Raw genomic sequence first — 121,896 nt, forward strand, 5'->3', positions numbered from 1 at the left:
GGCGTATGGTCTTAGCACTGTCAGGCTGATCCCCCACCCCTTCAACCTCTGCAGCAATGCTGGCAGCACTCATACGTCTATTTCCTAAAGACAACCTCTGGATATGACGCTGAGCATGTGCACTCAACTACTTTGGTCGACCATGGCGAGGCCTGTTCTGAGTGGAACCTATCCTGTTAAACTGCTGTATGGTCTTGGCCACCGTGCTGCAGCTCACTTTCAGGGTCTTGGCAATCTGCTTACAGCTAGGCCATCTTTATGAAGAGCAACAATTATATTTTTTAGATCCCCAGAGAGTTCTTTGCCATGAGGTGCCATGTTGAACTTCCAGTGACCAGTATGATAGAGTGAGAGCGATAACACCAAATTTAACACACCTGCCCCCCATTCACACCTGAGACCTTGTAACATTAACGAGTCACATGACACCGGGGAGGGAAAATGGCTAATTGGGACCAATTTGGACATTTTCACTTAGGGGTGTACTCACTTTTGTTGCCAGCGGTTTAGACATTAGTGGCTGTGTGTTAAGTTATTTTGAGGGGACAGCAAATTTACACTGTTATACAGGCTGTACACTCACTACTTTACATTGTAGCAAAGTCATTTCTTCAGTGTTGTCACATAAAAAGATATAAAATATTTACAAAAATGTGAGGGGTGTACTCACTTTTGTGAGATACTGTACATGTGGGAATTTATAAAGGATGTCGTAGTCATCCTTTAGAATTCCGTCGGGCCGTAGCACCAAAAGTGTCAATGCTTGTGCCCAATTCATGTCCTTTCCTTCCCCAGTGCAGACACGGACAAATTCATGTACCTGCGAGGAGGCAACATAATGCCTCTGCACCACATGTCAAATGCCCTCTGAAAAGCTATCCACTGTGGAATGCTCCTCAGAGACTGATACCACTGTAAACGAACCCTTAATCTTTATCAGTGGTGCACGAGACAGGATGACAATGCAAGAGCACCACTAAGAGATGATTGCCATTCAGGAAGTGCCTCAACAAGGACCTTCATGGCAGGATGACAGGAGTTATTTTTTAACCAGTTGCCGACCGCCGCACACCAATGTACGTCGGCACAATGGCACGGGCAGGCATAAGGGCTTACCTGTATGTCCCTGCCTGCCCGCGGGCAGGGGCTCCGACCGGACCCCCCCCGGTTCCTGCGGCGGTCGGATTCTAGTCAGGGGCGATCAGAGGTGAGGGGGAGGCCACTCATTAGTGGCCACCCCCTCGTGATCACTCCTGGCAAATGAAATGCTTCCTCGGCTTAAAGTAAACAGAAGTGGAGGAAGTGATGTCATCTCACCTCAAGCCGGTCTTTTCATCCAGCGCCGAGGAGAGAAGACATCAATGTGAGTTGCATCAACACTACACTAACAGTAGAACATGCAGGCACACTTTTCACCCCCATCACCCCCCAGTCACCCCCAAATCACCCCCCTGTACCCCCTGTCACAGTGACACCAATAGCAGGTTTTTTTTTCTGATTATTGCATTGGTGTCAGTTTGTGACAGTTATGGGGGTAGGCCCCTTTAGGTCTAGGGTACCCCCTAACCCCCCCAATAAAGTTTTAACCCTGTGATCACCCCCCGTCACCAGTGTCACTAAGCGATCGTTTTTCTGATCGCTGTATTAGTGTCACAGGTGACACTAGTTAGGGAGTAGGGATGAGCTTCGAGTTCGAGTCGAACTCATGTTCGACTCGAACATCGGCTGTTCGCCAGTTCGCCGAACAGCGAACAATTTGGGGTGTTCGCGGCAAATTTGAATGCCGCGGAACACCCTTTAAAAATCTAAAAGGAGAAATCAAAAGTGCTAATTTTAAAGGCTTATATGCATGGTATTGTCATACAAAGTGTTTGGGACCTGGGTCCTGCCCCAGGGGACATGGATCAATGCAAAAAAAAGTTTAAAAAATGGCCACTTTTTCGGGAGCAGTGATTTTAATAATGCTTAAAGTGAAACAATAAAAGTGTAATATCCCTTTAAATTTCGTAGCTGGGGGGTGTCTATAGTATGCCTGTAAAGGGGCGCATGTTTTCTGTGTTTAGAACAGTCTGACAGCAAAATGACATTTCAAAGGAAAAAAGTCATTTAAAACTACTCGCGGCTATTAATGCATTGCCGGTCCAGCAATACACATAGAAGTTCATTGATAAAAATGGCATGGGAATTCCCCACAGGGGAACCCCGAACCAAAATTAAAAAAAAAAAATGATGTGGGGGTCCCCCTAAATTCCATACCAGGCCCTTCAGGTCTGGTAAGGATATTAAGGGGAACCCCAGCCAAAAAAAAAAAAAAAAAAAAAATGACGTGGGGGGTCCCCCTAAATTCCATACCAGAGCCTTCAGGTCTGGTAAGGATATTAAGGGGAACCTCAGCCAAAATTTTTAAAAAATAACGTGGGGGTTCCCCCTAAATTCCATACCAGGCCCTTCTGGTCTGGTATGGATATTAAGGGGAACTCCAGCCAAAATTTAAAAAAAAAACAGCGTGGGGTCCCCCCAAAAATCCATACCAGACCCTTATCCGAGCACGCAACCTGGCAGGCCGCAGGAAAAGAGGGGGGGACGAGAGAGCGCCCCCCCCTCCTGAACCGTACCAGGCCACATGCCCTCAACATTGGGAGGGTGCTTTGGGGTAGCCCCCCAAAACACCTTGTCCCCATGTTGATGAGGACAAGGGCCTCATCCCCACAACCCTGGCCAGTGGTTGTGGGGGTCTGCGGGCGGGGGGGCTTATCGGAATCTGCAAGCCCCCTTTAACAAGGGGACCCTCAGATCCCGGCCCTCCCCCCTGTGTGAAATGGTAAGGGGGTACAAATGTACCCCTACCATTTCACTAAAAAACTGTCAAAAATGTTAAAAATGACAAGAGACAGTTTTTGACAATTCCTTTATTTAAATGCTTCTTCTTTCTTCCTTCATCTTCTTCTTCTTCTGGTTCTTCTGGTTCTTCCTCCGGTGTTCTCGTCCAGTATCTCCTCCGCGGCGTCTTCTTCCCTTCTTCTCCTCGGGCCGCTCCGCATCCATGGCATGGAGGGAGGCTCCCGCTCTTCTCTTCATCTTCTTCTCTTCTTCATCTTCTTCTCTTCTTCATCTTCTTCTCCGAGCCGCTCCGCATCCATGGCATGGAGGGAGGCTCCCGCTGTGTGACGCTTCTCCTCTTCTGACGGTTCTTAAATAACGAGGGCGGGGCCACCCGGTGACCCCGCCACCCTCTGACGCACGGGACATGACGGGACTTCCCTGTGGCATTCCCCGTGACATCACAGGGAAGTCCCGTCAAGTCACTGTGCGTCAGAGGAGGGCGGGGTCACCGGGTGGCCCCGCCCCCCGTTATTTAAAAACCGTCAGAAGAGGAGAAGCGTCACACAGCGGGAGCCTCCCTCCATGCCATGGATGCGGAGCGGCTCGGAGAAGAAGATAAAGAAGAGAAGAAGATGAAGAAGAGAAGAAGATAAAGAAGAGAAGAAGATGAAGAAGAGAAGAAGATGAAGAGAAGAGCAGGAGCCTCCCTCCATGCCATGGATGCGGAGCGGCCCGAGGAGAAGAAGGGAAGAAGACGCCGCGGAGGAGATGCTGGACGAGAACACCGGAGGAAGAACCAGAAGAAGAAGATGAAGGAAGATAGAAGAAAGAAGAAAGAAGAAGCATTTAAATAAAGGTATTGTCAAAAACTGTCTCTTGTCATTTTTAACATTTTTGACAGTTTTTTAGTGAAATGGTAGGGGTACTTTTTTACCCCCTTACCATTTCACACGGGGGGGCCGGGATCTGGGGGTCCCCTTGTTAAAGGTGGCTTCCAGATTCCGATAAGCCCCCCGCCCGCAGACCCCCACAACCACTGGCCAGGGTTGTGGGGATGAGGCCCTTGTCCTCATCAACATGGGGACAAGGTGTTTTGGGGGGCTACCCCAAAGCACCCTCCCAATGTTGAGGGCATGTGGCCTGGAATGGTTCAGGGGGGGCTCTCTGGCCCCACCCCCTCTTTTCCTGCGGCCTGCCAGGTTGCGTGCTTAGATAAGGGTCTGGTATGGATTTTTGGGGGGACCCCACGCCGTTTTTTTTTTATTTTGGCGCGGGGTTCCCCTTAACGGGGTTCCCCTTTCCCCTTGGAATTTAGGGGGACCCCCACGTCATTTTTTTTTTTTAAATTTTGGCCGGGGTTCCCCTTAATATTCATACCAGACCTGAAGGGCCTGGTATGGAATTTAGGGGGACCCCCACGTCATTTTTTTTTTTTTAAATTTTGGTTTGGGGTTCCCCTGTGGGGAATTCCCATGCAGTTTTTATCAATGGACTTCTATGTGTATTGTCGGACCGGCAATGCATTAATAGCCGCGAGTAGTTTTAAATGACTTTTTTTCCTTTGAAATGTCATTTTGCTGTTAGACTGTTCTAAACACGGGAAACATGCGCCCCTTTACAGGCATACTATAGACACCCCCCAGGTATGAAATTTAAAGGGATATTACACTTTTATTGTTTCACTTTAAGCATTATTAAAATCACTGCTCCCGAAAAAATGGCCGTTTTTAAAACTTTTTTTTGCACTGATCCATGTCTCCTGGGGCAGGACCCGGGTCCCCAAACACTTTTTATGACAATACCATGTATATAAGCCTTTAAAATTAGCACTTTTGATTTTTCATGTTCGTGTCCCATAGACTTTAACGGTGTTCGCTTGTTCGAACAAACTTTTTTCCTGTTCGCATGTTCTGGTGCGAACCGAACAGGGGGGTGTTCGGCTCATCCCTATTAGGGAGGTAAGTATATAGGTTCGCCGTCAGCGTTTTATAGCGTGAGGGACCCCATATATTACCTAATAAAGGTTTTAACCCCCTGATTGCCCCCTAGTTAACCCTTTCACCAGTGATCACCGTATAAGTGTTACGGGTGACGCTGGTTAGTTAGTTTGTTTATTATAGTTTCAGGGCACCCGCCGTTTATTACCTAATAAAGGTTTAACCCCCTAATCGCCCGACGGTGATATAAGTTAAGTTTTTAGGGTCAGATAGGGTCTGCGTCGCCCCAGGCAGGGTCAGGTTAGTTCCAGTAATGCTAACACCCACGCACGCAGCATACACCTCCCTTAGTGGTATAGTATCTGAACAGATCAATATCTGATCCGATCAGATCTATATTAGCGGCCCCAGCAGTTTAGAGTCCCCAAAACTCAGTGTTAGCAGGATCAGCCCAGATACCTGCTAGCACCTGCGTTTTCCCCCTCGGCCCAGCCCTGCCCAGCCCACCCAATTGCAGTATCGATCGATCACTGTCACTTACAAATCACTAAACACATAACTGCAGCATTCGCAGAGTCAGGTCTGATCCCTGCGATTTGGTAGCGCTTTTAATCAGTCGCTAACAGTCAGGAGCTTTTTTACCTGTGAGTCTCACTAGTGTTCCACTAAATTTAGAGCCCAAAATGGCAAATCGAAGGTACACTAATGAAGAAGGCTACACGTTTCTGAGCATGACAGATAGTGAAGAGGAAGTCACTCATCTGTCAAATTCAGGCTCAGAATACGAACCTGTAGACAGCAGCGGCTCCATGACAGATAGCTCTGACGATGGAGTTGTGGTCCCTGCCAAGGTCAGGTGTACCAGACCCCAATCTTCTTCTTCTGCTGTTGAGGTGCAAGAACCGCAGGGCTCTCGTATGGAGCAGAGAAGTACTTGCGCCGCTATTCCTTCTGGTGAACTGGCAAACACCAGCGGCCTAGTACACCCTGGTCATACATCCAGCACTGCAGTAACACTTGGTGACGTGGCGAGTCCCATAAGTGCAGTTCAAGCTGGCGAGGTGGCAAGCACAAGTAGTGTCCCGCTGCCACCAAGAAGACGAACACAGGCCCGTTGTGCCCATAGTGCCCTTCCTGCTGCATTCGCCAATCTAAATTGGAAACCCACCACTTCTGCAGCACCCGTACTTCCCCCATTCACTGGCCAACCATTTGTACGCTGGTCAACACATCGCCACTATTCCCCAGTCCTCCCTTGCCAGAGATTGGAAACCAATTACGGTTTCCGAATTTAAGATCTTTCTGGGCCTTTCTCTCAACATGGGCATAACCAAAAAGAGTGAGTTGCGGTCATATTGGTCCACTGACCCAATTCACCATATTCTCTGCTTCCATGGCCAGGGCATGATACGAGCAGATTTTGCGGTTCATGCACTTCAACAACAATAAACTCTGTCGTACTCGTGGAGAACCTGGATACGATCGGCTCTACAAAATTCGGCCCCTCGTAAACCACTTCAACCAACGTTTTGCAGACTTGTTTACTCCCCATCAAGTTGTCTGCGTTGATGAGTCCCTGATTAAGTTTTCTGGCCGCTTGTCATTCAAACAGTACCTTCCCAGCAAGCGTGCCAGATACGGGGTCAAGATGTATAAGCTCTGTGACAGGGCCACAGGCTATACATGTAGTTTTATGGTTTACGAGGGAAAAGAAAGTCACGTAGAGCCGACAAACTGCCCTAACTACATAGGAAGCGCTGGCAAGATTGTGTGGGACTTGGTGTTCCCCCATATTCGGAAAGGGGTACTACTTATATGTGGACAATAATTACACGAGCGTACCACTTTGTAGTCACCTTTTTGATCATCAGATTGGAGCATGTGGCACCGTGCGACCTAATCGCCGGGGCTTTCCCCAGCGGCTTGTAGATTCCCGTCTTAGGCTGGGGGAGAGAGCCTGCTTGCAGTGTAATAATTTGCTCACTATGAAGTGGAGGGATAATAAGTTTTTTTTCATTCTTACCTCCCTTCATGCAGACACGATGGTCCAAATGACTATGGCGACTGGTGTTGTGGAGAAACCCCTCTGTGTCCACGAATATAACCTCAATATGGGAGGGGTGGACCCCAACGACCAGTTGTTGGCGCCGTACCTAGTTGCCCGTAAGGCCAGACGCTGGTATAAAAATATTTCAATTGGCTTTGCTGAACGCTCATGTGCTATACAGAGCTTCAGGACAGACTGGATCCTTCCTTAAATTCCAGGAAGAGATCGTCAGAGCCCTTCTGTTTCCAGACGGTGCTCCACCTCACCTTCCCCAACCAAATGCAGTAAGCCGGCTGCATGAGAGGCATTTTCCTTATGTCCTCCCGCGTACCCCTACCCAACGAGCCCCCCAAAGAAAATGTTGTGTCTGCAGAAGGCACGGATATAGGCGTGACACCCGCTATTATTGTCCCTCCTGTCCTGACAATCCTGATCTTTGCATTGGTGAATGTTTTGAACGCTACCATACACTAGTTGAGTATTAGAGTAGGGTACAGCACTGCACAGACTAGGACACACTTTCACAGGGTCTCCCAAGATGCCATCGCATTTTGAGAGACCCAAACCTGGTACCAGTTACAAAAGTTAAAGTTACAAAAAAAAGTGTAAAAAGAAAAAAAAAAACATTCTCTCTCTATTGTTCTGCTCTTTTTCTATTCTGCAATGTTTTATTGTTATTATGTTTTATCATGTTTGCTTTTCAGATATGCAATTTTTTTATACTTTACTGTTTACTGTGTGTTATTGTTAACCATTTTTTTTGTTTTCAGGTACGCAATTCAGCTGCAGCGCGGATTTACTTATCTTGACAGCAACAGCGTTTGCTCCCACGATACATAAAGCCATGACTCCAGCGCTGTCGGAGGTGATTTCACCACCACAGTTACATACTTCAGCATATATGCCGAAGCATGGGGGCAGCAGGGGCGGAGGAGCGATTTGCTCCTACCTTTTGCGGGAGAATGCCCCCATGCTTTGGCATATATATATTTTAGGCACAGGTTGCGTTAAAAAATGTTTTATGTATTTGCTTTGCAGGTATGGTAAGTCTTACTGTTATACTGTAATGTTATTTTGTTTTATTGTTAACCATCATTTGCTTAGCAGGTACTCCATTCAGTTGCAGCGCGGATTTATTTATCTTGACAGCAACAGCGTTTGCTCCCACGATACATAAAGCCGTGACTCCATCGCTGTCAGAGGTGATTTCACCACCACAGTTAAAAAAAAGAGCATATATGCCTAAGCACGGGGGCAGCAGGGGCGGAGGAGCAATTTGCTCCTAACTTTTGGGGCAGATGCCCCCATGCTTCGGCGTATATAAATGGTGCATGTATGCCCATCATTAGAAGTGGGTGGATGAAGGGAGGTATTCTAATGGTGGGCATACCCACCGATCAATCTCTTTTTTTCGTTCAGCCCACAGGCTGCATGAAAAAAAAGATTACAATATATGCCCAACAAGGACCAGCAACGTACTGGTATGATGCCTGCAGGTTTAGGTATCATCTTGGTATCATTCTTTTCAGCCAGCGGTCGGTTTTCATGTAAAAGCAATCCTAGCGGCTAATTAGCCTCTAGACTGCTTTTACAAGCAGTGGGATGGAATGTTCCCCCCCCCCCCACCGTCTTCCATGGTTTTCTCTGGCTCTCCTGTCCCAACAGGGAACCCGAGAATGCAGCCAGTGATTCGGCCAGCTGACCATAGAGCTGATCAGAGACCAGAATGGCTCCAATCATCTCTATGGCCTAAGAAACCGGAAGCTACGAGCATTTCATGACTTAGATTTCACCGGATGTAAACAGCGCCATTGGGAAATTGGGAAAGCATTTTATCAGGAGGAGAGATCTAGGGTCTAATAGACCCCAATGTTTTCAAAAAAGAGTACCTGTCACTACCTATTGCTATCATAGGGGATATTTACATTCCCTGAGATAACAATAAAAATGCTAAAAAAAAATAAATGAAAGGAACAGTTTAAAAATAAGATAAAAAAAGCAAAAAAATAATAAAGAGAAAAAAAAAAGCACCCCTGTTCCCCCCTGCTCTCGCGCAAGCGTCGGTCTGGTGTCAAATGTAAACAGCAATTGCACCATGCATGTGAGGTATCACCGCGAAGGCCAGATCGAGGGAAGTAATTTTAGCAGTAGACCTCCTCTGTAAATCTAAAGTGGTAACCTGTAAAGGCTTTTAAAGGCTTTTAAAAATGTATGTAGTTTGTCGCCACTGCACGTTTGTGCACAATTTTAAAGCATGTCGTGTTTGGTATCCATGTACTCGGCCTAAGATCATCTTTTTTATTTCATCAAACATTTGGGCAATATAGTGTGTTTTAGTGCATTAAAATTAAAAAAAGTGTGTTTTTTCCCAACACTGCGCAAATACTGTGTGAAAAAAAAATGAAACATCCACCATTTTAATCTGTAGGACCTTTGCTTTAAAAAAATATATAATGTTTGGGGGTTCAAAGAAATTTTCTTGCAAAAAAATTTTTTTTTTCATGTAAACAAAAAGTGTCAGAAAGGGCTTTGTCTTCAAGTGGTTAGAAGAGTGGGTGATGTGTGACATAAGCTTCTAAATGTTGTGCATAAAATGCCAGGACAGTTCAAACCCCCCCCCCCCCCCCCAATGACCCCATTTTGGCTGCACCAGCTTTAATGCATCTTTTAGGGTGTGCCCCCCAAATATCTTGTTTGTCATTTTGGAAAGTAGACACCCTAAGCTATTTCCTGAGAGGCATGTCGAGTCTATGGAATATTTTATATTGTGACACAAGTTGCGGGAAAAAGACAATTTTTTTTTTTTTTTTTTGCACAAAGTTGTCACTAAATGATATATTGCTCAAACATGCCATGGGAATATGTGAAATTACACCCCAAAATACATTCTGTTGCTTCTCCTGAGTACGGAGATACCACATGTGAGACTTTTTGGGAGCCTAGCCGCGTACGGGACCCCGAAAACCAATCACCGCCTTCAGGCTTTCTAAGGGCGTAAATTTTTGATTTCACTCCTCACTTCCTATCACAGTTTCAGAGGCCATGGAATGCCCAGGTGGCACAACCCCCCCCCCAAATGACCCCATTTTGGAAAGTAGACACCCCAAGCTATTTGCTGAGAGGTATAGTCAGTATTTTGCAGACCTCACTTTTTGTCATAAAGTTTTGAAAATTGAAAAAAGAAAAAAAAATTCTTGTCTTCATTTTCAAAAACAAATGAGAGCTGCAAAATACTCACCATGCACCATGCATTGTCACTTTCCCGCAACTTGTGTCAAAATATAAAATATTCCATGGACTCAACATGCCTCTCAGCAAATAGCTTGGGGTGTCTACTTTCCAAAATGGGGTCATTTGGGGGGGGTTTGTGCCATCTGGGCATTTTATGGCCTTCAAAACTGTGATAGGTGGTAAGGAGTGAAATCAAAACTTTACGCCCTTAGAAATCCTGAAGGCGGTGCTTGGTTTTCGGGGCCCCATATGCGACTAGGCTCCCAAAAAGTTCCACACATGTGGTATCCCCGCACTCAGAAGAATCAGCAGAATGTATTTTGGGGTGCAATTCCACATATGCCCATGGCCTGTGTGAGCAATATATCATTTAGTGACAACTTTGTGCAAAAAAAAAAAAAAAAAGTTTGTCATATTTCTGCAACTTGTGGCAAAATATAAAATATTCCATGGACTCAACATGCCTCTCAGCAAATAGCTTGGGGTGTCTACTTTCCAAAATGGGGTCATTTGGGGGGGTTTGTGCCATCTTGGCATTTTATAGCCTTCAAAACTGTGATAGGTAGTGAGGAGTGAAATCAAAAATTTACGCCCTTAGAAATCCTGAAGGCGGTGCTTGGTTTTCTTGGCCCTGTGCGCAGCTAGGCCCCCAAAAAATCCCACACATGTGGTATACCCATACTCAGGAGAAGCAGCTAAATGTATTTTGAGGCGCAATTTCACATATAACCATGGCATGTGTGAGCAATATATCATTTAGTGACAACTTTTAGTATTTTTTTTTTTTTTTTATTATTATTCAATCACTTGGGACAAAAAAAATAATATTTTATGGGCTCAACATGCCTCTCAGCAATTTCCTTGGGGTGTCTACTTTCCAAAATGGGGTCATTTGGGGGGGGGGTTGTATTGCCCTGCCATTTTAGCACCTCAAGAAATGACATAGGCAGTCATAAACTAAAAGCTGTGTAAATTCCAGAAAATGTACCCTAGTTTGTAGACGCTATAACTTTTGCGCAAGACATGTGGCTGAATACATTTTGGCCTAAATGTATGGCTAAAATTGAGTTTATTGGATTTTTTTTATAACAAAAAGTAGAAAATATCATTTTTTTTCAAAATTTTCGGTCTTTTTTCGTTTATAGCGCAAAAAATAAAAACCGCAAAGGTGATCAAATACCATCAAAAGAAAGCTCTATTTGTGGGAAGAAAAGGACGCAAATTTCATTTTGGCATTGCATGACTGCGCAATTAGCAGTTAAAACGACGCAGTGCCAAATTGTAAAAAGTGCTCTGGTCAGGAAGCGGGTAAATCCTTCCGGGGCTGAAGTGGTTAAAAAAGCTGAAGATTTAAGAGGACTGAAAACAACGCTTGCAATGACCTAACACTGAGAAGTTTATATGATAGTTTATTAATTGGAGTTAGACCTACTTTAAAATATTTCTAGAAATTATTCTGTATACTTTCCCATTATATTTAATTTGACAATACAGTATTAAATAAAATATGTAGGTATATATTCAAAAATTATACTCAAAACATTTTAGACCTAATAAGGTTGTGTGCGTTCATTATTTTTTAATTTTTTTTTAAGCGTGTACTCCCCAAGTGGTTGTAAAGGCTAAAGGTTTTTTTACCTTCATGCATTGTATGCATGAAGGTAAAAAACCTTCTGTGTGTTGCTCTCCCATAGCCCCCCCAAATACTCAACTGAGCCCCCTCTTGATCCAGCGATGTACATGGGAGCCTCGGCTGTCTTGGGTCTCTCTCTCCTCATTAGCTGAGACAGCAGTGGAAGCCACTGATGCTCCTCTTCTCAGATCCCCTGCTAGCACTCTGGACCCCTCCCTCTTGCTGAGTGCCCCCATAGCAACCCATTTGCTATAGGGGCACTCTTGCATGCTCGCTCCCAAGCTGGCTCTCTGCGTTCATAAGACACAGAGAGCACAGCTCAGCCCCACTCCCCTCTCCCACCTCATTGGCTGTGATTGGCATTGTCAGCCAATCAGGAGAGAGAGACCCGGGAGAGCCTTGGGTCTCGTGCACATCGCTGGATCGAGATTGGGTTTAAGTATTAGGGGGAGCTGAAAGGGAAGCTGCACACTGAAGGTTTTTTTACCTTCATGCATAAAAAACCTTCAGCCTTTACAACCACTTGAAATAATACTGTACATCTTATACAGTCCAAACACATTGATTTGACGCCCTTTTTTTTTTTAGCAAATCTATGTTTTTTACTGCGCAGATTAGAGAAAATAATCAATTGATTAACGAAAGCAAAAAAGCTATATATAACCATAACGTGTACAGTTGTGAATGTTCTGTTCTCATTTGGATACCTCTTATTGTTATTTTTTTCACCATAAAACTGTTTGCTAACCTGGTAATCTCTCACTGTATGTCCCTTGCATTTTGAGGCTCTTTACCATGAAGAGCACATGCAGACAGGGCCGCTGATAGAAATCACAGGGCCCCGCACAGCCTACCTGCCATGCGGAGCACCCACGGAAGTGACATTTAGCCGAAACACAAGAAATAGTCCCTCCCACACACCTACAAGAACATCTACAGAGAGGGACCCAGAAAGTTAAACCTGCAGATAAGTCGGAGCGCGGGGGGGGTTGGGGGTTATGGCCTGTTGAATTTTTTTTTTTTATTCTGCATGCATTATTATTTTCTGTCAGATTGCCCAGGCCCCTCTGCTGGCCGGGCCCAGTACAACAAGGCCAGCTGTACTGGCTTATCAGCAACCCTTCATGCCGATGCATTTATACGGACGATCTTTGTAATATTTTCTTCAAAACCTTAATAAACACAATTGAACTAGAAGGAAAACACATAGATTGGTCAGCCTGGGTAAAATCCTTTGATGAGTCTCAGACAAACCTTGTGTGTGGCCCTGCCTCTAAAGTCCCAGAGGGGTGTTTTTCCTGCACTGTTGTGCATCTTTTTTTTCAGATATTTGGGATGTTGGCAGTATGTTTTTTACTACACTCAGCCCTGTTACTTCGATAGTTAAGAAGAAAAAAAAAAAAATTGTGACAATGTCTAATAAAAAAAAAAAAATTGAATTATTACTAGCAGCCATGCAACTTCACAAATAAAAGAAGACTATAGTAATGCTTAAGGCAATTTCTTCCAGGCAGAAACTTAAACTTGACGTTAACTGTGATTTTTGGCAACTGGCGCGTACTCTGAAGATTTTAAATATTTGACAGCAATTTCACTGCAGGCTCTTGGACAAATGATCCCCAGATACCTTCTAAAGGATTATCAAAGTTATCTTTTGTGACAAGAACAAGTCTTTGATCTGCACATAAGTGCTAAACAAAATAACGTACCTAAAATAATAATTGTTTGTCATGCTAATTAGAATGGTTCTCTACATGTTATTGAATAGTTGAAGCAAAGATCCTTATTTTTACTATTTTATTTGAGCTTTGTATGGAGGCACAATAACAACCTTCATCATGACTTCAGCAAGTCTGTTACTTCCTGCATGTCCATGTGGCTTGGTCTTCCATTTTTTCTCAATCACATTGAAGGATGTGAGGGCATACATCTTTAGATGTGACATAGAACGTAATATACTGTAACTATCTCAAAAGCTCTACATCTTTCTCACTTTATCTCACTTGAAGGAACAACATACAGTTCAAAGATAAATGTTAGAGGTGTTTTATCTATGTTAGCAAATACTGTATATCTATATGATGATGATATACCACTTTTATTTTGTATATGTATAACACACCCAATAAAGATGTACTGTTATAATTTACATTAATCTGAAGTTTAAGTGTAATTTTGATTTTCTTTTTGCACAACTTGGAAAAGTCTATAGATTATGGCACTGCTAAGCAATATATATCTATTCCTCTTTCTAAAGAAAATGTAATTAACCTTTTCGCTGCCAGGCCCTGTGCTCCATTTTGTACACTCAGGTTGCCAGACCATTTTTGCAATTTTTCCTTTGCTTCTTTATTTTTCACTTATAGCTTTCAAAGTTTGTAAAACCCCCAAACCATATATTTTCTGAAAGCACATGACCAATAGAATAAAAAGAATGTGCTACTGATTTCTAAGGTCCCATAATATTTTCGTAAATGTTTATCAAAACAATGTTTTTGCTAAAAATCCAATAAAATCATGATTAGCAGATAAATACACAGCAAATTTTACAAAATTCCTACTAAATATAAAATCGTAACCTGTATTGAGTTAATAAATAACAAATATTTGTAACTTTTAAATTGCACCTTTTTGCGAAATGGTGAAAATGTAACCGACCCAAAAATGTAAATATCCAAATTTCATTAAAAATCTAAAGGTTTTCATTTTTCCCTTACAGTATTCAGAATTTGTGAAAGACCCCCAAAACGATATATTTTTTGAAAGCATATGACTTCTAGAATAAAAAGAAGGTGCTACTGATTTTTTAGACCTCACGGTATTTGTACAAATGTTTATCAAACCAATATACACAGCTAATGTTACAAAATTCCTGCTAAATCCCTACTAAATATAAAAGCTTAACCTGTATGGAGTTAATAAATAACAAAAAAATGTAATTTTTACATTGTGCCTTTTTGTAAAATGGTTAAAATTGAACCTACGCAAAAATGTAAATATACAAATTTCTCTAAAAATCTGAACGTTTTAATTTTTCCCTTACAGTATTCAGAATTTGTGAAAGGCCCCCCAAACCATATATTTTCTGAAAGCATAGGACCAGTAGAATAAAAAGAAGGTGCTACTGATTTTAAAGGCGGCGCAATATTTGCGTAAATGTTTATCAAAACAATATTTTCACTAAAAATACACTAAAATAATTAATAGGGCACATAAACACAACATAACTTACAAAATTCCTGCTAAATTGCTACTAAAGCATTGTTCACATGTGGCATGCTAAAGTGTACACCCATGAAGGGCAATGTTTACCTGCACAGGAATGCACAGGTTTTCCGTGCATCCCCGTACAGGCAGTCCCATTTATGTCAATTGGGATGCAATGGCTGCACAGGCATAGCTGCTGTTCCCAATCTGGCATCCATGTGGGTGTGGGTACATGACCTCAAACGCAGACAGTGTGAGCTCAGGGACATGCATGCGGACCTACATGGATATAAAATTGGGAGCAACGACTCAGTTCGTGCAGTTGCTGCATCCCAAATGACATCAATGCAATGGCCTGCACAGAGATGCATGGAACCCCTGTGCATCCCTGTAAAGGTACGCTGTGTATGCTTAAGGTTGGGAGCAGAGCATCGCACTCCGAACCCACCCACTGAAAAAATATTCGCTATTGTCTTCCGTCTTCTACTCCTGGCCAATCAGGATGGATCGGCTTGAGATCCGGAGCTGAGGAAGCCATGGAGAGGTGAGTGGGGGGGGGGGGCTGTCACCGTTGAGAGGCTGAGTGTGGGTGGACCTGGTGGGGGTTGTTTGCCGCCTCCCCCCCCCAGAAAAAAAAAGTTTAGCACCAGCTGCACTGGGTCTTACTATGTTTTGTTACTTTTTAAATTTTTTTAGTTACTTTTTTTTTGGGGGGGGGGGGTCTTTGGTGAGATCTTAGAGGTCTAAACAGACCCCAGTATCTCTTTTTTTGAGACAAAGAATGGGACTGAAAATAGTCCCTTTCTCTGTAGCACTTTATTTGAATGAAATAAGGAATCTGTATAGAATTCCCAATTCATTCATAAAATGACAGTCTGATACATAGTAACACTCGCGTTTACTATGATCAGCTGTCAGTGTCAGTGGGCATATAGGAGCGATCAGTAGTGATCGCTGCATGCGCCCTCTCTATTACAGGGGGGATTTAGTAAACCCATGTTTAGCCAAGCCTCCCCAAGCCCCAACTTCACCCCCACCCACACTGCCCCCCCTCCCCCACCGCGATCCCCAGCCTGACAGCTCACCGGAGCTTAGTGCAGAGAGAAGACACAAGCGGTAGGATGGGGAAGGAGGGATGTACTCTGAGCAGGGATGGATCGGGGGTGTGGGGCCGATATGGGGGTGATCTGATTGGACCCACATCTGACTGGACACATCTGACTGGACACATCTGGACCCCCCCAAGCCCTATGCAGCACCTGAAGCTGGCGGGAGTGGAAGAGGAGGGATGCCGGCTAATGATGGTGGCTGCAGGGGTCTGGTTTGCAGGGGGGTCGGATCAGGTGTCAGGGGGGGTAATCAGTTCTGGGGTGGAAGAAGGGGGGTGAAGGGGATAGGAAAGGAGAGTGGGGGGCAGTTTTAGGTGAAATTTAGCGGCGGGAGGTGGAGAGGCAGGGGACAGGAAAGCGGCTGCATGGGTGGGGGTGGTCATATTTTAGGTTAATAACTCTGATCAGCGGAATGTAATTCGCTGATCAGAGTTATATAATTATTCAGCAGTGTCTGCTAAACAATTTTGCTATAAGTTTATGGTCATTGAAGTGACCATGAGCTTATAGGAGAGGGGAAAATGAGGTCCATACGTTGTACGGACTTGGCCAACTGCAGGCACTTTTGTAGGTCCAGCCTTGTAGTGAAAGGGTTAAAGCTGAAGTCTAGGTATGATATTTTTTTTTTAGTTACACCGGTCCAGCCTGGACTAATGTAAGTATAAAAAAAAGTAGGACAGAAGCTCAAAGGGAGTAAACCAACCAAGAAGTTCCAGAGGAGAACAACTGCGGGTTTTATCCACAAAAATAACCTTTATTAATTACAAAAAATATTTGTAAAATCTAATCTATTTAAATACTAGCTAAATACTGTGTACTAATGTAAGTATGCATATCTCATACCTGACTGATCCTTGTGCAAGCTGCGAATCACCACAGTCTTCCTAGGTCCAGTGCTGAGTGCCTGTAATTTTGCATAGTGACATAGTGGAGTTGCTGCACTTAGCACTGCCACCAATTTAATAAAGCTTTGTATTTTGTTCAATGAACACAGGGTATTCTCTGATTGGAAAAGGTAGAGTCTGTAACATCACAATGTCACCTCTCCACTCCATCCAATCAGAGAATGCCTTGTATTCCTTGAAAAATAAATACAAGGTTTACTCTGGACCCGGAAGACTGCTGCTGCCACTGTAGTAGAGATGACCACTATAGTGATTTGCAGCTTACTCAGGTATGGGATATGCATACTTACATAGGTCCAAGTTGGATCAATTGAACTATGCAAAAAATCCTACCTAAAGTTCAGCTTTAAGTTTTCTTTTAGAAAGAGGAATAGCTGTATATTGCTTAGCAGCCCCATCATTTATAGACTTTTCCAAGCTGTAATGTTTCCATGGATGGAATGCATGCATGTTAATCGTTTAACTTTAAAGCCTGATTCCATCAAAAACCATTCCAACCCTTCCCCTATATTGGGGACATTTAACTTTTTGTCAGGACAGAGAGTGATGGAATTTTTTATTTACAACTTTTTATTCCTGTCTGTGTCATCTGTTTTTATTGTACAGATGTCACAGGGGGAGAAAGTGAGAGAAAATCTTTCCCCAATGAGGAGATGAGCAGAAATACAAACCTATCCAAAACGACAAAAATACATTTAGTATGAAGCTTTAAATATGAAGTTTTTTTTAATCATAGTACAGTTTGTCACTATCTGTTCTGAATTGTGAAATGATGATGGTTAATTAGCACAAATGGAATGATTTTGGACAGAGGTTTTGAGCAATCCACTTTCTTTTTTAGGAAATTTGGTTAAAGGTCAACTTTACCCAATTCTGGTATTTATTAAGCTAGAAAATACATTTATACAGCTGAAGACTTTGCATTAGAAAATCATCCGCTGAAACCATTCCCTCACAAGCACATGTATGAATGAAATACGTATAACTATCAGCTACCCTACACAGCATGTAGCCAAAAATGGCTTTTTTACAATGTCTCAGCATTTTTAAATTCTCCTTACATCCGTTAATTTTAAAAACTCGGTTAGGCTTAGATATTAGTGCTTACACGGGGCCTTCTCCACAATTTCCCTTAAAGGCTAAAAGCCTTAAAGTCAAAATAAATAAATAAATGCACATATTTTTGCAGGTAAAAAAATTTGCTTTTATTATTTTTTTTTACTGGTGCCTGCGGAGTATTTTGCAGGCTGGCTGGTAAGTGTGCTGATAAATCTTTTGTATGTCTGTGACGTGCATCGCCCTTCTATGTTCACCTTACTGCAAAGAGTTATATTATATATATATAGTTATATTTTTGTGCAGTTGGTTGAATTGGGAGCAGGGACGCACTGGATGCCTTTCGCTGCCACTGTGCTGGGTGTCACCTGCGCCCCTGTGCCTTTAAGGAGGGGTGGGCTCCCTCCAGGCATACCTGCCCTTAATCTATCCTACTGCTATATGTGCTCACAGAAATCTATAGAGTTTCAACCAAAATTAGTGGAAGTTTCCCGCAAGGGTGACATAAACCACATTTACTACTAGCTACTTTGCCGGCGGATTGGCGGCGCTGCCCCATTGATTTCAATGGGCAGATGCGCTTTAGGAGCGGTGTATACACTGTTCCTACAGCGCTGCAAAGATGCTGCTTGCAGGACTTTTTTTACCGTCCTGGAAGCGCACCGCTCCAGTGTGAAAGCACTTGGGCTTTCACATTGGAGTGAGAGGAGAGGCTCTTTACAGCGCTTTGCAGCCGCTATTTTTAGCGTTATAGCGCCTGTAAAGCACCTCAGTGTGAAAGTAGCCTTATGCCGCGTACACACGGTCGGACTTTCCGGCATACTTGGTCCGGCGGACCAGAGTGTGCCGGACAATCCGCCCGTGTGTAGGCACCGGCGGACTTTTCCGGCGGACTTTTTCCCAAAAGCCCGCCGGACCTAGATTTGAAGAAAGTTCTAAATCTTTCCGCCGGACTCAGTTTCGGGCGGAAAGTCCGCTCGTGTGTGTGCTGGTCCGACAGAAAGCCCACTCGTGTGTAGGCTGGTCCGACGGACCAGATACAACACGAGGGCAGGGTATTGCATCTCACGCTCGCTGCAATAGGTAAAACACATTTTCCTATTGCGGCGAGCGCGGGGCATACCAGGCCCTTAGGTCTGGTATGGATTATAAAGGGAAGCCCCTACGCCGAAAAAAACGGCGTGGGGTCCCCCCTAAAATCCATACCAGACCCCGATCCGAGCACGCAGCCTGGCCGGTCAGGAAAGGGGGTGGGGACGAGCGAGCGCCCCCCCCCCCTCCTGAACCGTACCAGGCGGCATGCCCTCAACATGGGGGTGGGTGCTTTGGGGGAGGGGGGCGCCCTGCGCCCCCCCCCCAAAGCACCTTGTCCCCATGTTGATGAGGACAAGGGCCTCTTCCCGACAACCCTGGCCGTTGGTTGTCGGGGTCTGCGGGCGGGGGCTTATCGGAATCTGGGAGCCCCCTTTAATAAGGGGGCCCCCAGATCCCGGCCCCCCACCCTATGTAAATGAGTATGGGGTATATGGTACCCCTACCCATTTACCTAGGAAAAAAGTGTAAGTAATAAAACACACTACACAGGTTTTTAAAATATTTTATTAAACAGCTCCGGGGGGGGGGATCTTCCTCCGGCTTCGGGGGTCTTCTTCCGGCTTCGGGGGTCCCTCCGCTTCATCTTCTCCCGGCGTCCGGTTGGTTCTTCTCCCGGTGTTCCAGTTCTTCGCCCGGCTCCTCTGCTGTCTTCAGGTAGCTCTCTTGCCAGCAGAGGTCCGGACTTCTGGGCTTCTGGGCTTCTGGGCTTCTTGGCTTCTTCTCTTCTCTTCTCCAGATGTTGACACGACGCTCTCTCCGGCTGGACTGCTCTCCGAGGGCTGCGTTGTGACTTATATAGGCGGAGACCCCGCCCCCTTTTGATGTCACAGTCCCTGGGCATGCTGGGACTGTGACGTTTTAGGGGGCGTGGTCAACATCACCCAGTGACCACGCCCCCTAAAACGTCACAGTCCCAGCATGCCCAGGGACTGTGACATCAAAAGGGGGCGGGGTCTCCGCCTATATAAGTCACAACGCAGCCCTCGGAGAGCAGTCCAGCCGGAGAGAGCGTCGTGTCAACATCTGGAGAAGAGAAGAGAAGAAGCCCAGAAGCCCAGAAGTCCGGACCTCTGCTGGCAAGAGAGCTACCTGAAGACAGCAGAGGAGCCGGCCGAAGAACTGGAACACCGGGAGAAGAACCAACCGGACGCCGGGAGAAGATGAAGCGGAGGGACCCCCGAAGCCGGAAGAAGACCCCCGAAGCCGGAGGAAGATTCCCCCCCCCGGAGCTGTTTAATAAAATATTTTAAAAACCTGTGTAGTGTGTTTTATTACTTACACTTTTTTCCTAGGTAAATGGGTAGGGGTACCATGTACCCCATACTCATTTACATAGGGTGGGGGGCCGGGATCTGGGGGCCCCCTTATTAAAGGGGGCTCCCAGATTCCGATAAGCCCCCGCCCGCAGACCCCGACAACCAACGGCCAGGGTTGTCGGGAAGAGGCCCTTGTCCTCATCAACATGGGGACAAGGTGCTTTGGGGGGGGGGGCGCAGGGCGCCCCCCTCCCCCAAAGCACCCACCCCCATGTTGAGGGCATGCGGCCTGGTACGGTTCAGGAGGGGGGGGGCGCTCGCTCGTCCCCACCCCCTTTCCTGACCGGCCAGGCTGCGTGCTCGGATCGGGGTCTGGTATGGATTTTAGGGGGACCCCACGCCGTTTTTTCGGCGTAGCGGGGTTCCCCTTTATAATCCATACCAGACCTAAGGGCCTGGTATGCCCCGCGACGGGGCTAGTAAGGTGTCAATCTCGCCGATAAAAGCGGCAAGATTGACATCCTTTTCTAGTCCCGTCGCACCTGAGTCACGTTCAAAATGAACGGACTTGTCCGTGTGTGGGCAAGTCCGTTCATTCTGAAAGTCCGCCGGAACTCCGGCGAAAGTCCGTCGGAAAGACGGGCGGACTTAGCCCGCCGGAAAGTCCCGGCGTGTGTGGGCAAGTCCGTCCGTTTTAAAGTCCGGCGCACCTGGCGGACAAAGTCCGTCGGAAAGTGTGCCGGACCAAGTAGGATAGAAAGTCTGCTCGTGTGTACGCGGCATTAGAACTGCAGTTTACAGAGGAGCCTTGGTGTGGGCACTGCAGTTTATGCATATATTTGAAAGTGCTGCAAACAAAACCCTCTGATTTTAATGTGAATTGTTAGACAGGTTGGCTGGTTGGCTCAGTTCTGCTCCACTCCTTCAGTACAATGACAGGATTCAACCCCTTCAGCCCTGGAAGAATTTACCCCTTAATGACCAGAGCATTTTTTGCGATATGGCACTGCATCGATTTAACTGACATTTGCGCGGTCGTGCGACGCTGTACCCAAACAAAATTGACGTTCTTTTTTTCCCACAAATAGAGCTTTCTTTTGGTGGTATTTGATCACCTCTGCGGTTTTTATTTTTTGCGCTATAAACAAAAGAAGAGCGACAATTTTGAAAAAAACACAATATCTTTTTGCTATAATAAATATCCCACATTTCTTTTAAAAAAAACTAATTTTTTCCTCAGTTTAGGCAGATATGTATATTACATACTTTTGGTAAAAAAAAATAATAATTTGCAATAAGCGTATATTGATTGGTTTGCGCAAAAGTTATAGCGTCTACAAAAAAGGGGATAGATTTATGGCATTTTTATTATTACTTATTTTTTTTACTAGTAATGCCGACGATATTGCAGCGGACAAATTGGACACTTTTGACACATTTTTGGGACCATTTACAATTATACAGCGATCAGTGCTATAAAAACGCACTGATTACTGTATAAATGTCACTGGCAGGGAAGGGGTTTTAAACCAGTGGGTGATCAAGGGGTTAACTGTGTTCCCTGTGTTCCCTAGGTGTGTTCTAACTGTAGGGGGGATGGGACTGTCTATTAGGATAGAGAGATCGGTGTTCGTACATAGTATGAACACACGATCTGTCTCCTCTACCATGTTTACACACACAGATCCCGGTTCTCGCTTTCAGGAGCGATCCTGGGTGCCCGGCAGTCATCGTGCCCGCCAGGCACTCACATCAGCTCCGGGCACATGCACCCCTACTGGCCAAAAGGCGAAGCGATGTAAGGTAACGTTGTTGCCCAGCCGTGCCATTCTACCGCAGTAAAACTGCGGCGGCTGGTCGGCAACCAGTTAATGTTGGATATCCATTTCATACAAATGGCTATGGCATGCACCTTACCGGCTGGATGTGACATCACTGGAAGTGGCGGGGACTTTCAGGGACGTCAGTGAGGTGCACACCACTGTGATGCTTCTGGCATATTCAGCTTGTTTACATCAACATATTGTGAGTGTAACTTATTTTAATGTTTTAATCATAATAAAAGATGGAATTACGCTATGTAGATCTCTTTATGATCCTCTTTGTAGGAAATGGATATCCACCATTAAATTCTGCCATTGTATCGAAGGAGTGGAGCAGAATTGAGGAATACAAAACCTGAGATCAGAATATCCCCATACAAGTGCATAGTGACTTTGAATGTTTAGCGTCAACTACTGTCAGTGAGTGGGGGCACACAGGAGGGGAGCATGGCACTGTGGTTCTTACACCGTTTTTAGACACATGAATTGTATAGTTACAGATGTAGAAAAGATTTAAGGAAGGACAGTGCTGTATATTTGTATATTACTATTTATGAAGGGGTTTGTCCTCTGCAACAGCAGCCGTCCCAGAGGAAAATGTTATGTTATTTATTATTTAACATGTTTATGGTATTCACTAGAGTGACCATAGCATGGGTATATAATAATAATAAAACATACTTCATACCTCAATAACTAAAGATGCCACAGATCAGTGAAATCTGGAGTTTCACAACAATTATGCCATGTACACACAACTGGACTTTCCGTCAGAGTAGACTCTGACGGTCTTTCCAACGGAGTTCCGACGGAGTTCCGCTGAAACGAACTTGCCCCCACACGATCACACCAAAGTCCATTCGTTTAGAACGCGATGACATACGACGGGACTAGAAAAAGGAAGTTTAATAGCCAGTAGCCAATGGCTGCCCTTGAGTCGTCTTTGGTCCATCGGACTAGCATACAGACGAACAGTTTTCCCGATAGGAACTGACTCCCTTGGAAAGATTTGAAACATGTTCTATTTCTAGGTCCATCAGAATTTTAGAAAGAAAAAGTCCGATGAAGCCCACACACAATCGGAATGTCCGACGGAATGATTCGGTCGGACCTTTTCTGCTGGAAAGTCCGGTCGTGTGTACACGGCATTAGTGAATGTGGTGAAATTTGACTTTGCAAAAAATTTCCAGTCATATGCTAGGAAAAAAACAGCATTTTTGCTTGCACATGATTGGATGTTGAAAGACAGCAGAGCTTTACCTCATTCAAGCTCTGGAAAAAAATGCCCTTGCAAAGTGAACAGCCTATTTCCCTTCCGCAAAATAACTCCTATACTTATATCAAAGAAATCAAGCTTGTATTTGGTTAAGGCCTGTACACGCGATCAGTCTTTTTGACAACAAACATGCAAATTAGCTGTTTTGGAGCAACATCCGACCGTGTTTATGCTCCATCGGACAAACTTTTTCTGTTTCCATCGGACTTTTGTTGGCTGTACAAACGCACAAACTTTCCGGCAACAAAAGTCCGATTGAGCAAAGTCCGATCGTGTGTACACAATAGCATCGTACTTTTGTACAAACTACAGTACGCAGCCGCAAGAATGTTTCCAGCGTGAACCCATCGCGCTGGTTCTCGTCAACAGGGTACTGTACATCTCGCGCTGGCTGCAATAGGAAAATCAAATTTTCCTATTGCGGCGAGCACGAGAGGGAATTCCCCTTTGGGGGCATACCAGGCCCTTAGGTCTGGTATGGATTTTAAGGGGAACCCCCTACGCCGAAAAAACGGTGTGGGGGCCCCCCAAAATCCATACCAGACCCTTATCCGAGCATGCAGCCCGGCCGGTCAGGAAAACCGGTGGCGACTAGTGAGCGCCCCCCCTCCTGAGCCGTACCAGGCCGCATGCCCTTAACATGGGGGGTGGGTGCTTTGGGGGAGGACAAGGGCCTCTTCCCGACAACTCTGGCCGTTGGTTGTCGGGTTCTGCGGGCGGGGGGCTTATCGGAATCCGGGAGCCCCCTTTAATAAGGGGGCCCCCAGATCCCAGCCCCCCACCCTATGTGAATGAGTATGGGGTACATCGTACCCCTACCCATTCACCTAGGGAAAAAAGTGTCAATAAAAAAACACACCACACAGGTTTTTAAAGTAATTTATTAGGCAGCTCTGGGGGTCTTCTTCCGACTTCGGGGGTCTCTCCGGCCTCTTCTCCCGATGTTCAGTTCTACTCCTGGTGTTTGACCTCTTCTCCGGCTCTCCGTTTCTTCTGCCGGGCTCCTCCACTATCTTCTGCTCTTTTGCTAGTGGTGGCCCGGACTTCTGCATCGTATTCTCCCCTCTTCTCTTCTTCCTATATTGACACGACGCTCTCTCCGGCTGTAATGCTGTCTGAGCGCTCCGCTCGCTCGTCCCCACCCCTTTTCCTGACCGGCCGGGCTGCGTGCTCGGATAAGGGTCTGGTATGGATTTTGGGGGGGGCATAGGGGGTTCCCCTTAAAATCCATACCAGACCTAAGGGCCTGGTATGCTCCCAGAGGGGAATTCCCATTCGCGCTCTGTGTTTTTCCTATTGCAGCCAGCGTGAGAAGTACAGTACCCTGTCGCTGAGAACCAGCGCGATGCTTTTGTGTACACACGATCGGACTTTGCTCCATCGGACTTTTGTTGCTGGAAAGTTTGTGCATTCGCACAGCCAACAAAACTCCCATGGAAACAGAAAAAGTTTGTCTGATGGAGCGTACACACGGTCGGATGTTGCTCCAAAACAGCTAATTTGCATGTTTGTTGTCAAAAAGTCCGATCGTGTGTACAGGCCTTTAGACTTACCTTCATTGCAAGTTTTTTTTAACTTGTACTGGCCTTTTTCTTCCTTTTCAGATTTCAGTATAGAATTGAACTTCTTTGGGCGTCCATATCACTGGCTGGTTGACGCTGACACTTCCTATTATCTTTCCAGTAGTCAGGTTCTTTTAGGTCCTGAAGGCCTCAGGGTCACAACAAGGTCCCAGTGAAGGTATAGATCGTATAGTGCTGGATCTCTGCTCCTGGGACAGGCCCAGCAACAGGCACTGACCCAAAACAAACAAAAATACTCAAATTCAGAGTGAAGTAAAATTCAGATCTGCATCCTTGTTCTAGGCCAGTGATTTATTTGAAATTGAAGCCTTTGGAAAAGCATGACAACTGGCCGACTAGCATTTTTAAAAGAGGAGGTTAACGTGATTATAACGGGCAAAATTTTTAGTTTTAAATAACAAACATGTTATACTTGTCCAATACAATAGTTTTGCACAGAGCAGCTCTGATCCTTTTCTTCTCGGGTCCCCTGTCAGCGTTTCTGGACACACTCTACTGCTACCCATAGCCGGCCACTTGGAGGCAATGGAGTGGGCTCGATCCCGAGCTGTGCTTTGTGTGTCCATTGAAACACAGAGTGCTTCTTGCCCCAGCCCCCTCCTCACTGGGTGTGATTGACAGCAGCAGGAGCCAATAGTTCCCGCTGCTGCCTTTGAGCCAATGCGGAGGGAGAGAGCAGAGAACCACTGCTCAGATAGGTATCAGGTGGGGCTGGGGGGAAGCTGCATGTAGAAGTTTTTTTTTTTTTTTTTGAGGCATCATATTAGGCAAAAATTATCTTTTAAAATTTGTAACTTTTTTTTTTTTCTTTATAATAATGTTTTCAGACCAGCGTCTGAATTAAAAATCAACATTTGGAAACAGATATGCAACTATGCAACTGAAAGATTGTTTCCTTAATGTGAAATGAAGATCCAAAAGACAGGAGTTGCCTACATTGATTATTTTTTCAGCTGTACAGCACCTACACAGCTCTATGTGACAGCAGCTGAAATATCAAGAGCGATTTGCTGACATCAACTCTCATTATCTTCTAGGAAGCTAAATATATGGTAGAGCCAAGGCTCTATGTGAAAAGTACTGTAACACTGTAGGTAATTGTTCTTTGAAATACATGAAGCAGAATAACACAAGTATTTTTAACCTTAAACAGCTCGATTTACTTTGCTCATTCGATCAACTTGTTAAAGAAAGAATGAATAATGTTAGAGAATGATAATAAATATATGGTATCAATTAAAGTGGTATTAAACATAAAAACAAAAATGTAATATATTGCAGCTTAGCGATGCTTAGATGTGGTGGCTGCATTAGTTACAATTTCTAAGGCTTTTTTCCTTTATTTTCCCCAGGTTATCTGGCAAGTAACACACCTCTTGTATTAGAGTACTCCCACCCTGGAGGAAGAAGCAAAGGGGCACCTTTGAATAGCAGCATTGTCAATCTGGGGAGTGTTTGTCTAACAGATGGACTTGACTAACAAATTGAAGCCAAATCCAGCTAACGCTTTATAATCAGTTACAGCAGTTTTTTTCTTTTGGGATAAAGGTTTTTACATACATCAATAAAAACTGACCGTTCTTTATAAACTGCATATGTACTTTAACAAATAATAAATACAAACAGCAAATATATAAAAAAAAATCATCCAGTTAATATCAGTAAAGATGAAATTCATAAAGTCTGTGCTATCAAGTTTAAATGAAAAAGTGCAAAATCCAAAAGGAAGAGAATAATTAAAAGTCCCACATATGATTTTTTGAAAGAGATGCTCAACACGTACACATTCCTGGTGTAAATAAGTGTGGCGCTAAAGAACAAGAAAATATATAAATGTACGTTAGTGAGCAAAGTCAGACAGAATATCCTCTGAAAGACGATATGCACAATAAAGTGTCTTAATGAAACTTAATCATATGTGGAATTGACGGCAATATATACCCTATAGTAATTGGATAGAAATACACAAGTAAGACGTATGTAAGCTGTTAGCTGACACTAGCAGGAAAAAAATGTGAAAAAAGTGAATAAGATATATAGGGATCCTACAACTACTACACATCCCAATAATGGGAAGGAGTAGTAAAATAAATAAATGTAAAGCAAGAAAAAGGGTAAAGCAAAAAAAAGGGTAAAGCAAAAAAAATGATATCAAATTTCTAAGACATCATTAGACTATATTGCCCCCAAATGTGTTGTCAAAACAAATGGTGAGAGAGTGAAACTAAAAATAGTAAAATAGTGGGCTGGGAACATATATAGTAGTGCTAGAACATCAGACATAAACTCATAAATGGCTGATATGACTAAAAGTCCAGAAATCAATGGATGTACATCTGGAGAACAGGCTGAAAAGATCCACAACAACCGAAAATGGCAATAAGAGTCCCTCAAATCTGGGAATGACATCCACAGGATGGGGTTTCCAGCTTGTATGTGAAAGGGATAGGTAGAGGTACCCTTACCAGCAGTGGTGGACTCCCAGCCGGCGGCTTGGGAGTCAGACAGGCTTGTAATGGAGCAGGGGAAACAGCTCTTTGTCCCCAATGACCGAAGTTGATAGGAGAACTAGGGCACTCACCAACCGACACTCTCTGGTCCCACTGACTCTCAGCCTCGATGGTGCAGGTGTAGGGCTGCTCACCACAGATTGAACTCCATGAAGTAGGCAAAAATCCTCAAGGGAAAAGAGATCAAAAAGGGAGGCTCCCCATAGTGTGAATCAGCTTATCCAAAAGCTTTTATTTAAAATAAAGTAGTAAAAATACACTCTGGCTCATAAGTAAAAGTCAGGTATAAAACGGTTTAAAAAGCGCTTAGATCAAATGGTGGCAAGACAGGCATAGCAAACCCAACGCGTTTCGTCCGATAGGACATCAACAGGGGTATACACATTCCTATTTCTTAGTGCTGCAGGTGATCACCAATCAGTGCTCCACTCTGAGATGAGAAAAAAGAGCCTCTTACCAGATAATAAGACTTTTAAGGGTCTAAACTCGCTTTCCTGACAGACTCCATGGCAGCATAGGTATGGGTTATCCCCGCCTCCACTACTCCCCTATAGGACCCCACTCCCATAAATCTTTGCTCTGAGCCAGAGGCTACGTTCCTTTTTTTCCTACTCCTAAGGACCGGTTTGGTTATTCGACTACTTGAAGTTTTTTTTTCCTCTCTGCCAGCAGGACCGGCCAACAGCAACTACTGGGAAGACAGGTCGCAATACTCCGATAAGCCTTAGCTACTAGCGAGGTGTGGAGTGGGCAAAAGGAAGAGGTGCTGGAAAAGCTGAAGCTTTGCCATTGGCAGGCAAGCGGCGCATTGGCCAGATAGCCTAATTACTAGCAGGTGGCCCTATCTGCCCCAACTACGATGTGATCAGCTTACCTGGTCTGGTTTGATCGTGGAAGGAGGATTGAATTGCAGATCTGTGTTCATGCCGTGTGTGGTGATGTATACTTTTATATTACATATTCCATGGCAGCAGTTTGTGTGTTTTCTGTTTGTGTGTTTTCTTCCCTGACTCTAGTGTCTTCCAGTCTATGGCTGCTGAAGCGCATTGGTGTTCCAAGCCTCTGCTTTCTCTTCTGGCCTGGCGTCCCTGGGTTACTCCTGCCCAGGGGCTCAGGGCATGCGCACTGTGGGCAGTGGTGGCATCTTTTCAGTGACGAAATTCAATCAGCGGTTAGTTTTGTTGATGTTGGGATTCTCGGTGGGCAGCTTGCAGCAGTTTCTCTAAATGCTGTGTGCAATCATCACAGATATATGCTCTGCACTAACACCCTTGTATGCTGTCTGTGTTATTCTGCTATGATTTGATCACCTGTTCAGGTTGTCTGTGCAGTTTTACACTGTGGAGATTTCACTGCCCCCCCTTGTGGCCAGCCCTTCTGTAACATGTATGAGGGAGTGGGTCTAACCCTTTCCTTTCCTTGCTGACCTGGGTACTCTTTTTGTTGTTTTTTTTAACCATTTCCTTTCTATCCTATTTTGTATTTTTATTAGTCCTTCTAGGTCAGATTGACAATACACGGCACAAGATGATAAAGACCTCATTAGGTCACAACATTCCTCTTCCAGATGTATTTGGCATAGGTCACCGTCAAGGTCCAGCCTTCATAGTAGAAGCTATGAATCCTCCTTTACGCATCCACCGCTATTTCAGCCACTCCAAGGAGGGAGCCTGCTGGGGATGCGGGACTCTGGTTCCAGAGGGCAAGTCTCTGTGTGAGCTATGCTAAGCCCAGGTGGTTGGAAAAGGGGATGGTGATTTCCAGCAAATGGAATCTCTGGTGTGGTATGTGGTACAGGAATCCCTTAAAGAGTGGATACAAGCAACAAAAGTTCACACACAAAGTTCAATAACCATTGCAGCATGTTTTCCCACTAGGATGACCAGGAAGAACTGGAACTGTCCAACAACCAAGCCATCCATCTATGAAGTCATCATAATAAAACAGTGCTGCGCAATTCATAAATGTCCATTAAAATGCATAACTGTATAAATATCAATATCAGAAAAGTCCCAACTGGTGCATGTGGAGACTACATAAATCACTAATGGGTGCAGTGACACACAAAATGGATGAAAGATCCGGTGACTGTGATCCCTCCACCACAAATACAGATGGCCTCTCACCTCCAAAATTCGACCTGAAACAGGTCACCAGGCAAACAAATCCCCAGTCTCCATTCCGATCGCTGTCCTCAGATCCACACTCAGTGTGAAGGTAAATCATGTATATATAAAACAAAACAAAGCGATCTAATGCTCTCCGTTTGGCAAGTTTATCAATAATAAAAGAAATAACAGATGTGCACTTACACTAAGCTGCACTCAGATCCGAGTGTCGGCACATGAACATGCAGTATTATCTAACCACCGAGATGGCCGCGGGTGACGTCACACGTGACACCTGACCCCCCCGTTCGTGTTACGTCCGTAGGCGGGATTTCCTCAGCGTGGGGCCAGAACATTGGGGTCCAGTCTTCTTCCCACCTGCGTGCCTTTCAGTGTCTAAAATGATTGGTACTATGGTGTCTACGAGGGTCAAGTGGAAGCTGAAGAAGGGAAGGGGTTTCTCCAGCAGTGGGAGCCAGGAAGCAGAATACAGGCCTTTCATCATATAACGAAGGGAACATCAGTGCTCTTAGGTTAGGTCTCCTATGTTAAAAGACAAGGGGGGCTCACAGCCTGTTATCTATTACAAGAAGCAGAGCTGATTATGTCTTGGGCTCAGAAGACACCTACGTCTCAGCGACTTTTGTCCCCAGAGTCCAAAATATTCTAACAGATATTCTAACAGACCAGTTCCAATTGGACAACAACGAATGGTCTCTACATGCAGAGGTTTTTCAGGCACTGATGCCGTGATGGATCATTGGAAATGCAGTAGGACCTGTGAATTTCTTCCAGTCCTCGTCAACCTCGGATCTCTAGGAAGACTCTGAACAGAGGTTGTGGAGGTAGTGGCAGTGATGCCTTATTGGCCAATTAGGCCATGGCTCCCCTTGCTGGCACAGTTCAGCTTCCGGAACCCAATGCACCTTCTCCTCAGATCAGACCTTCTGTCACTGAGTGAAATTCTACTTCCATGTCCAGCACGGTTGCGTCTGGCGGTCTGGTCCTTGAGATTGGAGGTCCTCGGCTGCTCCTCCAGAGTCATCTCCGCTCTCTTGAATACTAGAAGTATGAACGCAAACAAAGTTTACGGGAGAATCTGGTCAAAGATTGTTCAATACATGTCTGCTGCTGACAGACCATGTAGTGATTCAGAATTTCTAAATATTCTAGGCTTCCTCCAGTTGGATTTAGATCTGGCTCTATCAGTCAGCTCCCTCGGAGTTCAAGTGTCAGCTTTATCGGCCTTTACAGGTGTATCCCTGTCTAGGCATCTTTTCCTGTCCAACAATAGTTCAAGGGAAATGTGTGTGTAAATGTGGTAGTGTCCCTCGCGCTATAGGGAACAAAGGAATGTGTCTCAATCTAAATGAAACAAATTAAATAAAAAAGTGAATTGGTGAATAAAGCAATAGAAATAAGTGAGCGTGAGTATTATGTGATGATGTCTCTCAAAACTGCCGCAAAGTCAAAAGTGTTCACACTACACTTCAGCAAACTAAAAAACTGTGGGAGGACTTCGCGCTTCAAATCTATCACATAAAAGGTGTCAGTATAACAACCTACAAATGTGCAGCTAAAGTGGCTGTACACATATATATCAATGTGAGTGAACACAACAGTGAATAAACACACATAAAAGTAATCAAATAAATCCAAATCTGTTGGTGACACACATAATCTTCATAAGTGAAAAGTTCATATTGTCCTCTTCAAGAAAACAAAAATCCTGTATGACTGTAGCTGGGATCAGGTATGGGGGATAATGGAGACAGTCTATAAATGGGGGGTCCGGTATATCCGGGCTCTCTAGCCTCTCACCTTAAAGAAGGGGAATACAGGCATCAGGTGTCAGCTGCAATCAGTCCTGCAAAGTGCAGTGCATAAGATAATCCGGGTGTTGCGCCTCTAATGATAAGATGATCTTCCCTGCGTGCAGATGCCTATAGGAACAGAGAAGGGGAGAGAGAGGAGAGGGGTGCCCACCTTGGGCTCCACCGGTCCGGTGGAAAAGGTAAAGAGGGAAAAGAGAGAAGTCTCCAATAGTGTAGTAGATTTGACCAAAGTAGTGTTTATTAAAAATGAGGGTGGTCTCTTACATTTAAAACATGATAAACAAGCATAAAAACAAGAGAGAAAGCTGGAGCGGCGTCCGAGGCGCCTCCTTACTAACTTCCGGTTACGTATTAGTCTCTGCCACGCCCTACGCGTTACGTCACCGCTCGTGACTTCATCTGGGGAACCGGATTGGTCAGAGAAGCATGTCATTTATAGTAAATTCCCGGAAGTGTCTTAGCGGCCATTTTTGTTGTGGTCGGATGTGTCCCTGTTACCGCGGCCATCTTAAAGGTGGCAAAATGTATGGAATGGGGGCCATGTTGAGGAGGAATCAAACCAGACAAAGATAGCTGATATATATAGTACGAGATTATATTATTGTCTACTAAAATAATGTCCAATCAGTGCGGTCGGCCCAAAGGGAAGAGTCATAACTTAGCAGAATGTTCTATTTGTATAGGCGACATATGTAGAATATTTACACCATTATGTGTCGGCCATTTTCTTGTAGTTCCTACCAGTACGTCAGCCTCCAACTGCCTCTATTCAGGATAGACATGGATGGCGGCCATTTTTTCGAAGACTAACAATATATGAAATTCTCCATATTGCTGTGCACAATGATAAACAATTGTAAGTGTGTAATCTGTGGAGGAATTTACAACGGAAAACACCCGTCGTAACCTGAGTAGTCAAGGAGATGTCTCAACACTCATGTATATATAAAATAAATTAAAATTAAATATAAAAAATTAGATATAAAAATAGGGTAAACATTATCTATACTGTCATGCATCTTCATAGAATTAGGATTACAATATATATATACTAAAAATCAAATGAACATGAACATCCCTTAAAATTACAAATTCATAAACCAGGGGGTAAAAAGACATAAAAAGACATAATTCCTGGAAGCTACACAGGGAGTCTGTGCAAATGGTAAACGTATAAACATTACTGAATTAAAAATTTAAACAATAATTGTTACCAAATGTTCGACAATAACTAGTGTTAAAAATTGCTTAAAAAACAATTTAAATCAAACTCTACGTTCATTCCTCTAGGTGTAAGCGAACGTAGAGTATGTATCCAAAATGACTCCCTTTGGCTTAAATTTCTGATTTTATGACTCCCTCTCCAAGAACCCTTGTATTTCTCGATACCCCAAAATTGTAATTGTGAAGGGTCCTGATTATGTGCTATCGCAAAATGTTTGGACACATTATGCTTGGGGTTACCCTTCTTAATGTTTTGAATATGCTCCTTGATCCTTACTTTGAGTGCTCTCTTGGTGCGTCCCACATATTGTAGTCGGCAACTGCACTGGAGAACATATACCACCCCTTCCGTATGGCAGCTTACAAAATCCTTTATCTTGTGTGTCTCTTGTGTTGTAGTACAAGTAAATTCTTTTCTTTTACCCTGAAACTTCTGAGCGTGTCTACACGCAAAGCAGTTTCTACAAGGGTAGAAACCTTTGCCTGAAAAGAAGGAGTATGACACTTGTTGTGGGGGTTCAATGATTGATTTAACTATCATATTTCTAATAGTTGGTGCTTTCTTAAATATGATTTTCGGTTGTTCAGGTAGTATTTTACTTAAATCTTTATCATTTTTGAGGATATACCAGTGTCGCTGAATGATACGTGATACTTGTTTATATTGTGTATTATAATCTAAGATGAGACTCGGTGCTTCTTGATGGAGTATTCTTTTAGGGTTTGTTTCTAACATTTTAGTCCTATCCATATTGTACACTTCTTCTATTTGTTGGTTAATCCAGAAGGGATCATATCCCTTCTCTCTGAACCTAGACCCAATCAATTCAGCCTGTTCCTTATAGTCCTTTTCGTTGGTACAATTCCTTCTGATTCGAACGAATTGTCCTTTCGGTATATTATATAGCCATGTTTTATGATGGCAGCTGTCTAAGGATAAATAGCTATTAGTATCAACTTGTTTAAAAAAGGTTTTGGTGACCAATTTGTCTTCCTGCAGACTAATTTGCAAATCCAGAAATTCCACTGTTTTTTCATCAATCTTCCATGATAGATGGATATTCTTTTCATTGCTATTAAGTTTCTCTAGGAACTGTTCTAGTGCTTCCCTTTTGCCGTTCCACACTATAATGACATCGTCAATATATCTTCTATATAGGGTGAGTTCGGGTGGGGTATCCTTGTAAACGGATTGTTCTTCCCACTGGGCCATAAACGCGTTGGCCACACTTGGTGCGAACTTAGCACCCATTGCAATGCCTATAGCTTGTTTGTAATATGCATGATTGTGCCAGAAGTAGTTGCATTTCAGGCACACATCTAGGCATTTAATAAGATATTTTCTCTGTTTGCAAATCAAATCACTATACTTCCTGAGGAGCCACTTAGTTGCTGAGCACGCATCATGATGTTGTACTATAGTGTATAGCGAACTAACGTCTGCCGTGGCTAATATTGTTCGTCCTTCCAAAACCGATGTTGTACTTAATAACTGTAATACATGCTTTGAATCTTGTAAATAGGCTGGTGTCTGTTGCACTGCTGGTTGAATGAATTGGTCTAGGTATTGTCCTACTCTAGATGTAAGGGAGTCTATCCCATTAACGATCGGTCTCCCTGGTGGGTTGTCTAGAGATTTGTGTATTTTAGGGAGGGTGTAGATGACTGGTATCCTACATGTTTCCGGAATGAGATACCTTGATTCTTTCTTGTTGAGTATTTCCTTTTTCTCTCCCAATTGTACTAGATGTTCTAATTCTTTTTTATATTTATTTGTTGGATTACCCAATAATTTAATATAAGTACTCTCATCTTGTAGTTGTCTTTCTAATTCCTTAAGGTACTGTTCTTTTGATTGTATCACCGTTGCTCCTCCTTTATCAGCCGGTCGAATTACAATGTCCTTTCTTTCTTTTAAGGATTTGATCCCTTTCTTAATGTGTATCGGATCTGAGACTTTTTTCACTTCCAAGGATTCTAAATCTTTCAGAACTAGTTTCTTGAACACTTCAATATGTTGATTGTCTGAGATTGGCGGATTGAAGATTGAGTTGTTCCGTAGCGTACTATGTTTGATTGTCAGGGGGGTATTTCTCATTGTATTGATTGTTTTGTGGGGGTTGGATAGGTAGTATTTCTTTATATTGATTTTTCTAACATACTTCAATACTCCTATATAGGTGTTGAATTTGTTTAGGTTATTAACTGGTGCATGTTTTAGACCTTTGTCTAAGACAGAGATTTCTTCAGATGAGATGGGACATCCACTCAGATTTACTACATTTCCGCCTTTTATTCTCTTTTGCGCTTGGATTCTCTTTCCAGCTCTCCGTCCTCTCCTCGCTCTCGACTGTTTCTTACTCTGTCTTCCTGTGGTCTTCTTCTGGGTGAGTAGTAAGGGTTCTGTGGTTGTCTTCGTGGGGAGTGGTCTCTTCTCTCCCTCTCTAAAAAATGTCGCTGTTGATTATAATCATAATCGTTGTGATAGTCCCTGGAGTTATTTTGATATGACTCTTGGTAATTCCTGATTGGTTCAAACCTGTTGTAGGTTGGTATAGGGTACCTTTCAGGTTCCCTATATCTGTCTTGAATATATGGGGATCTGTTGTAGTCTCTTTGATCTCTTCCATTGTTCGATCTATGATTGTATGGCTTCTTAAAGGGTTTTTTGAAAGATTTCTTCCATGGTTGTTTCGGGGTGCGTTGGTTGTCATTATTGTAAAATCTCTGCTCATATTGGGGTGTTCTGGATTCGTGTTGTATCCTAGTCTCATGGTGTACTTCTCTACTGTCCCATCTTGGGGGATCAGACACATGGGCCGTTGTTGGATCTTGTATTCTAACTTCCCTCTCTGGTGTAGAGTATCTTGAATCAGGTACAACTGGGTCTGTTTTTTTCTGCCACTTGAAGACTTGTTCTGTTCTATAATCTTCTATATCGCGATGGTATTTTTTCATCTTGCGTTGTTGCACTTCTAGATCTTTAGAAGGGGAATACAGGCATCAGGTGTCTGCTGCAATCAGTCCTGCAAAGTGCAGTGCATAAGATAATCCGGGTGTTGCGCCTCTAATGATAAGATGATCTTCCCGGCGTGCAGATGCCTATAGGAACAGAGAAGGGGAGAGAGAGGAGAGGGGTGCCCACCTTGGGCTCCACCGGTCCGGTGGAAAAGGTAAAGAGGGAAAAGAGAGAAGTCTCCAATAGTGTAGTAGATTTGACCAAAGTAGTGTTTATTAAAAATGAGGGTGGTCTCTTACATTTAAAACATGATAAACAAGCATAAAAACAAGAGAGAAAAAAAACAAGGATTTTGGAACACCAGATAGAGGAGATCAAACAACAACTAGAACCCTATAAAGAGTCTTCTGAGTTTAAAAAACTAGCCACACAACTGAATAAAGACCTTATCAGTAAAGATCTAGAAGTGCAACAACGCAAGATGAAAAAATACCATCGCGATATAGAAGATTATAGAACAGAACAAGTCTTCAAGTGGCAGAAAAAAACAGACCCAGTCGTACCTGATTCAAGATACTCTACACCAGAGAGGGAAGTTAGAATACAAGATCCAACAACGGCCCATGTGTCTGATCCCCCAAGATGGGACAGTAGAGAAGTACACCATGAGACTAGGATACAACACGAATCCAGAACACCCCAATATGAACAGAGATTTTACAATAATGACAACCAACGCACCCCGAAACAACCATGGAAGAAATCTTTCAAAAAACCCTTTAAGAAGCCATACAATCATAGATCGAACAATGGAAGAGATCAAAGAGACTACAACAGATCCCCATATATTCAAGACAGATATAGGGAACCTGAAAGGTACCCTATACCAACCTACAACAGGTTTGAACCAATCAGGAATTACCAAGAGTCATATCAAAATAACTCCAGGGACTATCACAACGATTATGATTATAATCAACAGCGACATTTTTTAGAGAGGGAGAGAAGAGACCACTCCCCACGAAGACAACCACAGAACCCTTACTACTCACCCAGAAGAAGACCACAGGAAGACAGAGTAAGAAACAGTCGAGAGCGAGGAGAGGACGGAGAGCTGGAAAGAGAATCCAAGCGCAAAAGAGAATAAAAGGCGGAAATGTAGTAAATCTGAGTGGATGTCCCATCTCATCTGAAGAAATCTCTGTCTTAGACAAAGGTCTAAACCATGCACCAGTTAATAACCTAAACAAATTCAACACCTATATAGGAGTATTGAAGTATGTTAGAAAAGTCAATATAAAGAAATACTACCTATCCAACCCCCACAAAACAATCAATACAATGAGAAATACCCCCCTGACAATCAAACATAGTACGCTACGGAACAACTCAATCTTCAATCCGCCAATCTCAGACAATCAACATATTGAAGTGTTCAAGAAACTAGTTCTGAAAGATTTAGAATCCTTGGAAGTGAAAAAAGTCTCAGATCCGATACACATTAAGAAAGGGATCAAATCCTTAAAAGAAAGAAAGGACATTGTAATTCGACCGGCTGATAAAGGAGGAGCAACGGTGATACAATCAAAAGAACAGTACCTTAAGGAATTAGAAAGACAACTACAAGATGAGAGTACTTATATTAAATTATTGGGTAATCCAACAAATAAATATAAAAAAGAATTAGAACATCTAGTACAATTGGGAGAGAAAAAGGAAATACTCAACAAGAAAGAATCAAGGTATCTCATTCCGGAAACATGTAGGATACCAGTCATCTACACCCTCCCTAAAATACACAAATCTCTAGACAACCCACCAGGGAGACCGATCGTTAATGGGATAGACTCCCTTACGTCTAGAGTAGGACAATACCTAGACCAATTCATTCAACCAGCAGTGCAACAGACACCAGCCTATTTACAAGATTCAAAGCATGTATTACAGTTATTAAGTACAACATCGGTTTTGGAAGGACGAACAATATTAGCCACGGCAGACGTTAGTTCGCTATACACTATAGTACAACATCATGATGCGTGCTCAGCAACTAAGTGGCTCCTCAGGAAGTATAGTGATTTGATTTGCAAACAGAGAAAATATCTTATTAAATGCCTAGATGTGTGCCTGAAATGCAACTACTTCTGGCACAATCATGCATATTACAAACAAGCTATAGGCATTGCAATGGGTGCTAAGTTCGCACCAAGTGTGGCCAACGCGTTTATGGCCCAGTGGGAAGAACAATCCGTTTACAAGGATACCCCACCCGAACTCACCCTATATAGAAGATATATTGACGATGTCATTATAGTGTGGAACGGCAAAAGGGAAGCACTAGAACAGTTCCTAGAGAAACTTAATAGCAATGAAAAGAATATCCATCTATCATGGAAGATTGATGAAAAAACAGTGGAATTTCTGGATTTGCAAATTAGTCTGCAGGAAGACAAATTGGTCACCAAAACCTTTTTTAAACAAGTTGATACTAATAGCTATTTATCCTTAGACAGCTGCCATCATAAAACATGGCTATATAATATACCGAAAGGACAATTCGTTCGAATCAGAAGGAATTGTACCAACGAAAAGGACTATAAGGAACAGGCTGAATTGATTGGGTCTAGGTTCAGAGAGAAGGGATATGATCCCTTCTGGATTAACCAACAAATAGAAGAAGTGTACAATATGGATAGGACTAAAATGTTAGAAACAAACCCTAAAAGAATACTCCATCAAGAAGCACCGAGTCTCATCTTAGATTATAATACACAATATAAACAAGTATCACGTATCATTCAGCGACACTGGTATATCCTCAAAAATGATAAAGATTTAAGTAAAATACTACCTGAACAACCGAAAATCATATTTAAGAAAGCACAAACTATTAGAAATATGATAGTTAAATCAATCATTGAACCCCCACAACAAGTGTCATACTCCTTCTTTTCAGGCAAAGGTTTCTACCCTTGTAGAAACTGCTTTGCGTGTAGACACGCTCAGAAGTTTCAGGGTAAAAGAAAAGAATTTACTTGTACTACAACACAAGAGACACACAAGATAAAGGATTTTGTAAGCTGCCATACGGAAGGGGTGGTATATGTTCTCCAGTGCAGTTGCCGACTACAATATGTGGGACGCACCAAGAGAGCACTCAAAGTAAGGATCAAGGAGCATATTCAAAACATTAAGAAGGGTAACCCCAAGCATAATGTGTCCAAACATTTTGCGATAGCACATAATCAGGACCCTTCACAATTACAATTTTGGGGTATCGAGAAATACAAGGGTTCTTGGAGAGGGAGTCATAAAATCAGAAATTTAAGCCAAAGGGAGTCATTTTGGATACATACTCTACGTTCGCTTACACCTAGAGGAATGAACGTAGAGTTTGATTTAAATTGTTTTTTAAGCAATTTTTAACACTAGTTATTGTCGAACATTTGGTAACAATTATTGTTTAAATTTTTAATTCAGTAATGTTTATACGTTTACCATTTGCACAGACTCCCTGTGTAGCTTCCAGGAATTATGTCTTTTTATGTCTTTTTACCCCCTGGTTTATGAATTTGTAATTTTAAGGGATGTTCATGTTCATTTGATTTTTAGTATATATATATTGTAATCCTAATTCTATGAAGATGCATGACAGTATAGATAATGTTTACCCTATTTTTATATCTAATTTTTTATATTTAATTTTAATTTATTTTATATATACATGAGTGTTGAGACATCTCCTTGACTACTCAGGTTACGACGGGTGTTTTCCGTTGTAAATTCCTCCACAGATTACACACTTACAATTGTTTATCATTGTGCACAGCAATATGGAGAATTTCATATATTGTTAGTCTTCGAAAAAATGGCCGCCATCCATGTCTATCCTGAATAGAGGCAGTTGGAGGCTGACGTACTGGTAGGAACTACAAGAAAATGGCCGACACATAATGGTGTAAATATTCTACATATGTCGCCTATACAAATAGAACATTCTGCTAAGTTATGACTCTTCCCTTTGGGCCGACCGCACTGATTGGACATTATTTTAGTAGACAATAATATAATCTCGTACTATATATATCAGCTATCTTTGTCTGGTTTGATTCCTCCTCAACATGGCCCCCATTCCATACATTTTGCCACCTTTAAGATGGCCGCGGTAACAGGGACACATCCGACCACAACAAAAATGGCCGCTAAGACACTTCCGGGAATTTACTATAAATGACATGCTTCTCTGACCAATCCGGTTCCCCAGATGAAGTCACGAGCGGTGACGTAACGCGTAGGGCGTGGCAGAGACTAATACGTAACCGGAAGTTAGTAAGGAGGCGCCTCGGACGCCGCTCCAGCTTTCTCTCTTGTTTTTATGCTTGTTTATCATGTTTTAAATGTAAGAGACCACCCTCATTTTTAATAAACACTACTTTGGTCAAATCTACTACACTATTGGAGACTTCTCTCTTTTCCCTCTTTACCTTTTCCACCGGACCGGTGGAGCCCAAGGTGGGCACCCCTCTCCTCTCTCTCCCCTTCTCTGTTCCTATAGGCATCTGCACGCCGGGAAGATCATCTTATCATTAGAGGCGCAACACCCGGATTATCTTATGCACTGCACTTTGCAGGACTGATTGCAGCAGACACCTGATGCCTGTATTCCCCTTCTTTAAGGTGAGAGGCTAGAGAGCCCGGATATACCGGACCCCCCATTTATAGACTGTCTCCATTATCCCCCATACCTGATCCCAGCTACAGTCATACAGGATTTTTGTTTTCTTGAAGAGGACAATATGAACTTTTCACTTATGAAGATTATGTGTGTCACCAACAGATTTGGATTTATTTGATTACTTTTATGTGTGTTTATTCACTGTTGTGTTCACTCACATTGATATATATGTGTACAGCCACTTTAGCTGCACATTTGTAGGTTGTTATACTGACACCTTTTATGTGATAGATTTGAAGCGCGAAGTCCTCCCACAGTTTTTTAGTTTAATAGTTCAAGGGAGCAGCTAGACTCAGACCTCGGAGTAAACAGAGGTTTTCCAAATGGAGTCTCCCACTTGTTCTCCACTCTCCCTTGGGAATTGGAGCAGGGTGTTATAGGGCTGTTTCCTTTAAAGGCCCTCGGTCAAGTTTGCCTCTTTCCTGGCTATCACGTCTGCATAAAAAGCCTCAGAGATTGATTCACTGGCCATAGAGAACTTTCTTAACGTTCTTTCCAGTTCGAATGGTGCTGTTACCTATGCTTGACTCAATTCCCAACTGTGCATTAGTCTTTCATGGGAGCCAAGAAATTGTTCGGCCAACCTTTAGAAATCTAACTTGTGTCCTGTAGACGTGGGAGAGGGAGCGATGTGGCTTACTCAGTTAAGCGCATTTCAAGTAAACAGGGAACCCTGAGTTGACTCCCAGCAGTGCCTTCCTTCAGCTCTAGGAATCCCTCAGATATTGAGATGTTATATCGACAAAGTTACAACTTCCCTCAGGCTTCAGAACGCCTGTTCATTCTTTTGCCAGAAAGGACAGAGGAACGTGCCTCATCTAGGATGATTGTGGCACGGATTGCCTAGGCCATCCAACAGGCTCACAGAGCCAAGGGCTTGGCTCCTTTGGAAGTAGTGCCTGCTCACTCGACCAGGAGTGGGTCTACATCTTGGGCAGCTTTGCAGCATGTGGTTCCCAAAGTAGTCTGTAGGGCAGCCTTGTGGTCCTCAATCAACAGGTTTATGGCTCATTATTGTGTAGAGTCTGCTTCCTTATCTTCTGTTTATTTTGGCTTGCAGGTCCTGTCTGTTGACAGTACAAATTAAAGCCTTTGGGATAGCACTGCCTGCCGATTGGGTGTATGACGAGTTAGTTTCCATACATATGCTGCCATGGAGCCTGTCAGGAAAACGGAAAATTCCCTATCAAATACTTACTGTAATTTTCCTTTCCTGGGGGACTCCATGACAGCAGGAGTTTCCCCCCCAGTGTCTTGAGTAGGCTAGTTACAGCACACGGCCTCTGGCTCAGAGCAAAGGTTTCTGGGAGTGGGGTCCTATAGGGGAGGAGTGGAGGCAGGGTTAACCCATACATATGCTGCCATGGAGTCCATCAGGAAAGGAAAATGACGGTAAGTATTTGATAGGAAAATTTCCGTTTTAGTGAGCTCACCCCTCACTGTGGGAAGGATCCAGCCTTAATTTAGAAGATCTACTGCTAGTTTGTACTGCAATACAATTTATATACATGGTCTGGAATCTTTACCCTTGTAACCTGCATCTTAGCTGTCGCTACCTAGGAGAGGACTTAATGAAAAGCTGAAACTGAAGGTATTTCCTTCTCATACCAGGACTGGGACTTAATTAGAGGATCCACTGATAGCCTGCACTGCTTTATATATATCTCTCCTGGAATTGATTACTACATCCTGCAACTTGCACTAAGGGTACAGCCTCCTAGGGCAGGATCCATTGAAGTTTCTGTCTTTTGATATGAGGATGTTGCGCAATTTCTTCTCTTTATACCATCCCCTCCTGTATGAGTAATATTTGGTGAAAAGGCCTGAAAATTGTTTCCAAACTAATATTCTATTGGCCATTTTAATGGAAGACACACTTCACAGTGAGGGGTGAGCTCACTAAAGCGAGTTTAGAACCTTAAAAGGTCTTATCTGGTACGAGGCTCTTTTTTCTCATCTCGGAGTGAACCACTGATTGGTGATCACCTACAGCACTAAGAAATAGGAATGTGCACGTGTTGAGCACCACTTTCAAATAATCACGTGGGGCTTTTAATTATTCACTTCCTTTTGGATTTTGCACTTTTTCATTTAAACTTGATAGCACAGACTTTATAGATATCATCTTTACTTATATTAACTGGATTCATTTATTTTTTATATATTTAATGTTTGTATTTAGCATTTGTTTAAGCACATATGCACTTTGTAAAGTATTGTTAATTAATTTATTCTATATGAGGATATGAACACATTTTAAGACAGTGCAACATTTTTATTCTTGATTTTTATGGTAGATATTGCTATGTGCATTATTGTGAGTGCAGCTATTGTGATTACTGATTAGCATTATTGATATTTATTTTTGCACCAAGTACAGATAGCACTGTTTAAAAAGCTGACCATTGTAACCTCTGTCAGTGTTAAATGGTTTGTCTCAACTCTCTAACTGCTACATTGTCTGATTTGCTTGTTCTGTTAAAGTAAGTTGAAAAATAACCGAATTACTGGCTGGATCACCAGGTGAAATAAAGGAGAAAAAGTCTAAAAAAGGAGGGACTAATGCAGCCACCCCATCTAAGAATTGGTGAGCTGCAATTTAAAGCCAAATTAAACTGTATCTGAGCACCACAAACTGAAAATGCTATTTGCTAGTGCAAATGGCTGTGGATATGGATGTGAAATATTATCTGTAAAAGAAGGATCCTAGTGTCTCAGTACCAGCAAGGTCCATGTTGCTATATAATTTGCAGTATACTAAAACGAGGGCGATTGGGGAAATTGGGACTTTAAATGAAACCATGACTGGGTATAGTCATGTGCCTCCACCCCTGTCATTCTGACAATAAAAAAACCACTGCAACAAAAAAGGCAGTGATGCAAACAAGAAAGTGGGACTTTATATGAAGCTCATGATGACAAAAAGAATAAAGTGGTGGAAAATGAAGATGGTTTAATGATACATAAAAAAACTTGTTTACATACATTGAATTCCATGTACAAAGAAATGCACCCATAACATGGTGCCAATTTCTAATCTGGCAACCATTAATAATAATATGTTTACAGACATTGATATTCATGGTAAAATAAAGGGGTCCACCATATTCATAGTTGGATATATATGTTAAAATAATAACATCTGCACAGTCAATAGTTTTTTGATCCCTATCAGAATAGAAATAATATAGACACATATCTTGGTGAGCGTGTAGCTCATACACGATATCTAGTAGCCTGACGCGTTTGGCGGCTCTAAACCGCTCTTCGGGAGCAGACATGTGAGAAATCTGCAATGGAAAGATGAATTAACTACGTAAGTTTACTATGTCTGGGTAGGGGAGGATAGGTAAAAAACCCCCCAAAAAAACATATAAGACAAGATCACTTACGGATATGTGTGCACTAGAAGACATGGCGTCAAGGACCATGGGCCACCCAAAGGCATCAGTGTCGGGAGCCGAGAGGGCAAGTACAATGGCGGCACTCATCACGGACAACAGTCCAGGCGGATCCGAGTCCTCCGAGCACCCCTAATGTGAATATAGGGAATGGTGAAATGTGATAAGAACAATAAAATAAAATAAAACAATGTTGAGACTATGTGTATAAAATAATGGTGAAGATTAATTGAAAATGGACTCGGGGGGAAAGTGGTTAGGTCAGGGGTAGAAGGATGAAATGGAGGCCAACCGGGAGTGAAGGTGAAAGACCATGATAGAGGATCATCACCAAGACACCCAGTGAAGGAAGAAATTAAAAAACCGAGTGAGAGTGTAAAATGTACCTGTGTTGGAAGGGGAATGAAACCAGTCCAGCAATGGTGTATGGCCAATGTGACGGAGGGCTCAGAAGAACTCAGACCACACCCGGGCTGCCGCCCATAAATACACGCCGATGCAGCCACACCCCCTATGCCACAGACACAAGTGTGGAAGGGAGGGGAGTGGGGACGCCAGTGTCCGGGCGGGATTTTGCCCAGCACAGGCACCATCACAGCCCCCTCACACTCGGGAAGATGGATAGTACTCAGTCGGAAGGACCGCGTCACAGGGGCGCCGTGCATCCGGTGCTCACGTGTGACATTGATACACAGTGGCGGCATATCCACCCCCGAGCGTCAGGAGCAGGCGGGAGGGAGGAAAGCCCCAGTGTGCATCGTGGCTCCCGCACTGAATGAACATGGGCAGCAAGGAGGCCAGGACACCTAGACAGCCACTGCACACAATAGTGATAACAACAGTATAGAGTGTATACCATGCAGTAACAACAGTAGTAAGAGGTAAAAATAATATGAACTTAAAACAAATAGGAATATGGTCAGGGGAAAGATACTATTGAACCATTATGGCTAGGTGCAGAAATCACAGTTACAGCAGTAAGGCCATAGATCTCATCAAGAGCTTCCATCCCTAATAAATACTAAAAAGAGGGGAATTGGGGAAATTGGGACTTTAAATGAAGTCATGACTGGGTATAGTCATGTGCCTCCATCCCTGTCATTCTGACACAAAAACACCACTGCTTCTACCCCTGGCCTAACCACTTTCCCCACCCATTCCATTTTCAATTAATCTTCACCAATATTTTACGCACATAGTCTCAACATTGTTTTATTTTATTTTATTGTTCTTATCACATTTCACCATTCCCTATATTCACATTAGGGGTGCGCGGAGGACTCGGATCCGCCTGGACTGTTGTCCGTGATGAGTGCCGCCATTGTACTTGCCCTCTTGGCTCCCGACACTGATGCCTTTGGGTGGCCCATGGTCCTTGACGCCATGTCTTCTAGTGCACACATATCCGTAAGTGATCTTGTCTTATACTTTTTTTTGGGTGGGTTTTACCTATCCTCCCCTGCCCTGACATAGTAAACTTACATAGTTAATTCATCCTTCCATTGCAGATTTCTCACATGTCTGCTCTTGAAGAGCAGTTTAAAGCCGTGAAACGCGTCAAGCTACTAGATATCATGTATGAGCTACATACTCACCAAGATATGTGTCTATATTATTTCTATTCTGATAGGGATCAAAAGACTATTGACCGTGCAGATGTTATTATTTTAACATATATATCCAACTATGAATATGGTGGACCCCTTTATTTTACCATGAATATCAATGTCTGTAAACATATTATTATTAATGATTGCCAGGTAATGGGTGCATTTCTTTGTACATGGAATTCAATGTATGTAAACATGTTTTTTATGTATAATTAAACCGTCTTAATTTTCCACCACTTTATTCATTTTGTCATCATGAGCTTCATATATAATTTGCAGTATGGTCATATCATTGCTTTTATGGATTGTTTTCCAACTTTGGATACCTTACTTTTGAAATGTTTTCAATATGATGTTACCAGGAGTACGTACATGAATAACCTCGGGCTTGGCATCCACTACATACAATATATTAAAGCCCAATTCCAGTGTGGGTAAAAAAAATAATGTATGGCTCCTCACAGCCCTAAAAAAAAAAAAGTCATGCACAGGTGTAAATCCCTGGATGCACAAAAGGCTGTGTTTAGGGATTTACAGCAGTGCAAAAGTTTACCTGAGTTTAAGGTACAGCGAGGTAAACAATTATTTGATCCCCTGAAGATTTTGTAAGTTTGTCCACTTACAAAGAAATGAAGGGTCTATAATTTTTATCATAGGTGTATTTTAAATTAAAGAGACAGAATATCAACCAAAAATCCTGAAACAACACATTATACAAATGTTATAAATTGAGTTGCAGTTCAGTGGGTAAAATAAGTATTTGATCCCCTACCAACCAACAATAATTCTAGCTCCCACAGACTGGCTACAGTATGTGCTCATGTGGTACACAGATTAATCCTGTCAATTTTATGAAGGTGCTCCTGACGACAACTTGTTATGTATATAACAGACACCTGTCCACAGAATCTCTTTCTTCCATTCAAACCTCACCATCATGGGCAAGACCAAAGAGCTGTCAAAAGATGTCAGGGACACGACTGTAGACCTGTACAAAGCTGGAATGGGCTACAAGACCATTAGAAGGAAGCTTGGTGAGAAGGAGACAACTGTTGGAGCGATTATTTGCAAATGGAAGAAATACAAAATAACCATCAATCACCCTCGGTCTGGAGCTCCATGCAAGTTTTTCGCCTCATGGGGTAAGGGTGATGAGAAAAATGAGGGATCGGTCCAGAACTACACAGGAGGAGCCTGTGAATGATCTCAAGGCAGTTGGGACCACAGTCACCAAACAAACCATTGGTAACACAATACTCTGCCATGGATTGAAATCCTGCAGCACCTGCAAGGTCCCCCTCCTCAAGAAGGCACATGTACAGGCCTGTCTGAAGTTTGCCAATGAACATCTCTAAATGATTCAGGGAAGGATTGGGAGAAAGTGCTATGGTCAAATGAGACCAAAATTGAGCTCTTTAGCATTAACTCGACTCGCCGTGTTTGGTGGAAGAAAAATGCTAACTATGACCCTAAGAACCTCATGCCTACAGTCAAGCACAGGGGTGGAAACATTATGCTTTGGGGCTGTTTCTCTGCTAAAGGTACAGGCCGACTTTGCTGCATTGAGGGGACAATGGACAGGGCCACGTATTGTAAAATCGTGGCTGAGAACCTTCTTCCCTCAACCAGAACACTAATTCGTGGATAGGTCTTCTAGCATGACCATGACCCAAAACATACTGCCAAGGCAATGCCAAAGGAGTGGCTCAAGAAGAAGCACATTAAGGTCATGGAGTGGCCCAGCCAGTCTCCAGACCTAATCCTATAGAAAATTTATGGCGGGAGCTGAAACTTCGAGTTGCCAAGCAATAGCCAAGAAACCTTAAAGCGGAGCTCCACCCCTCTGCTGCCACATTTGGCACCTTTTGGGGGGGAGCAGGCACCTGGTTTTGACCATGGCGAACTTTGTGCATGTGCAGTACAGAACCCACTGTGAAGTCACAAGGTTTCATTGGCGGTTTCTCTTAGTGGAGATGATGGTAGCAGCACCCGAGAGCCGATTGAAAAATCAACTCGGGTGCTGACATTGCTGGATCCCTGGACTGGTAAGTGCTCTAATAAAAGTCAGCAGCTACAGTATTTGTAGCTGCTGACTTTTTTTTTTCATTTTTCTGCCTGGAGCTCCTCTTTAAGGATTTAGAGAAAATCTGTAGAGAAGAGTGGACCAAAATCCATCCTGAGATGTGTGAAAACCTGGTAACCAACTACAAGAAACATCTTACCTCTTTGCTTGCCAACAAGGGTTTCTCCAAGTACTAAGTCATGTTTTGCTTGGGGATCAAAAACTTATTTTACTACCTGAACTGCAACTCAATTTATAACATTGGTATCATGTGTTTTTGTGGTTGATATTCTGTCTCTATCATTTAAAATACACGTATGGTAAAAATTATAGACCATTAATTTCTTTGTAAGTGGGCAGACTTACAAAATCTGCAGAGGATCAAATAATTATTTTCCCCACTGTATACTAGTGTACAGCCATTTATTGCTATGGGCAGCTTTACACTGCAGCTGTGGCTCTCAGGCACAGAAATATGCCTGTGCACGAGGCCTAAAAACACATTTGAGATAAATGATACTAGCTGAATTTTGACTCTTTGCCTTTCGCCTCAAATATGTAACTATATGTTTTGCTGTTGTCACCTTTATACCCTGGCTTATTGTTTATTAAATATTTTGGGTTCACAATGCAACCTGAGTAAACAAGCATTTCTAAGAAACTGCAATCTCTACTGCCATCCAGTGGCAACACTGGAAACAAGATTTTCTTGTTTGTAGCGTTTCATTAAATTGGAAAGGTACAAGCAAAAGCAAATGTTTTAACACGGGACAGATTATGTTAGTCAGACACTGCATGTAAATCTTTCAAATTAACCTTTGCATTGGAAATAATACTTTTAGTTTATGTTTATTATCTTTTGGTATCACAATTGCAAGGTAGCAGCTTTATTCGGGCGTTTGCAAGTACCTCAGCGCAGATTTTTTGTTTTATTTTAATACTTTTATACATGTTATCTAATTCTGAATCTAAGTATTTAGCAAAAGTTATCTCATTTGGTCAAATTCTAACTATATAGCAAAAGTGTGTCCATTTGAGAAGAGAAGGGTCCAGAACCAGGAATGGAAACTGGTGAGTCTGATGGGTGACAACACACAGTGGTAGGATATACACAGTAAAGTTTAAGTAGAAATATGGGGTATATAGTGTACAGCGGAGAATAGACTATTGAGCTGTGTAGCATCTAAGCATGCAGCAAATTTTAGCATGTGAAGCAGAGTGCAGTTAGAAATATACACCACAGTGCCAAGAATGGAACAGTATGCACATCTTAGGGCTCACACCTGCATCAGCCCTTGTTGCCCCTCTAAAAAGCAATTGCTTTTCACGGGGTGGCAGAACCATAGGTGTGTGCAGCCTATTTCATTAGGGTGTGCACCCCACAGCTCAAACACACATGGATGCGTATGTGTATATACAGTATCTCACAAAAGTGAGTACACCCCTCACATTTTTGTAGATATTTTATTATATCTTTTCATGTGACAACACTGAAGAAATGACACTTTGCTACAATGTAAAGTAGTGAGTGTACAGCTTGTATAACAGTGTAAATTTGCTGTCCCCTCAAAATAACTCAACACACAGCCATTAATGTCTAAACCACTGGCAACAAAAGTGAGTACACCCCTAAGTGAAAATGTCCAAATTGGGCCCAAAGTGTCAATATTTTGTGTTGACACCATTATATATTATATTCCAGCACTGCCCTAACCCTCTTGGGCATGGAGTTCACCATAGCTTGGCTGCCACTGGAGTCCTCTTCTACGAAGACATCACAGAGCTGGTGGATGTCAGAGACCTTCCGCTCCTCCACCTTCCCTTTGAGGATGCCCCACAGATGCTCAATAGGGTTTAGGTCTGGAGATATACTTAGCCAGTCCATCACCTTTACTCTCAGCTTCTTTAGCAAGGCAGTGGTCGTCTTGGAGGTGTGTTTGGGGTCGTTATCATGTTGGAATACTGCCCTGCGGCCCAGTCTCCGAAGGGAGGGGGATCATGCTCTGCTTCCATATGTCACAGTACATGTTGACATTCATGGTTCCCTCAATGAACTGTAGCTTCCCAGTGCTGGCAGCACTCATGCAGCTCCAGACCATGACATTCCCATCACCATGCTTGACTGTAGCCAAGACACACTTGTCTTTGTCAAGAAAAGAAGAAAAGATTGATCGCACACTTGAATCCAAAAGATGCTGTAGAGATTTCTTTATTGTCATGAGCCAGACAAAATTGCAATGATGATCAGTTGATGCATTTCACACAAAAAGAACCGTGCTTTGTAATCAAGGTTCTTTTCGCGTGAAACGTGCCAATTGATCATCATTGCAATTTTGTCTGGCTCATGACAATAAAGAAATCTCTACAGCATCTTTTGGAATCAAGCGTGCGATCAATCTTTTCTTCTTTTCTTGATATTGCCTACGATGATGAGCCAGGATCAGCACCTTGGACCAGGTGTGTCCATTTTTGCCTGAAGCGGTGTGTGCACCATTGTTCTGTTTCCTGATTATACACTTGTGTTTGTACTCCTCACCTGGTTGCCGCCACACACGCTTGACACCATCTGAACCAAACAAGTTTATCTTGGTCTCATCAGACCACAGGACTTGATTCCAGTAATCCATGTCCTTAGTCCATTTATCTTCAGCAAACTGTTTGCGGGCTTTCTTGTGCATCATCTTTAGAAGAGGCTTCCTTCTGGGATGACAGTCATGCAGACCAATTTGATGCAGTGTGCGGCATATGGTCTGGGCACTGACAGGCTGACCCCCCACCCCTTCAACCTCTGCAGCAATGCTGGCAGCACTCATATGTCTATTGCCCAAAGACAACCTCTGGATATGAAGTTGAGCACGTGCATGCAACTTCTTTGGTCGACCATGGCAAGGCCTGTTCTGAGTGGAACCTGTCCTGTTAAACCGCTGTATGGTCTTGACCACCGTGCTGCAGCTCAGTTTCAGGGTCTTGGCAATCTTCTTACAGCCTGGGCCATCTTTATGTAGAGCAACAATTCTTTTTTTCAGATCCTCAGAGAGAGTTCTTTGCCATGAGGTGCCATATTAAACTTCCAGTGACCAGTATTAGAGAGTGAGAGCGATAACACCAAATGTATCACACCTGCTCCTCATTCACACCTGAGACCTTGTAACACTAATGAGTTACATGACACCGGGGAGGGAAAATGGCTAATTTGGCCATTTTCACTTAGGGGTGTACTTACTTTTGTTGCCAGCGGTTTAGACATTAATGGATGTGTTGAGTTATTTTGAGGGGACAGCAAATGTACACTGTTATACAAGCTGTACACTCACTACTTTACGTTGCAGCAAAGTGTAATTTCATCAGTGTTGTCACATGAAAAGATATAGTAAAATATTTACAAAAATGTGAGTTTTGTACTCACTTTTGTGAGATATTGTAAATGTATTTACACTATATGACCAAAAGTATTGGGACGCCTACCTTTACACGCACATGAACGTTAACCACTTACGGACCGCCCGCTGACGTTTTACGTCACTACTTTGAAGAGGAATATCATTGTTATGGCAGCAGCTAGCTGTCATAACCCCAGTATCCTCATCTTCAGCGGGCGGTCCGCTTCAAGATAAAAGTGGTCTCTGTGGTGAATTTGCCGCAAGATCACTTTTATCGGCAGCGGAAGCGGGCCCCCCTTTTTTCCAAAAAAAATGCACCTGTAAGACCGCTGTGGTGTGAGAAAAAGTATTGCAACGACCGCCATTTTATTCTCTTGGGTGTTATATATATATATATATATATATATATATATATATATATATATATAATGTTTGGGGGTTTTAAGCAATTTTCTAGCAAAAAAAAGATGTTTTTAACTTGTAAACGCCAAATCTCAGACAGAGGCTTGGTCCTAAAGTGGTTAATGACATCCCAGTCTTAGTCCGTAGGGTTCAATATTGAGTTTGCCCACCCTTTGCAGCTATAACAGCTTCAACTCTTCTGGGAAGGCTGTCCACAAGGTTTAGGAGTGTCTATGGGAAAGTTTGACCATTCTTCCAGAAGTGCATTTGTGAGGTCAGACACTGATGTTGGATGAGAAGGCCAGGCTCACACTCTCCGCTCTAATTAATTCCAAAGGTGTTCTATCGGGTTGAGGTCAGGATCTGTGAAAGCCAGTCAAGTTCCTCCACTTCTTTATGGACCTTGATTTGTGCACTGGTGAGCAGTCATGTTGGAACAGGAAGGGGCCATCCCCAAACTATTACCACAAAGTTGGGAGCATGAAATTGTCCAAAATGTCTTGATATGCTGACGCCTAAAGAGTTCCCTTTACTGAAACTAAGGTGCCGAGCCCAACCCCTAAAAAACAACCCCACATCAGAATTCTCCCTCCACCAAATGATTTGGACCAGTGCACAAAGCAGGGTCCATAAAGACATGGATGAGCGAGTTTGGGGTGGAGGAACTTGACTGGCCTGCACACAGTCCTGACCTCAACCCAATAGAACACCTTTGGGATGAATTAGAGTGGAGACTGCGAGTCAGGCCTTCTCATCCAACATCAGTGCCTGATCTCACAAATGCACTTCTGGAAGAATGGTCAAACATTCCCATAGACACACTCCTAAACCTTGTGAACAGCCTTCCCAGAAGAGTTGAAGCTGTTATAGCTGCAAAGGGTGGGCCAACTCAATATTGAACCCTACAGACTGGGATGCCATTATTAAAGTTCATGTGCGTGTAAAGGCAGGCATCCAAATGCTTTTGACAATATAGAGTGTGTGTGTGTGTGTGTATACATTCATCAGCTTGTGATCAATCTAAGTATGAGCAATTGCAAACAAGCGATTCATTGTCAATTAAAATATCGAACAATGCAACATATATGATATTGATTGAAAAATACAATGAGAAATGATCTATTGAAAACAATCAACTAATCGATCAGTTGTCTGACACACAAGCAGATATTCATTTGATCAGAAATGATTGATAACATTTCACAACGATCTTCAATTTCTATTTCTTTAATATTTAAAAGAATGGATCAGGAGATGCAACAGGGACACAGAATGAAATAAAAATCCTCTTGTTGAATCCTCTTGAATCTTGCCAGGGCAATTCTTGATAGCATAGCAGCAGCCATATTTCACTATTGGGTGAATCTTTGTGGGAATCTTTTGGCTGAATCTTGTTTAAAAAAAACAAAAAAACAGGAGCCCAATTATTCACATGCCGATGATTGCTATGCATGATGCTGAAACTATTTCTAAACAGTATGTAATTCCCCCCCCCCCCCCCCCCCAAAGCTAAGCAACACACCAGGCATGCTGACTTATATCCCCATATAAAGGGAGTGTCAAGCATGCAGCTCCCTTTCTATTTGAACACCTGCCCACATGCCCTTCAGCATGGGGGTTGCTTTGAGAAGGGTTCCCCCTAAAAATGGAAGGGTCTGCCCCTCCAAAGCACCCCACAAAGATGCCCTAAACGGGAAGGGAGCAAGTACGTGTTCTGACCCTCCCCTGATGAACTGGCTTTAGGCTCTCTTGGACCCCAAACCAATTTACCAGGCCATGCAAGCAAAAATATGTATTAGAAAGACACACACTTTGAAAGAAAATGTAATGTTCTATTGTATAACTAATACTATATATTATATTTATCTTTCCAGGGTCCAGCAGTATCCAAAAGTGTTTCGATGCATCTCTCAAGCATCAGCTTTTTTTTTTTTTTTTTTACAAAAGTAAGAAAAATCTGTTAAAGGCACATAAACAGGAAAAAATCTGTCTGGGGTTCTATTCTCCCCCTACTAAATTAATAAAAGTAATTTTTCAAGACAATACTACTGTATTTTTATCCCAATATCGGGCCTGATCACTAGGGGATTAGTTAGGTCCTTTCACAGGATGGATATGAACTGTCTTTTCCAAGGTAGAGTTAATTAGATTTCCTTTATGAATACCAGACCTGACCACTAGGGACATGGTGAGGTCAATTCACAGAATAGGAATTAGGGTGCCTTCACAGGGTCAATTAGTACATTCTTCAAATTCCCATGCCAAGACAGCTGGAATGACAGGTGTGTGTGAAGAGCTATTGGTGACTATTTGCGCAGCAAAATGACAGATGATTGTGGCTGGATATGGGCTAAGGGGCTGCAGCTTCGGTACACACCTTTCTTTCCAGCAGCAGGAATCTGCAGATTCTTGCTGCTGGAATTCGCAGGGTGTGCTAATCCCATGTGTGAACGCATTCTTAGCCATGACCTGAGTAGTGATGAGCCGAACATACCCAGATCTGGAATTCAAACCCCACTGAAATCACTTGGAGAAATTGGTGTGTGCAGCCTATTTCATTAGGATGCGCATCCCAGAGCACAAACACACATGCATGTATATCAGCATGGGTGTCAGTAGTTTTTTTTTAATTTTTTTATTATTATTATTATTTTTCCATGTTTTTTTTTTTTTTTTTATAATATTATTTTGTATTATTTTTTACAGTTGTTTCAGGAGCCCCGTTATGGGGCTTTGGTGAAATATCAAGGGTCTAAACAGACCCCTGATGTCTCACTTTTGAGAAAGAAACTGAGGACAGAGAGTCCCTTTCTCTGCAGTAAACACAGTTTACTATGCTTTAGTTAAAAATGAAGACATGAGCGATCAGTACAGATCACTGGTTACAAAAGAATTTACCAGCCCCTTGCTCCTGAGAGGAGGGGAGGGTGGCTGGCAGCACTTTAGGGGTTTGGATAGGAAATAGGAGGAATCAGCACTGCACAGGCACACTCTGTGCGCACGTCTATGATGGAAGCTAAATGTTTGTTTTCAGAAATGGCAACTTATAAGCTTAAAAGGTAAGGGATTGAGAAAGAAAGGCCATTTGGGGGGGGGGGGGGGGTGCGGGCTAAGGGGGTCGGGCACTGCCCTGGAGGAGGACAGACACCAAAGGAAAAAAAAAAAAAAACGTAAAAAAAAGGTTGTTCAATAAGAAAAGGCCATTTTAGAGTGCCTCAGAGTGCAACATAAAAAAATTGTATTTGCTTTAACCACTTCAGATCCAGGCCATTGCCAAATGACGGCAACAGCGCGGATCTACATTACCGGGACAACGTCTATTGACGTCGTCCCGTGCGCGAGCGGCCTGCATGCCCCTCGTTTATTTGAATATCAACACTCACTATTTATTATCACAACACTGAGTAATGATCAAAAATGCCAGTGTGGTGTCCCTAAAAATTGCAGACTCACCAGTATATGGTGCGGTCTCCGTGCCTAAATACAATAGCTGTAAAAAGAAGGATTACGGGGGGAAAGGATCCCACTAAGAGACACAGGCAGACCAAGCTGCTTAATAAGGGAATACATTAATTACAAGAATGTGTTTAATACAAAAAGATGCCAAGACCAGGTACCCATCACCAACACCAAGATCATGTTAAATTTAGACAACGTTGTCTGTTTAAGAGCAGCTGCATCACGCTTTCACTATGCATGCACACAACTATAACCCAAGCAGTAATTAATTAAGGTGAATAGTATTTATTGGACTAGACTAGAAATCTCGGTGACATGCACCATAGGAGAAAAGGTCCATCCTGTTACTAAGTTTAATTAGGTAAATCTCCTTCAGGGGGATAGCTTTAGTTACAGGATTAATAGTTGAGTCAAATTGCTAGTCCTACAGGAGCAGTATTGATTGAAGTTGTAGCTAGGTAAAGCTGCCAGCGTAGAGAGTGGAAAGGATCCACAATTTGTGGCAAATCCAGAGGTACAAGTATACAATAATCCAGGATTGAATTAGATACTTTCACTGAACGTTCCATCATTGGATAACAGTAGCAAGATGACATTATAGTGAAGCAGGCTAACACAGGCTGAGGTATAACAAAACACCAGGGGCAAAGTAAACCAAGCAATTGGAGGAGCAAGGGTCCGCTCAACCGACCATGTGTGGAACGATATGGTTACAGTCATGGGCGTCCGCAGAACTTTTTTCAGGGGGGGGGCATAATTTTATGGACACCCATGCTCGGCCCCTTTTCGACAATGTCATGAAGGGAGGGGCCTAGTCACTGCCACTGTGCCAAACGCTGCCACTGTGCCATCAAACACTGCAGGTGTGCCATCAAACGCAGCCACTGTGCCATCAAACGCAGCCACTGTGCCATCAAACGCTGCCAGTGTGCCATCAAACGCTGCCAGTGTGCCATCAAACGCTGCCAGTGTGCCATCAAATGCTGCCAGTGTGCCATCAAATGCTGCCAGTGTGCCATCAAACGCTGCCAGTGTGCCATCAAATACTGCCAGTGTGCCATCAAATGCAGCCAGTGTGCCATCAAATGCAGCCAGTGTGCCATCAAATGCAGCCACTGTGCCATCAAACACTGCCAGTGTGCCCATCATATGTTGCCAGTGTGCCCATCATATGCTGCCAGTGTGCCCATCATGATTGGCGGAGAGGCGGCTTAGTGTTAGGAAAGTGAATAGTCATTCGCTTTCCTAACACAGCTGAGTGACCTGCGAGCGCCAAGCATGGCGCTTGTAGGTCACCATTTTTGACGCCTATTAGAGCCTATGGCTCTAATCAGGTGCTTAAAAAAACACCTCCCGCCGATGTAATTCAGGCGTCCTGCCCCCGAAAAGGGGCCGGGCGCCTGAGTAGGGGGTGGCAGCGGCGGCCATAGATAGATTCATGCAATGGTGATAGAGGGGTGGCAGGAGAGAGGGGGCGGCGCTCCCGTGCGCCCTTAATGCACGGGCCGCCATTGTGTTGTGGCCATATTTTGATCTTGATGAAAACAGCTATACAGACTGTATAATGCAGTCTGTATAGCTGTTTCCATCAAGATCAAAATATGGCCACAACAGTTCCAGTTGTATTGAAATACAAAAAAATTGTACATAGTGGTATACAGGCACTGCTGTTACCTGTGGTTCTTCAGGGTCGGGATAGTCCAGGCACTGGCAGTCACTCAGGCAGTGTATTCCCTGTCGTCCCCGCCACTGCACGCCACGCAGCTGTGACCTGTGGGAGGAGCCGGCGCCGGATCGGCATAGCAGTAGAAACATATTTTACACAGGCAGAGGCAGCAGCCAATCGAGGCGGGTCAGTGTCACATTAAGCAGAGCGGCGAGCGCAGAGGCTCGAGCGGCAGAGCCAATCTGATGCTCGGCCAGGGGTGAGGAGGGAGGGACGGTCACGTACGGATGCATGTAGTCGGAAAAGACAGCCCCAGCAGCAGCCAGGCTTTGAAAAAAAACACCACGGCTGCCGCGGAGGCGCCCATGGCGCCCGTTGCAACACAAGGAGGATTTCAAAACACAGATTCCAGGGGGGGGCAAATGACCCCCCTTGCCCTATGGTGCGGACGCCCATGGTTACAGTCCAGATGGATGTATTGTCATTCTCCGGTCTGGGAGCTATACATGCTGTCCTGTATGTTTGGTTTCAGAGCGGGGTTCGTGAGGCTCCAGCAAGTAATTTCCTTCAGCTCTGTACTGCTGTAGAGTCCTCTGGGCCACCGTCCGCTCACCTCAGCCAAAATGGTTGCCGTTAGCTTCAATCAATCGACTGTGCATGTGCAAGTGTGATGTGGTACATCATCCATGGCGTACGGAGCATCTGTCGTGATGCAAGATCCAACATGTTTCACCAGATACACTGGTTTATTCAAGGATAGGAGGGGCATAGATTGTGCTTCCATTTATAATGCAACTGGTACATCCCACATTCAATTGGGGGTTGTTGTATAGAAAACTCCCACTAAATGTTACCTCCCATGTTTAGCATCACACTTTTACTTCTCTTCCACTATTCAGAGGCACTCTCCTTGGGCATATAGTTTTGAACATATATCAATACAGTTACAGCAAAATTAAAATGAAAAGAGTATAACAGGATAGCTTAGTACATGACTGAATTGATAAAGATAAAGAATCCAACAAGAAAAGAGGAAGAGAGGAAAGAAGAGAGGAAAGAGAAAAGAAAAGAAGAAGGAAATATAAAGGAGAAAGTTAGCTAAGTGAGGATTATGCGATTATTAATTACAATATAACATTTTAGAGCAAATAATCGCATGTATCAGCTAAAATAAAAAAAAGCAAAAAAGGAAAAACCAAGGATGAACGTGGACTTTAAATTGGTAGCCACCAGTAGACCAAAAATGAAAGAGAGAGCACTCAATTAAATAAAATTCCAAATTTATTTTAACATAGTAAAACATATTAAAATCAGAAATAGAGTACATATCAGGTGATTCCATAAATAAATGGTATTGTCCCACCTAGGTGAAACCTATGTGAACACAGAAAAACCTGTAGGTATGCCCATAGATATGGTGGACTCTGTGGCTGGTATATGCAGAAGGTCTTACATATCAGGGCCCAACAGGAAATCAGTGCACTGGGGGATCACTACTCGTTTCGCTTACAGCTTCCTCAGGGGATCCTATTGGTACAAAGAAATACAATATACATTACAATAGGTCGGTACATATTCAAAAGCAAGTTATGCATCAACAGCAAAAACAAGGTATATTGTATGTGTTCTTAATGTGACAATAGAGTTAAAGAGAAAAAGTATTTGTATTAATGACATATATTTTAAGTAACATATATTTTGAGTGCTCGTAGATACTTACCCAGATTGCAGTAAAGAAACATGGAATGCCCAACCCCATGCCACAAGCAGAGACAGAGGAATATCGCACAGACGGCTCCAGAACGAGAGTGCTTCAAATGTATTTCAGCCAAAAAAGGGGCTTGCCATAGGGTGAAAAACATATACACCTGGCAAATAAAAAACGTATGTGTAAATGTCTATTATATATGCGTTGGATCGGGGTAAGGGATACAGCCACTATTGCTAAATAAGCATATATCAGGTAATGGTTAGGTGTATATATTCATTTTTTTTATTATGTATTTTTTACCTTCCATGTATATATAAAAATAGGATTATTTTTATAACAGCTTACCTGTAAAATCCTTTTCTTTTGAAGTACATCACGGGACACAGAGCCATAGTAGTTACTATGTGGGTTGTAGGCCACCTTAAGGTGATGGACACTGGCACACCCTAAACAGGAAGTTGCCTCCCTATATAACCCCTCCCATACCGGGAGAACCTCACTTTTGTTGCAAAGCAATACACGTGTATACTAGAAAGAGGGGCGGAACCTCTGTGTCCCATAATGTACTTCAAAAGAAAAGGATTTTACAGGTGAGCTGTTATAAAAATCCTATTTTCTTTAATCGTATATCACGGGACACAGAGCCATAGTAGTTACTATGTAGGCTGTCCCATAGCAATGCCAACTAAGGAGAGGAAGACACAATAAAATTAGGGCAACATGAGACTAGAGGAGTTATACTGCTGCCTGCAGCACACTACGCCCCAAAGGCCATATCCTCATGCCTTTTTACATTCACCCGATAGAATCTGGTAAATGTATGGATTGAAGACCAAGTTGCGGCCTTGCAGATTTGAGCCATGGAGGCTTAGTGATGCACTGCCCACTGAGCACTAACAGCCCTAGAGGAGTACGTTTTGATTTGAGAGGGTGGAAGCTACCTCTTTAAACCATAAGCTTGAAGGATTACTTGTTGAATTCATTTAGAAATAGTAGATTTCGATACTGCCTGTCCTCTTTTAGGACCTTCAGGCAATACAAACAAAACATCCGTTTTCCGAATTTGATCAGTCGCATTTAAGTAGACTTTGACTGCTCTCACCACATCAAGAGAATGTAGTGATTTTTCTTCCATAGAACAGGGTTCTGGAAAAAAAAATGAAGGTAGAACAATATCCTCATTTAGATAAAAACCTGATACTACCTTCAGTAAAAAGTTAGGATGAGGACGCAATACTACCTTATCCTTGTGAATAATAATATGGCACTTTACAAGAAATAGCAGCCAGCTCTGATACCCTTCTTGCAGAAGATATGGTTACCAGAAAAACTAGTTTCCTTGTCAAAAAAAAAAAAAAAAGGACCAAGGGAATATGTCGTATCGGCTCAAAAAAAGCTGTTTTCGTAATGCCGACAGAACTAAATTCAAGTCCCAAGGGTTCAGGGGTGACCCAACAGAGGATTAAGCAGCGTTACTCCCTGAATAAAGCTACGAACTAGAGAATGCGAAGCAAGTAGTCATTGAAAAAATACCGATAAGGCCGAGACCTGTCCTTTGAAAGTACTCAAGGCCAGCTTTATTTCTAACCCCATCTGCAGAAGGTCAAGGATTTTACCTATGACCTATTTTCTGGGGTGCCAACACCTGGTTTCAAACCAGGAGACATATGCTTTCCAGACTCCATAATATATGATTATGGAAGTAGGCTTCTTTGCATTAACCAAGGTAGATACCACTGAACCTGACAGCTCACGTTTCCTCAGAATGTGGGTCTCAATAGCCAAACCGTTAAATTTAGCATTTAAAAGGTAAGATGGAATACTGGACCTTGCGAGAGAAGGTCTGGACGTGGTGGTAGGGTCCATGGGACCCCTACCGCCAACCTTACGATCTCTGCATACCAAAATCTGCTGGGCCACAAGAATCACCGGCTTCCCTTCCTGCTTGATCCTGCAAAGAAGTTGTGGATGCAGGCAGAAAAGGAGGGAATGCATAAAACAGTTAAACTGATTCCACGGGAACACCAAGGCACCTGTTCCGCATGCTAGCAGATCCTTTGTTCTTAACACAAAGTTGACAATCTCTTTGTTGAACTTGGATGCAAACAGATCTACATCTGGAATCCCCCATCTTTGACCTATTGTCGGAAGATATTGGGGTGAAGGAACCATTCTCCCGGGAACAACTGCTGGCGACTCAAATAGACCACCTGCCAATTTTCTATTCCTAGAATGAAAAACTGCCAATAGGCAAGGTACATTGTTTTCTGCCCAAGATAGGATATGATTCACCTCTCTCTGGGCCGCACAACTTCTTGTGCCCCCTTGGTGATTGATCTATGCCACTGTTGTGGCATTGTCAGCTTGCATCCTGATAGGACAGCTCCGCAAATTAAACGTCCAGGCCCTCAGGACCAAGCACTCTGCCCGAATCTGTAGAATGGTAATGGGCAAGGTCATTTCTGATCTGGACCACTTCTCTTGGACAGTTCTCTTTTAGGACTGCTCCTCAACCTAAAAAAGGTTCGTGTATGTTGTTACCACTTCCCAGGTAACTGTAGGAAGGATTTTTCCCTTTGCAGTTTTTTGGTTATTAACCATAACTGAGGCTCTGACGCACCTTTGGAGTCAGACACATGCCAAGCCGATAAGATACCGTTTTGCAGCAGTCTCGAATGAAACTTAGCATAAGGAACGGCCTCGAATGAAACCACCATCTTTCCCTCATGCAAGCTGAATAGAAGGATTCATTATGCCTCGACCACTTTAATCAGTTCCTTTATGGCGCTAATTTTTGCCTGGGGCAAGAATACCCTTTTCTGGGTGTATCTATGAACAGACCCAAGTATTTTAATCTCCTTAATGGTTTTAAGGAAGATTTCTCTAGGTTGAGAATCCAACCTAGGTATTCCTGGTAGTTGAATGTGGTGACTTTGGTCTTGTGGTGATATACTTTGGTCTAAGCGGGCCACCGACTGGTCTATCAAGAGCCGATCGTCTAGGTAAATTATAATCGTTATACCTTGGGCCCTTAGTCTGGCTAAAGGAGGAACCAAAACCTTTGTAAACACTCAAGATGCAGTAGCTTGACTGAAAGCAGAGCTACAAACTGATAATGAAGATTTTCTACCTTAAAAGTAAATATTTCTAGTGAGCGGGGAAATATGCCCATGGAGGTATGCACCCTTGACATCGAACGACATAAAACGTTCTCCTCCTTGCAAGATGGATACAAATGATTGGATTGACTCCATGCGAAAAAGAGTGGATATTCAAGAACTGGTTTAGATTCCCGAAATCCAAAATGGGTTTGACATCTCCATTTGATTTTGCCGTGAAAAAAGGTTTGAATAAAACCTCAACTCCAGCTCTTTCATGGGGACCAGCATGATCACTCTTTGCTAAAGTATGGTCCAATGCTAGAGGAGAGACTTCTTTTTCTCTGGATCTTAGGAACGTTTGATCTGAGAAAACGAGGTGACGGGAACTCTTGAAACCCCAGATTGTACTCTAGAGCTATTGAAGAAGCCACTCATCTGTCTCGACATTCTTTCTGCCAGACCCTTGAGAACTGCAGAAGTCCTTCCCCCCCGAGCGAGCGGGGGTGCCCCCTCATAAGGAGGCTTTAGTATCTTGTTTGTAGGTTTCTTTTGTCCCTGAGGATTACCTCTTGAACTTGACAGCAGAAGCCGTCGTGACTGCCTGGAGGCTGATGCCCCTGGCACTGGAGAAGGAGCTTGTTTAAATAATAAATTACTCCTTTTCTTAAATGGCAAAAGGGGTACCTTCCCACTAGAAATTCTTTGGATGAATTATCCAAGATATCCCAAACAGATGTTCACCACAAAAAAGGAAAACCAGCCAGGAGTTTTTTTTTTTTTTATGACGCTTCGGCTGACCAATTTTTCAACCATAGTATTCTATACATATGTACCAGCCCAGCGAAAGGCATAAGGCCTGAAGATAGAATCTCTCATAGCGTCTATTGCCAACATAAAGCTACTAGGAGCTTGCCAGAACCTGGGCCTGCTGAACAGGGATAACTTTGAGCACCCATTTAAAAACTGGTCTCTCAAGGATTTGACATATACCAATTACTGTCAGCAGAGGCTGAGACACTCAATCTGTCATGAAAACAATATATGTTTTTTTTTTTGTTTTTTTAATAGGAATTCCAACTCTTTATCCGTTGGTTCCCTAAGTATTTGAGCATTGTCTGCCGGACAAGTCAAACTTTTAAATCAGAAGAAATAGCAGCGTCAATTGCTGGTATCTTCCACCTTTAGAAAGTTTTTTCCTCCATAGGATAAAGTATGAAAAACTTTTTAAGAGGTAAAAAATGCTTATCTGGGTGATTGCACTCAGAATACATGAACTTTCCCAACAATGAATGGACAGGAAAGGCATGCACAGCTTTGAGGAGGCTTTAGCGAACCCAAAACAAAAAGAGGACACTCAGTTAAGGGTAGTATAAAATGTGGAGCGGACCAATTCAGTAAGAAATTGCACCCACAATGTGAAGTTGATCCCTCCGCATATGACCCCTCAGAAGAGGAGTCATCAGCCTGTTCACGGTCCTCTGAGAGAAAACATCTTCTCCCGCCCCCAGATCCTCAGTTTGAGGGTCCTAGGGTAATGGAATGGAACTGATGCATTTTTCCCAATCTGGGATGCGATTAAAGTCGCTAACCTTTTTTCCATCCCGTCATGGCTGAGAAAAAAACCTTTTTAGAAATACAGGCAGGGGCTGCAGTGTTGTAAACAGTTGCAAACATTCCATGGCCCCTGCAGGCTCACTCTGACCAGCCACCCCCTGTAAGGGGAGGATGCCATTGCAGAGATAAGTTTTAGGCTTTCAGAGCTTCATGGAGATCCCTTTAGCCCTCTTTTGGGGTGTTTTTAGCCCCCCTTCCAACTATAGCCGATGCACAAAAGCAGAGGTACTACCAGAAGAAATCGCATCCACTGCTGCTGCTATTAATGTTCAGCCTGATGCGAATAGTAAATATGTCAAAATAGGAATGCCTGTGTCACCAAACCTCTTTCATGCCCCTCTTTGCTCGTGTCCCTGCAACAACTTGCAGCCAGCATAAATGGAGTTTTTTAAAAAATACTCCCACGCTGGACATTGGAGGACACTAACGCCGCGCTAAGCCCCGCCCCCTCCTCGCATCGCGCCCCCCTCCTCTCTTTTTCAAAAGAGAGCTTTCCCGCGCGTGTGCGGGCCTCTGATCCGACGGGATCAGCTTGTATATGAGGGAGGGATGCGAGGAGGAAACCTGAGAGCTGCTGCCGTGCAGGGGCGGTGAAAGAAAACGGCATCGCCGATCGTTTTAGCTCTCCCCTTCCCTGTGAAGAGGGGGAGAGCTTAACCCAGGTGGGGGGTGTCTGGTGGAAGCAACCCCCCCCCCCCCCCAAACTCACTGGCGGTCTGAGCTGCTCACTGGAGGAAAAGAGCCTGCTGCTTTCTGACACAAGGTGATCTCTGAGGAAAGCATGAGAAGCACTAGAAACTTGCAAAAAAACTGAGGTACTCCCGTTATGGGAGGGGTTATATAGGGAGGCAACTTCCTGTTTAGGGTGTGCCAGTGTCCAGCACCTGAAGGAGGCCTATAACCCACATAGTAACTACTATAGCTCTGTGTCCCATGATGTACGATTAAAGAAATAAGGATTATGCAATTATTAATTGCATTGCAACTTTTTAAGACAAATAATTGCATGTATCATTATAAGTTAGTTAGAACTGGAAGAATGCATGTATCTATATTTTATACAGCAGCTGCATTTGATGATACAGAGAAAAGTTTTCTGATTCGGGTATACATCCACTGCAGTTCAGAAGGATGCAGTCAAATTGTTCATTTACGAACAGGCTTAAGGTTGCATTCTATACATTTAGGAAATCAACAAGATGAAGTATATGCGATTATTGATTACAGTGTGACATTTGGAAGCACAAATTGCATATACCATTATAGGTTAATTAAAATGAAAAAGATTTTATATATATATATATATAAAAAATAACAGATGCTTTTAGTAATGCATGAACAGAATACCTACCTATATATCCAGTGTGGATAGAAAAAGGTGCGATTAAGCTTGTTACTCAAGAAAGGGCTGGAGGTTACATTCTGTATCGGGCCCTGGGGCATAAGTATTTTTAATCAAAAGATTCACATCTTCTCTTTTTGAGGCAGGGTCATATCGAAATCGCCCCTATTGCAATATAACATTTTAGAGCAAATAATCGCATGTGTCAGCTAGGTGAGAATTATGCGATTATTATTTGCAATGCAACATTTTGAAACATAGTCACATGTATCATTATAAGTTAATTAGACCTGGGAGAATATATGTATCTATGTTTTATACAGCAACTGCATTTGATAATACAAAGATAAGTTGTCTGCTTCAGATATACATCCACTGCAGTTCAAAAGGATGCAGTTAAATTGTTTATTCACGAGCAGGCTTAAGGTTGCATTCTATAGATTTAAATTTAGGAAATCAACAAGATGAAGTTTATGTGATTTATTGATTGCAGTATGACATTTGGAAGCACAAATTGCATATACTATTATAGGTTAATTAACTAAAAAAAAAAAAAAATATATATATATATATATATATATATATATATATATATATATATATATATGGATCGATATGTGTGGATCGAAAAGATGTGATTAAGCTTTTTACTCAAGAAAGGGCTGGGGGCTACATTCTATATTGAGGCCCTGGGGCATGAGTGTTTTTAATTGAAAGATCCATATCTTCTCTTTTTGAAGCAGGATCGTATCGAAATCGCCCCTACGTGTTGGTAAGTTTAGGGTATAGATCCCTTTTGTTTTATGCCAGTGGTGTTGCCATTATGATGGTCTGCAAAATGTAATGCAAGTGGAGGCATGTCTTCTCTTTTTTGTTTGTCTTGACTGAGTTTTTTATGCTTCTTAAACGTTCCCCGATGCGAACCTGGAGCTGTCTTTTGGTTTTGAAATGAAAAAATGAATCCACGCAATGAAAATTAGGTACAAGTGTAATGTAGAACTGCTGCCTCTACAAGTGCCAAAGGACGTAGACAGGACGTTGGTAGACCGGTTTCACACGGATAACTCATGCTTGTTCACAATTGATGGTGGTGAGCCGGGGCCAGCACCCATGAGGAAATCTTTATCCACAGTCTGAGCGGTGTTACACTCTTTCTGAACTCCTATGGCCTGCCTCAGAAGATCTAGTAACCCAAGGTATCTATCCAATAACTGTTTCTCCACCAGATATGGCACGTGTGTCAACTTTCCCTGCCGGGGAACAGAAAGCAGGTTGGGGTCATTATCGCATACCACCGGCAAAGGTTGCTGTGGGGTTAATTACATCTGGGCCTGCCCCTGCAGAGCTGCTCCAGTGTGGTTCCTGCCCCCTAGGCATACAAGCTGTAGCCCTGCATGGCATCTTTTTTGTCTGGGCCATTTCATAGCCTCTTGAGCATTTAAGGGGATCTGGTGGATCAGAGGAGGCCTCAGCGACAGAGGGCATTGATGAGGAGGAATGGGGGAGGGGGAACAGCTCTGGAATGGTTACAAGCTGTAGGCATGCAGGGCAGCTAAACAAACTCCGGTGGTGTGCTCTGTCCTGCATCTTTCCCGGTTGCCAGCAGTCACGCAGTGAATGCTAAAGATCATCCCTGCCAATACTTGCCAGAATAGGTGTCTGTGGTCAAGTGAACCTTGCTACTGTTTGGTCCAGTAATGTGCAAACATTGCTCTTCACATAATATTTAAGGGCAAAAATAGCCTTATGGGTGAAGAAATGGCAGCTGGGAACCTGCCACTGCAATACAGCAGAGGCTGCAAATTCTCAGAAGGGGGCCTTTGCTCCCTCCACTTCTCTGCAAACTGCCCATAGAGGACATCCTGCCTTACTTGTGTTGTACTTCTCCCTCATATTTCTCCTCTGATCTTTCAGACACCCAGGTACAGTCAGAGATTACCTTTTCTCCTGAGGAAAAATCACTACCAACTCAATCTCCCTGCCTGATGTTGGCTGTTATTTTTTTCCCTCAACCTCCAAGCCCATTAATTTCTGTACAGTGTTAAAGTACAACCCTGTCACCAAGCACCTCCAAGATACCCTCCAACACTAGCATGGCACCCCCCACACACATGGTCAGTCTGTAGCACAAATTCAACACTTTATAATGCCATCGCTGCACCCACCTGTCACTGAGCTCTGTAACGCCAACACTCCAGCCCCTGGGCCCTGACACTACATATCCTGTCATCCAGCTCCACTCGCTCTGCAGCAATGACCGTGCACTCCCCATTGCCTTATACCACTGACACTACATGTCCTGTCAACCAGTTCTGCTCACCCTGCAGCAATCACAATGCGCCACCCTGCTACCTTATAGCACTGACACCGTTTGTCCTTTCACCCAGCTTCACTCACCCTACAGCAATTACAATGACCCCCGTTGCTGCCTCATAGCATTGACAATGCATGTCTTGTCACCCAGCAACAATGCCACTGCAGCCCTCGTCAGCCCATAGCACTAACACTGCATATCCTGTCACCAGCTACACTGACCATGCAGCAATGACATTGCACTCTCCTGTCATCTCATAGCACAGACACTGCATCTCCCGTCACTCAGCTCCACTCGCCTTGCAGCAATGACGATGCACACCCTGTCACCTCCTTGCACTCACACCACTTGTCCGGTCACCCAGCACCAATGACAATTCGCCACCCTGTCACCTCATAGCACTGACACTGCTTGTCCTGTCACCCAGCTCCACTCACCCTGCAGCAATTACAATGATCCCCCCCCCCCGCCCCCGTTGCCTCATAGCACTGATACTGCATGCCCTATCTCCCAGCTCCACTCAACCTGTGTCACCTCAAAGCACTGACACAGCATATCCTGTCAACAATCTCCACTTACCCTATGGCTATCACATCACACCCCTGTCAACTCAACTGCATGTCCTGTCACTCAGCAGCAATGACGATGTATCCCCTTTCACCCCATAGCACTGACACTCAATGTCCTGTCCCCCAGTTCCACTCAGTTTGCAGAAACACACTACAGTCTATTCCTACAGCAACGGCATCACACCTTTTATCACTCTTTAGTACTGACAGTGCACCCAGGACTTTCATGTCACCCCGTAATGCTAACAATGCACCGCCTGTCACTCATTTCCCCTCACTAAACACCCTCATGTCACCCTGCAATGCTAACAATATACCCTTGTGTGCATAGACAACGCCCAATAACATTGTCACCCAGCTCCCCCTTTCCTGCAGCCTCATGTTATCCTGTATCACTACCACTGCAGTCTGTGTCACCCAGGTCTATTCTACCTGCACCCCTATGGCACCTTCCAGCACTGACATTGTACCCCTATGTCATCTAATTCCCAGCATCTGACTGTCACCCTGTAACACTGTCCTAGCATTCTCATGTCACCCTGTATAACACCGTCCCAGCATTCTCATGTCACCCTGTAACACCGTCCCAGCATTCTCATGTCACCCTGTAACACCGTCCCAGCATTCTCATGTCACCCTGTAACACTGTCCCAGCATTCTCATGTCAAGCTGTAACACCGTCCCAGCATTCTCATGTCACCCTGTAACACCGTCCCAGCATTCTCATGTCACCCTGTAACACTGTCCTAGCATTCTCATGCCACCCTGTAACACCGTCCTAGCATTCTCATGTCACCCTGTAACACCGTCCCAGCATTCTCATGTCACCCTGTAACACTGTCCCAGCATTCTCATGTCACCCTGTAACACCGTCCCAGCATTCTCATGTCACCCTGTAACACTGTCCTAGCATTCTCATGTCACCCTGTAACACCGTCCCAGCATTCTCATGTCACCCTGTCCCAGCATTCTCATGTCACCCTGTAACACTGTCCCAGCATTCTCATGTCACCCTGTAACACTGTCCCAGCATTCTCATGTCACCCTGTAACACCGTCCCAGCATTCTCATGTCACCCTGTAACACCGTCCCAGCATTCTCATGTCACCCAGCTCCCCCAAACCTGCAGCTTCACCCAGCAACCTCATGTCACTCTGCTGGTCATACATGGATCGAAATTTGTCCAGCATTTGTCCAACGGGGACTGGACAAATTTTGTTTGGTGTATACACAGGGTGGTTGTACAGAAGCCGATCTACCAGATTTTGCCAGCTCAATCAGCTTTGCATCGCTGTATCTGGCAAACCTGATCCGTGTATTCTGATGGCAGGGAAGTCTCCCAACTGTCAGAATGCAAAGGCTCAGTGGGGAGGATTCCCCCATCCACAAACTTGGAGTCATTTTTTTCATTCAACCCTGTGCAATCCCTTTATAAAGCTGATTCTTCACACCGTCACCCATATCCACTCACCACATAGTGCTGACAGTGCAGCCACTCCATCAGTAACCAGCACCTCTATACTCCTGTCACTGAACATTGATCCCCTATGTGACACTTCCCCCATTTACACTCAGCACACTTATTATAACAAAGGGACAGTTACATCCGAGCTTCTCTGGACTGTGTCTTTACTGTGTGTTTGCTCCTCCCACTCCTTGTGCCTTCGCAGCATCACTTCCGGTTCCTTCTGTACCCATACCGATGTTTCCATTTCCGGGTTGCTTTGTGTGTCTGTGTGCACTGTACTCGGAGGATAAAGCTGTGAGTAATAGAGATCAGGTGGGGGATCCTTTTCCTTGTAATACACAGTGGTAATAGGGAGAGGGTACCCTTATGGGCCACTGAACGTTAGTGGTACTGCGGGCGTGTATAGGACATTACATTCCACAACAGCTGAAGAATGCCATTGCTGCTCTCAGTTTTTAATCACACCTTCAGAATCATGTACTTATTTAATTTCAGACACAATGAAAAAGAAAAAGTAGTGGTGTATTCAACCAATCATATTTAGCTTTTATAGTGTGAAGAAATGTGGTCATTGATCTATTATTATGTAGTAAAAGGAGTTTGGAGGTGTGCTGGTGACTAAGGATGAGCTCCGGCATGTACGCACACTCCACGTGCAGAGCCCTCCAGGAAGTCTGCGCTGCGCTAATCACAGGCAGTGAGACATTTCCGATCTCTGCAGCCGCACATCGGGACAATGTCTCACTGCTTATGATTAGCGATGTGCCGACTTCCTGGAGGGCTCTGCACGTGGAGTGTGCGAACACGCCCAAGCTCATTCTTACTGGTGACCTTACACTGATCAGCCATAACATTGTGACCGCTCACCAACCGGTTGGGACATGGGCTCCACTAGACTTCAGAAGGTATGCTATGGTATCTGGCACCAAGCCGTCAATAGCAGATCTTTTAACACTTGGTTCACACCTATGTGTTTTTTTGGGTGTTTTGCAGTTTGCAGAAATGCACCACAGTCCATTTAACATAGTTTCCTATGGTACACATTCACATCTCTGCGTTTTTGGAAAAGGTCAGGGACTTTTTTCTCTGCAGTAGATTGCGTTTTGTATGTAATAGACTTCAATGGACCCGCACTAACAATGCAAGTGTTTTTGATGTGTTTTTTTTTTTCAATAACAAACGGAATAACTGGTTATTAAGGAGCAGGCTGGGAAGCTAGCGGCTGCATCCTTAACAACCAATAAGTCATCAGCTGTCAGCGGTGTTCCCTGCTGACAGCTGAATGTAAAAACAAGAATTGTAAAAAAAAAAAAAAAAAAATTGGGGAATCCCCCACCCCCCCAATCCATACCAGGCCCTTCGGGTCTGGTATAGATTTGGAGGGGAGTCCCACGCCAAAATTACAAAAAAATAAAATGGCATGGGGTTCCCCCCCCAAAATTCATACCAGACCCTTACCTGAGCATGCAGCCCAGCAGGTCAGGAAAGGGGGTGGGGGGACAAGCAAGCGCGCCCCCCCCCCCCCCCACACACACACACACACTCCTCCTGAACCATACTAGGCCACATGCCCTCAACATGGGGGGGGGGGTGCATGCAAAATGCATAAAAACTGTGTGTTCTAAAACGCAATACGCGCCAGAAAACCGCATAGATGTGAATCTAGGGTAAGTCCTGTAAGTTGCGGGGTGGGCTCTTCATTCCACAGATGCTAGTTTTATGCTAACAGATGCTAGTTTTATGCTAACTGCTAACTCCTAACACCTCTCTGTGTGATGAAGTGGCAACCATGTGCAAGTGATGAGTGACATCATCGCAGCCTGGCCATTCATGTGGGCACACAGAACCAACATGGAAGGAAGAGCAGGAGAAGATGGAAGCGCCTTTGACCAGCCGGAAGGCTGACAGCACAGCGCTGGAGGGCTTTGTTTGACAGGTATGTCTGGAAAAATGTGCTAATATGCTGTGCATAATGGCACAATATAGTATAAACCTCCTGAAGGCCCATTTATCCATTAAAAAAATAATAATAGTAAAAAAATATATACAAAAATTTAAATATGCTTAAAAGTAAAACCCTCCTTCCAATTTCTCCTAGATGTTTTATTTTTTTTTGTTGTGATCACTGCCTGTGACGTGCAGTATATATTCTTGGTACCTGTAAGATGGCTGAAGTAGGGGCAGGGAGTTAGAATAATTTAACTCCAGGATGAATGCTACTAGTTACATTATTAGCTACATTATGGGCCCAAGCCCATCTCTTGTGATGAAATAGTGCTCTCTCTGTTAATTGCTTTGTTTGTGTTAGATCTGTGTTAGATCTAGCTTTCACCTGCAGTACATTCAATTAAGAGACTCAGGGATTGTGGGATATATAGTTTCTTCACAGGAAGTGTCAGTTCTTAGACTACAGACAGAGGTCATGCATTAAACTGTGCAGTGTTTTGCAGCATGCCTCATGCTTAAACACAAACAAACTCCTGACACCGGAATATGAAGATTTACTCTACTCTAGACTTAGCATACAGGCCAACAAATGGCACCATGAAAGCACGTGATCAACCCACATTTATGCAGGTGGAAAACACAAGAGAGAGAGAGATATATATATATATATATATATATATATATATATATATATATATATATATATATATATATATATATATATATATATATATATATATATATATATATATTGGCCCCAATGAAGAGGGTACTTTTGAGGCCCCTGAAATGCATTTGCGCTATCCTATTTCATAATGGAATAAATATAGTGGGCCTGGGCTGTGGCTCCCTAAGTAACCAAGATAGTCACACACAAATCTGTAGCCACACGGGAGCTGGGGGCAGGTTCGGCATTACTGGGGGGAGGGCGATGATGTCAGCAAGAGCAATTTGGCCACACCCACTGTCCGCTGTGGCACGCTATGCTCACCACATTACTACTCTCCTTGGGGCAAAGATTTCCCAGGCCACTAAAATGTTCGGGTTTGGCATGAAGAAAAGGTGGCAACCCTACTCCAGAGAGGTAAGTAGACTACTACTACTATTGTAGGGCAGTGACATTTCGATATGTTTCGAGACGTGACAGGATCTCTTTAACATGCATTCTTTTAAAAAGTAACAACAAAATATATTGGAGCTCATTCCTTAAAATGATTTTAGGGCATGATGCTATTAAAGCAAATTCAAACAAAGTATAGCACTAATTTGTCTTAGGCTGCTACTATGGAACTGCCTTCTCTCTAGAATTAGCCAACTCTCTACTTTATTGCCTATATAGTTTTATCCAGCCATGTTTAAGATGGCACAGCTTTATTATGGTTTAGATAATGTTTGTTTGTTTTTTTGTTTGCATAGGAGTCAGGTGAAGAAGACCTGATAAAACTTACTGGGGGAAGACTAATGGATGATTTATATTATAACAATACATTGGAACTAGAAGAAAGGGATAAGAAACTTGATGATGTGGACTCCTTAATGGAACATCTTACACTAATTCAAATTGATCTGGAAAATGCCTCATCTGGTTCACCGTCTGAAAATGTGTCCTGTTCGGTAAGTGTTTTTTAGATATGAAAAGTAAAATGTTAAACACCTTTGCCAACATTCTCAATAAGATTCTTTATGCTTAAACTTTGGCTTCACTACTTAGTGAGCCGCTCACCTCTTACATGCAAGAGATCCAAGATCACCAGCTGCATACTTGTTCTGGGTCAGTGACTTAGGCCTCTTTCACACGGACTGTCCGTTCAGGTCCGCCTGTCAGTTTTTTAGGCGGACCTGAACGGACACTCCATAGATCTCTATGGAGCGTCGGATGTCAGCGGTGACATGTCCGCTGACATCCGACCCGCTCCGATCCAAAAAAGTGTAACGGAGGAAAAATCTACTTTTCCATCTGTTTTCGGATCGGATCGGGTGACGACGGACTCTACGGTCCGTCATCATCCGATCCCCCATAGGGGAGAGCGGCGCTCTGACAGGTCAGCGACGGACCTGTCATCTTCCTGCTCAGCAGGGATCGGCGGAGCGATCCCCGCTGAGCAAGCGGGTGTTCACGGGGCGGATCATCACTGATCCGCCCCATGTGGAAGAGCCCTTAGGCTTCATTCACATTAGTGTGTTTGCAAAGTCTCACAATTCCCAGTGCGACTTTACATTCTCTGGACCAAAGTCACATCAAAAGTTGCACTTTAAGTCGCACCAATTTGAACGGGTACCATTAAAAAGAATGGGCTGCAGCTTATCATGTTACTTTCATGTCCAAGTTCGCATGACAAGTCACACAAGTGTGAATGGAGTCTTACTGAGTGGTGAAGAAAGAACATCAGCATAATCATCAGGGGACTTGTAACTTTTAAAAGGTGTTGGGAATGTTCTCACTTGTATTTCTGTCATACCAGGTCTGTTTAGTGGGTCAGTAAACCAAAACTGGATATTTCAGTTAAAGTACGGTAATTGTAAAATCTTGTTTTTTTTTTTTTTTTTTTTTTTTTAAATAACAAACATGTTATACTTACCTGCTCTGTGCAGTTGGTTTTGCAGAGCAGCCCAGATCCTCCTCTTCTCGGGTGCCTCTTCTGTGCTCCTGGCCCCTTCCTCCTGTTGAATGCACCCACAGCAAGCAGCTTGCTATGGGGGCACCTGAGCCGAGTCACAGCTCCCTGTGTCCATTCAGACATGGAGCTCTGACTCGGCCCCCCTCCCCCTCTTCTGATTAGCTAACTGACTTTGACAGCCGCAAGAGTCAATGGCGCCGCTGTTGTGTCTCAGTCAGGAGGAGAGTCCCGGATGCTAAGACACTTGTGGACATCGCTGGAGAGAGATGTGTTTTAGGTAAGTAATTAGAGGGTGCTGGGGAGGCTGCTGCACACAGGTTTTTTATCTTAATGCATATAATGCATTAAGATAAAAAAAATCTGCGTTTACAACTTCTTTAGGAGTTGAACCACCTACTGGCATATTATTTCTCTTAGTGGTTTCAGAGGGGAGGTTTCAGCTTTGGAGCCCACAGGACTACCCATTCCACCATGGGTTCTCCCTCCTTCTGCAGTAGAGTATTCACACTACCCTGTTTCCCCGAAAATAAGACCTAGCGTGATTGTCGGTGATGACTGCAGTATAAGTCCTACCCCCCAAATAAGCCCTAACCTGTTTCCCCCGAAAATAAGCCCTACCCTGAAAATAAGACCTACAAGGACTTTAACTAGGGCTTATTTGGGGAGTAGGGCTTATATTGCAGCCATCACTGACAATCACGCTAGGTCTTATTTTCGGGGAAATAGGGTATGTACTACTTTATTTAAAATAGTTCAGGAGAGCAAGTCCCTGGCAGCTTGTAGGATTTGGGAACCTAAATGCAGAGATCATGCTGCTGGAATCAATGAGAGCTAGCAAAATGTAAGGGTGTGTTATTTACCATTCTTGAACCTACCTAAAATGGATATATATATATATTTAGGTAGAATGAGCTTGTATAGGCAACTTTAAAATAAACATACAAAATGTTTATATTCTTTCCAATTGCTTTTTATTTTTACTTGAAATAGAGAAATGTTTTAAGGAAACAGAGGCACTGGGAAAACATTATCATGGCTAAAAAGAGTAAAAGAAAACAGGAAAAGGAAAGAAGAAAATTAAAGCTGTCTGGAAACACTGATACAGGTATTTTGTCGCCATCATTAACCTCTTTCCACTGTCCGTATGCATATATGTGGCAGCATGACTGTGGGCTTTAATGCCGGGCTACTATGTGCACAGCCAGTGCTGCGCTCACACAGCATGCGCAGCACAGTAACAGCTCCTTGTTACTATTTACAATTCGGAGCTGGGGGCAGGCTCAGAATCATGTGATCACTGTGACAATCACAGTGATCAAATGATCAAGAACCCCCTTTCTGACACCCAGCTTTAGGAACCTATTAACCCATCTTCTGCCAGTGCTGTTTTTGCACGCATTTAAAAAAATAATTTTAGACCTGAAGATTTCATAAAACCCCCCAATACATATATTTTGAGGGACTGGTATGAGGTGCATACTTTTCAGCTGCAATGTTTACCTTAGCTGTGTACTCCTCAGTGTCTTCATGGCATGGCAAAGGATGTGTCGTAGCCATAGCAGATAACAGCAGTTTACCTGCATCTGAAACATGGGACCTTTCCCACTCAAAATATATTGACCACATTCTGAAAAGTATGGGAGGATGTTGCCAAATTGGTGACATCACACGCATCTCCCAGCTGCTAACTGAAGTCCGTCAGCAGCAAAGCATGCTTTCAGCCAGAGATCCCTTTGCAGGTCATAGCAATACAGGGGTTACCTTCTGCCACAGCATCCTGCCAATGCTGCAAGACCTCAGTGGGGAGCTTGAAATGCAGGCAAAGGATGATATGTTTACTTTTCTTGTTGTCCTCTAGATTTGCAAAATACAGCGGTCTTCCACCATCAATGATTCAGGGTATTCTGACTGTTTCCTATCCAACAAGTACAACTCTTCCAGGTCCCCCTGCTTCTTATCTACCAAGTTCTGCTCTTCCAGGTCCCGCTACTTTATACCAACCATACCAACCATTCTTACCCGACCCATGCCTTTCCAAGTTCTACTGGTCATTCATTCCAGTCCCTGCTGCAATATTCCCAGGGACATGGCCACTCTTCCCCCATTTACCAAAATCTTTAAAGGTTTTTTCCTAAGCTTTGTTCTGACATCAATTTTTTTGATGTTAGTTGGGCAGAGAATTTGATCAGAATGCAGGATATTAATTTTTTTATTTTTTGCAACTGTATCTTGGTGTCGTCCATTTTCTTTCTATTTCCAGTGAATGTGTTAACTGCACAGCAGCACACAGTGGAATGTTGGTCTCCACTGTGTTCTGGAGAACAGTGTGTAAGATCCTCATGAAATTATCTGGGAGTAGAAGCCTTACCACACGCATTTGAAAAGACACATAACTTTTCTATTGGGTGTGGTAATGTTGCTATTCACTGTAAATGGAAGCACATGACTGAAAATGTACAGCACTCCAGAAGTTGTAGAACTACAAGTTCCTGCTTGGTAATGTTTACATTGACATTAATAAAAGCATACCTGTGTGTGACCAGGAGATGTTCTTCAGGTGACACACATCTCCTCATTTATGTATCCATATGATTGAGCCAGGTCGCATGCAATCTATTAGGGTATTCAAAAGTAGCAATAGACATCTGGGAAAAATTGAAAAACGTTTTAAGATATTTACGCAGCTCCTCATACATGGTGGCGAAGTATCCAGTTGACAAGCACTGGGACTATAACGTGTCCAATAGTGATGGCTGGATCTGTTCTTTTCAAACTCTCAATCTTTTTCTTCCTCAACAATATCAACAGGATAGCTTTGTCAATCAAATTTATAGCAGGATCCATGTTGGATGCAAGTGCAAGCCAGGAAAGCCAGCAAAGGGGCGTGGTCTCGGCATGGAGGAGTGAAGCCGCGTTTTCAGAGGGCTCCCGGTCCGCGGCTCCTTACTAGTTCAACCGCACAGCCTTACTGCATATTTCGGCTTCTCAGCACACCTGAGCAACTGAGAAGACTACACCGCTGACCTACGTGCCTCGGAACATCTATGGAGAGATTTATCAAACCGAAGTAGCCGGCGGTATCAACCCCCGCCCCTTCCAAGATGGCGCCGGGAGCGGATGAAGGAGCAGAGCTTAGCGCGCCTTCAGGATGAGGAGAGAGACATAACAACGGTAATGACATGCTGCCGTTCTCTCCAACTAGCGACCTCTCCCTCTGCCTCCCCCGCTCATTGTCCCTCACATCTTTTGGCAGTCCAGGAAGGGAACCCAGTGACTCGCTTCAATGGGCTTCGCAGGGCATACAGCGCTCCCAGCAACAGAGCCTGACACTCGGTGTGCCTTTGCCTATCTCACTGCAAGCCTCCATGAGCACTGCCCCACTTACTCTGCCCTCACAAGAGCCTTCACCCATGCTTACTGGAGAGCAGGCACTGTGGACACTTTTACAAAAATTGCCCACCAGAGATGATCTGGACTCTGTTGCAATTAGAATGGAGGCAGCGCGGAAATTACAGGAATTAAACAAACAGTAGCAGAAGTTTCCACACGAGTTGCCACTGTGGAGTCAGACACTGCAACCCTTCGTCAGGATGTCACCTCCTTACATGACGCACAAGAAGCAGTTATAGAGCAAATCGCACAGCTGCATTTGTTGATAGACGATTTGGAGAATCGCAACCGCAGACGCAACATCAGAATCCGCGGTTTGCCAGAAGCCACTCAGCAAGCTAACCTAAAGATGACAGTGACTGCCATTTTCAATGTCTGCCTAGAGCGCCCAACAGAAACACCAATTGCCATAGACAGAGTCCACAGAACCCTCGGCCCCAGAAACACAGAGGAAGACAGACCCAGAGATGTCCTTTGTTGCTTGCATAATTACTCTATCAAAGAGGACATTCTCCAACGGGCCTGGCATAGAGGTCATATCGACTTTGACGGAGCTCAGGTTTCTCTCTTGCCAGATGTTTCACGGAGGACCCTGCAGATGCGCCGATGCATGAAACCCCTGCTGGAGAGTTTTGGCGTACAGGGAATCACCTATAAGTGGGGCCATCCTTTTCATTTGATTGCACGGAAGGGAGGTCGCTCATACATCCTCCGACATCCCAGAGAGGTTCCCACCTTCCTCAATTCTCTTGGGTTGCCTTCAATGTCACTGCCCAACTGGCTGGCGTTTGTACTGACTCCCAACATCAATACCCCAGGGGTGGATTCTTCTGGCAGGCCACAAAGACATCGACGCAATCGCCGATCCCAACGCAGAAGATCTCAGGCTCCTCAGGACAATGAGATATGATCCCAGGGAGTTGAGTTGCTCTCTAGATGGAGGACGGTCTTACATCTCGCCTGTTGTCCCTTCTGCATATGTGGGTGTTATCTAACCTTGTCTTGCTGGCTCTTCACCGGTTCAGCCGACTGGAAAACCTTTTTCCCTCAAAAAATGTTTTTTTTTTTTTTTTTTTGAAAATAGCCTCTGGCCCACTTAGTCTGACGTTCTAGTTTCTCCTTGGCCCGTTGGCCTCATGGAAACGCACCACGTCCCCATTATCCTGGACTACTGTTACAGAGTCAGAGGGCAAACATACAGTCCTATAGACTGGACTCACCTGAAGGTGTATGTTTGAGAAGAGTCAGATTTGTTTGGCCCTATCACCACGGACCAGAGAAAACAGGCTGTATGCACATCTGCTTTGGGCTCTCCCTTCCGTTACGTCCCTCTATTTAGCCTAGTATACCTCAACACAAAAACATGGGTTTTCCTAGGTCGTAATATTTTTTGCTTGCAAGTCCGCAGCTGGTGGGGGAGTAATCCTTAAGATGGGACTCAGAAGGGCTGGTTAATAGTAAAATGGTACAGTCAATGGTTTAAAGTTTAAAGTTCTGGTATAACGCCTGGTTCTTTTATATTCAGTCCTAATGACCTCTAAGGTTGGGTACCTACTTGGTGATGATGCTATGTTACTGATGGTCCCCCCCTTGCCCCTCCCCCTCCACTGCCCCCCCTTCCCTTCCCCCCCTTCCCTTCCCCCCCTCAACCCCCTTCCCCCCCTTCCCTTCCCCCCTGCCCCTCTCCTTTCCTTAACCCGCCACCCTCCCCTTTTTTTTTTTTTGTGTGTAGGGGGGGGGGGCATAGAAGCATTCCATCCTGAGACCCGGAGATTGTTCCAGCTGGAGCTAGATCCCTTCAGGATTGTTGACGGGGGGATGGGACTACGACTCGCGCCCAGTGGGCTTAGACCCGGTGGGGGTGAGCGCCCCCCTCCTTAATCAGATCCAATATTAAGGGGTTGGAGACTGCTATAGTTTTTTTACCACCTAAGGTACTATTGAATGTTTTATTTTTAGTTTAATTTTTTTTTTTTTTTTTATTGTCTGTTTTAAATGTTAAGAAATGTTACGTTAAGCTGATGGTTACAAAGTGATATCTCATATGTCTTTGTGGAACTATTTCATTTAAAAGAAGCTGAAAGCTATAATGCGATACCGGAAGGGATCGCTTCCTCTGAGAAATGGGTTGGGGGGGCCCCGTGCTCTGGGAGCCCGAACTCCGAAGTGCCTTACCTCTTCCCCCATTAGGCCCTAGCTGCCCAAATAGGCAGTAACCCTCCATTTGGAGATTTTGTTTTCCCTCTCCCCTCCTTTCACGTCTTCCATTTCTTTCTTTTTCTTGTTCCTAGCCTCACTTTTGTGCCCCCTCCTACCCTTTGCCTGCTCCTCTCCTATTCTAACCCGCCTTCTTCCTCCCCCCTCTCTCCCACCCCACTAACTGTCCTAGTTGCTGGCGAGGCCTGACGACCCAACCCCGCTCTACTCGACATGTCTCTGAAGTTTGTGTCCTGGAATGTGAAGGGCCTTAATACCCCAGAGAAGCGAACCAGCTGCCTCACGGACCTATGGAGGCAAAGACCTCAGGTAATATTTTTGCAAGAGACCCATTTTCGGGCGGATAGTATCCCAAAACTCTACAGTAAGCATTTCCCAATAGTGTACCACAGTGCTTCACCCTCCTCTAAGTCTAAAGGGACGAGTATCCTCCTGGCCAAAACTTTGCCATGGCAGCTGGGGGACCTCCATGCTGATCCCGAAGGTAGATACCTTTTTGTCAAGGGTACCCTTCAGTCGCAGACATATACCTTCGCAAATCTGTATTTGCCAAACGTGGACCAGCTTCCGGTGCTTGAAGCATGTTTAGACGCCCTGGCGTCCTTCACAGAGGGAACTTTAGTGTTGGGGGAGACCTTAACTTCACCATGGATCCTCAAAAAGACACAGCGACGGGCTCTTCAGCCCTGTCTTCAAGATCCCGGAACCGAGTCAGGGAACTGTTGCATTCCCATCGATTGGTTGACATATGGCGGATTCTCCATCCGCAAGAGAGGGACTTCACCTTTTTCTCGGCAGCTCATAACTCATACTCCAGGATCGATCTCTTCCTGGTCTCCCACACTACAATCCCATTTGTCTCAGGTGCACAGATTGGGCATATTGCACTCTCAGACCATGCACCGATCTCTTTGACTTTAAATTCGCAACGTCCGCCTCCCAAATCGGCCACATGGCGACTAAACGAAGCCCTGATCCAAGATCCTGAGGTTAGAGCAGACATTGTACGAGAATTGGGTCTTTTCTTCGAGAGTAACAAACAATCAGTCCCTAATCCGCTGACTATTTGGTCAACACATAAATGCTATATACGAGGAATATTCATTAAACAAGGACACAGACTCAAAGTGGCCAAGGAAAAAACGCTATCCGAATTACTCGCAAAACTCCATGACTGTGAAAAACGTAATAAAAATCACCCAGATAGGGCCACAGAGGCAGAGGTAACCAACCTTAGGGAGCAAATCAGAGAACACTCCCTATTCCATGCTAAAAATAGGCTCTTGAAGGCACGCAGAACCTTTTATGAGTTCGGAGACAAGTGCAGCAGAACACTAGCAAATGCCATACGGACCCAATGTAACAGATCCTACATCCCCGCCTTATCTTCCACCACAGGAACTAAAATTCATGACTCTGCAGAAATGGCAGAGTCCTTCAGGGTGTTCTATGAAGCACTTTACAACCTACATTCCCACCCTTCGGAGGAACGGAACCAGAATAAGCTAGAAGCCATAGAGACCTACCTTGCGGCTGCAGATCTGCCTTCTCTCAACGAGGGAGAGGTAGAGTTGCTATCACAGCCTATTACTTCAGACGAATTTACGAAAGCTTTGGCTGACACTCCGACAGGGAAAGCACCTGGCCGCGACGGCTTCACAATCTCCTATTACAAAAACTTGCAAACTCAACTGGCAACTCACTTTGTTACTGCCTTCAATGCAATAGTAAATAGTCACGCCATCCCGCCAGATATCCTGCAAGCCAGCATATCTGTCATCCCTAAGCCTGAGAAAGACCCGCTTCTTTGCGCAAGTTACAGGCCTATCTCCCTTCTTAACTGTGATTTGAAATTATTCACGAAAATTCTAGCCGAACGTATAGGCTCTGTTATACAGCGCATAATCCCACTAGACCAAGTGGGCTTTATTCGCAACAGAGAGGCACGAGATAACACTATTAGGACAATAAACGTGGTGGCAAAGGCCAAACGCCTTAACATCCCTTTCATCTTGTTGTCTACAGATGCCGAAAAGGCATTCGACAGGGTGAACTGGACTTTCCTCTTGGCCACCCTGCGACGCCTTGGCATGCCGGCCCCCATCCTATCCTGGATATCTGCCATATACTCTTCCCCCTCCGCAACAGTTAGAGTAAATGGGACGACCTCTAGCCCCTTTAAGATAAGTAACGGCACGCGACAGGGGTGCCCACTTTCCCCGCTCCTTTTCATAATTTCCCTAGAGCCCTTATTACAACATATTAGGCTTAACCCGGACATCAGAGGACTCGAAACGAGCACCTATCATCACATCAATTGCCGCCTATGCGGACGACCTGTTATTTTACATCTCGGAACCACTTACGTCTCTACCAATCTTATTATCAGTAATACGCCAATATGGGGAGTTATCGGATTTTAAAATCAACTTCCAAAAGTCAGAGGCGCTGAACATCACCCTTTCCCCAGGTTCTCGGGCTGCCCTTTGCAGCAACTTCCCCTTCCGGTGGACTTCCCAGGCCATCCAATACTTAGGCACTAAAATCCCCTCTGACATACACCACATTTATCAACTTAACTTCCAACCACTCCTGAGCGTTTTTTGCCTCAGACCTAGCAAGATGGAAGGGTCTGGCAGTCTCCTGGTTTGGTAGATGCAATGTCTTAAAGATGAATATCATGCCGAGACTGCTCTACCTCTTCCAAGCATTGTCTGTTCGGATCCCACAGGGCTTCTTTCGTAGGTTACGTTCAGTCTTTATTAAATATGTCTGGCAGGGCAAACCCCCGAGGCTCAAGAGAACTCTATTACAACGGTCAAAATCCAGAGGAGGCATTGGTCTTCCTGACCCGGCTCTATACTACACAGCAGTTCACATGAACAGAGTGGTGGATTGGTGCAGGCACTCCTCTCATAAGCTATGGATTGGGCTAGAACAGGATACAGTCCCGTTCCCCATTGAGGGTCTACCCTGGAGTGGAACTCACTCTTCCAGATCCTCCTCTTCCCACCCATTGATTGAACCTACCCTACAGGAGCTTTGCAGATACTTCAGGATAGCGGAAACGCCCAGTTATCCCTCCCCACTGACACCCATAATTGGGCATCCGGACTTCTTACCAGGCCTCTCTGATAGATCCTTCTGGCTCCACCCAGATCGGAGTCTAGTTAGAGCCTCCTCTTTTTGTGGGCCTTCAGATTGGAGCGAGCCTTCTAACATTTATCCTAGCTTTAATTCCTTCATACTGGGCAGATGGAAGATCTCACAATTGTCACACTTTCTCAGATCCCTTCCAGAAATCTGAGGTTTCTGCAGACAACCAACTCCCTTTGAAGAGTTATGCCTGGGTGAGGAGCCAATACGGAAATCCCTTTCTCACTCTTACAATATATTACTGACCCATACGTCCCAACAGGATCCCCCATATCCCCCATACCTGAGGAAGTGGGAGATCTTAACACTACGTTTACAGAAGATCAAAAGACCCGAATCCTTTTTTTTGCACATAAATCTTCTTTATGTAGCAAATACCAAGAAATCACCTTCAAAATCTTGACGCGATGGTACAGGACCCCCTCTGTGCTAGCGTCCATATTTCCGGGACACAGCCCCTTATGCTGGAGATGTGGCACACAAAGAGGTACATTACTTCACATTTTCTGGGAGTGCCCGGCCTTGACTCCTTTTTGGAGACAGGTTTTGGGAATCATTCACAAACTTACTGATGTGGCCCTTCAGGACAATCCAGCAGCAATACTACTGAATCTGACTCCGATGCCCAGTAAGCGTTACCGCAAATCTTTACTGAAACACCTCTTGAATGCGGCCAGGGCGCGTGTCCCCAGCATGTGGAAGCAGCAATCCCCTCCGACAGTGATACAATGGTTTGGTAGGGTCTGTGATATTCAGCGAATGGAACGCCTTACAGCTGCCCTCAGGGAAAAGGAGGAGGAACATAGCACTAGATGGACACATTGGGATCTGTTTCGCTTTTCAGATGAATACAAGGCCTATATGTAGGCATTCAACCCCTGGTTAATTAGGGGCCGCGGGTCGTTGGCCTTGCCAGAACCCCATACCCACCCCCTTTTCCTTCCTACTTCCCCACATCTGCTCCTTCTTATTTCTATCCCTTTTTCCCTCTAATGACACCACCAGTGTCATCCACCCTTTTTTTCTGTTTCCCCATTATTAAGAAAAAACCCCGGATTGCTGTACCCCACTTTGGTACCACTCCTATGTTAGTAGGATTGAGAACCATATCTTATATAGAATACAACGCTTAGAATTAATTCACCATAAGATAGTAACAAAATATTTGGCCAATAGAGATAAGCGCGTATTTCCCCTTGGGGAGTTAATTGTCTACTAGTTAGTCTAACTGCATTGCTTATACACCCCCATTGGATGTATGTTTAAATTATGTTTGGTAACTTCGGACAGAGGGTTCTTTCTCTATAATACTGCTTTGAAGGACAGGCCAGAGTCGTCAAGTTACGACTTCCTGCCTCAATAGTACATTTTAAGGGAACCTTTTCCGCTATCACGCCGATGTACACTTGATTTGTTCGTGAAAAACTATTAACAGAAACATACAAATAACTGTCATGTTGTATTCCTTGTCTAATTGTACATTTTGCATTCCTTAAATAAAGATTAAAAAAAAAAAAAGCCAGCAAGCACATCTCTAAAGGTGCAGTTAATATTAATACAGCAACAGATTAATAAATGTATATGTTTTTTTGAAGAAATAATGCAATTTGGACATCTAAGAGGGAAAAATGAGCATGGGTAGTGTATGATAAAATTATAAACTCCTAAACCCTTGTACAATGTGTGCCATTACTTATAATTTTGGATTTCCTGCCAGCAGTTTTTGCTTATTGAAGAGCTTTTTACATACACCTGTGTGAATGAGGCCTTACAAAAGTCTCATATGTGATACTATTTTGTTATGACAGGTTATCTTTATTTGCCTCACCACACCTGGCCTCCATTGAAGCTAACGGAGTGCAGATAGCATTCCATTAGCTGTTTATCCAGCCACAGCAGCTGGAGAAAGCAACAGATTGCTTGTTGCTTATAGGTTCTTCCTTGGTTGGGAAGATCAGAAGGGGCGGGGGAGCTTAGAAGCTTTGCAGCTGCCTGACTGCTTCCATCTAACATCTGATAGCTTGTCAGATATATACACACACTAATGCCGCGTACACATGGTCGGATTTACCGACGGGAAATGTTCGATGGGAGCTTGTTGTCGGAAATTCCAACCATGTGTAGGCTCCATCGGACATTTTCCGTTGGAATTTCCGACAAACAAAATTTGAGATCTGGATCTCAAATTTTCCGACAACAAAATCCGTTGTCGTAAATTCCGATCGTGTGTACACAATTCTGACGCACAAAGTTCCACGCATGCTTGGAATCAAGCAGAAGAGCCACACTGGCTATTGAACTTCATTTTTCTTGGCCCATCGCACGTGTTGTACGTCACTGCCTTCTTGACGATCGGAATTTCCGACAAGATTTGTGTGACCGTGTGTATGCAAGACAAGTTTGAGCCAACATCTGTTGGAAAAAAAACATGGATTTTGTTGTCGGAATGTGCGATCTTGTGTACGCAGCATTAGTGCGTGTTAAGCTACCCCACCGCTGCTGCTGGCTTATTGCATAGGTCAGTGGCAGCAAAAGGGTTAAAGGGTCACTGGAGCCGGTGGAAAATGGTCATAGAAATAAGCAATGTAACGTGAACTTTGTGTTCTTTTGTAATCTCTGTGCACGCTAGTAAAGCACTGAAAATCTTTTTACATGCAGAAACACATCCACTGCTGTGTAAAATTATGTTAATCATTTAAGAGAAGTATGGCAAAAGCTCTTTTGGTCATACTTTTCTTCTTGCTCACAGGAAGGCACTTACTCTAAGTGCACTATGTTAGCAATTTTATTAAAAGGCAACAGTTAAAAACACTTACAGGATTACAGAGTAAACAGGCTTATCAGTATATGAAGTCCTCCTGAGATAGGCCCTGTCACTGTGCCGACCAGCAGCTGCAGGAACCAAAGGTCTGGAGAAGCAAGATGGCCGCCGCACTTCCTGAAACCTCAGTGGAACACAGGCAGCATAATTGTCAGAAAGAGGGCGGTCCCTTGCTGACATCACTTTCACCACCTGTGTTCCACAGTGGTTTCAGGAAGTGCAGCAGCCATCTTGCTTCTCCAGACCTTTGGTTCCTGCAGCTGCTGGTCGGCACAGTGACAGGGTAGACCATCTCAGGAGGACTTCATACATTGATGAGCCTGTTTACTCTTTAATCCTGTAAGTGTTTTTAACTGTTGCCTTTAAAAAAATTGCTGACATACTGCACTTATAAGTGCCTTTCTCTGCATATCTTTGTCTATGCTGAGCCTGCTTCTCTCCTGTAAGTGCTGCTCGAGTGCCTGTCAGCTTGCTATCCTGGATGTATATAGAACCTGGAGCACCCTCTAGCAGAAGCGTTCCTACTTACCATACTCTGGGCACTTACTCTTGCACTCCTGTGACCCAGATTCAGCCGACAGCGGGCTAAAGTCCATTGTCAGCTGATGTTATAGAGCAGGTTCAGGCTCTGCAGAGTTCCTGATAATAATGTTGGGATCCACCCAGATGCCTGACCGGTAGCTGGCTCAACCTCCCAGCATGTGGCTGAGAGCCAGAGCCAGCCGCTCCTGCCCCCTCCACAACCCAGCACTCCAGTGAGGGAGGGCAGAGCAGAGAACCGATCACTGACAGTCACGTCTGTCTGCACAGTGATCAACATGATGTGATCACTCAGTTCTCAGTCTTAGAGCCAGCTAGGGACAGCTGCAGCATCACACTGAAGCTACCACCACATAGGAGAGGAATTTTTTTTTTTTTTTTTTTTAAATATCCCACACTTCTTCTCCTTTAAACACTGTTACAGGCAGGATGACAAAATAAATTAGCAGGATCTGCAGAATTCATGGCAAAAGATACTTCAATTCTTGTTTATTATTAAGGCATTACCTCATAAAGCTAAGTATTTGCATATTGACCAGCTCCAGACAGTATTAGCTTCCAGGAAGTAGTTGGCTTACTTCTGGAATCTGCTTTTGAAGGTCCCCTTGTGTATGGAAACAACAAAAACACAGATCAAACATTTAGGCCCTGAGTTGCATTAAGTCCATTAATTGGACAGCTTCTCTTAGACAACCTTCAATAATGCAAGGAAAAGCTGTTACACAGATTATGAAGTCTGTTATGTGTCAGATTGTATACAGCTGGAAGATCAGCCCCACAGATGGCCCATGACTCCTCCAAATATCCGTATTTTCCACACAAAAAAAAAGTGTCAGGAGTTAAATGTGCTGCTGTAGAAGTAATGCAAGTCAACATTAGTGCCTTGACAACTTAGTTATACCTTTATCCAGGGCCGTTTTTAAGGCAGGGCAAAAGGGGCAGATGCCCTGGGCCCTGTCATTGTTGTGGGGCCCAAAGCAGCTGTCTCATACTTGCCAACTATCCTGGTTTAATTTCCCTCGTCCCTTGAGGTTTTAGTCCTGTGCTGTGTCCCGTTATCTCAGTGTGAAGTGCTGCTACTAATGCTGCCCAGCTCTGCCCTATTGTTGTGTACAGATGACTCACCTGCAGACCCTGTGTTTACATGTAAATTACCGGCATTCATATGTAAATAGGGACGGCCAGCGGCATTGATATGTATATCATGCCCCCCTGAGGTCATATCCACAGTAATCTCTAGCAACCAATCAACAAGCAGAAATCATGTGCTGTAACCTCTAGCAACCAGTCAGTGAGCGGTAAAGATAGACTGTAACCTCTGGCAACCAATCGCAATAGTTGCCTGATCTGATTCAGTAAACTGATTTTGAGTCTAGCTGCTATTTATTGTATGTCTCAGAGCAGGTGGAGAGCGAAACTGCATGGGGGGGGGGGGGGGGCCCAAGATAAGTTTTGCCCAGGGTCCAATCAATATTAAAGACGGCCCTGCCTTTATCTATAAGAATTAGGGATATCTGATAAAATGGCATGCTCATGCCATGACAGGCCTGCAGTCATTTTCTACTCTAACACCAAAGACAACAAATGAAGTTTAGGTGGAATGCCAGACATACCTTTTTTTGAGTGGGGGAAATAAAGAATGTTTTGAGGTGAATTTGTGATATTTGTGCATAAAGAAACTCTGTATAAAAATGTAGCTTGAAACCAGGTAATATAAGATGCCTGAGCATAGGACAAGAACCCCCTATCCCATATGTGAGTGTTTTGTGCCAGTGAATGCACACTCTCACTGAATTCCAAGAGAGACTCGTACCCAGAAGTGTACTGGGTTTTGTAGGGTGTTGTAATAGAAGATCAGGAGGACAGGGTAGTGGGGACACAGTATGAACAAACATCTTATGCTGTAGTAGAATTCTTGAAAAAAACTCCTGGAAAAGTTCTGGAATTTGTTAAGAGTACATATTTTAATAACTGATGTCTTACTTATTTAAAAAATGACAATTTCTTGTGGTCTTTTTTTTTTTTCCAGGTACTAGCCAACAGTTGCACAGTAAAAGATTTTTAAAAGCTTTGACCAAAGAGCGTCTTTTGGAAGCAAAGGATTCTGGTCCAAGACTTTGTATTGACTTGAGCATGACAGATCACATGAGCAAGAAGGTAATATTGTAAATGAATTGCATACTGTTTGTTGCATGCACCAGTAATAGTTGCACACCATTTCCAGTACAGAGTTCCTGATAGTGACAACAGGGATCTGTGCCTGGGAAATGTGTATTGGCACCGCTGCTACTAGTCTGCCTTATTCTCTATGTAAGCACCCCAATTATTGAAGTTAGTGCACAACTCCAGCCACTTGAAAATCATTCAGGTTTTCTTGATACCTGTGACCCCGCCCCCAATCACAAAATTTCCCTCACTTTCTCTACCATTGACACTAGGATCAGAATTGAAGGGAACAAGTGACTCCAGGGATTGTAAAAATGTTTCAGTGCTTACAATCCATTTGACCCCTTATCACTGGGACAGGAAATGAGAAATCTCCTGAGTTGTAAGCTGACAAAACAATTCACTGGAGTTTAAAATTTGAATAAAAAGGTAGTGGTAGTGTCAGATGTCTGTACAGGCAGACTGCATATGAAACATAATTCATTAAGCCATAATTTCCAAATATATTTTTCATCTTTTAGGAATTAAGTCGTCTGGCAGCTCAGATCAGGAGGCTTTATGGGTCAAACAAGAAAGCTGCAAAACCATTCTGGCTGTATCTGACAGGTTTTGTACAACACAGTCTGTTATATGATGAATGTGTGCGAATGAATGACGGATTTGTCAATTATCTTGTAAGTTTATTTCTGCAATTTTGACTATGTTTATAGTACCATGCATTGAGTGCTACATATTAATGTTAGCTATGTAAACTTTAATAAATATTTGTCTTTTTCCAGAACTTTAAATTGTATGTATTAAAAGAGATTTGTGTAGCCTCACTTTGGCTACTTTCCAAAGTTTAAATGCAGGCTAGCCATCTGTATGTTATTTATGCAATGTGGTAAAGCTTGTATTTACATACTTCTCCAGGTTGACTCAACAGAAAGCAGCTTTCTTGACATGTTTCCATTAGAATCGATCATATATCTTACTCCAGACTCGGACCATGGTAAGTTTGTGGGACATAAATCATTTGTCTTTTCCAAGTGTGAAAAGTATGTTGCTTTGCTCCAAATGGGCAAAACATAGGACTGTTTTATGCTCCATTCACACTAGCGCGACTCTAAAGTCACACAATTTTCATTGCAACTTTGCTCCGACTTTACACTCAGTGGAAGTCGCACCACAGTAGTGCAGGCATCTTTTCAAAATCACTGCGACTTTATGTTGCACCGATCTGAACAGGTGCCATTGAAAATAATGGTTACAACTTGTCATGTCCAAAGTCTATGTGAATGGAGGTTTCAGGACCTGGAGCTGCTAGGAGACCTCATATAGCCACTTCACCAGTCCGGGGCTTAGAAATCCCCTCGGCTTAATCTCCTAAATGCACCTCATAAGGAGGTACATTTAGAAACATTCTAATTGCTTGGCGCTGACCAATCAGAACCCACGTAACCCGTCACCGCAGGTGAAGAGAAAAGAAAGCTGCAGGGATTTAAAATCCCCGCACCAGTAAAGCGGCTATACGATCTTTCAGAACGGGTGATCACCGGACTCCAGGTTAGCGGTACCAGGTGCCATGGGGGTCCAGTGTAAGTTCACCTTACAGATTTTCTGTAAAGGTGAACTTACTCTTTAAGCTTTCAAAATAAAAAGTCATGCGGTACAGCAGTCACCTCTAGAAAACCTCTTCTCTTCAACCTCTTCTCTTCAACCCCTACTTGGAACTTGAATTCATGTGTTGCTGAGGGATTGAGGGAAATCCTCTGGGATAAAAGTTAAGGTTTTTCACCTTAATGAGATCTCTGCATTAAGGTAAAAAACCTTCCAATACCCGTTCCCTCCACCTCCCTCCCTAACCTCTAAAAGTCCCTCTCTCAATCTGGTGCTGTGCCCATCTGCATGGCAGCTGCTCTCTTCCACTGAAAGGAGGAGCAGACCACGCCAGTAAGGGGCTGCTCTATACCACTGCAAAGAGCAGGTCAGTATAACTTCTTTTAACTTTACCTAACCTTATTTTAACTTGAAGTGGTTGTAAACCCCATTCCTGAAATTTGACATAAGCACATATCTGTAGTATTTACTTAGTATTTACTTATCTCTCTTCAAAGCTCTAAGTGCCGTGACTTTCTGATGCTTCGTTCCTCTGTTATCAGCAGAGTCACTTCTGACAATTTCTCAGACACACGAGATAACAGCACCTGAAAATTTGTGTCTGGGAGAGAGCTTAAAGATAGCTAATCAGAAAGCTTGTCTATTCACAGCACAGTTCTGTAATTTCCTGTGGAACGGGGTGTGCCTTTCCTCCCATCAGCTCTCACACAGTGTATATCCAGACTCCAAACCCACTGCTGGAAGAGGAACAAACACTGGTGACAAGATCTGCACTTTCTAAAGAGTGTAGAAAGGGAAAGACAGCAGATATACAAGTAAAACTTATGTAGGGATATTTGTTTCATCTCTGTGTATCATCTGTGAGAATTCACTTCTCTGGGTATAGGATAGGGTTTTCACAACCACTTTACCATTATTTTAATTGATTAACTTTATTTTAATTTAAAATAATAAGCCTGTACAACCACTTTAAACCCTACCCACTTGTCTCTTGTTTAAAGAGAGTGCCTCAGTGGCCACAGAGGGCACAGTTATTGTACAAAGTGGGGTGGGATTTATCCCTGAAGTCATAAATGTCAAGCCTATAGTAACAAAATAAAACTATTTTTAGGAGGATGCATAAAGGAGAATTTTGGGGCTATTAAATGATAATGTGGTGTCTGCGCTTATTTTAAAATGGCTGACTTTATCCACGCTCATTTGATAGCAGTACACATTACTTCAAGTTATTGTAAAGTCTCAGGCTATTTTTTTTTAAATAACGCATGCTCTGTGCAATGATTTTGCCCCAAATCTCCTCTTCTGGAGTCCCCCACCGGTTTTCTAGGCCATTGACACACAGCGCAGCTCGGCCTTGCCCCCCCCCCCCCCTCTCTTCACTGGATTTGATTGACAGCAGCAGGAGCCAATGACTCCCCCTGCTTCCGTCGGTCCCAGTGGTAGATCGATCCAGGAGTCAAGTAAGCGTTTAGAAGGGGGCACAGCAAGTCCTGAAACATTCATTATTTTTTACCTTAATGTAGGAAATAAATTAAGATAAAAATGTTTTAGCTTTATAACCACTTACCTACTGTATATTCATGTAGAGATTTTTTTTTGTACTCTGCATCCTCTCTGTCTGGATTTGAAATCGAAGTCTGCTATTACAGCTTCAGTAAAAGCTGGCCACTGACTTACAGGACCAGCTTGTTAGCGCTCTCTGAAGTTGACACCATCCCTATACTGGGTGCAGAGTTTACAGTTCCTTGAAAAAAATATTCACACCCCTTGAAATTTTCCACATTTTGTCACGTTACAACCAAAACCGTAAATATATTTTATTGGGATTTTATGCGATAGACCAACACAAAGTGGCACATAATTGTGAAGTGGAAGAAAAATGATAAATGGTTTTAAAATTCTTTTTACAAATAAATACCGTATTTATCGGCGTATAACACGCGCCGGCGTATAACACGCACCCAAGTTTAGGAGGGAATTTTAAAGAAAAAAACTTTCAGGAGTAAAGTTAATGGAAGAAAAACTTACATTAAAATGCCCATCAATGCAGCGTTATCAGTGTCCATCTGCAGCCTTGCTCCAGTGTCTATTGCAGCCTTGTCAGTGCAGCTTTGCCCCAGTGCAGAATTGTCAGTGCAGCCTTGCCCCAGTGTCCATTGCAGCCTTGTCAGTGCAGCTTTGCCCCAGTGCAGCCTTGCCCCAGTGCAGCTTTGTGGGATCGCTGCGATCCCTGCCGACATACACAGCCGTGTGTAAGTTCAAATATGGCGCCGAGATAGCAGGAACTCGGCGGAGCCGAGATACACATACCCGAGAGTCCTCGGCTTTCCTCGGCGCCGCTTACAGTCCCGCCCAGTCCCGCCCTATGGGCGGGACTGTAAGCGGCGCCGAGAAAAGCCGAGGACTCTCGGGTATGTGTATCTCGGCCCTGCCGAGTCCCTGCAGTCTCGGCGCCATATTTGAACTTACACACGGCTGTGTATGTCGGCGGCGATCGCGGCAATTGCCGCGATCACACACAATTGGGGGGGGATCGGCCTATAACACGCACCCACAATTTTCCCCTGATTTTCAGGGGAAAAAAGTGCATGTTATATTCCGATAAATACGGTATCTTAAAAGCGTGGCATGCATTTGTATTCAGTCCCCCTGAGTTAATATTTTGTAGAACCACCTTTCACTGCAATTACAGCTGCAAGTCTCTTTGGGTATGCCAACTTTGCACATCTAGAGGAGTGACATTTTTGCCCATTCTTCTTTGCAAAATATCTCAAGCTCTGTCAGATTGGATTGAGAGCTCTCTGAACAGCAGTTTTCAAGTCTTGTCACAGAGTCTCATTTGGATTCAGGTCTGGACTTTGACTGGGCCATTCTAACACATGAATATGCTTTGATGTAAACCATTCCAAACCATTCCATGTAAAAAAGAATCTCCACAACATGATGCTGCCACCACCATGTTCCATGGTGGCGATGGTATGTTCAGGGTGATGTGCAATGTTAGTTTTCTGCCACACATAGCATTTTGCTTTTAGGCCAAAAAGTTCAATTTTGGTCTCATCTGACCAGAGCTCTCTCGATAGATAGATAGATAGATATACACACACACACACACACACACACACACACACACACACACACACACACGTGTGTACCAAAAGGCACACACAGTGCAGCGCTACTACAGTGATAATTCAATGCTATATTTAGTGCTATGTATACATGCAATAAAATTCAAATTCATAATAAATGTCCCATAAATCAATATCAATCTTGATAGTAGTGCTCCAGTGTTATTATCATATCACTGTGCTTCTCAATAATTCTTATTGCTTGTGCAAACCACCACCAGCTATTTAATCTGCTCACCTCAAGGATGAGTCAGTAAGACTCAAATGAACTTTTTATTTTCACTCCCCAAACGTCTTTTCTTTCTCTCAGGGCTCAGCTGTTCAATTACTCCCTTTCACAATCTCCACTCCACCCAATGTATCCCTCACAGATAGGTAGTTGATCTCCGAGATTATTCAGCTGTTCCTCCACTGCAAGGAACTCATGTATAAAACTTTTATTTAAAACACCGCTAAAAGAGGACACTTAGGCTGGATTCACACTTATGCATTTTTAGTGCTTTTTTTGCATTTTGCAGATTTGCACTACAGAACGTGTTCCATAGGAAACCATGTTAAATGGACTGTAGTGCAAACCTTCAAAATGCAAAAAGCACAAAAAATGCATAGGTGTGAATCCAGCCTTACTAGATATAAAAACAAAATTTGCTTGTTACATGCATTGAGAGAGTCTGCTCGCTCACCACTGTGGTTGCGCGACGTCACAGGCTCGGATCCTCTCCTCTGCACATGTATCGACCTCTGAATGGTCTTCCTCAGCAGATGGGGAGGATACCTCACCTGAGCCTTTTAATATATCGTCATTGCTATGGTAACCGAGTGACTACAAGTCAGTCCACTTCCTGATGGCCCCAGAACACACTTTCACCACAGTCAAATAGCCGGCAAAGGATCGCATCAGAATATTGATGCGTCTGCATGCGATTAACTGGTAAAAAATTATGCCTATCTTACTCTCCCTCACTACCGTGGAGAATGCTCAGTTAACACTCTAAATACAATACATTTTATCTTTCATTTTACATCATTAACTCATTTTAAGTGTAGTGATTTTACTTAACCACTTCAGCCCCGGAAGAATTTACCCCCTTCCTGACCAGAGCACTTTTTGCGATTCTGCACTGCGTCCTTTTAACTGACAATTGCGCGGTCGTGCGACGTGGCTCCCAAACAAAATTGACGTCCTTTTTTTCCCACAAATAGAGCTTTCTTTTGGTGGTATTTGCTCACCCCTGCGCTTTTTATTTTTTGCGCTATAAACAAAAAAAGAGCAACAGTTTTGAAAAAAACGCATTTTTTACTTTTTGCTATAATAAATATCCCCCAAAAATATATAAAAAAACAATTTTTTTCCTCAGTTTAGGCCGATACGTATTCTACATATTTTTGGTTAAAAAAAATCGCAATAAGCGATTATTGATTGGTTTGCGCAAAAGTTATAGCGTTTACAAAATAGGGGATGGTTTTATGGCATTTTTATTAATATATATATATTTTTTTTTAAATGGCGGCGATCAGCAATTTTTATTGTGACTGTGACATTATGGCGGACACATCTGACATTTTTGACACATTTTTGGGACCATTGTCGTTTATACAGCAGTCAGTGCTATACAAATGCACTGATTCCTGTGTAAATGACACTGGCAGTGAAGGGGTTAACCACTAGGTGGCAGTGTAGGGGTTAAGTGTGTCCTAGGGGCGTGTTTCTAACTGTGAGGGGCATGGCTGTATGTGACACGGCACTGATCTCTGCTCCAATGACAGGGACACTGTCACTAGGCAGAACGGGGAGATGCTTGTTTACATTAGCATCTCCCCGTTCTTCCTCCCCATGAGGCGATCGCGGGTATCCCCGCGGCAATCGAGTCCGCGGGACCCGACTCACAGAGCCTGCCGCGGGCGTGCGCGCGCCTGCCTCTTAAAGGGTAACGTACAGGTACATGATTCTGCCTGTACGAGCCCTTCTGCCGCAGTATATCTGCGTGAGGCGGTCGGCAAGCGGTTAAAGTGTATAGCGGCTGCAACTTTGCACTTGCATAATTATTAGGGTGACGCTGATTGTTTCACACATTTGTATACCTTCTTCCACATGTTTGCTGTGTCCCCCACATAGGGGACTTCTTGTGACTTTTTTTTCCACAATGGCTTTCTTCTTGCCACTCTTCCATAAAGGCCAGATTTGTGGAGTGCACGACTAATAGTTGTCCTGTGGACAGATTCTCCTACCCGAGCTGTGGATCTCTGCAGCTCCTCCAGAGTTACCATGGGCCTCTTGGCTGCTTCTCTGATTAATGTTCTTCTTGCCTGTCAGTTTAGGTGGATGGCCATGTCTTAGGTTTGCAGTTGTGTCATACTCTTTCCATTTTCATATGATGAGTTGAACAGAGAGAACTGAGATTTTCAAAGTGGGGTAATTTTTTTTTTTTTTTAATAACCTAACCCTGCTTTAAACTTCTCCACAACTGTATCCCTGACCTGTCTGGTGTGTTCCTTGGCCTTCATGATGCTGTTTATTCACTAAGGCTCTCTAACAAACCTCTGAAGGCTTCGAAGAACATCTGTATTTATACTGAGATTAAATTATACACAGGTGGACTCTCTTTTCTAATTAGGTGACTTCTGAAGGCAATTGGTTCCACTAGATTTTAGTTAGGGGTACCAGAGTAAAGGGGGCTGAATACAAATGCACACCATACTTTTCAGATATTTATTTGTTAAAGAATTTTGAAAACCATTTATCATTTTCCTTACACCACAATTGTGTGCCACTTTGTGTTGGTCTATCACATAAAATCCCAATAGAATACATTTACGTATTTGGTTGTAAACATGACAAAATGTGGAGAATTTCAAGGGGTATAAAAACTTTTTCAAGGCACTGTATATACTGAGCAATACAAATATTACCTAGCACTGGATCCAGATAGCCAACACATAAAACATAATAATAAACTGTTTGTAGCTATTAGGTTAAAAACAGAAGTTTTTGTTGCATACATATGTAAAGCCTCATGGTCATACAAAGACTTGTATGTATATATATATAATTTTAGTAAATTAAAAACACATTTGTGATAATCTACTATTTACATATCTTGTTTCAATGGATGAGTAGTTATACTTTTTGTTATGTATAGAGGCAAAAAAGAAGTTGCTTTTGTTTTTTTTAACTTGCCTTTGCTTTATTCTAAGTCCTTGAAGATATTGATCCATCTAAAGTGTATGTTCTGGGAGGACTGGTTGATGAAAGTATTCAAAAGGTCTGTATAAAAAGGTTGTGTTTGCCTATTAGATTATACATAGAAATTAGGGATGCAACAATACCATTTTTTTTTTAACACCGAGTACCAATACTCTTAAGTACTCGCCGATACCAATTACGATACCTATCGCCTAGGAAGAGTAGGTGGTGGGGTGGTTTTGGAAGTGTGGGGGGAGGGAGTTGGGGGTGAGGACGGAGTGTGTGGGGGCGAGATAGCTGCACAGCAGGGGATTTAGAGCGTTGGTACACAAAATTTTCAACAGAGAACTTCTTAGAGAGAGCAGCACAATTTTCATGGTGTGCTCTGAGATAAGGAGTTGTCAGCAGCAAGGAATGAATCAATAGGTAGGCTGTGTTGTGTTCTGTGCGGGTCTCCTCCAGTATCAGCCTGAGGCTGCATAGCTGATTGGGTGTCCTCCACCGAGAATTCACCAGGGTCCTGAGAAGGTGGGCCGCATCTCCAGGCATGCAGCCGGTGCCATCTTGCCTGTTCTGCCGGCAGAGGGATAGAAATCGGTAAGCCGCTGGGGGGGGCTTGGAGGACTTTCGGACATGTCACCCAGGTAAAAGAGGATCCTGGGCGGCAGCTTAAATGGCAGAATCCGCACCTCTAAAGTTGCTCTGTTCGCCACTGAACATGTCAGGAAGGCAGGAGCGCCAAGCAGCCTCTTCCTTGCTGGCCAGTAGGGATGAGCTTCAAGTTCGAGTCGAACTCATGTTCGACTCGAACATCGGCTGTTCGCCAGTTCTCCGAACAGCGAACAATTTGGGGTGTTCGCGGTAAATTCGAAAGCCACGGAACACCCTTTAAAAGTCTATGGAAGAAATCAAAAGTGCTAATTTTAAAGGCCAATTTGCATGGTATTGGCCTAAAAGGGTTTGGGGACCTGGGTCCTGCCCCAGGGGACATGTATCAATGCAAAAAAAAAGTTTTAAAAACTGCCATTTTTTCAGGAGCAGTGATTTTAATAATCCTTAAAGTGAAACAATAAAAGTGTAATATCCCTTTAAATTTCGTACCTGGGGGGTGTCTATAGTATGCCTGTAAAGGGGCGCATGTTTCCCGTGTTTAGAACAGTCTGACAGCAAAATGACATTTCAAAGGAAAAAAAGTCATTTAAAACTACTCGCGGCTATTAATGAATTGCCGGTCCGACAATACACATAAAAGTTCATTGATAAAAACGGCATGGGAATTCCCCACAGGGGAACCCCGAACCAAAATTAAAAAAAAAAAAAGACGTGGGGGGTCCCCCTAAATTCCATACCAGGCCCTTCAGGTCTGGTATGGATATTAAGGGGAACCCCGGCCAAAATTTAAAAAAAAAAAAATGGCGTGGGGTCCCCCTCAAGATCTATACCAGACCCTTCAGGTCTGGTATGGATTTTAAGGGGAACCCTGCGCCAAAATTAAAAAAAAAAAATGGTGTGGGGTCCCCCAAAAAATCCATACCAGACCCTTATCCGAGCACGCAACCTGGCAGGCCGCAGGAAAAGAGGGGGGGACGAGAGAGTGCCCCCCCCCTCCTGAACCATACCAGGCCACATGCTCTCAACATTGGGAGGGTGCTTTGGGGTAGCCCCCAAAACACCTTGTCCCCATGTTGATGGGGACAAGGACCTCATCCCCACAACCCTTGCCCGGTGGTTGTGGGGGTCTGCGGGCGGGGGGCTTATCAGAATCTGGAAGCCCCCTTTAACAAGGGGACCCCCAGATCCCGGCCCTCCCCCCTGTGTGAAATGGTAAGGGGGTACAAAAGTACCCCTACCATTTCACAAAAAAGTGTCAAAAGTGTTAAAAATGACAAGAGACAGTTTTTGACAAGTCCTTTATTTAAATGCTTCTTCTATCTTCCTTCGGTTTCTCCCTCCATCTTCTTCTTCTTCTGGTTCTTCTTCTGGTGTTCTCGTCTGGCATCTTCCTCTGCGGCGTCTTCTTCGCCACTCCGCATCCAGCATGATGGGAGGCTCCCGCTGTGTGACGCTACTCCTCTTCTGACGGTTCTTAAATAACGGAGGGCGGGGCCACCGGGTGACCCCGCCCCCTCTGACATCACAGGGAAGTCCCCGTGCGTCAGAGGGGGGCGGGGTCACCGGGTGGAAATCCCCCCGAAAGAACAGAGCCAGAAGGTATCGGTACATTTTCACGAGTACCGATACCCGTGCGAATGCCTAGTATCGGCACTGGTATCAGTGCAACCCTAATAGAAATTGTTCATATTTCTGTATTTGATAAACTATTTGCAGACCTGCTAAACATAGTATACTAATCATTATTAACGCTATTTTCTTTTCTATTCTTGTGGCTTAGAAAGTAACATATCACAAAGCTAAAGAAAATGGCCTGCAGACTGCACGGCTGCCAATTCAAGAGTATATGGTTAAGAAAGAAAATGAGAAGAATTTCCACTCTGAGATACTGGCCATTAATCAAGGTGGGTTTTTATTATGCTATTAGTATTGATACAGTGGGGAGAATTTACTAAAGCTGGAGCAGCTGTGCATAGTAACCAATCAACTTCTAGCCTAGTTTGTTCAGTTAATATTTGAAAATGGAACTGGATTGGCTGCCATGCCCACCTGCTGCAGATTGTGGCAGCTCCTGTTTTAGTAAACTCTCCTTGATGTACAGCGGGGAAAATTATTATTTGTTCCCCTGCAGATTTTAGGATCTATAATTTTTTTTTATCATAGGTGTATTTTAAATGATAGGGATAGAATAGCAACCAAAAATTCAGAAAAAAATGATATAACAAATGTTATAAATTGAGTTGCAGTTCAGTGAGTAAAATAGGTATTTGATCCCCTACCAACCAATAATAATTCTGGCTACAGTATGTTGTCATGTGGTACACAGATTAGACCTGTCAATTTAAGAGGGTGCTTCTAATGACAACTCGTTATGTGTATAAAAGACACCTGTCCACAGAATCTCTTCCATTCAGCCCTGGTTTACATTGTTGCGATTTGGCATGCCACTATCCGAATCAGTGCGACGCCCCACCAATTCCCAAAAGTAGTTTCTGTACTACTTTTGGCAAGTTGGAGGTACGATTTCCATTGACATCTGTGCAGAAAGCCGCACAGATGCCTCTTATATCTCCACCGAAGTCGGGACTGACATGCAGGAATGAAATTGTGCGAGTTCAGGTGAACTTTCATTCCTGCTGTCAGCGTGAACCAGGGCTTAAACATCACCATCATGGGCAAGACCAAAGCAGTGTCAAAGGACATCAGGGACAAAAAATTGTAGACCTGCACAAGGCTGGAATGGGTTACAAGACCATCAGCAAGAAGCTTGGTGAGAAGGAGCAACTGTTAAGCCGCGTACACATGAGCGGACTTTCCGGCAGAAAAGGTCAGACGGAACGATTCCGTTGGACATTATGATTGTGTGTGGGCTTCATCGGACCTTTTATGTCAGTCAAATTCCGATGGACCAAGTCTTTCTGAAGGATTCGAGTCCTATCGAAAAATCAGTTTGTCTGTATGCTAGTCCGACGGATGAGAAACGACGCAAGGGTAGCTACTGGCTATGAACTTCCTTATTCTAGTCCGGTCGTACGTTATGACGTTCGAATCAGTTGGACTTTGGTGTGATCGCGTGTAGGCAAGTCCGTTTCGTCAAAGTCCTTCAGAGTTCAGTCCGTCAAAGTCCGGTCGTGTGTACGCGGCATTAGAGAGCGATTCTTTGTAAATGGAAGAAATACAAAATAATCAATCGCCATGTAAAATTTTGGCTCACAGGGTAAGGATGATCATGAGAAAAGTGAGGGATCAGCCCAGAACTACACGGGAGGAGCTTGTGAAGGATCTCAAGGCAGTTGGGACCAGTCACCAAACATATTGCTGGTAACACAATATGTCACCTTGGATTGAAATCCTGCAAGGTCCCCCTCCTCAAGTTTGCCAATAAACATCTAAATGGACCTCCAGACCTTAATCCTATAGAAAATGTATGGAGGGAGCTGAAACTTCAAGTTGCTAAGCGAAAGCCAAAAAATCTTAGAGAAGTTCCAGTCTGTAAAAGGAAAAAAAAAAGTCAGCAGCTACAAATACTGTAGCTGCTGACTTTTAATATAGGGACAATTACCTGTCCAGGGATCCTGCAGTGTTGGTACCCCTAGCCCATTCGTCAATCAGCTTTGGGTGCAGAGGTCAGCATCTGTAAGGAAAACGGGAAGTGAAACCTTGTTTCCTACTGCTAGTCGCACTGTACTTTCTGAATGGTCCCGTTGTCCTCTGGGACCTCTGTGTCCCAGAAGGCAGCAGGGGGGCAGAGAAGGGGCCGTAAATTACGTAGATCGCCATGTGGCGATCTTACCAAGAAGTGGGAGAGCGGGTACCTGTCAAAACCAGGTACCCGCTTACACACCTCCCCAAAAAGTGCCAATTGTGGCAGTGGGAGGTGCGAACAAGCGGAGCTTACTATTTTCCAATTGGATTTAAAAACACTGAATCTCCAGCGGTTACTTTCCAGTGCAGAATTTAATTAATTATAAGGCAGTGCAAACTAAACACAATCTTCCATCAGACTCTGTAAATACGGTCCATTTATTTTGTATTTCACTATGCACCGCAATAGCCAACCAGCTGTTGATCACAAAAATTATCTTACAGGATGAATGCAACCTACGACCAACAAATGTTTGTAGTAGGCTGCAGTTCTCCTTATAGCGAAAAATTAAAACTCCGCTTATTGGAGCACATTCTTGATGGATTTGGAATCCTTGGCTTTTCTGGGATCCCAGCAGCAGGCCCAGTGTTGTCACCCTCGCCAAGGGCAACAAGTTTAAGGCATGTCTGACCATTTTTAATGTTGTTTTTCCTTTTTTTTTTTTTTCTCTTCATTGCTTTAAACTAGTATTTTTTTTTTTTCTGTCAAGGGTGGACTAGCTAATAAGTGAAGCTTGCATTTTCATATATAGTCTGTATTTATGGTCAATGAAGCTCCTGTTTTGATTTTGCCTAATTTAAATATATAATGACCATGATTTTGTTTACACTTTTCTTTAGTGTTTGACATCTTATGCACATACCATGAAACTAGAAGCTGGCCAAACGCATTAAAAGCTGGTGTTTCCCAAGGAAAAGGCTTTGTACTTCATAATGAACAAAAAAAATAAACAGTTATAAACTTTAAATCCATTGACCTGTTTTTATATATTTTTTAAAAATAGAGTTGAATTTTTTAATCTATGGGTGGGGGGGGGGGGGGAAGGTCGCATACAACTAAAACATTTGCATGTTTTTTTTTTTTTTAAACCCCACACGCACACACTACTATGATGACAGGCAGTAATACAAGATTTATTATGCAGTATTTAGGCTGCTTTGCCAGCCACATTTATCTGGCAAGCACACACTTGATTGGAAGGAGCACTTACTACGGATTCTGAAGCCTCATACACACGATCGGACTTTGTACAAACTTTCCCGTGGATTTCTGGACAAAGGGCGTTGGCCGTAAACTAATTAAGCATACACACGGCAGGACTTTTTCGGCAACAAACACGAACGTAGTGACGTTTCAACGTACTGATGACACTTCAATAAGAGGATGTTCAATTCTCCGGCGCCACCCTTTGGTCAACTTCTGTATTGTTGTCTGATCTTTTGCATTGGTTCTGAGCACGCGTGTTTGTAGTTTGTACAAAAGTCTGATGGTTTGTGTACACACAATTGGACTTTGCTCCATCGGACTTTTGTTGCCGGAAAGTTTGTCTGTTTGCACAGCCAACAAAAGTCTGATGAAAACCCGAAAAAGTTTGTCCGATGGAGTGTACACACGGTCGGATGTTGCCTTAAAACAGCTAATTTGCATGTTTGTTGTCAAAAAGTCTGATCGTGTGTATGGGCCTTAAGAGGTAGTCCACTGCAACTAATCACACGCGGTGTATATAGTGGTGATCGGGACCTTCTCCTAGCAACTCATTGTGATTTTATTGAATGGACTATTCTTAGTTGGACAATGACTTACGGTAGCATTTCTACGCTTAATAGTTTATCATACATGCCTAATTAAACCCATTGTTTTATTGCTGGGAACCCCAGCTTTGGTTACCAAGTGCCTCCTTTTTTGTTGATATAGTAATACAAGGGCTTTTCTTGGAGTTATAGTTAGGCTACATTTACACTGGCGATTGAGGACATAGTGAATTGTAGAGGCAGGAATCAGGAGGTCCCTGCTGTGGCCACCGGACCTATTCACTATGACAGGTCGCCGGTGGCCGCCGCTATTCGCCACTGTCTATACAGCCATTCACCAGCTGGCCTCTGCATGTTTATCTCTTTAGGTTTTAGCATATTATAATGGAAAGCTGGGTACCATTTCTAACTTGGTCATTTCTGACTTCCCCCAAAAGTCATGCCCACATTTTTCAGCAGTCTTCTGACCACTGGCAATCCATAAACCCCTGTACAGAACAAAGAAAAGTAGTGTTCTTTCAAACTGCACATGAACCAAGATGGATTTTTTTTTTGGAGTACAAGATATAGCCGATACTTAACCACCAAGGATGAGCTCCGGCATGTTCGCACAGCCCTTGTGCAGAGCCCGCCAGGAAGTCGGCGCTGCACTAATCACAGGCAGTGAGACATTTCCCGATGCGCAGCTGCAGAGATTGGGAAATGTCTCACTGCCTGTGATTAGCGCAGCGCCGACTTCCTGGCGGGCTCTACACGTGGGCTGTGGAACACGCCGGAGCTCATCCTTATTAACCATATGCCGATCAGCCGCCATACAGAGTTTCCCTGCACAGTCCACATCCCCCTTCAGTTAGAACACTTCCTAGGACACACATTAACCCCTTCACTGCCAGTGACATTTTTACAGTAATCCATGAATTTTTAATCGCACTGATCGCTGCATTAATGCCAATGGTCCCAAAAATGTGTCAAAATTGTCCGTCATAATGTTACAGTCACAAAAAAAAAAAAAAAAAAAAAAAAAAACCACACAACCCACCATGCTATGTAATCAAATTTTTTTTAATTAAAAAATAAAATTTGTATCTCAATACCATAAAACAAATCCTTTGTGGTTCATTTACATCTGGATGGATGATCAATACATGCTGTCTGAGAACGTTGCAAAAACCTGCTTCCTCTGGGCAGCAGTCAAAAATTCACAGGCTTCCAGTAAGTTGGCTACAATTAAAGTTTGTTGAATAGTTTTAGCCTTAATCCATATTCTTCCATTCATTCCAATGACCATTTCAAATGGAAATACATTCATCAATTCCTGGACAATGTCATTCTGGGGTGTTAAAAGCCTAAAAGAAAAAATAGAAAACAAAGTAAGTACCTTTTCATTTTAGCCATGTTTAAAGGGATTCCAAAAAGTAAAACATTTACCTTAACCGGTTCCCGACCGGCTCCTGTACTTTTACGTCGGCAGAATGGCACGGCTGCGCAAAGTAACGTACCCGTACATTACTTTGAATTTGCCGGCGTGTGCGCGCGCCTGCCGCAATCTCCATGAGTCGGGTCGCGGGTCCCGCGGACTCGATCGCCTCACGCAGAGGACGAACGGGGAGATGCCGTTGTAAACAGCATCTCCCCGTTCTGCCTAGTGACAAGTGTCACTCGATCTCTGCTCCCTGTCATTGATCGCCGCCATTACTAGTAAAAAAAAAAAAAAATTAATAAAAATGCCATAAAAATTATCCCCTATTTTGTAAACGCTATAACTTTTGCGCAAACAAATCAAACGCTTATTGCGATTTTTTTTTTTACCAAAAATATGTAGAAGAATATGTATCGGCCTAAACTGAGGAAAAAAAATAAATTTTTTTATATATTTTTTGGGGATAATTATTATAGCAAATTGTAAAAAATAATGCTTTTTTTCAAAATTGTCGCTCTTATTTTGTTTATGGCGCAAAAAATAAAAATTGCAGAGATGATCAAATACCACCAAAAGAAAGCTCTATTTGTGGGAAAAAAAAAAATTAGTGTTTCAGGGCCATGTCGCACAACCGCGCAATTGTCAATTAAAGCGACGCAGTGCCGAATCGCAAAAAACGCTCTGGTCAGGAAGGGGGTAAATCCTTCCGGGGCTGAAGTGGTTAAAGTGGAACTATACCCATAACAGTCTGATAGCTTTTGTTCTTCACCAAAAGAAGATACATTCCACATTAATTATGCTACCAATATTAGTGTGTGCTGTAAAGCACCTTCAGCATTGCTCCTGTTTTTTTTTTTTTTTTTTTTTTGGATGACACCATTTTGTTTAACCACTTAAGGACTAGCCTCGTTTTGGATTTTAGGTGTTTACATGTTTAAAACAGGTTTTTCTGCTAGAAAATTACTTAGAACCCCCAAACATTATATATGGTTTTTCTTCTAACACCCTAGAGAATACAATGGCGGTCATTGCAATACTTTTTTTTGCACCGTATTTGCGCAGTGGTCTTATAAGCGCACTTTTTTTGGAAAAAATTCACTTTTTTGAATAAAAAAATAAAACAGTAAAGTTATCCCAATTTTTTTTTATATTGTGAAATATGTTACGCCAAGTAAATTGATACCCAACATGTCATGCTTGAAAATTGCGCCCGCTCGTGGAATGGCGTCAAACTTTTACCCTCAAAAATCTCCATAGGCGACGTTTAAAAAATTCTACAGGTTGCATATTTTGCGCTACAGAGGAGGTCTAGGGCTAGAATTATTGCTCTCGCTCTACCGGTCGCTGTGATACCTCACATGTGTGGTTTGACCACCGTTTTCATATGCGGGCGCTACTCGCGTATGCGTTCGCTTCTGCGCGCTAGCTCGTCGGGACAGGGGGGTTTTAAAATTTTTTTTTTTTTATTTTTATTATTTATTTTAAAATATTTTATTTATTTTTACACTGTTTAAAAAAAAAAAAAAAATTGTGTCACTTTTATTCCTATTACAAGGAATGTAAACATCCCTTGTAATAGAAAAAAGCATGGCAGGACCTCTTAAATATGAGATCTGGGGTCAAAAAGACCTCAGATCTCATATTTACACTAAAATGCTATAAAAAAAAAAAAAAAAAAAAAAAAAGTAATTTAGAAAAATGACATTTGAAAAAAATATGCCTTTAAGAGGCGTGGACAGAAGTGACGTTTTGATGTCGCTTCCGCCCAGCAGTATCTTGGAGACGAGTGAGCGCCATCTTGGCCTCACTTGTCTCCAGACACACCAGGCAGAAGGACGCGATCGCCTCCGCCGCTACCGGCGGCTCCGGTAAGCGGCAGAGGGCACCGGATCGCGGAGGGGGGGGGGGGGCCCTCTCCCGCCACCGATAAAAGTGATCTCGCGGCGAATCCGCCGCAGGGACCACTTTTATCTGAAAGCCGGCCGCCGCACGAAAACGGGGATACCGGGGTTATGGCAGCTAGCTGCTGCCATAACAACGATATCCCCGTTCAAACTTTGGACGCATATATATACGTGCGGCGGTCGGGAAGTGGTTAATCCTAGAGCAGTCACTTACATATTGGAAACTCTCCCGGTCTCCGTAGTCTCAAAAACAAGAATATTACTTTCTGTAAATATCTTTCTGGTTTGTTTCTTGTAGAGGGCAGAGCCAATCATCTCTCAAGTAAACTGTCCTGGAAGAGGAGAAGGGAAATATACATTTCCAGCTCTGATTGTCCTGGCTTAGCTAGAGAGGGAGGCTGACAGAAGCTTTACAGTGCTGCAGTTCACAGGCTGCCAATGAGGGAGAAAGGAGAGAGAATCTGATAAGACACTATATTCTTGTAATTTTGTCTTTCCTTAGCACAGTCTGTCATTCCTGTTGCTTCCCCCCCCCCTTTAGCAGTATATCTTAAAACTGTCAGCTGATCAGCCTCTAGTGCAGTGGTTCTCAATCTGGGGTCAAATGATGATTTGCCCGGGGTCACCGTATCCTAGGCTGTTCTGAAGCCCACATCGCTCTCCCAGCCTTTTTGCGGTTGCCCAGCAGGGGTGTCCCTGGAGCCTGTGGCCGCCCACTCAGCCTCTTTGCAGCCACCCATTCAGTTCACGCATGGCTGGGGGGCAGAAACTAGAAGTCAGCTGACTGGTGAGGAATGTGAAGTGGGAGGGGCTGGAGGAGACCCTAGCTCCTGATTTCAGCATAGGTGTCACACAGAGCGAGTAACATGATCTGTAATTATAGTTGCCATTAAAAGTCTCCACTACAGTTCTCAGATCAGCAGATGACCTTGAACAAGAGCACCCAAGTTGGCTGATCAGAATTCCCCCCAGCACTGCCACTCATCCCAACTGAAATGTACAAAGAGAAGAGAGCGCAAGGCTGCCCTAGTGTAAGACTGCTTATTGGCAAAAAAAGCAGATTCAAGTTAAAAGGGTTACACTCACAAACATGGATCAGAGTACAGCAAAGTGGATGTCTCCTCGCCTGGATGAATGGATAGCCTCCCAAAAGGAGTGATATGGATTGGGGGGGGGGGGGGGGGGGGATGTGTCAGAGCGAACTCCGTATCCTCATCATGTCATGCTGTGTTTGCTGTACAACACTCGCATGGTCCTGATGTCACTCGTGGCCATATAAGGAAGACCGAGTGAAGTAACTCCTCCCAGCTAACAGAGTGGTTGTCACGACAACATGCATGTTTATTTATGTGAAAAACCTCCCGCCCCTCCCACGGAACAGCCAATGCCATTCAACAGGCCAGGAGAACGAAGCTCACAGCAGAAACTATCTTTAATGTATATTTATAGAGGGGAGGGCCTGATATATAGCAACAGCGTTCGGGAAAGGAAAAACATACATACATACAGCGTGGAGGAGCAGAGCTGAGAGCTTCTGAATGACAGTCAGGAGCTCTCTGCTCGGGGAGTTGCAAGAACTGAGCCATCTGCAAAATTCGATCGCTCGGTTCTCAGTGCAAAGGCGCCGGGGGACAGATGCAGCATTGGACCGATGCTCCATCCACCCAAGTATAATGGAGGAAAAACCCCAAACACATACTTCTCTTTTAAAATCATTTTAAAGTGAAAACCTGTCATGAGAGAAATGTGGTGACTACTGGACTGAGGGGGAACATGAGAAACGCTCAGGCTATGCTGGATCACAAAGTGGACCAAAGGTTAGCATCTGTCTTTTCAACACAAACCAGTGGATAAATATTAGGATTTAGCCACAGAAAGTTAAAAGAAGTTCTTACTTTCTTACTAGTCCTAAGGTTACTTTAAACATAAAGCCATCTTGTCCAATGACACCCTTCCCATTCGCTTTTCCAGAACTGTCAATACATGCGACCTCTGGTTCCATGTCTTTATTTGCCACGATGAACTGTCCATAAACGACATCTCCAACCTTCCAATAAGTATAAACAAGATTAGATTTAAATTTTGGAGGTGTGCAAAAATTCTACTGTAGTTATGCATCCTGTTAACAACATTTATAGCGTCAAGACTACCAAAAACTGTTTTCTGGCTATCTACAGAGTATCTACTATAGCATCTCTTGCCAAAGTTCCCAGGTATTCCTGCTAGACATGGTTATGAAAGAAAGAAAGAAAGAAAGAAAGAAAGAAAGAAAGAAAGAAAGAAAGAAAGAAAGAAAGAAAGAAAGAAAGAAAGAAAGAAAGAAAGAAAGAAAGAAAGAAAGAAAGAAAGAAAGAAAGAAAGAAAGAAAGAAAGAAAGAAAGAAAGAAAGAAAGAAAGAAAGAAAGAAAGAAAGAAAGAAAGAAAGAAAGAAAGAAAGAAAAAAAAGGGGGGTAGATTACCACATGTAATTGGGGTGATGATAAACATTAGGAACTGATCCAGCCATCTAACTAAAGCTGGATACACACTGTACAATTTGAATTTTCTTTTGATTTTTTTTTTCTTTTGGATTTACCAAAACCATATAATATGAGGTCAAACCTAAACACTTTCAATTTGTATGCAATCAGGCAGGCCCTTGTACTACATAGAAGGAAAATCTAAGGCCTCTTTCACACGGATGATCCGTATGTCCGTTTTTCATCCATCCGTTTTCGGATGAAAAACGGACATACAGTCATCCCTATGGAGCGTCGGATGTCAGCGGTGACATGTCCGCTGACATCCGACCCCGCTCCGATCCGAAAAGTGTAACGGAGGAAAAACCTACTTTTCCCTCCGTTTTCGGATCGGATCGGATGACGACGGACACTACGGACCGTCATCATCCGATCCCCCCATAGGGGAGAGCGGCGCTCTGACAGGTCCGTCGCTGCACAGCGTGCAGCGATGCACCTGTCATCTTCCTGCTCAGCGGGGATCGGCGGAGCGATCCCCGCTGAGCCAGCGTGTGTTCACGGGGCGGATCATGACTGATCTGCCCCGTGTGAAAGAGGCCTTAAGGAAATCTAACAATAGTCGTATTGTGTGTATCCAGCTTAAGCCAATCAATGTCCATGTTAAGACTGGAGGCATGCCATTCTGTGACCCGAGTTGGCAGATGTATTTCTATAAGTAAAATGATGACCAAGTCTTCTTTCACTCAAAAAGGTATTCGCAATCTTTGGTGCCTATATAAGGGAAAAAAAAAACAAACAAACAAGTTTCAGGCAATAGGCATAGTATGCCAAGATGTACCTTCTGAAAGCAAGGACTCCAATCCAAACTATTTAGTTGGATTGGTCCAGATTGATCAGAACTAACGCTTTACTATGGCCACAGATTGAACAAAAGATGTCCCAATACAATCAACTGCCAAGCTAGATAGATATGGATGGGTGTGTAACATCCAATAACTGACTGGCATAGCAGGCTGCATCAATACAGGCAAAATTTTGGGGGCAAAGATGATGCTTTTTGAACTTTTTTTTTTATGTGTTTTGTGGTAGGCTGCAAATATGCACAGCTCTCCTCTCTCTGCCCAACGTGTACAAGACCTCAAATTTACAGTCTTGCGGAAAATGCATTGCTGGAGGCGTTACCATTGAAAGAATCACATCATCAGTACCCCTATCATTTGTGTGAAACATCCCTGGCTAACCACAGGCCTTTTTTTTTTTTTTGTTTTTTTTAAATAATCTTTAAAGTCCGGGACAGCTAGGCCCCCCTTGTTTTTTCACCCTTTCTAGCACCACGGCTGCAATTCTCTTTTTTTTATTATGCCATATAAACTTCGAGCTTAAGCTTTTTAAAGTTTTAAAATATGTTTGAGGAAGTGATAAAGGCAGCATTTGAAACTTATATAGAATTTTCAGCTCCAGCACCATCTTGACCATATTAATACGCCCCATCCAGGAGAGAGAGGTTGTGTTGATATTTTTTTTTTTTTTATTTCCTGCTTGATTTCATCTAGCAAAGAGATATAATTTATTAGGTGTATTTTCCTTAATGAGTCAGTCAAACTGACTCCCAAGTATTTTATTTCCTTTCTCCATGGAAAATGAAATTCTTCTTGTAGTTTCATTTCTTCCTGTCTGCTAATATTTATGTTCAAGATTTCAGACTTGCTAAGGTTTATTTTGAGTATTGAAATTTCTCCATTATGTTTCAATGTCCCCAGCAAGTTTGGAATCGTGATCCTTGGATTTGAAATATAGAACAGCACGTCATCGGCATACGCTGCCAATTTATGCTCTTCTTCTCCCATCCTAATCCCATTGATATCTGGGTTATTTCGGATTGAAGCCAGCAGGGGTTCCAGTGTCAACACAAACCAGAGTGGCGACAACGGGCACCCCTGCCTAGTTCCATTTTCCATTACAAACGGGGAAGAGGATACCCCGTTCACCTTTACTGAGGCGGACAGGTGATTATAGAGCACTTCAATCCATTGGATCATTCTGAGACCAACGCCCATAACTTCCAACGTTTTTATCACGAGTCCCCAGTCTACCCTGTCGAATGCTTTTTCGGCATCTATCGACAGGAGTAGACCTGGGGACCCGCTCAGTTTAATGGCCTGTAGGAGGAGCAGTGTTCTGACACTGTTGTCCCTCTCTTCTCTTCCTGGTATCAATCCAACCTGATCCGGATGGACCAGGTAGGTCATCAATTCCCTCAGCCTAGTTGCCAATACATTTGCATAGAATTTAGTATCTGCATCTAATAAGGCTATTGGCCGGTAGTTTGAGCAGAGCGTGCTGTCCTTCCCCTCCTTCAAAATAACCATTATTGATGCAGATAGTGCCTCCCTTCCCATTTCAAAGTTCACCCCTAACCCATTCATATACTGGCAGAGCTTCGGTACTAAAATCTCCTTATATTTTTTGAAATAGTAGATCGTAAACCCGTCTGGTCCCGGGCTCTTGCCCGGGGCAGAATCTTTTAATGCTCTAAGGATTTCCTCCTCTGTGATGGTTCGTCCAAATTGGACCTATCGTTTACTGACAGTAGAGGCAGTCTAGCGTTTTTTAAAAATTCTTTGGTTTTCTCTGTTTCCCGCTGTATCCCGGAGTAAAGGGTTCTGTAGTAATTCCTAAACACTTTCGCAATCTCATTAGTAGTGTATACCATTTCCCCGTTCCTTTTTTGGATTTTTTCAATATAGTTAATTTCTTTTTTTTAGCATCCTTGCTAGGTGTTTACTCGCTTTATTTTCCCATTGGTATCTTTGTTGCTATTCTGTTAAAATGAACAGGCCGTTTCTGCCACTTTTTGTTTATATGTTAAAAAAAAGTATTTTTTACAAAATTACTTAGAATCCCCAAACATTGTATACATTTTTAAAGCAGAGGCCCTAGAAAATAAATTGGTGGGTGATGAAATTTATGTAACACGATATTTGCACAACGGTTTTGCAAACGCTAACACTTTTTTTAATTTTAAGGCACAAAACACACATCACCCAAATTGTATGGTAAAATATATAAGATGATGTTATGCAGAGAAATAGATGCCAAACATGTCATGTTTTAAAATTGCGCACGCTTGGGGACAGGTGTCAAATTGTACTGTACATAGGTGACGCTTTAAAAGCCTTTACAGCAGTGGTCATCAACCCTATCCTCAGGGCCCACGAACAGGCCAGGTTTTAGGTATTACCTTGGGGAGATGCAGACTAGAATACTGCAATCACTGAGCAGCAAAATGATATCACCTGTGATGTATTTCAGTTATCCTGCAAACCTGGCCTGTTAGTGGGCCCTGGGGACAGGGTTGATGACCACTGCTTTACAGGTTACTACTTTGGATTTACACAGGAGGTCTGGTGCTAGAACCGCTGCCCATGAACTGACACTCGTAGTGATAAATCACATGTGGAACGATTGGCGTTTCGTTCGCCTTTGTGTGGGGGAAAGGGGGTGCTTTAAAAATTAAAAAAAAAAATATTTATATATATATATATATATATATATATATATATATATATATATATATATATATATATATATATATATATATATATATATATATATATATCACCCAGTGATAGCAATAGGCAGTGATGAAGAGATCTGGGGGTCTATTAGACTTCAGATCTCTCCTCTGCCCTTAAAGGCATTTGAACACACCAAGGTCGGTGTGATCAGATTCTTTTCATTTTTAAGAATGACGCTGTCTACATCCTGGGAAAACGGACATAATGTATGCTCATCGCTTCCAGTTTCCTATATCATAGGGGCGATCAGAGCCATTCTGGTCTCAGTTTGCTTCTATAATCAGCTAACAGAAGCACCGGCTGGTGGATTGGGTGTCCTGGAGGGACAGAAGAGCCAGAGAAAGCCGCAGAAGGCGGCGAGGGGACCTCCCATTTCTGACGCTTGTACAAGCAATCCAGCAGGTAGTTATTTGAAGTCCACCGGTATGTCATTGGTCATCAAGTGGTTAAAGGGTCACTAAACCCTCTTTTTTTTTTTTTCTAAAATAACATACATATCATACTTACCTCCACTGTGCAATTCGTTTTGCACAGGGTGGCCCCGAGTCCAGCATTTGCGTCCATAGACACAGAATGCTGGACTCGGCCCTGCCCCCCACTGGGTTGCTGATCAGTGACAGAAGTTTTCACCTTAATGCATAAGACGCATTAAAGGTGAAAAAAAAAAAAAAAAAGAAGAGGGTTTACAACCCCCTTAAATTGGAGTTCTAAAAACACAAAAAATATATAATAATATTTTATATGTACAGTATATACTCGTGTAGAAGTCGAATTTTCCAGCCCCTTTTTTGGGGCTGAAAGTGCCCCCTTCGACTTAGGCTAGGTTCACACTGCTGCAGTGCGAATTTAGCGCGATTTTGATCCGATTGCGTTGCAAATTTGCATTGCGAATTCTTTGTGTGTTCTTGCGATTCTACTGCAAATTTTGCAATCTATGGAGCTGAATTCGCATTGCACACAGATCAAACTCGGACAGGACCCTTTTTTTACGCAGGTTAAATTCGCAACGCATTGATGTGAACAGCACTCATGGAAAACAATGTTATTAAAATGACTTGCGAATTTGAGCGATCGCAGCGGCTCAAATTCGCAATAAAATTCGCAGCAGTGTGAACCTAGCCTTATACACGAGTCACCGCCGTCTGCCTACATGATCAGCGTGTCATGCAGGCAGACGGTGGCCAGCGTGTGCTGCATAGACTCGGCCGCACCTCCTCGTCTGTGATAGGCAGTCAGTGTACAGCCTATCACAGACATTCTCTCATCCTCGTCCGTGGTATGAGGATGAGAGAATGTCCGTGATAGGCTGACTGCTGGGAAATGGAGTTTTTTGGATGAGGAGGCGGCATGGCTTTTGAACAGTGAATGGCCGCCGAATACTACACGCTGATCGGTGCAGAGCGGCGCATGGAGGATGCACAGGACACAGGTAGGATGCACGCATACAGGTACATAGACACATATGGACAGGACACAGGGAGGTATACAGCTGCAGATGGGCATTGTTGACCCTCTTTTTCCACTTGCAGTAGCTGCTGCATTTCTCACCCTCGTCTTATACTCGGAACGACTTATACTCGAGTATATACGGTATGTTATGCCAGAATTTTTAATCTGCACGAAGGTATTGTTGCAGAAACATGCAGTAAGCAAGTAACACCTACCTTTACATTGGGTCTGTTTTTCTTAGTTGCACCTTCAAAGGCCAAAAATGATAAAGAAGCTTGATCACTTCCACCAACATCAAGCTTAAAAATATCCCCAGCCTTCATGGTGACAATTCCAATCACATGGTCCCCTTTAACAGGCACATACTAGAATAGGAAAAATGACAATAAGTGATCACAAAAGATTTTTTTTTAGATAGCATTACTACACATATGCTTCAGGTGCTACAGTGCAACCGACTCTCTGAATTTCACAACACTTGGCAGGGAGGAGATCAAAGCTTAAAAAGTGTTACTAAACCAGTGCGCATTCACTACACCTGGTCTCCCACAGTACACAGAAAAAAAAAAATGCAATTATTTTAGTAAATATAAACTGATAAATACCCTTTCTCAGCAGCAGTATATAGCAGTCTTGTGATTTCTATCAGTCCCTAGTAAACCTTGTAGGAGGAGTTTCCTTACTGCCTGGACAGTGCTGATCACATGCACCCCTTTTTTTTTTTTTTTTTTTTTTTTTTTAACACAAAACTCTAACAATACACACCAAACTGAGCATGTGCAGCCCACCCACTGGCTCTGTAAATATCAAGGTTTTTTTTTTTTTTTTTGAGACAGTGAAAGGAGGGAGGAGGATCAGAGAGATCAAAACAGCCTTTTTATACAATGCAGATGATTAAAGCGGGGTTCCACTCAAATTTTTAACTTAATCTTACCCCCTTCAGTTAATTGCAAAGATGTTCAAATGCCGCACGAAAATTTTTTATATCACTGTAATAACCTTTATATTGTACTTTATTGTGGCACTTCCTGTCTCTCCTCCCATGGGAGTAGGCGTGTTTATTGCCTTTCCCCGGCACCGCACTGTCTCCTGGGAGCTTAGTGTCAGGCTTCCCAAGATTCAGTGCGGGAACAATGATCATGCGTGTGAACAAGCTGTGAATGAACAGCATTCAACGCATCCAGGAAATCAATGCTTGTGGGCTTCACATGCCCACAAGCAAGATGGAAACAGCCAGCATCACATTTTTTAAGTTATTCTTCAGTACGAAAACAGACAGAGGCGGAAATATTACACCCAAACTGTGAGTATTGTTTTGGGATTAGCAAAGTGTTTCAATGACCTTAAAAAAAAAAAAAAAAAAAAAAGGGATTGGTCGCTGGACTCCCACTTTAACCCCTCAGGTTCCACAGCGAGTATAATGATCATGCTTTACTGCATATACAGACGGATTGTACTGTAGTGGGTTTAGTAACACTAAGTTTAGGTATGGCAATTTTTACATTGGTCCAGCTTACATGCCATATCTCCAGTATCCCCATGGAAGCTGGAGAACAAAAAGGAAGTTGTCCGCTCTGCATGGGCGCCATTCAGGGAAGACTTCCCATTTTCTCAGTACTCATTGAGAAAATGCTAAAATGTTCTTCGACAGGATGAGGTGGAGATTAGCCCGATTGTTTTCGCCTGTTTGCCGAATAGCGAACAATTTGGGGTGTTCGTGGCAAATTCGAAAGCTGCGGAACACCCTTTAAAAGTCTGTGGGAGAAATCAAAAGTGGTAATTTTAAAGGCTTATATGCATGGTATTGTCATAAAAAAAAAAAAAAAAAAAAAAAAAACGTTTGGGGGCCTGGGTCCTGCCCCAGGAGACATGGATCAATGCAAAAAAAAAAAAAGTTTTAAAAAGGTCCATCTTTTTGGGAGCAGGCCGAACACCCATGCGATTCGAATCTGGTGCGGTCCAAAAAAAGGGTCCTGTGCGAGTTCGGTCCGAATGAGATGCAAATTCAGCCATACTATCTGGTATGGCTGAAATCGCAGCCCAGACATTGCATGCGATTTGCACTGCGAACATGCGATCTCGCACAGCGCACCGATGTGAACCCAGCCTTGGAGAGTGCTCCTAATCTCAGCTCGTTACCTGTATTAAAGACACCTGGGAGCCAGAAATCTTGCTGATTGATAGGGGATCAAATACTTCATTAAAATGCAAATCAATGTGCCTTTTTTGAAATGCGTTTTTCTGGATATTTTTGATGTTAATCTGTCTCTGTTAAAATAAACCTACCAATAAAATTATAGACTGATAAATGGTCAGTGAGCAAACGTACAAAATCAGCAGGTGATCAAATACTTTTTTTTTTTTTACTGTAGTTTGTTCATTCACAGAACTCTGAAGTAATGACATGGCCGTGTGGGTTTTATTTTTAAATTGTGACAGTGGGTGTGGGGAGAAGATCCCCTGCTTGCTGTCACAACAGGGGTTTGGGGTGCTGTATTGTAAGATGTTATACCCCAAATATGATGAATGTATCCTTTATTCTTAATTTTTTACAATTCTTTTTTCTACACTCTTATTTTTTGTTACTTTACTACTATCACATAGGGACTTAATATTCCCCTATGTCATAATATGATCAGATGACAGGTCCTCTTCATAGAGACATTAGGGGTCAATTAGACCCCTAAATGTCTCCCCTGCCACCAATGCAACTATTCTAAACCAGATCATGCTGGAATGGTTGCAATAGCTTCTGTGTAATAATGGATGCTCCATAACAGGGATCGGGTGGCTCTAGAACAGCCCAATCACTTTTATTTGAAAGGCCTTTGCCGGCTCTTATAACCGGTATCAGCAACAACTGTGAGCTTAATGTAACCACTTGTCTACCAAGGTAGCAAACATCATGGTAGACAAGTGGTTACACATGTAGCTGCTAGTGTCACCTCTCAGCAAAGTGATCTGTGATGGATTGCTTTTCAAAGACTTGATAGACAGTGATGAGGTGATGTATTACCGCCCGCTTTAACCCTGTACATGCCCCACCACCGTGGCTCCAGTCACTTGAAAGCGACCGCATATGAAAACTGTGGTCAAACCACACGTGAGGTATCGCCGTGACCGGTAGAGCGAGAGCAATAATTCTAGCCCTAGACCTCCTCTAACTCAAAACATGTAACCTGTAGAATTTTTTAAACGTCGCCTATGGAGATTTTTTAAGGGTGAAAGTTTGACGCCATTCCACGAGCGGGCGCAATTTTGAAGCGTGACATGGTGGGTATCAATTTACTTGGCGTAACATTATCTTTCACAATATAAAAAAAAAAAAAAAAAAAAAAAAAAAAAAAAAAATATGGGTTAACTTTACTGTTGTCTTTTTTTTTTTTTTATTATTAAAAAAAGTGAATCTTTTCCCAAGTAAGACCGCTGCGCAAATACGGTGTGAAAAAAAAAAAGTATTGCAATGACCGCCATTTTATTCTCTAGGGTGTTAGAAAAAGAAAACAATATATAATGTTTGGGGGGGTGCTAAGTAATTTTCTAGCAAAAAAAAAAAAAAAAAAAAAAAAAACTTTTAAACACCAAAATCTCAAAACGAGGCTAGTCCTTAAGTGGTTAAGTGCCGGAGACCCTCTGACATGCCATATTTGGGGAGGCTCCCACTTCCTCTGGAAGGAGGGTCACCTCTCCCCCCTCCCTCCCATCTTCTGGGACACATCACAAGTCCCAGAAGATTGCCCGGCCATTCACAGCATGGCTCACACATGCACAGTGCACACCCCGGCTGTGAAGCCACAGCTGGGCACCCACAGTTAGAATGCTGGCACAGTGGAGAGGAGGGGGAAAGGAGCGGGGCTTCATACGTCCACATCGCTGGACTGTGGGACAGGTGAGTGTCTGATTATTAATAGTCAGCAGCTACACTTTTTGTAGCTGCTGACTTTTAAATGGGTGGAACTCCGCTTTAAGAGGAAGGAGTTGGTGGGGCTGTAGAAACTTGGCTAGACTTCCAGGTTTTATCCCCCCCCCCTCCCCAAAGTCTAAACTAGCCAAGAATATATAAACAGTACAGGCTCTCTTTTTCTACAGCGACCAATCACAAACCTGGTTTCGTTTTCAAGTCATACACAGCATGAATAAAAGCTAAACGCTGATTGGCTGCACACAGTATCGTTATTAGATCTCTTCATAGTAGACATAAGCACACAGAGCAGCCCTCACCCTCTTCTGCTGGGAGTCCACCCAGTACACCGCCGGATCCCTATGCTTCATCACTCCGCACTTAGTGACCTGCAGGTTGTCTCCATGCCGAGCGAGCCCCGGTCCGCACACAACCCGCTCCCGACCGGAGGAAGGAGACGAAGATGTCAGAGAAAGCGAGCCGTCCCCTGTCTGTGCCGGCAGAACGAGCACATCTCCAGGTAACACCACCTGACCCACCGCATCCCTGACTGCCAGGGAAGCCATGCTAGGGGTAGAGGAGGAGACGACCCGGAAATGGTAAGAGCGGGCGGGTGGGGATTGGAATCACGTGGTGCCATTGTGTACAGGAGACAGGAACCACGTGGGCTCACAGGGCTGGCGGAAGTAAAGAACTGTCTATGGAGCTCGGGCTCATGTGTCCTTTTATGTTGTCTGCAGGATTATAGTTTTTTTTTCCTTTGATTTAAAGGCACAGTAAATCTTTTTACAAAAATGTGACCAATTCACCCACATTATATGCTTTAACCACTTAAGGACCAAGCCTCTTTCTGAGATTTGTTCTTTACAAGTTAAAAACATTTTTTTTTGCTAGAAAATTACTTAGCACCCCCAAACATTATCCTTTTTTTTTCTAACAGTCTAGAGACTAAAATGGCGATCATTGCAATACTTTCTGTCACACTGTATTTGCGCAGCGGTCTTACAAGCGCACTTTTTTTGGAAAAAATACACTTTTTTTAAATTACAAAATAAGCCATTATATTGTGAAAGATAATGTTACGCCGAGTAAAGTGATACCCAACATGTCACGCTTCAAAATTGCGCTCGCTCGTGGAATGGCGACAAACTTTTACCCTTAAAAATCTCCATAGGCGACGCTTAATAAATTCTACAGGTTGCATGTTTTGAGTTACAGAGGAGGTCTAGGGCTAGAATTATTGCTCTCACTTTACCGATCGCGGCGATACCTCACATGTGTGGTTTGAACACTGTTTTCATATGCGGGCGCTACTCACGTATGCATTCGCTTCTGCACGTGAGCTTGGCGGGACAGGGCGCGTTTAAAAAATTTTATTTTTTTTCTTATTTATTTTACCTTTTTTTAAAAAATTTTTACACTGTTCTTTAAAAAAAATTATGTGTCACTTTTATTCCTATTACAAGGAATGTAAACATCCCTTGTAATAGAAAAAAAAAGCATGACAGGACCTCTTAAATATAAGATCTGGGGTCAAAAAGACCTTAGATCTCATATTTACACTAAAATGCAATTTAAAAAAATGTCATTTAAAAAAATACAAAAAAAAAAAATGGCCCTTTAAGAGCTATGGGGAGAAGTGACGTTTTGACATCACTTCCGCCCTGCAATGATATGGAGACGGGTGGGGCCATCTGCCCCTCATTGTCTCTATGTCAGGCTAGGGAAAGGATCCGATCGCCTCCGTGCTACCAACGACTCCGGTAAGCGGCAGGGGCCCCTCTGCCACCGCCGATAAAAGTGATCTTGCAGCGACCTAGCCGCAGAGACCACTTTTATCTTGAAGAGGACCGCCCGCTGAAGAAGAGGATACCAGGGTTATGGCAGCTAGCTGCAGCCATAAAAACAATATTTCTCTTCAAAGTACAGACGTATAACGACAGCGGGCGGTCCGGGAGTGGTTAATACAGGGCACTTTCCACCTCGTTCCCAGGCCAATTTTCAGCGCTGCCGCACTTTGACTGACAATTGCGCCATGATTCAACACTGTACTCAAACTAAATTTGTATCATTTTTTTTGAGACAGCTATTATTTTGTGGTATTTAATCACTACTGGGTTGTTTATTTTTTGCTAAACAAACAAAAAAAGACCAAACATTTTGAAAAAAAAAGTTTTTCTTTGTTTCTGTTATAAAAGTTTGTAAATAAGTAATTTTTCACTGATGTGCGCTGATGAGGCTGCACTGATGGGCTCTGTATAGAGTTGCCACCTCATCCCTTTAAACCCGAACACATATTGATTACACAGGTTCTGTGGCTGATTAAGGTGGTAATTAAGCTCACTTGGTGCCTTATGTGCAATAAAATAAGCCTCAGAACATGTGTAATTCATATGTGTTCGGGTTTAAAGGGATGAGGTGGCAACCCTATCTCTGTAAGGATGCACTGATGAGCATTGTTAGGCTGCACTGATGGGCACTGATAGGCTGCATTGATGGGCACTGATAGGTTGCACTGATAGATGGCACTGGTAAGGCTTCGCTGATGAGGCTGCATTGATAGGTGGCACTGATAGGCCACACTGATTGGCACTGACTGGCACCACTGGTGGGCACTGATTGGCAGCACTGGGCTGCACTGATCAGTAGGACACTGCTGATTAGTGCCCTGATTGTCAGTGCAGATGTCCTCTGGGGGATTTGCCAGTTTTCGGCTCTCCTCAGGCGCTGTCAGCGTGAGGGGAGGATTGTCAATAACCGACAAATCTTGTGTACATCCGTCATCAGCTGTGATTGGACACAGCTGATCACTTGGTAATGAGTCCAAAGGACGCATCGATCACAGATCACTGTCGATGCGCACCGCATGCAGCGTGAGCACGGGAGGACATCATATAACGGACTCCTGGCAAAGTGTAGCCGCGCTGTTGCCATCATTCGGCCATAGCGCGGTCGAGAAGGGGCAAGCCAAGCCTCAAACCTTCTGGCACAAAGTCATTTGGAGTGATGAGACCAAAATTTAGCTTTTTGGCCACAACCATAAATGCTACATTTGGAGAGGCGTCAACAAGGCCTATGATGAAAGGTACACCATTCCTACTGTGAAACACGGAGGTGGATAGCTGATGTTTTGGGGATGTGTGAGCTACAAAGGCACAGGAAATTTGGTCAAAATTGATGGCAAGAAGAATGCAGTATGTTATCAAAAAATACTGGAGGAACATTTGCATTCATCAGCCAGGAAGCTGCGAATGGGACGTACTTGGACATTCCAGCATGACAATGATCCAAAACACAAGGCCAAGTCGACCTGTCATTGGCTACAGCAGAATAAAGTGAAGGTTCTGGAGTGGCCATCTCAGTCTCCTGACCTCAATATCATTGAGCCACTCTGGGGAGATCTCAAACGTGCAGTTTATGCAAGACAGACCAAGAATTTACAGGAACTGGAGGCTTTTTGCCAAGAGAAATGGGCAACTTTACCATCTGAGAAGATAAAGAGCCTCATCCACAAATACCACAAAAGACTTCAAGCTGTCATTGATGTTAAAGGGAGCAATACACGGTATTAAGAACTGGGGTGTGTAAACTTTTGATCAGGGTCATTTAGGTAGTTTCTGTTGTCATTATGATTTAAAAAGAGTAAACACAGTTGATTAATAATAAATGGCTTCAGCCAAACACTAACCATGAGTGAAAGAAACGTTTTCGTGTTATCATTCATATGCTCTGAAAAATGGCCAAGAAATCATAAATTCTGCCAGGGTATGTAAACTTATGAGCACAACTGTATATACTATAGTATACAGACACTATAGCTTTCATGCAAACCAATCAATATACACTTATTGTGTTTTTTTCCCCCCAAAGACCTGTAGCAGAATACATTTTGGCCAAAATTTATGAAGAAATTCGATTTTTTTGGATATGTTTTATAACAGTAAAAAAATATTGTTTTTTTTTTTTTTTTCCAAAATTTTGAGTCTTTTTTCATTTATATATTAAAAAAACAGCGGTGATCAAATACCACCAAAAGAAAGCTCTATTTGTGTCAAAAAATTAATAGAAATTTAATTTAAGTACAGTGTTGCATGACAGCGTTGCAATTGTCAAAGTAGCACAGTGCTAAATAGCAAAAAATGTCCTGGTCACGAAGGGGGTAAAACCTTCCAGTGCTGAATTTGTTAAAAAGGGGGAAATAAAAATACAACCAAAACATTTACAAACTGAAGTGTATGTAAAACTTAAAAATGATTTTATTTTATCTTTTATTTGCTCTTTTATTTGCTCCCTTTTTGGTCTGTTAAAGTGCAACTAAAACGCAAAACTTTTTTATATAGGGTAAAGGATGGTTAAAATCCTTGTCAGCTTTATTTTTGTTGTCTGTGTCCCATTAAAGGGTAATTGCAAAAAAGAAAAAAAAATAATATAGCGTATACAATTGCGACACAAGTCATATTGTAATTGAATGTTATTAAAAACGACCTTTCCTTTTCAATCTGCAGCCGCTATCATTTTCTGAAAATGCAATGCAATAAGGCTACCTGGAGTTGTTCTGTACACAGAATGTGTACTGAGCACGCCTCAGAAACATTGTTTCCTGCTTGTGTAATTGGCTCACCAATTTTGCCAGAAGTCTGATACAAGATACAAGTCAGACTTCAGGCATCCCCTGCAACAAAAATGTCATTTTTGGTGAGATACTCCCAATAGGAACACATCTAAAGGGATGCAGGCCCAGCAGATTTACTCATTAGTACTCTGCAGCTGCACAGTTGATTGATAATTATGAAACCACTCCCATTACACCCACTTAGCACAGAGGAACACACAGGGATTTCTTCAGAATAACAAAGGGTAGGAATCTGTAACAAAGGTTGTTATAATCCTTGCAATGTACATAGATCAACCAGTGGGGAATGTTTTTTTCTCAACAAAAAAAGTGGAGTTACGCTTTAAGTAGATTTCCCTTCACTTCCTGCCCCATAGCCAAAACAGGAAGTAAGTAATCCCTCCAAGGAAATGGGAATCCCTGATTGTAACCAGAATTAGTTTCCTTATTAGAAGATTTTCCCTCTATTGTTCTAGTGAGAACCCAAAAAAGTCAGACTTTATTTTGCTTTCAGTGAAAACTGTAACCAGGACAAATAGATCATTTTTTTCTAACAGGGGCACAGACAGCAAAAAACAAATAACAAAACCTGACAGGTGTTCTAAGCTATCTCAACTGTATCCAAAACTAAAAGAACCCAAGAACAAAAATGTAATTTAGTACAGTTTACCAGTACTTAGATGTGGTGGCTGCATTTGTTTTGTTTTTGTTTTCAATTCCTTCCGGGTATTGCGGCTCCGGCACTGTGATTGGCCAGAGCCGCGATGATGTCACTCCCGCGCGCATGCGTGGGAGCTGCCTGTGAAGGCACCCTCACTGAAGCAACGGCACACACGTGCCATTCTTTCTTTCTTCTTCAGTGTGCATGTGCCGATGACATCGGCACATTCAGGGGACAAGGAGATATCCTGGGTAGCTACAGGTAAGACTTTTATTATAGGCTTACTTGTAGCAAAAGTGGTCTGTAAGGGTTTACAACCACTTTAAGTCTGATGGTTTGCCTGAACAATCCAATTCATTTATATGAAATTGGATAGGACCACGGTGGTTTTATTAAATGTAAATGAGATCATACGATGACATCATAACATGAAACATGTAACTTTGGGTAAGGAAAAATAGACGAATGGCAGCACTCCCTTACGATGCAAAATGACTTTATTGTGTCTAAAACATGTAAGACAATCCATACGGGCAGGGGAACAAAGGCAGATGAGTTTCACACTGAATCGTGCTTTGTCAATACCATATGGAAATGCGAGTGTTGTATCGATATATATATATATTTATATGCAAATAAATTTCAGGCATTGAATTCAGGTGTATTCAATTCTACACTCGCAT

General features: G+C 43.3%; 2 protein-coding genes and 1 long non-coding RNA gene across 7 annotated transcripts; 1 reads left to right on the top strand and 2 right to left on the bottom strand.

Annotated features, from left to right (window-relative positions):
• Positions 1 to 57,612: 57,612 nt before the first annotated feature.
• LOC141101884 (uncharacterized) lies at positions 57,613 to 68,663 on the bottom strand. The gene is made up of 3 exons (XR_012235039.1): positions 68,455 to 68,663; positions 58,053 to 58,200; positions 57,613 to 57,859 (listed from the first exon to the last, which is right to left on the bottom strand). It is a non-coding gene; the product is annotated as an uncharacterized lncRNA (long non-coding RNA).
• Positions 68,618 to 100,445, top strand: TRMT10B (tRNA methyltransferase 10B). Of its 4 annotated transcripts, none has more exons than XM_073591225.1 (10): positions 68,658 to 68,745; positions 70,233 to 70,387; positions 71,815 to 72,012; positions 74,007 to 74,121; positions 87,170 to 87,297; positions 87,828 to 87,980; positions 88,219 to 88,297; positions 95,232 to 95,299; positions 97,613 to 97,736; positions 100,318 to 100,445. In XM_073591225.1, exons 3-10 carry the CDS (start codon positions 71,860 to 71,862, stop codon positions 100,425 to 100,427), a joined length of 930 nt encoding a protein of 309 aa, XP_073447326.1. In that variant the 5' UTR covers positions 68,658 to 68,745; positions 70,233 to 70,387; positions 71,815 to 71,859; the 3' UTR covers positions 100,428 to 100,445. The 4 variants fall into 4 exon arrangements, with proteins under 4 accessions (XP_073447325.1, XP_073447324.1, XP_073447326.1 ...); XM_073591226.1 differs by having other exon boundaries at positions 68,685 to 68,763; XM_073591224.1 differs by lacking the exon at positions 70,233 to 70,387 and having other exon boundaries at positions 68,618 to 68,745.
• Positions 100,446 to 102,273: 1,828 nt separating this feature from the next.
• Positions 102,274 to 116,563, bottom strand: EXOSC3 (exosome component 3). 2 transcript variants are annotated; one of them, XM_073591227.1, is made up of 4 exons: positions 116,261 to 116,563; positions 112,255 to 112,404; positions 106,449 to 106,600; positions 102,274 to 102,575 (listed from the first exon to the last, which is right to left on the bottom strand). In XM_073591227.1, exons 1-4 carry the CDS (start codon positions 116,504 to 116,506, stop codon positions 102,368 to 102,370), a joined length of 756 nt encoding a protein of 251 aa, XP_073447328.1. In that variant the 5' UTR covers positions 116,507 to 116,563; the 3' UTR covers positions 102,274 to 102,367. The 2 variants fall into 2 exon arrangements, with proteins under 2 accessions (XP_073447328.1, XP_073447329.1); XM_073591228.1 differs by lacking the exon at positions 102,274 to 102,575 and adding an exon at positions 104,798 to 104,885.
• Positions 116,564 to 121,896: the final 5,333 nt, after the last annotated feature.

The sequence above is a fragment of the Aquarana catesbeiana genome, linkage group LG01 (assembly GCF_042186555.1).
Source record: "Aquarana catesbeiana isolate 2022-GZ linkage group LG01, ASM4218655v1, whole genome shotgun sequence".
NCBI lineage: Eukaryota > Metazoa > Chordata > Amphibia > Anura > Ranidae > Aquarana > Aquarana catesbeiana.

What these genes read in the sequence shown, in the direction of transcription:
- TRMT10B (XM_073591223.1), top strand. Translation starts at nt 68,686, where the DNA reads ATGTTTCCATTTCCGGGTTGCTTTGTGTGTCTGTGTGCACTGTACTCG. An exon ending in CTGAAAATGTGTCCTGTTCG is followed by an intron (nt 72,013 to 74,006) that starts GTAAGTGTTTTT and finishes TACTTGAAATAG; the next exon opens with AGAAATGTTTTAAGGAAACA. An exon ending in TTGATGAAAGTATTCAAAAG is followed by an intron (nt 95,300 to 97,612) that starts GTCTGTATAAAA and finishes CTTGTGGCTTAG; the next exon opens with AAAGTAACATATCACAAAGC.
- EXOSC3 (XM_073591227.1), bottom strand. Translation starts at nt 116,506, where the DNA reads ATGGCTTCCCTGGCAGTCAGGGATGCGGTGGGTCAGGTGGTGTTACCT. An exon ending in TGGACTCCCAGCAGAAGAGG is followed by an intron (nt 112,405 to 116,260) that starts GTGAGGGCTGCT and finishes TTCCTATTCTAG; the next exon opens with TATGTGCCTGTTAAAGGGGA. An exon ending in AAAACAGACCCAATGTAAAG is followed by an intron (nt 106,601 to 112,254) that starts GTAGGTGTTACT and finishes ACTTATTGGAAG; the next exon opens with GTTGGAGATGTCGTTTATGG.